The following is a 144,179-nucleotide window of genomic DNA, read 5'->3' as shown; positions in this document are numbered from 1 at the left end:
TCCTGACGAGGGAGCAACCATTGTTCGATTTCCTGATGGTTACTTTCACTGGCTGGAGGGCCAGGTCTTTGCGATTCAAGATTTTCCGTATGCCGGAATGGATTTTCGCAATGATCCGGACATGGTTCTTCCACAGGGAGAATAATGGGACGACAGAGGTACTTCATTCTTCACAAGTTTTTAAATTATGTATTTTTTTTGTTTTTTATATATCGTCTCAAAACTGTCAGCACAAATTTTCAAAATGTAGATGTAGGTCCACGACGTCCGGCCAACCTCCGGGCTTCTGAGAGGAGAGTACCAGCTGTACCAGCACCAGCCCCACAAGATGCGGCCGCAGAGACCTTAGCCGAGCTGGAACATGATCTAGAGCGTCTGACGACGGATATACCAGAGACCACTATAGATGACATTCCTATCCAAATTCAGCGCTACGTGGTCACAGTCCCAAGACCTTTCAGGAGGTTCCTGTGTAGGGTAGCGCGGGCAGTGGTCTCGTATAGAGAGCACCACCAGTGATTGGCTAGTCACTTTTGTAGACACATATGACATTTTTGGTTTTTTGTACTTATCATTTTTGCCGATCATAAGGTGTTTTTCAACCTATGATCGAAGACGATGTATATTTTTGAAACACTCCTATCTATATATATCATTATTACTGGCTTAATTTGTTAAACATGTGTGATGAAATGTTTATAAATTTACATTTATGATTGTTACAAATGTCTATTTAACATTCGAGACGCCATTGCATCTGCTAATGTATTTAAAGACCTTGGAATATGCTGATATTCAATGTAATCAAATCCACGTTCCAAGAGACGCACCCTCAAAAACAATCTTAATAGCATTGGATTTCTAATGGCATAGACTCTATTAAGCTGTAATACAACGAGTTCAGAATCTAACCTCACTATCAAAATCCGAATCCCAAATGAAATAGATTCAGATAATAATTCAATCATTGCACTGTATTCTGCAATGTTGTTTGTTGTTTGACCGAGGCTCACCCCATGCATAGAAACTAACTCGTCAGAGGGCGAGTAGATAACCCAAGCTGCGGAAGAGATATTCCGTGTACTACGACAAGCACCATCAGCAAATCCAATGTACGTTTGGAGAGGCGTCGACATCTGCAATATCAAGAGTAAAACCAAGATAAGCCAGAATAACGACAAAAACACACTCTTTAAACTAAGCACACAGCCTAAACTAAGCAAACATACCAACTAGAAAGAAAATTAACCTAACTAGAACTAACTAAATCTCCATACCCATCATTTAAGCATAATACCTCTTTAGGTAAAGTCCATTTCTGGGCTTACCCAAAGATTCCCCATCAAAATCTACCAGCTCATAGGCCCCTTTTTCCAGCTTTCGCTTGACAATGTAGGGCCCATGCCACATGGGAACGAATTTTCCAGCACCTAATTTATCACTAGCTTGATCATATAATAGCACTAGGTCTCCTTTCGAAAAATTACGAGGGGTCACGTTACGATCGTACTGAGCTTTCATCCTTTTTGCGTGAGTCTCGATTGCCAAAGCAGCATCACGTCGAGGCTCATCTAATTTAGCTAAGTATAACAGACGCTTCTCCTCTTCGGAAGTAGCTGGGAGTAATTCGATAGCCATTTGAAGTGATGGGATTTCGCATTCAATGTGCAACACTGCTTCCAAACCATAAACTAGCTGGAAAGGAGTGAACCCTGTTGATGTTTTTACTGAGGTTCGATATGCCCAAAGCGCTGAAAATAACATGTTGTGCCAATTCGACCGATGAATACCAATGATTCGTCGGATCATGATAACTAGAACTTTGTTGATAGATTCAACCAAACCGTTTGCTTGAGGATAATAAGGAGTAGAACTATCATGGCGTAAACCAAGCTGGCTTGTAAGTTTTGTCATCATAATGTTTCGAAAATGGCGCCCATGGTCAGTGATTATCGCTTGTGGGACACCAAACCTAGCAATAATATGATTGAATACGAAAATTGCTGTTGTTTTGCCGCTTGCCTCGAATGTAGGCATCGCCTCGGCCCATTTAGTAAAATAATCAACCGCAAGGATGATATACGCATGCCCCCCAGCCGAGTGAGGGTTACAAGTAATAAAATCGATACCCCATTTAGCAAAAGGACCAACGGCAATTATAGGGTGGAGAGGAGCAGGTGGTGCGCACATATTGCGATCAAACACTTGGTAGTTGTGGCATTTTCGGACCGCAATGATACAATCTTTAAACATGGACGACCAGAAATAGCGAGCACGCAACACCTTCTGAGTTGTGGCATACCCAGACATATGACCGCCACATGCTCCAGAATGACAGTCATTCAAAACCCTTTCTGCCTCTTCATGAGTTAAGCAACGACGAAAAACCAAGTCTGCCCCACGACGATAAAGAGTATCTCCAATAATTCTGTATTTTTTGGGATTGGAATCGAGTTTTCCGGCGTTCCGACTTTGAAGCTTCGGGCCGAAAGGATTGGGTTTGGAGATAGACGATTATATCCCCATACCAAGGATCTAAAGTGTTGATAATAAACAGAGACTCGTCCGCAATGGGTTCCTCTGCCACAGTTTCCGTGTCAGCACGTGGGAAGTCACACATCAATTCCGCAAAAACTAAGGATTTCTTAGACTTGGACTTCTCGAACTCCAAATCGAACTCCTGCAGGATAACAATCCATTTGGAGTACTTGCCCCCTAGCAATTGTTTTGTCAAAATGTAGATCATAGGGTTGCAATCCGAAATCACTGTAGTTTTACGGAGAAGAATGTAATGACGAAAACGCTGGACAGCCTGAACAGCTGCCAGGGCCAATTTCTCCACATGCGAATATTTTAGCTCAGTGGGATTTAACGTCCTACTAAGATAATATATCACATGTTCCGTTCCGAATTCATCTTCCTGAACTAAGACCATTCCAATGGTGGAGTGGGAGGTGGCGAGATACAAAAAGTAGTCCTGGTTGTAGTTGGGAGGATGCAACAACGGTGCATGGGTCAACACGTGCTTAAGTGCATCAAAAGATTTCTGAGCTATCTCATCCCAAGAAAAATGAGTATTTTGTTTCAACGACCGGGTGAAACCCTTTGTAACCTCGGCGTAGTTAGGAATGAATCGACATAAAAATTTTGCTTTCCCCTGCAAACTTTGGAGTTGGCGCAAACTCGAAGGAGGAGGCAATTTTATGATAGCTTTGACCTTCGAGGGATCGCCGCAGATACCAACTTTTGAAACGACAAATCCTAGCAATCGTCCCACTTCTATGCAGAAGACACATTTGTGTGGGTTCAACCGAATTCGATAATGCCGACACCTCATAAAAATAGCGCATAAGTGGACAAGGTGATCAGCTCGATGTAAAGAATGAGCAGGCAAATCATCGAGATACGGTTGCACAATGTGCTTGATGTCGTGAAACGCGTAAGACATTGCCCGTTGGAAAGTGGCTCCGGCATTCTTAAGTCCGAAAGGTAATTTGCAGTAAGAAAATGTTCCCCAAGGACAAATGAAAGCCGTTTTTGGTTGGTCGGCAGGTAGAATATTGATTTGGTTGTAACCGGAAAAACCGTCCATAAAGGAAAATATTTCACTGCCGGCACAATCATCAATTATTTGATCGATATAGGGTGTAGGATAGTTGTCTTTTGGACAAGCACGATTTATATCCCTATAGTCGATACATATTCTTATTGTTCCTTGTTTCTTGTTAACCGGAACAATATTCGATACCCAATCCGTTAACGGGATCGGATAAATGAAACCTACTTTCAATAGCTTCTCGACTTCTGCTTTAATCGCAGCCGCTTTCCTAGGGTGTATCTGACGCAGACGTTGCCGAACGGGTTTAGCGTCCGGGTAGGTCTTGATTTCATGAACAACAATGGAGGGATCAATTCCTGGCATTTCCTCATAGGACCAGGCAAACACGTCGCGGAATTCTTGAAATAGGACCTTGTATGTTTGAATTTCGTTATCTGTACACGAGGCACCTATATGAATGTTTTCAATAACTCCGGTTTTGATTGAAATGTCGATGGCAATAGTTTGGGAAATGTTTCCCAAATTCAACTCTGAATCAGGATGTTTCATGGGATTCTGAGCGTCCTTGACATATTCAGCTATAAAAATTGATGAAAAATCATTTTCAAAGTCATCGCCCTCAGGTAAAAATGAAGATCTATGATGAAGATCTTCCCATGGTAGATCGTCTACACTTAGGATTTCGCGAAGTTGTTCGTCAGATGACATGACTTCAGGAAATGTTATCCGTTCTGAGGTTGATGTGAAAAGCGATTCCTCACGGACCACATTCATTTGGTCGAATTGGGTTGAACGCAGGTCGGTAAAAGACTGCACGGCTTCATAAGAAATTTCATATGGACTCAAAGGCATGACATTACCGAATGAGTCTATCTTAGATTCAGATGGAACAATCCAAGGATCATCGTAAATAATAGTGTATGAAGTAATCATATGAATGGATGCGAATGAAGGGTCTGCATTGATCGAAGGAAAGGGAAAAGTTCCCAGTAAACTGGAATCTTTAACCAATCCTACACCAACATCCCTGTAAGGGATAGTCGTTTTACCGACATGCTGGATACTCTCTGAAGAGGCTGGGTCGGATAAAAAGTAAACCAGCTGGTCTATCGTCACGATCTTACCATTATGTGGAAACTTTATAACTCTGAAGACCGATGACACGACTGCTGTCATAGCGTAAGACCAACTGTGACCCAAAAGGAGGTTGTAGTCTAGAGGGGCATCAACCACCTCCACATCCAGACTAACGATTTTTCCTTCAACCCCTATAGGAAAATCCTGTAGAATGCCAAACTGATGGAACCCATGGCCATCAAAGGCCTTACGAATCGTCGGGGATTGGTTTAGTGAAGGAGAACCAAGCGATCTCCAACACTGAATCGACATAATACACGTAGAAGCTCCTTCATCAATTACAGTCCGATGAATAGGCCTTTTTTTTACTATCACTGGAATCTGGAAAGCCATTTGATGAGGGAGAAGTGGTGTACTATTTTCTAGATCAAAGATTATCAGGTTCGGGTCTTGAATATCAACAGCTCCTATAGCCGACAAGAGTAATTTTCGTTGTGCTGGGCATGATTGCAACACTTCCAAAGCCGACATTGCTGAGGGTGAAACAACTAAATCCTGAACAATGTTATAATTCTGAGCTACCCTCGCATGTGGATTGAAAGCAGAATTTCGAAGTATACCCTTGGCGGGCGGTTTAATTACCAAGTCCGGGTTAGGTTTCTCGATCTGTAGTGGATCAGAACCGGGAGCTGAGGTTGATGGATTAGAATGAGAAGATTCTGCTTCTTTACCATCAACAGGATTCTTACTACCATAATCTTGCGATCAAGTCGCAATCCGTACATGAGACATCATCAATATGGGTTCTTCACTGGCACTCGAGGAAGAACCTATCATTTTACTCTCCTACTTCGGAAATGGATCTTTCAAAACAACAGGAGTCGGGGAACCCTTAACGATTTTCACAACCTCTGCCTGATGAGGGCAATCTCTGGTGAAATGATCTTCTTCACAAATTAAACAAGGATAGCGAGGTTTGCGCTTTTCGTCGTTAGATTCTGACTTCTCTTTTTTCTCCTTTGGAGCTTTGTCTGCCTTATCCTTCTTCTTGCCTTTCTTCTTATCACCATTTTTTGATTTAGCCGTAGATGACTCTACAGCATGAATATCGGCAGTAATTTCAGGAGAAGATTCTCCTGTCGGGGAGTCCGGTAAGGTTATTATTGGAGAAGAATTCTTTGAGGATTTCTTCTTATTTTTAGTATTGACCGTACCAATCATGCCATCAGCAGCATGAGACCCCGAAGGAGCAGCAACAATTTGATTCGACTTAGGAAGATCTAGGATCTTCTCGTGCAATGTACCCGACTGAGTGTAAACTAAGTCAAGGTACTGGGCTTGAGCAATGACTTGCTCCTCAGTAACTACTCTGGCCTTAGCTACATCTTCAGTAATCTTCGGTAATAATTATTTTACAAACCATTCAGCTAAGATTTGGTTCGGGATAAAAACTTTCACTAAACGTCTTCGACGTCTCCATTCATGAATATGATCGGAAATATAAGTGGAGGTCGATTATTTTAATGAAGTTAATAGCTTCGTGCCGTTATCGTATCTGACCGGCAACTGAAAATGAGTTAGGAACGAGGTAGCTAACTGGCTAAAATTGTGAAAAGAGGCCCGTGGTAACTCAATGTACCACTTGGCCGCGAGACCAATGAGCGTACGTTGGAAAAGATGTAAGCGGATCGAATCATCTGAGATAGAATTGGAAGCACACCAGAGGTGGTAAGTCATCACGTGATTGGACGGATCCTCTCCAGACTTACCTTCGAACTTGGGTATATCACTGGGCAACTTATTTGGCATTGGCGGCCAGAACGGAAGATATTGAATTGGATCATTCGTTAGGCGCGTCAAGTCTGGTAAATCCAAAGTTGCGATAAATGGTAACTGCCGATTAGGATCTCTAAAACTCTAGGTCACAAGACCAGTCCCAGGAGGAGGATATCCAAGATAACTAGGAACAGGAATCGCATTAGGGGTATTATATCCTCCTGCAAAACCAGGATTAACCAGACCGTATTGGGGTTGTTGAGGTTGTTGATAAGTGTACCCAGGATACGGTTGATACTGGTAAACCGGTTGTTGGACAGCAGGACCGAATTGGTACTGTCCCTGGTACTCTTGGTAAGTAAATTGAGGTTGACTTGTTACAACAGTACTTAAACCAGGCTGCCCTACAGGCATCTGGACCGTAGTTTGAATCGTAGATCTGGACAACGGTAAAGATGTCTGAGGAGTGGTTGCAGAGACAGTAGAAACCGGAGCTGTCGATACTCCAGAAGTAAGTGCAGTAGATGTTGCGGTAGTTGCAGCAGCCGTTTGAGATGGAGTACTAGGTGCAATTGGCAGCTGAGTAGCCGAAGTTACAGAAGTTTGAACGTTTGACTGGACAGGTTGTTGTTGCTGGGGTGAACCAGAAACTACGGGTTGTCGAGTTTTAGGTAACAACTGTATACTTGGCTGCAACACCTGTTGACCCTGTGATGAATCCCACACTATCATTCCGGGGTATTGACCCGTAACAGGTTGAGGATACTGAGATCCATAACCGGATTGAGGATAGGATTGATAACTGAAAGGCATAGTTCCCATACCTTGAACATACGACTGACCTTGAGGTGGTTGATAACCTTGACTTGAGTATTGACCTTGAGGTTGATAACCTTGGGGTAAATACTGATACTGGGGTTGACCTTGACCTTGAGGGTGATACCCTTGAGGTTGATACCCTTGAGGTAAATATTGATACTGAGGTTGACCCTGGGGTACATATTGAGGTTGGGGTTGACCTTGAGGCATGTATTGTACCATAGGTACATACTGACCTTGAGGCTACCCCCCAGACACAATTTGTGTACCTTGAGGGTGCCCCCCAGGCATTAACTGAGGCTTCCCCCCAGGCGGTAATTGGCCACCTTGAGGTTCAGAAACGGGAACTGAACCTGACATCATGTAAATATCCCCTACACCCAATGGTTTATTACCATTGTTTCTAGCTAATAACCCATGATCAATGGGTTGAGGAGATGCCCCCGCAAAGGTACCAGAAAGTGATTGATACCTAGTGGGAACAGAAGGACCGCCGTGCAAGAAAGATTCAGGAGATTGAGGGAACACGGACGACTGACCAGACATATTTACAGGAGTATAAATACCTCCAGGTGGAAAAGGAGTACGAGGTGGAGAAAAACCTACCCCTGAGTTGTCTAAATAATTGGTTAATGAAAGGTACCAAGTAGTACTTCTAGGAGGACTGTAAAAGTTAGATTCACGCTCCCTTAGATCAATAGTAGGTTGATCTTCAAGGGTAGATACGCCTAATTCTTCCTCTGGAGCAAGTTCTTCAATAGCTATCAAACCAGTAGGAAGATTTTCGGTGATGACTCTTTCTACCCTGGGTGAATCTAGTACACTAGAAGTTGGAGTAACATGTTCAGATATTTCAGGTTCTTCGCCTATATCACTAGTAGATGAAAAACTACCAGCAAGCTCAGAAACTTCAACTGCTTCAGGATTATAACCTGTTTCTAGACTTTGGTAATCTTGATGGACTACCAACGAAGACTCTCCTTCTTCTGGTGAACCTACTCTACTGCCGCTAGGAGGAGTTACAAGGACCTTTAAACCTTTGTAATGACTTGGGACGTCTTGAGGAGATTCACCCCAAAGTCTACGAGATTTTCTCAACAATTCGACCACAGAAACAACCTCAGGAGACTTGCCCCGAAGTCTACGGGACTGTCTCGGTAATTCCGCCACAGTTAAAAACTTTTAACTACTGCACACGCAAACAAAGTAAAATCTCAAAGCAAACCACCTAAAGTCTCTAAAGAGCCAAACAAATTTGAATCATACGCCTAAAGAATCTAGGGCGTCAAACCAAGCACAAACAGTAGCCTTCTAGACCGAAAACGCTAGTTGGAGATGAAACCCAACATCACCGGATTCAGTACAGAAGTGGCGGGTGGAACAGTTACCCCGGCAACCTGCTTAATGAATAGACCGGCAAAAGTTCCTCCACTTTAACCGTCTCGAGTGAAGTGAACCCCCCGGAAAATCCAAGTGAGTCTAGCCGACGTCTGCTCCAGGTACAGTGGGATATTCCCTCCACCGTCACCTTGGTAGAATCCTAAAGATAATGGTCACTAAGGTTACCAACCGCAACAAATGCACCTGGGGGAATAGTCTACACTCCGACAGCACGCAAGGGAAGAGTATCAAGCTCAATCCCCTTGCCGGTTCCTTGACAATAATCCAAGGTTTACCGACAAGTGACCCCTGGCTCCTCGACAATGGTTAATCCGAGGTTTACCGTTTGTAATACATGCATGTCTGGCGTCATTCCCAACGAGGGAGGATTGATCCCCTCACTGGTTCGGACACGAGCTCGTGCTTCTCCTTTAAGAGGAGCTTTCCCAGAGTACAAATGAAACAATTGGATTTATTCTATCACAAGATAAGTTACTTGTTTGGTTTTGTTGTCTTGGAGAGTTAATTACTCTCCTACTCCAAGACACTAGCCTGATCTAAATTGGTGTTTGAGAGCCCTAGTAAATAAAAGTTATTAAGTTGATTTTACTTTAAGCGTTAATTTTATGGTTTTTCTTAAAGACAAAAGGTAGTGGAGATGAAACTGGTGGTGTGTAGACTCAACTTGCAACCACTACAAAGATGCACCTAAGATGATTTACACTACTTTTCCTTTTCAATTAATCTCCTAACTAAGAGAGTTGGAAAATGCAAATTTTATAAAAAACAACTTTCTTAGTAAAGACAATCAAAGAAACAATTCTCTTTATCTTTTCAAAACATACAACTCATGACCACTAATTACTCTACAAAATTTCCTTTTTTTCCCAAAAGTCTACAAATGCTACCAAAGCAAACTCTTTCCAAAATAATTTTTGTGTTTTTTCTATGTTAATAAAGCATGTAAAACTATTTTATCAAATCGAATTTAACAAATCTAAGACAATCAAATCAAATTCACTCACAAGAAAATTAAAAGGAATTTTACCTAAAAGCAAAAAATAATGAGGACAAAAGCCTACAAGGATGATTCCCGGATGTTTTACTTAGTCAAAATGCAACTAAGGATCAGTTCATGCAGAATCATAAACCAACCAAAAAAAAAATCGAAATCTTTTTGTTCTTTTTTCTCAAGAATGGAATTCAAGGCTTTAACAAACAAACTTTTCGAGATTCGCAAAGAGAAGACACAAAGGTAGGTCTCTCACTAGGGTGACTTCTATGACAGGCCCGACTCCTAAGAGGACTGAACAAAACCAGGGAGATCCAAAGTTTGACAACCTCTAATGCCAAAGTCACTACAGGACCAGTTAAAAATCAAACCCTAAGGAAAAATCCCTATGAATTCCACCAAAACCCTCGACACTAACGGGACAAGTTCAGGTGAAGATCTTTGACAGTAAACTGATGGATCTGGGTAGTAAAAACAAATTGAAAACAAAATCTAAAGAGCAAAAAAGCAAAAATTGAAATTTTCTCAAAATTGACAGGGGTACGCAGGTCATCTGTTCACACAGGCGCGGGTACGCACTGTGCACAAAGACGTAGTGCGTACAAGTACGCACTGTGTCAAACCCAGAGACTGCGTACTGCTGGCAAGGCTAAGAAAAATAAAAAACTAAATTGACTCTAAGCTAACCCACCCAAATACACAGCTAGACAACCAAAAATCAGAAAACAAGCAATTTTTCTCAGACCAAAATATCAAATCAAAAAGAACTCAAACACATTCATGGAGTCCCCAGTGGAGTCGCCATTTTGTCACGCGGAAAGAGTCGTTAGTGCGGACACAACCGACCTTCCTAGAAAGCCTAAGACTTTCTAAAGACAAACAAGACAAATAAGAGAAATCCTTCCCTAAATATGCTTTTACAATATGAGAAATCAAGTGTTTAGATCCTACCTGTAATCCAACGTTGTTGTAGTAGTCCAGCTTCGTTGATCCGGATGAGCTCCTCCTTCCCTTCGAAACCTGCATTCACCAACAATCAAACGATTAAATAGCACCTGAATATCACATAAAATAAAACATATTTAACATATAGACCAAGTAGTATATGAAACAACTCATAAATAACAAATTGTTGAGAAGAATGGACTAATTTGTATTAAAAGGTAACAAAAGGAACCATTACAACGTGAGCCTTGGTGTTGTGCAAGCTCCTCCCAGGGTCCACAAGAGTTCTCCCTTACTCTGATCAGCTCACCCACCTCCCAATGGAAACAAGTAAAGATGGTAATCTCTCCTCACAAGCTTCTACAAGGAAGTCCTAATTCCAGCAGCATCTACCCTTAGGAATGTTCAGCTTTCAACCTCCCCTCCCTTTGGCCCAATGCCTATATTTATAGTGTTCTAGAGGAAGTTATTCAGGTCCATCATCAATGGGATAAGCCCCTCTTTGGATGCGATAGCTCCCCTATTGATGGGATAAGTTCCTCTTTGGTAGGGATACATGAACCATCTGGAGACGCTTCATACACGTCAAACATGCTTCTAGAAGACTCTAGAAATGACCACAAGTAACGTTTTTGGAGTGAAACTTGCGCCTTTTGACCTTTACAGGAGTACGCACCCACCCCTTTACATACAGAGCGTACAAGTACGCAGGTATTGTGAACTTGGGTTGCGTACCCACAGGGAAGGCTAAGAGAAACTGCGTACCAGAGATAATTGACTTTAAATGACTTTTTTGCTCTTTCTTGAAGTTTGACATGGAGAGCAGAGGCATGAGACTTGCCAAGGAGGATAGTATGACAGTGGATGGAGCCATACTAACTGCAAATAGTCATCGTGACATTTTTTAGTGTAACACTATTGTATATGTTCCAGATCTCGAATTAGATGAGATAATTGTAAACACAGAGACGGTTTACGGGAAATATGATAATGTTGTGTTGGTTGAGAATGATCTCTTAGACTCTTTCTAGTTTTCGACCCTGAAACGTGAAGTCTACACTGAACCAGTAATGAACGAGGATGGAAGTGTATCAATCAAAGTCAAAATTGATTTCAGAGGAATCTAGTAGTCCACATTGCTTAATTTCATAAGTCTGCGTGTGTTTGGGAAAACAATGGTCACAATGTAGTACAAAAAGTTACTAGTTAGCATAATGCATGGAGGATCTCTCTAGCTTGATAAATAATATCCAATTAATGCATTGGACATTCAAAGGCTCACAGGTTTATTAGCGGTTGGAAATGTGGTATAAACTACATTCCAGACAACTTCTAAGCGATCGAAGAAGAAAGATAATGATGATTATTACCACAAGTATTGGTGAGCCCCAGTATTGTAGCAATAATGCTACAACTCCTGGAACTCCCTTCTTTAATTTTATCAACCCGGTAGTTCGTAACAAACTTGGAAGCGACGGTGCTGTATGCACAAGTACTAGCTCTTGCCGCAGCTGTCACTTGGTCAGCTGGCACAAGTCCGCTAGGGGCTCAAGCCAACTTCTATGAGCTCTTAGAAGAAGCTTTTTAACTGATGGATGAAAGCTAACTCAAAGGAAGCTAATCTACTTGCGGAAAGAAACTGAAAGCCAAAACGAAATACAAACCCTAGCAAACCCTAATTCTACCAACTAGTCCTACTGATGCAAAAATGAGAATGCAAACTACGAGAAGAGATGCCATTACTTATAAGAAGGTAAAATGCATGTGTCTAAGTTATCACTATCTGAAGAAAACATATTTTTGTATTTTTGTTTAAGTTATTAGAATTATCATGCATGTGCTTTTAACTGGCTTTTCACTGTGCAGGGGTGGATCAAGGAGGAGAAATGCTTGGAAAAGGTTGGGAAGACTCGGAGAGGGTCTAAGGGATCCCTATCATCCTTTCAGAGAGTTTTACAAAGTCAGGATGCCATGCAACCATGTTTATGAACTTCTACAGGATGTCTGCAGGGGTTTCTACAGGAAGTTCTGTAATTCTTCTACATGATGTTTCGTGATTGGGTTTTTGACTGATAGGTGAGTGGGAAAGAATGCATGAATGGGTAGGGAGGTAGGGTAGGGGCCTGGAATGACCCAATGACTGAGGGATGAGGTGATGAGAGGGTGTGGAAGTCTAGCTTGCATCAAAGAAGGTTTAGGCAATGGAAAGGCAAGAAGGTAGGGTTACGTGGAAAAAGAGCAGATGGGAGATGAGGAAACAAACTTGGTGATGGAGGAGCTGATCTGGACAAGGCTCAGATGAACGAGGAGGTGATGAAGGTGCCCTGCATAGTGTTTACCTGATCAAACCAACTACGTCTTGCCTACAATCAAAATATTAGATGATCTATCTAACAGTTTAATGAGATCAGTGAACAACAACCTTATTCATGACAAGAATCACATACAGCATGTGAACAAAACATTATCAAAGAGATATAAATGCATGACTAACTCCTACCAATCCATCCTAAACATTAAAAGCTACTTCAACCATCAAAAGCAACCTAAGTAACAAAGCACGAATTAAATCTAAAGAGAACGAACACACATAAAGATAAACAAGGGAGGTATTGGGCGCTTGAGATGGGCCCAACCCCAAGAGCTACAGCCTCCTAAGAGAGATTTAGAGCTGGTGCAAAGCTGGATTCATCTTTATTAATCAAGAATGAAGAGTTACATCAAAACTGTCCACAAGGAGAGCTTGAGATTGAGATGAAAGCAAAGCTAATCTATTGCCTACAAATCGAATTACAAAATGACTACAACAAGGCTATGAAATGACTAACTACTAGCTACTATCTACTGGCTAACTAGCTAACATCCACTGGCTAACAAAAATGACTAACTGGCTAACCAAAATGAGGCCCTAAGCCTTCTTATTTATACAATTTGAGGACCCAACAGTCCTCCTAAACTTTAGGGACTCGGCTGCCCAAAACTTGGAGTCAACAACAGTCCTACTTGACTTGCTTGGCTGCCCTTGTGCTCATTGATTTGGTGGCCTTTGAACTCCGAGATGATGGTGGAGAATTCGAGGTAAGGGCCCATAAATGAGGGGGACACCTTCCTAGAAATCCTCTAGCTTGTTCTCCCACGAATTTGGCTACCAAGTGCTCATTAAGACCTTCAATTTTGTCTCCAAGTTGACCAAAAAGGCTACACAAAGCACCCATTAGACTTGTTGGCATAATGACTAACCAAATTCACTCTATTAACATAAATATAATAAAAAACATGCAATAAACTAATGAGAATGGTGGATTAAGTCAACTTAGGAGGTTGAATGAGCCCAAATAATTGTCCATTTTTGGGGCTCATCATCACCCCCCTACTGAAAGTGTTGCTCATCCTCTGAGCAACCAATCTCTCTCCTCATCTTTGATGGCCCTGGTGGCTTCTTTGGCTAACATCTCGGCCGATTTCTCCTTTTGCTTCCCTCTTTTCAAACTTCCTGTAGAAACAGTTCGCTGGCTTCCTGTAGAAACAGTCCTCTGTCTTCCTGTAGAAACAGACAGCACCACTGTATCTTGCTTGGCTGTGGGCGATTTTCCTTTCAGCTGGGCTATGGCAGCCTTCATCTTCTCCTCCTTTCTGCTCTTCTTCCCCACTGCCTGCTGCTTGAAACTCTGAGCTAGTGTGATTTGATTAAGTAATATTTGAATGAGTGAGGATTTAATGAGGAGGATCTATCTCCTATAATCTCTCCTCCTTGTCTCATTCAAGTTTCTGCTCTTAATTAGCCAAAATTTCCATGATTTTCTCCCAAAAACTCAATGACGAGACTCATCAATATGCTGATAGGCCTGATGGATATGTTGAGAAACAAATTGGTGGTGGGGTAGAGGCTGGTACTTGAGGCCTTGGACTATGATATGTTCGCCATGCAACTGAACCTTCTTCCATCTCTCTTTATACCATTCAAGCTCTGCCATGCTACTTTGTTTCATGCTTAATTCAATAGCTAGCTTATCAACATTTGTGTTATACCCTTTTTTAGTTTCGCCAGCTTTTCGTAGGGCCAGCTGTGCATGATAATTCTGAGCTCCGACGTCAATAGCTTCAAGCTGCAATAAAATACCCATCTCGTAAGGGGATTCTGAATTGGAATTCTCTATTGATCGTATCCCTCTTATGGAGTTTTGCAAAACCTCCTCCAAAACAGAATCATACCTTATGTGCTCTGAAAGACAGGCCTGTACAATCTCATCAAAGGAAGTTTGTTGGCTTCGCATAGTCAAACTAAGCATTTCCAAAACCGTCTGAGCGTTTTGAATACAAGCTACACCATTGCCTGAGCAAATCATGTAAGTGCCAAAAGGTCTGTATGGGTTGCTTGGAGAAACAAAGATCTGTTTCAGAAGAGTCCTACAAGCATCTTGAATTAAAGAATCAGGCACATTTGTGCCCTGCCAATAAGGAAAAATGGTAGTCAAGGAGTTAGCAATGGACTCAATCAGTGCAAGGAGTATCCGAGGAACAATATCATGCTTGGAAACCACGTGACAAAAGTTTCCTCCCCAGTTCTCACGGCCAACTGCTTCAACAAGCCTTCCATGTCCGACCAGAGGGCAACCAAACGTGATACAAAAGGGAGAGCTTTGCCTTAGCCTCTTCCCAGAACCCATAATGTGGCCAAGGTTGCAACTGCCCCTCCTATGGAGTGACCCACAAATATGATGGGCTTGAGTTCCTTTTGTTTGAAGTCCGTGTAAATCTGCAACTTTGCTTGGAAATCTATTTTCTCGATTATATGGAGAAACAACATAAGAGCTCCTGGATGAATGAAGGCTGGTTCACCATCATCACCCTTGAGGCATTCAGAGGAGACCTTTTGAACAATTGTTATATTGTCCTCTCCATGTTTACCCTGGTTGACAATGAAATATTCTACTCTTGGAAGCGAAAGCGACACATACGAAATCTTCAGGCTCATTCACAGTAAAGCCCTCTGAATTGCTTGCATGAAGAGACTCTTCCCAAACCTTGGGCAGTAGTCCATATGAGACAAGAAAAGTTACAATCTCCTGACCACCAGTGAAATCTGGAGTTTTCGTTTCTAACTCCGTGGGCTGCTATTGCTACTGGATTTATTCCACAATGGTGTCGGATCTCAGAGCTTTCTTCAAGCTCCAAACTGGATGAAGAACCTTAGGCTTCTCTGCTCTGGAAGACTCTGCTGCACTTTCCTGTAGAAGACCCCACCTGTTTCCTGTAGAATGTGATTCTTCCTTTGAGTGAGCCTGATGCACGAGTGAAATTCGAGAACAGGTAGGAAACTCAGCGGAGGACGATAGGTTAAGCCGATTGTGGAAGCAGAGGATGTATACTTCAGTTTAACATGATGCAAGTGCAAGTTGACTAACAGCTGAGCACTCATTGATGTCTGCGTGATTGTTGGTGGAGTGAGGTGGCAACGACGTGTGCTGGCCTAGGAACTGTAGTGGTATCATGAACTGCATGTTCTACTTATTAACTATATGCTTTCTTCTTGATCCGCTGCACTGGAGTTCAAGCAGCTGACACTAACTGTTTTTTTTATTTATTTTCACGTGAGTCACCTGTCCACATGTACTGCGTGACTGCCGGCTGAGTTCTAGAGAAGACAATCAGCTTAACCTTGATAATTCGTGGCTTAATCCCACCATTCCATTAACTCATGCAGTTTTAAAATTAAATTTATGTAATAGAAGAATGAGTTTCAGTCACATACCTCGAAGTTGAATGGTTGTCGTGAGCTGTTGTGGCCTGTCATTGTTGCATGCATTGGTTTTTCTGATTGCATGTGGCTTGGCTGCTAATATTTGATTATTTTTTCCTTGTGCAGGTGTCCTCTGGCCGGATCTAAGTTGCATGCATCTGTTTCCACGTTCAGATCTGCACGTTCAAGTTGTTGCTGCTACAATGTCATAGAACCAGAACTTGTTTTCGCCATTGCTCTCAAACGGTAAACCAGATTGATCTGATACTAGGTGAGCATGTTCCTATCATCATTATGCATCTCCCATAGCAAAATTGTGATCAATGGATGCACGGATTTCGAGAAAAATGGAAAATGGCTGAAGATTTCAGTGATCGATTTCTCAAAAACCATGCATCGGAATCGGCTGAAACTGCTTGGGTAGGCTACTATCACCCATATGCATATCCCCATGAAACAGGTTTTGAAACGGATGCATGGATATGGAGAAAATGCAAAAATGGCTGATGGTGATGGAGGCTGATTTCTTGGAAACTGTGCAGCGGAACGGCATGAAACTGCTCAGGCATGTTTTAATCACCCTTGTACAATTCCACATAAAACGGTTTGTCAAATGGATGCATGGTTTTCAAGTTATGGCAAAAACAAATTTTGTTCTATGGATTTTTGCTTCAAGGCCTTTTTGCAAGTGTTTGCATGGAAGGAAAAACTGAGCTTGGGCTGTGATGCAGGTATGGAGATGATGGAGGAGGAGTTGGAAGATTGCATGAGGACTTCTGAACCCTCGAGGAAGCTACCATGTTCGCCAAACCACTTTTTGAAATGCATGCCTAGTTTCCCACAATTTCTAGAGGAAGTTCCTGTAGAAGCACAATGAGAAGCACAATGAGGTGGAAAGAATGATGGAGAAAGGCAAGGGATAGCCACATAAGTGCTTGCAGGCCTAATCAATAGATTCCCACCATCAGATTCCATTTTAGACTTGAATTTGGTTTGTCCAAAGGTTCTACAGGATGTTTCCTGTAGAAATACAGAGCTTCCTGTAGAAGGCACAAGAAAGATTCCTTTAACCTTGATTTAAGTGCTCCTCCTGTCATGAAACGTCCTTCTTGCAACCTGCAATTAGCCAATGGAATTAGTTTTATTTTTATTTTATTTTTTCTCTTTTTTTTTTTTTTGAAAAACAACTAGGGTGCCTCATGGAGGTTTTCACCCTAATTGCCTACCTTGGGCACCTCCAAGGGAGGTTTTCAATCAATGAGCCAATCTAAGGCGCCTCCGAGGAGGTTTTCACCTTAGATTTCTATTTTCCTCTTTTTTCATTTTTTCTTTTTCTTTTTTCTCTTTTTTCTTTTTTTTTTTTCTTTTTTTTTTCTACCCTACCCTACTTGAAAAACAAAATCATTTTCAAGTATAAGAATACTTCCAATGGAGCCATGTGTACATCGAGATTAGAGATAAAATGATGTGAAGGCTCAAAATGCATGCTTTGACAGGTATCCAGATCTCAGAGACCAAATGATCTGACTTTGAAGGGATCAAACATAGCTGAGGAAGAGAGTACCGCTGCAACTTAGTGACTGTCTAGAACCATGTCTCAATATAGCTTTGATATCCTTGGTCCCTTTGCTGATCTGGATCATTCTTCATGTCACCTTCTATCATGACTTTCTCATCTTCCTCCTTTTGCTGATCTGGATCATTCTTCATGTCACTTTCTATGATGACTTTCTCATCTTCCTCCTTTTGCTGATCTTTCTCTTGAATACATGGAAGATTTGATGGTAACCATGAGGAAACTCTCTCGATATTTGATTCTGATCACTTCTCTTCATCAAGTGCAGCCCATGGTTCTTTGATCTCATCTTTGGAATCTTCTTTTTCCTTTGGTCCTTAAATGTTGTTAATATAATCTCTGTTTTCCAACACTCTTCCTGAGCTTTGGTGAACATCATTGAGCTCAAAAGGAGTCATTTGCACATGTTGTGCCTCAGATTTGCAATGGGGTTGAGCTGCTCCATTGTATGGCTTTGGAAATGGTATAGGTAGTTGAGTGGAGGTGTGAAATTGAGATGGAGATGGATGGCATTGTGTTTGGGTAGGCATTTGGGGTTGCCTTGGTGGAGGAGGAGGCGATGGTTGTAGATGAGCAGGTGGTGGAGGAAAATGAGCGGGATGAGAGTTGTATTGGGGCCTCCACTCCTGATAAGGTGCATTCCACTCAGGCTATGGCTGAGCATAAGAGTGAAATGAATGAGCAACCGGTAGGGCATAATATGGATCTGTGAAGGAACAAGGAGGATATGACCAAGGAGGAGGTGTAGACCAGGAAGGATGAGCAGGGGGACCCCAAGAAGGCATGAAAGTGGCTTGATAAGGGTCATAATAGGTCTTGGGTTTCCCTTGCAGTTCCTGTTGGTAAGATCTAGGTCCATGCGGCCAACTTTGGTTCATGTAATAGAGTGATTCAGTGGCTCCTTTGGCTCTCTGATATGCAGCTTTGAATCTGGGTAAGGAAGGGCACTGATCTGTAGGATGGTATTCTTCACAGACAAAACACACTTCTATGGAGTACAATGGACACTCATTCCTAGGATGCTTTCTAGTGCATCTAGGACAAAAAATTGCCAAAGCCTTCTTGACTTCTTCTTGCTTCTTTTGGATCCGCAAGGTATCCAATTGCCTGGCAAGAAACTGCCTCATATCACTCTTGAAATCTTCTATCTGATCTTCAAATTCATCTTTGGACAAGGGACTGCTCCCAACATTTTTGCTTGTAGCCATTTGCTCCAGAGGAATGGTTTCTTCTTCTTCTTCCCTAGAGGTTCTTTAAATATGCCTTGATGTCCACCCAGGGGTTCTTTAATCACAGCCATCGAAGAAGAGAGAATGTTGGTTGTGTGAAGCAGTGGGGGTGTTGTGCAATCATTTTTCTAACTTATCTCTACTCCTACAAGGCATGAAATGAAATCTTTTTGGTTGATTTTTGCTTTTTTCTACTTCTACCTGCAAAACTGAAATAGATTGAACTGCAACTAACTATCTTGCTAAAATGAAAATGCGGAATTGAAATGAAAGCAGGAAAGGAATAATCTATTTTGCTCAAATGAAATTGTAGGAATGGAAATGCTAGTCTATGCTTGCAGAATTGGAAGGCTAATCTACGCTTGTGGAAATGAAATTTCAGAATTGAAATGCTAATCTATGAAAGTGAGAAATGCTAATCTATGAAAGCGAGAAATGCTAATCTATGAAAGCAGGAAATGTCTATGCTACTTTTGCAGAATGGAAATGAAATAAACTACTTGGCAGAAGGCAAGAGTAGGAAAGTAGAAGAAAAGAAAAAATTACTAATACTCTGACGCTTCCCCGGCAATGGCGCCAAAAAGATGGTGAGCCCCAGTATTGTAGCAATAATGCTACAACTCCTGGAATTCCCTTCTTTAATTTTATCAACCCGGTAGTTCGTAAAAAACTGGGAAGCGGCGGTGTTGTATGCACAAGTACTAGCTCTTGCCGCAGCTGTCACTTGGTCAGCTGGCACAAGTCCGCTAGGGGCTCAAGCCAACTTCTATGAGCTCTTAGAAGAAGCTTTTTAACTGATGGACGAAAGCTAACTCAAAGGAAGCTAATCTACTTGCAGAAAGAAACTGAAAGCCAAAAAGAAATACAAACCCTAGCAAACCTTAGCAAACCCTAATTCTACCAACTAGTCCTACTGATGCAAAAATGAGAATGCAAACTACGAGAAGAGATGCCATTACTTCTAAGAAGGTAAAATGCATGTGTCTAAGTTATCACTATCTGAAGAAAACATCTTTTTGTATTTTTGTTTAAGTTATTAGAATTATCATGCATGTGCTTTTAACTGGCTTTTCACTGTGCAGGGGTGGATCAAGGAGGAGAAATGCTTGGAAAAGGTTGGGAAGACTCGGAGAGGGCCTAAGGGATCCCTATCATCCTTTCAGAGAGTTTCACAAAGTCAGGATGCCATGCAACCGTGTTTATGAACTTCTATAGGAAGTCTGCAGGGGTTTCTACAGGAAGTTCTGTAATTCTTCTACAGGATGTTTCGTGATTGGGTTTTTCACTGATAGGTGAGTGAGAGAGAATGCATGAATGGGTAGGGAGGTAGGGTAGGGGCCTGGAATGACCCAATGACTGAGGGATGAGGTGATGAGAGGGTGTGGAAGTCTAGCTTGCATCAAAGAAGGTTTAGGCAATGGAAAGGCAAAAAGGTAGGGTTACGTGGCAAAAGAGCAGATGGGAGATAAGGAAACAGACTTGGTGATGGAGGAGCTGATCTGGACAAGGCTCAGATGAATGAGGAGGTGATGAAGGTGCCCTGCATAGTGTTTACCTGATCAAACCAACTACGTCTTGCATACAATCAAAATATTAGATGATCTATCTAACAGTTTAATGAGATCAGTGAACAACAACCTTATTCATGACAAGAATCACATACAGCATGTGAACAAAACATTATCGAAGAGATATAAATGCATGAATAACTCCTACCAATCCATCCTAAACATAAAAAGCTACTTCAACTATCAAAAGAAACCTAAGTGACAAAGCACGAATTAAATCTAAAGAGAGCGAACACACATAAAGATAAACAAGGGAGCTACTGGGCGCTTGAGATGGGCCCAACCCCAAGAGCTACAGCCTCCCAAGAGAGATTTAGAGCTGGTGCAAAGCTGGATTCATATTTATTAATCAAGAATGAAGAGTTACATCAAAACTGTCCACAAGGAGAGCTTGAGAATGAGCTGAAAGCAAAGCTAATCTATTGCCTACAAATCGAATTACAAAATGACTACAACAAGGCTATGAAATGACTAACTACTAGCTACTATCTACTGGCTAACTAGCTAACATCCACTGGCTAACAAAAATGACTAACTGGCTAACCAAAATGAGGCCCTAAGCCTTCTTATTTATACAATTTGAGGACCCAACAGTCCTCCTAAACTTTAGGGACTCGGCTGCCCAAAACTTGGAGTTAACATCAGTCCTACTTGACTTGCTTGGTTGCCCTTGTGCTCATTGATTTGGTGGCCTTTGAACTCCGAGCTGATGGTGGAAAATTCAAGGTAAGGGCCCATAAATGAGGGGGTCACCTTCCTACAAATCCTCTAGCTTGTTCTCCCACAAATTTGGCTGCCAAGTGCTCATTAAGACCTTCAATTTTGTCTCCAAGTTGACCAAAAAGGCTACACATAGCACCCATTAGACTTGTTGGCATAATGACTAACCAAATTCACTCTATTAACATAAATATAATCAAAAAAATGCAATAAACTAATGAGAATGGTGGATTAAGTCAACTTAGGAGGTTGAATGAGCCCAAAAAATTGTCCATTTTTGGGGCTCATCAAGTATGATACAGAGAGAGGAGGAAAGGGAGCATGCATAGATCTGATCAACACCCTAAACATTAAGTTTGCATGCTATATTATTACAGGGAAGCTACTGCATCATTCTTCTAAGAATAAGTGCACACTCGATACAATTTCGGTTGCGAAGCACTATGTAGAAGGAACCCAGTTGAATTGGTGTGCCTTCCTTCTCCATGAACTGTTTGAAGCCTATGAGGATGTCTACAAGCAAGTGACTCATTTCATTTATTTGTACCTTTTTGCTTCTCCAACGTTGTGGAAAAGGTGCCCACCATAAGGCCAGGAGTTGGCTCCCATTACAGAAGACCAGCCTCTTTCCCTCAGGTACATGCCTTGGCGAACCTCGGGCGTCCCAAGCAACAAAGAAATAAACGAGGCTTCCTTCATCAGTTGGCATAGGAAAATGTTGGAAGTCGTCAAGGTTGCGGAAAGGGTTCCGAAGTCATTGCTTGATAGGTACTCATCATACATTTGTTTTGCTATTAGTCATGGTAGCACTTGGATAAAGCCGCACTGTGTTCACTCCCACACCTTCCATATGAGATCCTAAAAGTTTATGTTTACTACCAAAGCATTCCATACAGAGGTCGGTTCGTGGCCATGAATTGTAGGGGAGATTTGAGAATCCAAGCACATCTATTATTGGGCACAGTCCAACTTGGCTAGATTTTGGGTAAGGAAGTCGAATTTTGGGGATAAAGCGCATAGTACAAAGTTCAAAGTGGACCATGTAGCAGAGCAGCAGAGCACACAAGGACCACACAGCAAACTCAATGCGCAGTATGGGGGCTTTGTAGCGAAGCCCTTTCCTTTTTGTAAAAACATATAATATTGTATAAGTTGAAGGGTTTTGGACCATAGTCCCTTCTATTTTGGAAACCATGGTATGTGATCCATGGTAATTTAGCGATGTAATCCCTCGCTGTAATAATATATAGGGATGAATAAAAAAAAGGAAAGCAACATCATTATTATGGAAATTCATGTATTGAATGCTTGAGTCTATGTGATTGGGTTTGGTTGTGAAGGAAAGGCTCTGTAGTTGAGTGCACAGAGGCCTAAGTCTGCAGCTAAGTGTGCATTCGACTTGCAACTGAGTGCGCAGGTCAAGAAATGTTTGTTGTACAAACTATATATTATAAAAAAAAATTCTTGTGGACATAGTCCCGCAATGGGATGAACCATGGTAAAATTTGTGTCTAGATGTGTTTATTTTCTTAATATCTGCACTTTATTTTAGTAATGTAAATTTTATGAATGTTTATGATGTGTTTAAGTGATAAATGTAGTCTTTGAAATAGTGTATAAGTGAAAAGTATTTTGTGAATGTGAATTAGTAAGTAAGTGTTAAAGTGTAAGAAAATACAGGAGTTCCACAACGCATATCCCTTAGGTTGTAGAAACCTGCTTCTGCAACCTCCCATAATCACTTTGGGTGAGACTATGACCAGCTTATAGGTCGTTGCTGAGAGGGCCAGTGGTTGAGGTTTTCTTTTGTGCGTAGTAAACTTTGAACCTGGGTCAGCCCAACCTAAGGAAACATCTATTACTTCAAAGCTACGGTAACCAAACCACTACGAAGAGAATCAGTCACGGACTCAAGAAAGTTCTTGATCGAGGAGGAGCTGCAACTAGACATCAAACAACTTAAGAGACAAATGAGCTCCCTGAAGTAAGCCATCACCATCATTAGAGTCTCAATAGGTTTGTTTCCCACCTTTATTTAGTTTCAAGGTTCAGTACAATAGGATCCACTAATTACTAATCCTCTAGTTGCTACATTTCCGGTAGTAGGACCTCATTTCTAGTCCAAACCTACCATCCAAAAACCCCATGGTTCAAAAGATACTAAACCTCTCGTTGGGGCCAAAAAGCAACAGTCAACCCCTGTTAGTCACATTGTAGATGTCACACTTGAAGAACCCCAATCCCATACTGCATCGCCATTGTTGAAGAAATTCCACCCTCCACCTCAATTGCATCACCTAGTTCACACAACCCATCACCGCATACAACATCCACATCTGCCACCATTTCAGACATTATTCCCTCTCAAGAATTGTTGGGAATGGAGATGGACATGGAAGTTGACTCTATTTTCCAGTCCATAACAAGAGTCTCCAATGCATAAGTCATCATCACTTCCATGTTGTCTTTATTACTAGATTCATATCCACTAATGGGAACTGGACCAATCATTAACCAACCACTAATCACCACTATCAACCCAATATCATTACCACTTCACCTGTTTCCTTCAATTCCAACCCTCCCGATTTCCATCCATAGCACTCCACCATTGGTTGAACCTTCACAGTGGGCTACCTCTCGCCATGGTCACGCAGAAAATTTCATCGCCAGTGGGAAGCCCTTGCAGAGTCAGAATGATTTAATTGATGATCATGAACAACAACGACAACAACTTTCCACACTCACAACAAAATGTGATTAGCTCCACCAAGAAAAGAAACAACTTCAAGGGAAGCTAGAGCACATAACTAAAAAATTCTAGGTACTGTGGCCTTCAATTTCTGAGGCAGGAGCATCTGGACTTAGCCAGCAATGTGATTGTATGTTCACATGTTGTGGCTAACAAGAGATGAATTTCATTGACTTGGGTGGTCAAAAATCAGTTTTAGTAGAGAGGGTTGGATCTCTCGAATTAATCTTTATCTCAATTATTGTAATAATTAGAATATTGTATTATTTTTAGAATAGGAGATAAGTTGTTAGTATAGGTGTGTATCAGAGCTTGAGAATAGGGATTTAATGGTTGAGTTGATAAAAATAGAGATTGAGTTGTCAATGCAGTTAGGATAGGATTTGATTCATAAAAGAGGAAAGAATGTAATGACAGAGAGATTAGATGATCGAGAATAAAGTGAGTAAGCGAGAGATTCAGTGAGAGATAGGGTTTGAGATTGAAACAGACGTCAGAAAAACTGTTGTAATCAAGCCAAGAGGGCCAAGACTCTGTAATTTCCATTTTGTTGAATAATTGATTGAAGTGTGGTGTGGATGCATTGTTCTGGTGCAGAAAATCATTTTTTGCTATGTATCAGTGTTCTGGACCTAATTCGGTATTTTTCTTTGTTTATACATTCTATTGATAAATCATAGTCAATTAGTTTTAAGCGTTAATACTGAGCTTAAGCGCCAAACCTTTTTTTAAAGTGCCTTTCTTAAAGTATGAATTAAGCACGTGGGTTGTATTTGATAAGTGGGAAGCAATATCTCGTGTGCCTAAAAGGTCGTGAATGGTATTTGGAAAACTCACGCGATCAACCTTAGCGGGCGACATGTAGCACGAGAAAACCACTTTTCTTGCACACTCTCGAGTTGATATCTTTTGTGCAAGAATCCGCGCGAGATTGCGCGATCGTTGTTCGATTGGATATGTCACATCAATGGTGGTGATCGTCCAGGTAAGTTGATAAGAGGACGATGCAATATCCATTGGATCTGGAGAAGTGGGATCAACGGCACAGATTGAAGTGCTTTATAAAAGTAGAAGTCAAGGAGGGACCAACAGTGATTGGACAGATAAGCGGGACCCTCAGGGGGAAAATCCACGTACAGAATCCGTTTGTGCGCAATTAATTGGTTACAAAGTTAACCGATAGTCTAATTCCAGACTACCACCCCATTTTCGTCAACCTCCTATGTCATTTTGGTATCAGAGCACAGAGATTAAGTTTTGCTACAGTAAACATGCCACCGAGGAGGGAAGGAGGCATAGGTTGAGGGAGACTTGTAGTGAATGTAGTTCTGCTGGATGAGACTCAAAATCTGCGTACAAGGATGGATACAAGGGAGACTGCTCAGAGGAGAGCACCTAATGAAGGAAGTTCCAGTGTTGTAAAAGAATCTTCCGAGGAAGAAGAAGAGGATGAAAGTGAAGCTGCCAAAGTTATTAAGATATTGGCCAAATAAAGTGGAAGACCAAAGGTGGAAATACCTTTTTATGATGGGAATCTCAATGTAGAAGAGTTGATGGACTGGATCAATTCATTAGACAAGTATTTTGACTATGAGGAGGAGGTTGATGAAAACAATACGGTGAAATTTGCAGTTACTAGATTGAAGGGTCATGCAGCTATTTGGTGGGATGAACTACAAACATCCAGAGCAACAAAAGGGAAGTCCAAGATAAAACAATGGGATAAAATGGTAAGTACATTGAAAGCCAAATTTATGCCAAAAGATTATCAGTTAAATCTTTTCAGCCAGTTACAAAATTTGAGGCAAAACGGAGTGGCTGCCAAAGAATACACAGAAGAGTTTTATAAGTTGAGCATTAGAGCAGGAAATGCAAAGGATGATGTAGAAAAGGTAGCTAGGTACATCAATGGCTTGAGATATGACATACAGGATGAAATCAACTTGTTATGTCTGAAGACAATTGAAGATGCCTATCAAGCAACTTTGAAGGTAGAAGAGAAGATGTTGAGAAAGCAAAATCAGAGGAATAGAGGAAAAAGTTCAGCAAGAGGTAGAGGAACTACCAGACCAATATTTCAACACCCTGAGGGTGAAGCAGGAAGTTCAAGTAGTAGACCACCACAAAGAGGAGAATTTAGTAGAAGAAGATTTTCACCCAAAGGAAGAGGCTGAGGAAGAGAAATTCAGTGTTATACATGGCAGAATGGGGACATGGGTCATGGGACTGTCCTCATAATAAAGTAACAAATTAGAAGAATGTGAATGTGGCTGAGGCAAGGGAAGAAAAGCTCAAATTGTAGACAAGGAAAAATCACCTGAAGTAGGAGAATCCTTGTTGTTGAAAAGGGTGTTGCCTAAGGTAGAGAAAGAGACAGGAGAACTAGTTCAGAGAAAGAGTTTATTCAGAACTACATGCAAGTCCAAAGGAAAATGTTGTAAAGTGATAATTGATAGTGGAAGAACTGATAACCTTATTTCTACAGAAATGGTGGACAAGTTAAGACTAGTGAAAAAAGTATACCCTACTCCTTACAAAGTATCATAGTTGCGAAAAGGACATCAGCTTATTGTGACAGAACAATGCAAGGTAGAGATACAGATTGGTACTTATAAGGATGTGGTATTGTGTGATGTAATGCCAACGGATGTATGCCACATATTTCTAGGAAGACCTTGGTAGTTTGATCGGAAAGCTATTCGTGATGGGAGAAGAAATACTTACACTTTGGAGAAGGATGGAAATAAACACAGCTGCTGCCATTGAAGGATGAAGCAGGCAAAGAAGCACCTGGAAACAATGTTATGCTGATGAGTGGAAAAGAATTGTTGCAAGAAGTCAAGAAGTATGAGTAGATGCATTTTGTTGTCATAAGGAGACCTAAGGTAATTTTAACTTCCACAAGCTTAGATGATTTATTTGAAGAAATCAAAACTCTGTTGAATGTTTTTGTTGATATTATTGTGGACGAGTTTCCAAATGAATTACCACCCATAAGGAGTATTAGCCATCATATTGATCTAATACCTAGAGCAAGTTTTCCAAACAAAGTAGCATATAGGTTAACTCCTCAAGAAAATGTAGAAATTGGAGGACAAGTACAGGAACTGATGGATAAGGGATTAATCAGAGAGAGTCTTAGTTCATATGTTGTACCAACAGTACTCAATCCAAATAAAGGTGGTGAATGGCATATGTGTACAGATTCCAGAGCCATAAACAAGATTACTATAAGGTATAGAGTTTCGTTACCACTCATAGAAGATTTGATGGATTGTTTAAGTGGTTCAAAGTATTTTTCTAAAATAGATCTGAAGAGTGGATATCATCAAATAAGGATTAGGGAGGGAGATGAATGGAAGACTGCATTTAAAACAAATTGTGGGTTGTATGAATGGTTAATGCTGCCTTTTGGACTCACTAATGCACCTAGCACATTCATGAGAATAATAAATGAAGTCTTGAAGGAATATGGAGGCAATTTTGTCATTGTTTATCTTGACGATATTCTAGTTTTCAGTAGAAGCAAAGAAGAACATCTGGAGAATCTTAAGTTGGTTTTAAGAACTCTGCAGAAAGAGAAACTGCTGATAAATCTAAACAAATTTAGTTTCATGAAAGAAGAATTAATCTATTTGGGATTTGTAGTTTCTAACTTAGAAGGTTTGAAAATGGATCGAGAGAAAGTACAAGCAATTTGGAACTGGCCTACTCCAAGAAGCATATTTGAGGTAAGAAGCTTTCATGGTCTTGCAAGTTTTTATAGAAAATTTATCAGAAGTTTTAATCAAATTTGTGCACCAATTGTTGAAACAATCAAAGAGACTAATTAGCCATTCAAGTGGATAGAAGCAACAAACCGAAATTTTAAGTTGCTGAAGAAGAAAATTACAGAGAAACCAATTTTAGCTGTACCTGATTTTGGGAAAGTTTTCCAAGTTGAAACTGATGCTAGTGGAGTTGCAATTGGAGTAGTTTTGAGTCAGGAATAGAGACCAATAGCCTAATTTAGTGAGAAAATAAATGAAGCTAAGAAGAATTATTCTTCTTATGATAAAGAATTTTATGCTATTGTGCAAGCTTTAAAAAAATGGAGACATTATTTGTTACCAAAGGAGTTTATATTATATTCTGACAATCATGCATTGCAGTTCATAAACAATTAACCAAAATTGAACCAGAAACATGCCAAGTGGGTAAAGTTTTTACATAGTTTACTTTTGTGATAAAACACACAAGTGGTAAGTTGAAAAAAGTTTCTGATGCTTTGAGCAGAGTAAATTTCATTGTACAAGAATTAAGAGTTAGTGTTGTAGGATTTAAAGAAATGGTTGATATGTATAAATATGATGCAGGATTCAAAGATATTTATGCATTTGTACAAAATCCAATAGTTGATAATAGAATTTAGTGGTTAGATTATCTTATCCAAGGAGGTTTATTATTTAAAGATAACAAATTGTGCATTCCCAAGTGTTCTATGAGGGAAAACATAATCAAGGAGAAACACAGTGGAGGATTATCTGGTCACTTTGGACAAGACAAAACCTTTGCTCAAGTAAATGATTTTTACTATTGGCCAAAGATGCAAACTGATGTTAAGAAATTTGTTGAGAAGTGCAAAATCTTTCAGCATGGTAAAGGGAGAAGCCAAAATACAGGATTGTACCAGGCATTGCCAATACCAGACCAACAATGGGATGCAATTAGTATGGACTTTGTTTTGGGGTTACCTAGAACTCAAAGATGGAATGATTCCATTTATGTTGTTGTAGATAGAATTTCCAAAATGGTACATTTTATTGCATGTAAAAAGACTAGTGATGCAACACATATTGTTAATCTATTTTTTTCAGAGGTTGTAAGGTTAAATGGATTTCCTGTAAGTATTGTGTCTGATAGGGATACAAAGTTTGTTGGGCATTTCTGGAGAACTCTTTGGAAGAAACTAGGTGCCAACCTTAGTTTGAGTTCATCATATCACCCTCAAACAGATGGACATACAGAAGTGGTAAACAAAAGCTTGGGAAACATATTGATAAGTTTAGTGTATGAAAATCCTAAGTAGTGGGATTTAGCACTTTCTCAAGCTCAGTTTGCTTATAATGAGACTCCAAACCAAAGTACTGGAATGAGTCCATTTCAAATTATTTTTGGAATGAATCCAAGAGGTGTGTATGAACTCAAAAATTTGGGTAAACAGGAGACAAGAAGTGAAAAAGATGAAGAGTTTTCATAGCAGATGCAGAGACTACAAGAAGATGTCAAAGATAGATTGCAGGAAAGCAGTGGAAAATACAAACAAAGAGTTGATATGAAGAGGAGAGAAAAATAATTCCAAGTGGGAGATCCAGTGATGGTATACTTGAGAAAAGAAAGATTTCTTGTTGGGACTTACAATAAACTAAAGATGAAAAAGATAGGGCCATGCAAAATTGCGAGAAATTTTTTATCTAATGCTTGTGAAATTGAATTGCCATAAGGGATTGGAATATCACCTATCTTCAATGTTGCAGATTTGTATCCATACAAGGACACAAAGTCAGAGCTACAAAAGGAACCTACAGGAGATGAAGTTCAAACTTTAAGTTGGGAAGAACAAATGCCAAAGACAGTCAAGAAAGAGGTAGAAGCTGTTTTGGAGAAAAGAGTATCCAAAAGAACTAGAGGACGAGTTTATTTTTAGTTTCTAGTCAAATGGAAGGGACAACCAATGGAAGATGTCAGTTGGTTGAGAACAGTAGAATTATAGAAGTATGGAGTAAATCCTGAAAGTTTGATGAAGAATTATTTTCTTCCTCGGGAGTCTGATGTAGGAGCATCCGGACTTAGCTAGCAATGTGATCGTATGTTCACATGTTGTGGCTAACAAGAGAAGAATTTCATTGACCTGAGTGGCCAAAAATTAGTTTTAGTGGAGTGGGTTGGATCTCTTGAATTAATCTCTATCTCAATTATTGTAATAATTAGAATATTGTATTATTTTTAGAATAGGAGATAATTTGTTAGTATAGGTGTGTATTAGAGCTTGAGAATAGGGTTTTAATGGTTTAGTTGATAAAAATAGAGATTGAGTTGTCAATGCAGTTAGGATAAGATTTGATTCATAGAAGAGGAAAGAATGTAATGACAGAGAGATTAGACGACCGAGAATAGAGTGAGTAAGCGAGATTTTGAGTGAGAGATAGGGTTTGAGATTGAAACAGAGGTCAGACAAACTGTTGTAATCGAGACGAGAGGGCAAAAACTCTATAATTTCCATTTTGTTGAATAATTGATTGAAGTGTGGTCTGGATGCACTGTTCTAGTGTAGAAATTCATTTGTAGCTGTGTATCAGCATTCTGGACATAAACATGTATTTTTATTTGTTTATACATTCTATTGATAAATCACAGTCGATAAGTTTTAAGAGTTAATACTAAGCTTAAGTGCTAAACCTTTGTTTAAAGCGCCTTTCTTAAAGTATTAATTAAGCACGTGGGTTGTATTTGATAAGTGGGAAGCGGTATTCACGCACCCAAAAGGTCGTAAATGGTATTTGGAAAATTCACGCGATCAACCCTAGCGGGAAACATGTAGCATGAGAAAACCACTTAATATATTAACATATGAATTCTTTTAATATATTATTTACCAAATTTAGCTGTTTTCTAAGAATATTAGGGGTTTGACTTTGTCCTTTAGGTCAAAATTAGCCGTTGGAGTCTCTGCACGCTCTATTTAATCAAGCTAAGCCAGATTAGTTCTTCATCTTATCCTGACGATGAACCACACTAGTTGGTTTGAAACACGTCGACAAAAGATTGGTTATGTGATTTTGCCGAAGAGTTTCTGAACAATGTTATGGATCACATAAGTCTAAATTCCTTAAAACCACTTTTCTCGCACGCTCTTGAATTGATATCGTTCGTGCAAGAATCCGCATGAGATTGTGCGATAGTCGTTTAATGGATGGGTCACATCAACAGTGGAGATCGTCCGGGTAAGTTAATAAGCAGAAGACGCAATATCCATTAGATTTGGAGAAGTGAGATCAACGGTGTGAAATGAAGCACTTGATAAAATGAGAATTCAATGAGGGACTTAGAGTGATTGGACAGATAAGTAGGACGCTCAGGGGGAAAATCCATGAACAAAATTTGTTTGTGTGCAACTGATTGGTTACAAAGTTAACCGATAGTCTATTTCGACACTACCACCCCATTTTCGTCAACCTCCTACGTCAATTTTTCATGTTGTGCCCAATGCCCCAGAATAATTTTCATCTTACACATTGGTCAAATGTTGCAACCATATCTAGGTCATGTCCATGATTTAATATATGCCAACCATGAACTCAAGCAGACCCTTGCTGTAACAAGAAGTTTGTTGTCAGGCCCTGCCACAACATATGCAACTGAAATAGAAAAGAAGATGATTGATGTAGCTTCCCTAAAAGACTCCATTTTCAATGCTTTGGAAGATTCCTACACTCTCCTACAACAAGTTCATGAATGGTTGGGTTTCCTTGCGAGGAAGAACCAACCGGTATACCCCTTTCGTGGCTGGTTCATTCAACAACTCAATGAGGCCAGGAACACCAAATAGAAAGACCAACAGAAGATGATCAGGGAAGACATAAACACTTTGGAGGCCCACATTCAACAAATAGAAGATGAGTTGACCAAGAAAAAGCATATTCTCTGGGACCTCTGGTTGTTGGCTCAAACACACTTAGAGACACTGTAACAACTCATTGATGACATCAATGCACAATGGAATTCTTTGTTGCTGACATGACTAACCCAACTGATGTTTGACACTACATCTGAGTTCATCAACCATGCAGTTGTAGTTACAAGAATATGGCAGGAAATGTTCAATGAGTACACCTAATTTGACTAGATGGCCATCGCTTATGTCCTTGAATTGGGGTCCTTGTTTAAAGAGACCATCCAAGTGGAAGCACCAACTGAATCAATAGCAGTAGAACCAGTAACAGAATCATCAAAAGCACCGAGATCTCCAAAGGAAAATTGACTGAGGGATGAGTCAATAGACTATGGCTGCGGCCTTCATTTTTGGAGGAATTAAGAAGTTTCAGAGAGGAGTCAAAAGGCTGGCGACAAGTGGCAGAAATGGTCTTTGTAGAGCTGCATGAATAATAGCCAGGAAAAAGGAAGGAACTCACGGAAGACTGGAAGTTGTGGAGGGACGAAGGGAAGGAGCAGATACAATCAAGTGGGGAAATACCAAGGACACCCAAGGAATGGAAACAACCAAGCAAAGGAGAAGACAGAAAGCTTGAGAAGGAACTAGCAGTCCAGGTTGGCGTGAAAAGAGAAGTAAGAACAAGTTAAAAGGAAGAAATGAGAACACATAATGGTGGTTTTTGCGGAGCTAGGAGAGCCTCTCCGTATATGTTGTGTCATATGCTTATGTATTGTTTTGTCTAGAGTTTTTGTATGCTGGAAAATAGGCCTCGAGATTGATGTAATGTATTTTATACTTAGATTAATGATGAAGATTGTTATTGGGACCATCATGTATTAGTTGCATGTTAATTTGGTTCTTTAAAAAATTTATGTATGCTTCTATTTATGTAATATCTCTTTTAAAGCATGTATGGCATGTTGTGATCAGACTTCCTTGTAGAATGATTCAGTGTTCTTTGCTTCTTGATTCTCTAATATGATTCTTCTCGATACGATATTCCAATCCCCATCTAACTAATTTTACGATAGGCCTCAGGTGAGACTTCTTACCCATTCTGGGTAAGGTGAAAATGTTGGTGTTGTGCTAGACTACAACGGAGCCTTGTTGGCACCTGTGCCCGAACCCGACGTCTAGACCCTGTTGTTATTTTTGTGCCAATAATTAGCATGCACCCTTGGTCCTCCAATCACTTCCACAAATTGGATTAACAATAGAATTGAACCATATTGATTCAGTTGTGACCCAAGGTTTCACATTTTTCGACATATACAACACGATAAAAAACAAAGGGGAAAAATTTTGAGCTTGCTTATATGAAATGAAATCCCCTGATACCAAGCCATTAAGGTTATGCTTTCCACTTCCCATCCCTCTGCTCCAAGGCTTGCGCACAAGTTCACCCTATTCATAAAGTTGTTTGATAACCATCCTCAAGGTGAAGGACCAAGCTATTCTTTTATACACTTTCTTTCCACCAAGACCAGCTCCCTTAGAATTCAAAGCCAAATGCACTCCACTTCACTACAACACCGAGAACCTATCATGCAGAATAGGGCACTAAATCAACAAATGCAGTATCAAGACCATAATTTTGAACCACTATCTAAGGCTCTCATCTTACATTCCTTCCTTTGCCTATCAATGGATTAAATGATCAATTTCCATAAATTCTTTCTTTGCCTTCACATGCTCCCACCTCCATCGTACTCGAATCGCATGCTGCAGTTGTTCATCACTATTTCTTACATAATTGCATATACACACAATTTGGTAACATGGGCTCACAACATTATACTCCTCTAGGGGTGGATGCCACGTCCCCCAGCATGCTTTTCAAGACCCCCCCACCAAGCTTGTCACCCCATCCACTAAAAATATTCCTTCATTAAATAAACTTGATTATAAACTTCAATTATAAAAATGAAACATTGATAAATAATATTAAAATGTTGTTTACTAAAACAAGCATAAATCTATCTTAACTATGGATCTACTAAGGGTTGAAAGGGATCAAATATCATAAGATGAAAACCTCTTTTTGAGCGCAAAACTAGAGAATTGACACACTAATAAAATGTTTGAACTAAAATTATTTTATTTTCACTAGTTTTATATAGCATATCAATAGTTGATGTTCAAATATTTAATTTATTTTATTTTATTTTTAGCTAGTATAAAATTATGCTATTTTAGTATGGAGATTAAAATATTGTATTTATGGCTAACACTAAAATCATTTTTGTTATTTATATATATTTTTATTTTAAACATTATATGTAAATGAATTACATATCTTATAATATCAATAATATTAATTTTAGATGTCATTTGTCAACTCCATCTTTAATAGTGAAGGAATTAAGATGGAAAAGAAGTGTTTTATTATTATTATTATCATTATCATCATTATTATTATTATTAATTTATCTGTGTTAATATTATTTTATTATTTTCAAATGTAATATTATAAGACATCTCTATTATATTAAGTTGTAGAGAATATCTAAATAAATTTATTTTTAGCAAGTACAATCAGAAAAATAAAAATCCTATAATAAAATTTAGATATTGTTTTTGAAAATTAATTTTACTTTCCCTTTTTATTCAATTATGATATTTTTATACATTTAATTAAATTGAATTTGTTAATATAAAAATAGCTAATTGAAAAATTAGTGAAAACATGATTGAAGGCTCGAGTATATTTTTGACTTGAGAACAATTTAAAATCTAAGAAAAATAAAATTCCATAAATGATATTTAAATATTTTTTAGAAAGTTCATTTTACTTTAGAGTTTCAATTATTTTTCTTTTATATTTAAACACATGTAATTTGTCGTGTGCGTTCTACCACTAGTATGGGGTAGATGTCAAGCATAAATGTTTAATGTTTAACGTTTAACATTTAACAAAGTATAAATTCAACATTGGTTTTATTGTTTTCGAACGGGAATTTTGTTTGTGAGAAAGGGTGAAATAATTAAAGCAAAATAGTTAATTTAATGTTGGTGGACTATATTTTGAATTTAATATTTTTATTTTAAAATATAATATAATATTTTTCATTTTTTTAATAAAATTACTCATTTTTTATTGGGATGACAGGTGCCCTCCACTCCATGATGGTATAGAGATGTATAACGTTAATGTAAAAATTTTGATTAAATGGTAGAGATGTGTAACTTAATCTAATGTAATATAATGTAAACATTTTAATTCGGTGAAAATAAAATACAAATAACAAAATAAAAATAACCCTATAAAAATTAATAATAAAAATTACCCATGGTATTCATGTGGAATATAACTTATTTAAGGGGGGAATTAAACTAGCCTAGATCCATCTTAGTTTGATATTATATTTAGATACATAATTCGCTGTAGAAAATTGTGGCATTGAATCCATGTAGCTTGTAAAGGTAAAAGGTTTTAATAGATATATTCGCACACGGCATTTGTATGGATCTCAGTGGCCCTATGTATTTTTGTATGTTTTGTTTTTATCGTTGAATGGATGAATACATAATGTGTATATATGCATAGAATCTTTAGAGCTTCCTCAAAGCTATTGGATGATTTAGGATAAACAAGATTGCAAAATGTACAAAACAATAGTTGCTTCCTCATTCTAATGGCTTCTCCGATATTCACTTTAATATAATATATGTAATATAGTCTTTTTAGAAATGAATAAGCTTAAAATCCATGAGATGAATAAGATTAACTATGTGTAATACCCCTTTATAACAATTTTAGTAATTGAAATAATTATCAGTGAAATTGAAATGACTAAAAACAAGATTTAGAGGAACATATTCTTGGTCTTTTAAAAAAGGGAGATGGAAGAATAGGAGACCATGGGAACATCTTGGAAAGAAAACACATGCAGGCCTGGAGGATCCATATGCATTGTATTGTTAACACAAACTAAAGTTGTTTTGGAGGATCCATATGCATTGTATTGTTAACACAAACTAAAGTCGTTTTGTTATGGTTAATCAAAATTCACAACATCCATTGAAAAGATATAAGACCAACTGTCAAGTTAGCAAGAGATAGTCACATAGTGTATTATTGATTCTAGGATGTATTGTGGAGGTTGTCCTTCGACAGGCAGGAAATCTCTTCAAATAATTATAGTACAAGGATTACAGTCGGTAAAGGGTTCAATGTGTACAGGAGAGAGTACAAATGAATTTGCAAAGACATTGTCAACAAATAATTGAATATGGAGGCGGAAGCTATGGGAACGAAGGGTAGATTCTTCAAGAAAAAATAAGTGTCTTGTGTGTTGAATTCTTGGAAGAAAAATTATATGGTAATAGAAAGAATATTTTATTTACTTCTTTAGATTAATTCCTGGAAATACTTTCATGGTTTCAATGATAAATTAACCAGGGTAACTTTTGATAGGTTTTCATGGGTACTGAACTAAATAAAATTAATTAGATTAATTTCTTGAAAAGAATCTATGAATCCATGTAGATAGAAAACATAAGTTACCCATGTTGTTGTTCTAAAAAGACTATAAGAAAATTGTATTTTTATGCATAAAAGGACAACTATTATTTCAACATTATGGAGAAAAGAATATGTATTCCATGCAAAGATAGATAATTCTTGTGGTATCATTTGAAAAAGGATATGTTGTTTAGTGTTTGTCTATGGTGAAAATAATAATTATTAAAGATAGGTTTATTATAAAAGGAATGCGTGGTTGCATACATGAAATATTAGCTAGTAATAATGACATTCTAATGGAAAAAGAATAAACAATTGCATTGAAAAATGATTGATGAATTATAGTCCTTGAAAATAATATGGATTCATAGAATCATATTGTAGATTTCTTGGAAAGAAATGAATTTTTCATGCATGGAAAGGGATAACTATTGAGATAGATTTTTGAAAAGAAAATATAGAAAACTAGCTACTATGGATTTGAATTTCTTAAATAGAAGTATATGTTTGCACACAAGAATTAATATCTATTATGAGGAACTAATATCTATTATGATTTCTTTGCGAAAATAATATCCCTTGAGGTGCACAAAGCCAGAGCTACGATGTTAGTTTTCATAAAATAGTATGTGTTATATGCATACACAAAATGATAGGTATTATGTGAGTTTTTTGGAAAAATAATGTGTGAATGTGTGTGTGGGTGCATGGAAAAAATAGACATTATATTAGTGTTCTTAAAAGGGAATATGTGTTTTCACACATAACTTCTATGCTACTAATTTTTTTGAAAAAAATATATGTTTTGCATATAAGTAGATCAATTATTTTGTTAATTTACTTTTTGGAAAATATCATGTAATTTTCATTCAATATTTGTGTTAGATTTATTTTGGAAAGAATATACATTTTCATGTGAGAAATGATAGCATGTTGTGTTAGCCTTCATCAGAAAAGATTTTTTCAGGAAAGAAGACGAATCTGTATGCAAACAAATTATAGTAATGTGTTGGTTTATTTAGAATATATATTTGGATAGTGGTGGTTTAATATTTGGAAAAGAAGACATGTATTGTATACTTTATTGTATTAGTTTTCTAGAAAACAAAACATGCTTTTGCATGCCATATTGTGCTAGATTTCCTCGAAAAGGAAACATGTAATTGCATGTTCAACTGTGTTAAGAATTCTTTTAGGAATATTCATTTCGAAAAACATATGAATTTGCATACATAGGAACATCATCCATTGTGTTAGCTTTATTTTACAAATTTGCATGCACCAAAAGTAATAGTTGAAGGGCTAGTTTCTTTTGATAAAGTTTATGTAATCGCAGGCATGATGATCATAACTGATGTGCTAGCTTCCCTTAAAGGAATTTATGGATAGTTGTAGCGATTTTCCTTGGAAATAATGTATGTTTGGTTGAAGGGAATAGTTGTTAATGTGATATTTATTTATAGACATGATGTGATAGTTATATGCTTATAATTAATGCATGTGTAGTGTTGTTAAAGGAAGCATGTTGTGATATTTTTTTACATTTCATGAATGCACATGAATAGATGATGAAACATCACTAGTATGAATTTATTATTGGTTTGATTAATACTTGATCTAATCATGATATCAAAGGTTGTTGATAGTAGCAGTTGCAGGAAAAGACTGTGACATATGCAAATATGGATTATGTTTACCATTATGGAAGACAATAAGTTAGTGGTATATACATATTGAAGGAATATTAGTTTTGGGATAATCCACTAATGGGAAGAACCAAGCCCCAAATACACAAAGCTAAAGGGTTTGTGCGTAAATGATGTCATGATGATTGTAATAACTTATAGCTAGTTATCTTGCATTTAATATGGAATATCTTTGTAAGATTTTATGACAATGGTTAAGGGATAGATTCCATTATAAACCATTTAGTGAGAGGTGAACACCCTCATGAGAGTTTAATAAAAACTAAATGTCTTTTGGTTTTCACCCTACGGGGTTTTGCGGGTATATCAGTGTCTAATGATATGGTTGCATATTGTGTCATTTTTATGATGTTGACTCCTTGAATGATATGATTTCTATATTATCAAGAATGTGATTAATTAATTGAGTTAAAAGAATCATGGAATTTTAAGGTTATTATGCTACAAGAGTGGCAGTTAATGGTTGTGTAACTCACTATTCCTTTACTAAATATTACTCTATGTAATGTTGATGGTTTATTTAATGGCCATTTAAGGAATATGGGAAGTAATTAAAAAATTTACACGTTGGCATATGTTGTAAAAAATTTCTAACTCCGTGCAATTTCATTGGAGGTTACGGGGGGATGTTACACTATGGAATTGAGTTAGAGTGAGGGGAGGAGGTGGGAGAAATATTATGTAAAATGTAATTATTGCATTTTATCTAATATTTATGCCTACTTTCATCCACTTTTTACTAACTTGCGAGAAATATTGAGTAAAATATTATATTGTAATATTATATTTTACCAAATATTTCCCTTCAATTGGACCGCTTTTTATTGTAATTTTTTTTATATTCAAAGTTTAAAATTAAACAAACTCAACTATAAAATTAGGAGTGAGGGGAAATATTGAGTAAAATGTGATATTTAAGTTGAGGGATGATGGGAAATATTAGGTAAAATGTAATAATATTACATTTTAATTAGTAATTCCCCCACCCCTTGGTAGGATTAATAATACATATTGATATAATATTATATTATAATATTATATTTTATCCAAAGTTTCCTCTCACAGTCTACTTTTTATTACCCCATAAGGTATTCCTCTTTGAAATCAACTTTCCACTTGCCCACCTATCATTATTGTGAGCTGTAAGATTTTATGTTAGATGATTAAGAAAAATTCAACCTTACGATCAAAGAAAAGTAGTTACTAATTCGTTGATCTACAGCTGCAACTGCTTCAACTATCGCGCCCCGTATCTAAAGGCTTCAACCATCACGCAGCTTATCTTGTGTGCACACCGGCAACTTCCAAGAAGTAATTTTGCAGTGCTCCCAACCCATTATTTTTTCTTTGCAGTATGATACAATGCAATTCTTAATTGATTTTGCTGAAAGAGGGACTGGGCGTGGCTGTGGCCAGGGATGGGGAGAAGAGAATTTACCTCGTTCTGAAGGACATCAGCAACACTGTTGGGGCTTGGGACCTGTACGGCTCTGATATCCCCTCTCCCTACGGAAATTCCTATTTCCACCACTATAGGAAAGTTAATGCACCCTGACATGCAAGGGGAATAGTGGATGCCTTGCTGCTAACATGCCAAAGTCAACTTTGGCAGAAATATAAATACAAGACACCCACTATTCCCCTTGCATGTCAGGGTGCATTAACTTTCCTATAGAGGTGGAAATAGGAATTTCCCTCTCCCTACCACCCGTTACAAGTACAATTCATTCAGACTTTTTACTTTTTTTGTTGTTTTGTGTGTGTTGATTTGACTGACGGGGTTTTCATTTGTGTGGTACACTGGGTGAATGGATAGATAGGCAGTGTTTATATATCGGCTTTTTGTATTTGAAGGCACCAAAGAGTTCACAGGAATCACACAGTTGGTGTGAGGGAAAGAAGGGGACGTTTCGTTTTCTCTTTAATTTTTTATCCATTCGTCTGATACACCTATCACTATGATAATGATGAGCAATCTCTGATTTCTAACCTTTCCTCGTGCTCTAGACGGAACAGATTTGTGGCTCAAAAGCTCTGCAACTTATAAAGATCGCCATTAAAGCTTATCGCAAGTTGCATTGTAAGTGAAGCCATAAAATGAGATGTATAAATTCATATAGCTGTAAAAGTCTATGTTATATTAGTGGAAAATTGAACAATCCTCGTCCTTGTCTTCAAAGGCTCTCACTGCCTCTATATCATCGTTATGTTATACGGATTCTTGCCATTTAGAGCTTAGCTTTTACCGGCAGAATCGCGGCCCTTTGAGAGATTTGGATTCATCCTATTAATGGCAAGGTGGGAAAGCCGAGGATATAAAAATTATATTTGTTTTTTATAATTTTTTTTATATATATATTTGCGTTTCAGTTATAAAAAAAAATATACTAAATCATCTATGGATATTTTTTCATTGGGAAACCATGATAGGTTTCCCACCCACTCCAATAGTTTCTTACAATTTTCATCAAAAGAATAAAAAAAGTTCCAATATTCTTTATACTGTTGAAATAATTTTGAAAGCAAATTTATGAACTTGATCATACAACCTCACATACATATTAATGAAATATACTAACTAAAAAAGATGAAGGAAAGAAACAAGAAACCAAAATTTATTATTGCATAAATGAGTCTCAAGAGGGAATTGATAATAAATGCAAAACTCCCTAATGGAATAACCCTCCTTGGCGTGGAATCTTGTAGGTCAAAGAAAAACCCTTATTGATGTGGAATCTTGTAAATAAAAAAAAGGAACTAAGGAATCATATATATATAATTAATATGGAACTAATTTTCTGAAAAGAAGACATTATTAGAAAAAAAATATATATATATTCTCCTTTTATAGATTTATTCTCATTTTAAGAAGGCATTATTGAAACATGTACTTTTATTTTCTTGAAAGAAAGCATTATGGAACATATATTCTCTCATTAAAGAATATATATTTTTTATTTACCACATCTCAGGTCCATGAAGAGTCAAAATTCTGAGCGAAAAGTATTAAAAAATAATATTTGTTTCCATGAACGGAAGTGATCAGAACGTCTATGTTTTGACGTTGATAAAAAATATCAAGAAAGTAGCCACACCGATTATGAATGTCATGCCCCTACACTTGCGGTAGTCTTTCAACCGCTTATAGCAAGGTGCGGCACCATCGAACACTTTCTTTTCACCAATACTTATGTTCATGGACTACGCCTTAACATTCAATACTTAGTTTTATTTTTTTCTTTACCAAGTATTATTATTATCCTTTATACCAATGAACACCCATACACATTCATTATCCACATCAATTATAAATAATTAGACAATTTTAACAGTGTAAAGGAAGGGGAAACTCCGTGAATGAGTCTGCCCGAATTCAATATATTATTCAACTATCCAAATTTTAAAAATATCCTTGGAAAACCCCAAGTTTCATACTTAACAAAATTTACACTCGACAGCACGTTCGTGCAGCCAACCGAATCACCGTACAACACCCGAGTCACCTTGCCCAAGTTGGGCGAGCGTGCCCTCTCACGGGCCGCCAATCGAACTTCTCAACCAAACTAATGCACAGTCGGCCAGTGGGCGCCTTCGTGCACCTTCCACCCGCACTTACGACCGTAGGGCAAGCGCCTCACCGCACTCTCCACCCGAGTCTTCAACTGGCGGACGGGTGCTCTCATGCATCGTCACCCAAACTCCAACCGAACTGGCGAGCGCCTCACACACACCTGCGTTTACCTCTGCAGGACGGGCGGGCGCCTTCGTTCATTGCAGAAAACATTTGAACCATTGGATAGAAGCCTTGGGATATCCAGTGAGATTATGGTTGTAATCAACAAAATAAAACCCAAATCTCTAAGTGTACCCCACTGCCCACTCCCAATTTTCCAACAGAGACCACGCAAAATACCTGTGCACATCACACCCATCCTCCCTGTGCCAGTTCGTCATTAATAACATATAATTAATTGGTATTTTCTACTTGTTATTTGATTTCATAATCACACTTCCTGCTTACCTGATAGCTCGAGAAAGGTTGGAGAGATAATCATGGTATTTTATCCGTCTTTCATCGTTCAACGCCTTTTCTACATGAATCGAAATACTGTTGTGGTCATCCATTCCTGTAGAATGATGACAATATCATCATGGTCAAACAACATTTAGAATGAGGGATTTCATAAGTGGCCAGAAAGATTCAAGGTCTAGATGAGATCATCACATGGTAAGAGAAATACAATTTTACCCCAAGCAATGTACACTCCTTTCTACAAAGTGAAATATATTGGTTTTCCACCAACATTTATTATACCAAATTTATGAAATGCATTTGAAGACATTGAGTCACTATGGAAAGAGAATGATGGGCACCTAGTTGAGGCTATGGAAATGATTGAGTTAGATAAAATACAATGGTCCAAAGAGACAACAAATAATACCATTATTTTATAGTTTGGACATTTTACACGAGTGAAATAAGGATAAAAAGAAACAAGTAACTAAATTAACAACATCATGTAACAAATGTTGAGGGAGTTTATTAATGTTCCCCTTACTGCTAAAGTCTTTCTATTAAGCTTTCCTCATAAAATTAGACCAATTTCTAATGAAAAAACTATTATCCATTGCATTATGAATTAAGGTGATATGAGATTACTTTGTTATGAAATGTTTGATTTAAATCACTTACTTATAAAGGTTCCAGAATCTTAATGAAGAGCATTTTCATAAATCCTTCACTTTGAACTTTACCTTCACTTTGAACAAAATTGCATAAAATTTTGACTTCTTTCTTCTATACTATTGTTTCTTATACCATTGCCTTACGGCGTTTCCTTTGCAACATGTGGTGCAAATGCTAGTCAATTTTTTTTTTGAGGTTCATAAGTAAACTTAACTCCTGTGTAAACATTTGATCCCAGTATGGTAGAGATGTTTTAATGTTTAAAATTTTGACTCGGTGAAAATAAAATAAAATAATAATATAATAATAATTAAAATAAATTAATAATTATATTTATAATTAATAATTAAACTAGCTTAGTTCCATCTTAACTCCATATTTACCAAGCACCTAGAGAGATCAAATTTCTTGAGATGCAAAACACTTTTAAAATGAAAAGAGATTTGAAGAAGTTTGGTAGATTCCGAGTTAAGATAGATCTAGATTAGTTAATATAAGAATAGCTAAATACAAAATAAATGATTTTTTAGTCATACTAAAGTTTTACTTTGATTTAAAGAATGATTTAATTTTTTTTATTTATAATCAGTAAATTTATTAACAAAATTAAAATTAAAATGATTATGAACATTAACCACGTTTAAAAAATAATAATTTAAAATGTTTGAATAAAATGATAATGATATTGAGCATTTAAAATTATCGTTATATAATAAACCATTAAAAACAAAATAAGTTAGAGTGACTATTTTTTACATGGTTTCTCAATAAATTAGAAAAAGTAAATTTAAGTGTAGTTTTTTTAAATAATAATAATAATAATATTTATTAAAATAAAATAATTATAATAATGATGATAATAATTATTTTTTATAAAAAAAATAAAATAAAAAAACTGCCATAAAGACAATAATAATGATTTTTAAAAAAAATACATAACTATATAAATTATAACAATCATATTAATAAATATGAATGGGGATTGTAATATTATTAATAATATAAATATTACTATCATTATAACATTATAATTCAAGATTAATGCTAACTGAATAAACTAATAAAATTATTAATAATAATTTAATATTGATACCTAACTCATTATGAGCAAAAATAAAAGAAAATAATCGATTTAATAAGCTAATATATAAATTATAACAATCATATTAATAAATATCAATTGGGATTGTAATATTATTAATAATATAAATATTAGTATCATTATAACATTATAATTCAACATTAATGCTAACTGAATAAACTAATAAAATTTTAATTAATTTAATATTGATACCTAACTTATTATTAACAAAAACAAAAGAAAATAATCGATTTAATAACCTAATATTGATAAACGGAAAACATTTAATAGAAATGCATTTTTCATATTATTTTATCTTACTGGATAATGGACCATGGAGAACATTGAGCCACAGCTAACAACAAATCACAAATAATGATGAAGAACGTTTCATAAGGGCCAAGTGACTGACATATTTCATAAATATAAATGCTTTATAATTATTATTCAATTTCATTTTTAATTAAACTCAATGTTCGTGTTACAATAATTTTATAATTAACGAGTATCACAATAAATTTATAATTATATTAGGTAAATGTGAAAATTTAAACATGGATTTAGAGATGGAAAGAAGTTATTATTGAAAAATTTATTAATTAATTTATAGAAAAAAATCAAGGCATCTTTCATTCTTGATAAGAAGAGTGAGATTTGTAATCAAAAAAGAGATTAACATGTGAACATTCAAAAGGGAGAATCTTATTTAACTAATTATATCCTTGCAAATGTGATCCCCGATAGGCATCAATACAATTACCCCATGATACATTTCATATTACAAAAATTTTAAAAAGACATAACTCAAGGGGTCATATAAACTAAAAGGTTGATAAATATTCATAGGCATCATCCATAATAAGCATAAAAAAAACTTACTTCATCATACATCTCAACTTGCTAAAATTAAAAAAATCATAAGATTTAACATCCATAAAATATTCTAGAATATCCCTCGTAATATACACAAATCAAAAGTTGATATTTCCTTGCAAAGTGGTTATGATATTTTTTTCTCTTTTAATTAGTTTCTAATAATCAAATTAAAATTCAGAAAGGCCTATTCCAAAGTAAACATGCCTATCAACATAAAAATAAACTAAAATTTAACCTTATTTCAAACTAGTATTATTAATTGATTTATAGAAAACAATCAAGACATCTTTCATTCTTGACAACAAGAGTGAGATTTGTAATTAAAAAAAAGATTAATGTGTGAACATTCAATAGGGAGAATCTTATTTAACTAATTATATGCTTGTAAATGTGATCCCCGATAGACATCAATACAATTACCCCATGATACATTTCATATTGCAAAAATGTTAAAAAAACATAACTCGCGGGGTCATATAAATGAAAAGGTTGATAAATGTTCATAGGCATAATCCATAATAAGCATAAAAAAAACTTCATCATACATCTCAAATTGCTAAAATTTAAAAAATCATAAGATTTAACATCCATAGAATATCCCTTGTAATATACACAATTCAAAAGTTGAGATTTCTTTGCAAAGTGGTTATGCTATTTTTTTCTCTTTTAATTAGTTACTAATAATAAAAATAAAATTCGGAAAGGCCTATTCCAAATTAAGAATGCCTACCAACATAAAAATAAACTAAAATTTAACCTTATTTCAAACTAGTATTATTAATTATAAAACTAAATAAAATATGTGCTAAACACATGCATTTAAAAAAACATGTAAGAAAAAACATAACAGGCAATATTTTTTAAATTAAATTGGGAAACAAAAAAAGGCAAGATCTTTGAGGTAAATCTCATCTCTCTATAGTTGGATATTCCATGGAGGTTAAATGCCTACCATGCATCCAATCATTATTGATAATTAAACCAAATCCATCTTACCTCTAGATCTACCAAGAGTCTAGATAAATCAAATCTATCAGCACACAAACTGCTTTTTGAGTGCAAAATTTTAAACAAGCTTAGCACCTCAAGAGATTTAATGCCTCACTATACCTCGTAGATCTAAAGTTAAAATGGATCTATTCTAGTTATTTATGATATTATTTATGTTTATATAAATTTCACATCTTTGTATATAAAAATATTCTTATTTTTAATTTCATTAAGACTCTAATTATATATATATATATATATATATATATATATATATATATATATATAAACTTATTTTTTAATGTGATATTGAATTTTTATATATTTATTGATTGAATTGAAATAGGAATTTTTAAATATAATAGCTACCAATATGAATCATTAACTTCATTTATATTATTAAATGGATTTTAATTGATAGTTACTATTTATATATTTTACATTTTTATATGTAGAAATATAATTACTTTTAATTATATGTTTATTAATTAAATTTTTAAGTGTTTGGAATTAGGGATTACAAGAATCAGTAACTATAGATTTTACACTTATCTGGCTAATCATTCAACCATTTGTAATTTACACACAACAAGAAAACATTCACATCATATTTGTACACAATTATTTAACATAGAAACCTTGTAGTAGGGAAACCACCTAAGTTCTTTTTATTATGATTTTTTTTAGCACCCACTCAAAGGAGGCTGCAACCCCATCAGATATGTAAGCACCAACTTGTTACAGGAACCAGCCTTAGATCTGTATAGGCACTAGCATGTTGTATCCAATCAGATCTATATTTCATACATTTTTAAACTTAGACCTCTGGAAAAATTCATTAATTTTAGTTCAAATTAATTTCACTTCTCTCATACAACCTGTTATCATATGAAAATCATACACTCATCTGAATGTGTTAAGAGAAAATCAAATTCAATGATCAACACATACGGGGGTGGCATTTTCAGCTAGAAATACCATGAAGAGTAAAAGTCAAATCTCTCCTAAGGTTCAAGTTAAGAAATTAGATTGCGTAAGTGCAGGATTACCAGAAATTAGTGGTCACGCAACTATTTCTTTGATAGTCGGGAAGTCACGAAAAAGTCCAGTCAGTAGCTCGAACCATAAACTTGCTTGAGCAACGGTCCAAATATTGATATGATGGGCTAACAGATTCTAACCTTGAGCCCCAAGAAGCCTTAAAGGCAAGAAATTGGTAGCTCTCATCTCATTTATTAGGTGAACCACCGCATTGATGAGCCAAGGGGAGGAAGAGTGTCTAAGAAAATCTATAAATAAAAGCTCTATGAGAGCTAAGAACAAGAAGAAGCAAAGTAATGTTATGCTGCCAAAATTTCTCCCTGGCAATCAAGCATTTGATTGAGAAGAGGATTTTATCTTTGTGAGAGTCGTCATAATTCTTTGAGAGAGAGAGGAAGCTTGTAAGGAGATTAAGGAAAGGAACTTCTTTATTGAGGATTTTTTATCACCATTGCTCAAGCAATTCTCTCCAAGTGTCTTTTATTCATCTATTGTATCTCTTCTACATTCAACAATCAATAAAGGGAACCCTTTTCCATTACTTTTTTTATGTGTTTTCTTCATTAAGCATTTTTCATGTATTTATTTCTTGGTTTCTAGCTTATGTTTATGTATGCATTGTTTCCATTACTTGAAGTTCTTTTTTTACCTACGTTTTCCACTAACAACAACCAATTTCTTGTTTTCTCCTTGTAGGGAATAACCAACTCCAAGGAAGGTGCATTTGGTACTCCATAACAACAAAAATACTACCACACAACCACCTCTACTTTTGTATCACACATATGCCTCACTAGGTTCTTCCTTCTTATACATACACCCTTATGACCCTACTCATCATCACACTTATACAACAACTTGATACAGTCACTCTGAGGCATAGATACTCTATTCACACACTCTAGCTTAGTGCACTCATAATCTGGCTGAATACCACCTAGAAACCATTGGTGCTTTTTCTTCAAAGCTAACTTACACACTACTAAAAAAAAAGAGCTTATAAACTCACACAGTGCTTGAAAAAGAACTTCATTCATAACCACACTGCTCCAAAATGCACTTCGTTTATTATTCTACAGTTTAAGAAGGCACTTCACATCACCATTATTGCAATCAACTATAATTTATCCTTTAATTTATAAGATATGTATTAATCTGGCACCCTATTCTAGACTAAGGATGTCAATTCATGCATTAATTTGCATATACTATGTCATCCTTTTTATATTCTCTCTACTTGACTTGAACTATAGTCTCCTACTAGGTGAATTCATTCTCTTAACTATGTCACCAACTTCTAGTTCTCTTCATCACAAAAAACCTTTGGTTGTTTCTAAACTAAATCTTGGCGCTCAACATATACTTATATTTTTTCTTTTTGAGAAATTTCTAGTCACTTGCTATACTCTATTACTCTTTTTCTTGTGCCTTCTTCCTTGTGCTATCATTTCATGTCTTAGTCCAACCTAAATTTCCACCGAACAACATGGAATTATCCTTTAGTGAACATACCATTTACTATCTCTCGTCTCATGTTAATCTCACCTTGTGCCAATTTTGGGACCTCCACAAACATCAGATTCTTTGAGGCACAATGTTCTTCGTCAACAATTGGAGAGTTTCTCATATCTCAGCTTTTGTTAGTCGCACCCTGCTCCAACACGAAAACTCTGTAATCCATAGTTTATTTATGTGGCCTATAAATTTTCACGTCCTTTAATGAACATCTCTCTTTGTCTCCCAAATACCATCAACCATGGTAGTTTCCAAAATAATACCACTGCGAACCTTTTTACTAGACGTTCATAGCACGATGACATGTCATTCTACATCATCACACTACCAAATGACACTCAATGAGTTGTCCAACATGTCACTTGAAAAAGGCCCACTTGGACACTTGAAACTGCCAAATATGTATGCCACATATCCCTACCAAGTTATGCCACATATTCACTAAGCTAACATCACTACTAGATGAATTACATGTTGTCATCCAATCATATTCTACCACTTGACACTTTTCCACCTCACAATTTATATGGAGGAGAGCCCAGAGTCTTGTGTTTTGTTGTAAAATCCTTTGTTAATGAAACTGGCCTAGGACATAAATTTATCTTTTTGATGACATACAAACCTTTGTCTAGTGGGTTTTGTTAATCATGGGACCATGGCTTTTCCTGGATCTATGATGAAATACTCCACAACACTGGAAATGTTTACACTAAGTGATGAGAATATTTATGTCCCACGAACCTGGATAACCATGACTCATATTTGTGCCTCCATTAAACTTTTGAACCCCAAGACCTTTGTGACGAGATATCAAATTTTCATGGAAAATGATGGAAAACCCACCCATCCTATGCCTTTTTTCACATTGTGGAAACAAGGGGCTCTAGAACCTTTCCAAGCTTCAAAACTCCATAACCTCTTATCCCTTTTGAATTTCCCAAGGTGACTTATACCACTATAAAGGTATTTCTTAGGACTATAAAACAATTTACATTATAGGGATAGTTGATTTGATCATCTACAGAGAAAAATCCTTCAAATACAATTCATTAAACCATTTATCCAATAACCATAGTTATAAAGTTTTTAAATATTCATCACTTATCTTACTTCTATGATGGTTTTCAACTAATGACCTCAAGTACCAAAATGATCCCCAAATATTGATACTTCTTAACATCAATGGTGACTCTTTTGACATTAGTTGTCATTCTTTGACATCAATTACAATATTCTACATTTTTCTCAATGATTTGTCTGTTTGGTATTGACAACAACATTAACAAACATTGTTGAGGAATTGATGGAAAGAAATCTTTAGCAACACTCCCCTTGACACTCATCAATATCTTCTCCTATAGTTGAATAACAATTGCACATTTTCCCCCTTTCTTATGGCACATTGTTTGGGCTCTTCTTCTCCCCTAGATATTACACTTCCTTGTTAACTACAATTTGGACATTGCTCCCCCAGCTATTGTGTGCCTCGAATATTTATATTTGGGCTACTTAACATCTAGCCCTTTGAAATCAATGACAATATACAAAGTTGCAAAATATCCCCCTCAGATCATGCATATCCATAATAAAAATAGGATTGTTTTTTAACTATTCCCACTACAAACATACATACATTTGAAAGAGATTTCCACTTTATCCTTCTTCTCCGACCAATGACTCTTAAAATATGTCAAGAATCTAAGCAACCCATAGTCCCAAAACAGTTTGAGTCATTTTGGTTTGGGAGAGATCACTCCCAATCTATGTCTAAGGTACTCAAATGGCTCCCTGGAAAGCAAACCTATGAAAATATCTGCAATATGGTCATTAGTAGCTACATATTCTAATCTAACATGATCAGCAACTTGATCTCCCATGAAATTATATTTGATAGGTATGTGTTTAGTATTTGGAGAAATGCACTGGAGGAGGGTTAAATAAAAGAAAACACCCGACCATAATTTTCATTTTTATAATCTATAGTGTGGGAGAGATCTGAAGCCCATGTGCCACTCTTGCCATATGCAAGTGCCCTAACGTCGATGCTTCTCTTTCTCACCATCCTTCCATACTGTGCTCACTGTTTGAGTTTTCAATTTTTTCAAATTGTCCTAAAATTTGTTTTTCTCCATTATGTATCGACAATGCCTCCTCAACGACAAAATGTCTAGGTAATGTTTATGTTTCTTTGTAATTTATTTTTTCTACGGATTAGAATTGTAAATTAAACTAAATTTTCAATTGTTTTAAAAAAAAAAAATATCCGCGCAGTGCATTCGATACATTCAGCTCTCACCAATAGTGGTGTGCCCTGTAAATTTACAAGGCTCACAACATTACGGTGCGTGGACATAACACACCATTGTTGTTGCAATGCATTTTGTAAACTAAAATCCATCGGGGTTGATGCGCCAGATTGTAAGTTGGTGTGTCAGACCCGATGCATTTATATTTACCAAACACACTGCAACTTAATATTTAAAAATATAGCCATAGCTAGGTGTGTTCGATAACCTGAATGTTTCGTAGCAATGCAAAAAGGTTATACATCCACACCAATGCACAAGTGTCTCACACCACTATGGTGCATGACTGTGTTTTGTGCACACTCGTAATTTTTTTTAATTGAAAGTTATTATTCCATATTTATAAATACATGTTTCATTTAATAAAAAGAAATGTAATTTAGGTATGATGTTGATGTATTTTATATGTCAATCATGTAACAGAGGCATCAACAGAGGGAGTAGTAGCAGCAGTAGTAGGCAGACCCATACAATATGGTCTGAACATGGCAAGCTACAAAGATGGAGAGGGATTGATACCCACAGCCTATTACTCCAGTGACCCAGGCGCTCTTTAGGAATGTACGTCTCCTCAAGTACTATGAGGAGGATACATCCCTGAAGGCACACTCTGTTTTATTGGCGCATATGATCCACTGATGGAGTGCCTAGGAGCAAGCTTTTTGTGTCGGTCCAATGGTGTGGTGTAGGCCCACTGAAGACGACATATACTTTATCACTGGCATATCTGAGAGAGGGGAGGATTTTCCCTAGTTATTTGATGTCCCCCATGGTGTTTCAGCTGAAATTCAGCTTGCATACACTCATAGATATGTTGGCCTCATGTCGTTCGCCCATCATATTTTCAAGTCCGTGGTGGACAACGAAATATTGCTTCTTTTGTTGTATAAGAGGTTAGGTGTCTCTCGTTATTAGTCACGACCATTTCACACTTTAATAGTGATGGGTAGTGCATTAGTTTGACTCTTTTGTATTATGTCGTTTCTTTGATTTAGATGCCACGTTGCATCATATGGTTTGCCATTTCTTTGAAGTAGTTTTGCATGGATTTAAATAGATGTCATGCATTGAGGCATGGGAGGGAAACCTTCCCTTTCACTTGTTGGGTGTAGGAATTGCACTTAAGCAAACTCCTCAACACTTAATTGTGAACCTCTCTAATGTAAATTCCTACTTTCTTAAATGGGAACTTACAAAGTCGAATTGGAAAGAGTAAAAGACAACTGAATCATCAAAGTAATCTAGTGCTGGAACAAGAAAGAATGCATTTGCAAAGGAATCAAAATAAAAATACAATCACTCCAACTGATCAATATTTAATCACTGAGTATATTCTTATATTCCTCTTTAGTAGAAACACTTTAGCAGTCTCATAAAGTGGGCCCTTAAACATGATTTCTTAAAGGTTTCCTTCTTGCACTAGTTAGTCCTGCACTTATCACAATCTGCTTGCACTAGTGCAAGCACAAAGATTTATGCAAGAGGTATAAGTTTTGTCTTACAAAAGATTCTTGACTTCATGCAAGGGCTCAAACCTCAAGGGTTCTTAGCATTCTGATCCTGTGACAAGAAATTAGTTCTTGTACCTGAGCAGAGTTCCTTGCACTTAGTTATTGATTCTAGAAATAAGTGTTAACTATTGCAGATGAAACTTAATTGCGGGAATAACTTGCACATGTAAAAATAAATGTTTCCAATCTTAACTGCATGTAAAATGAAAGTAAATAACCATAACTGGAAACAACCACTAAAGAATTAACTTGTCATCTGCATATATATTACTTATAAGAATGTAAAAGAAACATTGCATGAAAGAGACTAGAAATACTTGCTGCAACACACCAACATGCACTGGTGTAGGTTCATTTCTCCTGCTTTGACTAGGCGAGGAAAACCAATCAAAAGGAATTGCATGAAAATAAATTGCGGGAAAGGGAAAAGAATTAATCATACCAATGTACACTGGTGCAGGTTCATTTCTCCTGCTTTGACCAGGCGAGGAGAATCAATCAAAAGGAATTGCGTGAAAATAAATTGCGGGAAAGGGAAAAGGATTAATCACACCAATGCGCACCGGTGCATGTTTAATTCTCCTTCTTGGACCAAGCAGGGAAAACCAACTAAAATAAATTGCATGAAAGGAAATTGTGGGAAAGTAAATCTAATTAATTCACACAACGGATATGCTCACACTTTGATAGGAATACATGTGCATGGAAATAGAATTCAATTAAATCACACTTTAAAAATAAGAACACATAAATAAATACGAAATCGAAAATAGGGTAAACGAGCTAGGTTGGCTGGGACCTAGCCAGCCAGCTCATTTCCCTTCTAAGAAACGATGCTTCTCAGTAATTCAGGTCAGACTCATTGGCTTAAAAGAATAGATAAGATTTGAAAGGAATGAGGCAGAGTTGCTTCTTTCTATTAATTCGCAAAGGCAAAGTACATCGTGGAATACAGAGTCCAGCCCAGATTTGGGCGATAACAAAATATACAATATGTTTGGAACACAATGTTGTTATCTCCTCTATCTGCTGTCCTCCTAATTCTATCTACCTTATGTGATTTATAGACTGTCGGCCCAAGGCCGTAACTAGTAAACCTAGTACAGGCCATTTGGTCAACTATTTACATAACAAAATGTAGATTTTAGCCTCTCGGCTTTTAAATATAGACAATTGAACTCGCTAGCCATGGGTCAAATATTCAGCTTCCGTTCAAGCAATTTCCAAGTTCAATCTTGTCCTTGGTTGCCTTTGGTTGATCTGGTCTTCATGGCCAATTATGCACAAAATGTGGCGGTGGTTAGGGAAGTCCTGATCTGCTGTGCGGATTCACTGCGCTGGAAATAGTGTGAGATTTGATCCTGTACTTAAATCAGCAGTCACGTTAAGTGAATTTATTTACCAAGTATTTATCGGAGAGAAGGGTAAGTTACAAAAGTGCATTAAAAGTAAGAAATTTGAATTAAATAATTAATTAAATGCTAAATTAAAATAAAATATGAAAAATAAAGTACATGTGAAATATATCACCATGCTTGGACTAGTGTAGGATGCGTGTATGTGAAAAGGGTAAAACATAGGTAAATATATGTGGTTTATAAAGGAAAAAAGGACAAGAATGGGGAAAATTTAGGGGACTAACATCCTCCCATCCCTAAGTTGTTGTGTGTCCTCACACAACTTTTTACCTGCTTAAAAGAAAACCTCAAAAATTTGAGTGCTTCACTTCAATCATGTACTATAATATTGATGTTGGCCTGCACTATCTTGGACTTCTTCTCTTTGATCTTCAATTTATTTGTCACCTTATTGAGACGCTTAAAACACTGTGAAGCTCGATACTTCCACACCCTGACTTCTCTTTTTTGCCTCTTGACCTCTGTTGTCAATTCTTCCTTACTACGCAACTTATCGTCCTGTTCTTTAACCAAAAGCTCTTCTAAATTCCGAAATTGGTGTTCTAACTCAGCTATAAGACTACTAAAATGAGAGACTTGTGTCTCTAACTCATCGGGTGGAGGCATTTCAGTACCCTATGTTTCCTTCTCTTTAACTGCTATGGCAGGCGATTCAGTACCTTGTCGAAATGGGGACTGCACCATATCAGCATCCGACCCTTCAACCGAATCCTTTCTTGCACTGAGTTCGTCTTTCTTCTTCCAAGGTTTTCTGATAAAATTAGCCAGCAAGGCATCATCTTCAATTTCTTCAAATTCTGTTCCTATGGAGTGGACCACCGTGTCCGCAAGGACTGACAAATTATGCCCTTTACAGGCACTTGTATGCACTAGAGAGGTAGTCTGAGGGGAAGGTTTCTTCTCAATAGAGGCATTGGTCGCCTTCTTCTTCGGATATGGGGCTTCCTCTTCCACTGTCTCTATGGGTCTCTTTATTTTTGTACCAGTGCGAGAAGAACCTCCCACATTGTTTTTAACAGGACCCCTGCTTCTACCTGGACTAGTAGGGTCCTCTATCCTTTTCTCGACGGTTGTCTTCTTGTGTAACTACTCTAATAATGTTGCCTAGGTCATGCCTTTGGCCTCCAAATCCTTCTTGACTAAGATCTTGATTAACCCGTGATGGTATAATTTTTGGTCGGCCTGGTCTTCTCATCTAGTTTGCACGCCCTTGGCCATCCTCTCTAAACTACTGAGCAAGAAGTGGGGGAAATTGATTTTCTACAGGAAGTGTTGGCCCACTTTGAAATGTAGCAATATTCTAAAATGGTAAACAAATGTGAAGGAATAGCGTCCCTCGCAAGTCAAAAACTTATGCAAAATATACAGGAGATCTCGCCATTAATCCAACAAGGCGCTGCGGGGGATGCCCTTCTTCCAATTCTCCTGCATTTCCTTATCAATGCAAAATCGGCACCACCACTTTTTCTCTAACGTCTGATTCTTTAACCATTGCTCGCCAATGTTCTCTAACCATGTGGCCTCTGCGATGAATTCTTCTGTGACCTTGAGCCTCAAGGGGCCCATTTTTACTCGGTTGTCCTTAAAACTCTTGGGAAATTGCAGGACCACCTCCCTGTTGTGCCCATCAAACCTCTGTAAAAACTAAGGAAACATTGATTCCTGCAATATTGCAAGACTATTGCGGTATTAGATGGTTTTCTCTACTTTCCTGAGGGATGACGGCTCACTTCTAACGGGTGCCATCATTTCTTAACAGCTATGAACAATCAAAATCTCATCTGCATGAAACGAATGAGGAAGACAGATGCTTATGGATAAGGGCCCAATCATCCACCACCCTTCTCCAACTCACCATCCAATCATTTAAATTATTACTTAATACATACCTTAAATTTCCATGGATGCATAGCATCTTTTGAAAGGGGTGTTAGACTGATTAGGGGTACTTTGCGGCGGTGATTTAATGGCTGGGTAAGGTAATGATTTCAAATTGAGGACATAAAGGATCATTTCACAAGGGGTGTAATCGTAGCCAAGAAATAGTTACACAATCCACATCATCTTCATAATTCATTAGAAATACCTTTAGCATTCGTTAAAATGATCACGATTTCTAACCATAAACACTTTGTACTTAAATAATTTTCTCCCTAATTAATACATGATAACATAAAGTACTTAATGATCAAATGAAAATTCTTCTTTTAAATTTTCATGATAACCACTTCTTTATGATGCACACTATATTGCATGGAAAAAAACAAAATGCATTATATCTTTGACAGGGTGTGTGCTTGCACTGATCTACTTACACCGCCTATACTGCGCTACTCTGCTTGCACTGGTGCAAGCAAAAAATTTGCTGAAGAAGAAAAAATAGGAAAGTTTGGTAGGACAAAGGTTAGAATTTAACATGACTTTCCCAATCATATGGAAGGTTTTCTTTTCCATTTTTTTGATGTTTCTGAGCACATCCTTTTGCGATTTCTGCACTAGATCCTACAATAAGCTCATGGGGGACAAAGAAGTGGGAAAAGGGAAAAAAATCAGAATGGGAAGGAAGTTTATGACAGGGATTCCAGGAACAGTACCATCAAGAGGGTGTAAACAGAAGTGGGATAGGGAAAAAAATTCAAGGGATAAAAGTGGGATTTATGAAACGGATAGGGTGAATTCAGAAGAATATGGGAAGGTAATCATTCTGGGATTGAAGAAGAAAACTGATGGGGAATTATGAAAATGGGATATGAAGAAAGGCAGAAAATTTTCTGGAAAGTCTACTTGCACTGGTGCAAGAAAAAATAACTACAGTGAGAATTAAGTGTTACTTGAATAAAAATATCCATGCTAGTTACCCCAAACTTGTGTAAGGGCTGGTTCTGTTGAACCTGCTTCTTCTTGGTGGTAGCTAGCACATCTAAAGATCAAGCAACATTCTCCTTTTATTAGAAATTTTTGATCTTCCCGCCAGCAAGTTGGTTTTCAGGTTGATCCTTCTGCAATCATGTTAGCAAATTGATTTTCATAATTACAGGAAAAGATTTTTTCTTTACTATTATATATATATATATATATATATATATATATATATATATATATATATATATATATATATATATATATATATATATATATATATATCTTTTACATTTTTATTTGTTTTTAGAAGAAGAACAGTTCATGTTTTCAACAGGTTGGTATTACCATCCATCAATACCATCCCAAATTGTTGTTGGACTTGTTGTGTAAAATCATTCTTGGCAAGTGGCTGAAAATATTTCTTTAATCTATGTCCATTCACCAAGAACACTAAGCTTTGTCCATCAATAGTTTTAATCTCTACCGCTCCATTCTCAAATACTCGAACCACCTCATAAGGTCCCATCCAACATGTATGGAATTTTCCTTTGAAATCTTTAAATCTAGAATCATAAAGGAGTACCCAATCACCTGGGTGAAACTAATTTTTCTAAATAGACTTGTCATACCACCTTTTGCATTGCTGCTGAATCAATATGTTCTACTGAACAACATCCCTACGAAATTCATCTAGCTCACTGAATTGAAGGAGACGTTGTTGTTACGCTTCGGAGAGATCTAGCCCTAACTAAACTGTAGTTCTAAAGGTTTTGATCTAGAATTCGATTGGCAATAGGACTTGTTTGATGTATACCATCTCATATGGTGTATGTCCCATGCTATTTCTCCAAGTGGTTCGATATGCCCACAAAGCTTCCAATAATCTTTCAGCCCAATCCTTCTAATGCATATTTATTATTTTTGTGAGGATGGACTCGATGACTTTGTTCGTGGATTCCACCTGGCCATTTGCTTGTGGGTGATATGGCGTAGATTTCCTATGTTGGATCTTATATTGCTCCATCACACCCTACACCAGATTAGACATAAACTGCGGACCATTGTCAGAAAAAATCTCTCTAGGCACACCAAATCTAGGAAAAATTTGAGTAAAAAGGAAATCGACAACAACCCTTTCTGTACCAAAGGAAATAGCTTTTGCTTCTACCCATTTTGTAACAAAATCTGTATAAACCAAAATATGCTTTTTACTTAATGAAGTTGGATTTATTGTCCCTATAAAATAAATAGCCCATTTTTCAAAAGGCCCAATCATAACTTGAGGGCATAAAGGCATCTCATTGGTTTGATTAGGTTGACCCATTCGCTGACAACTATCACACTTCTTGACATACTGTTTGGTATCCTTAAACAAGGAAGGCCAAAAGTAGCCAACGCGCAATACCTTATATGCAGTCTGCTTATCAGTGAAGTGGCCTCCACAAGGTTCATCATGGGAAGACTTTAAAATGTAAAACACTTCTTCCTCTCTTACACATCTATGGATAATCAAGTCTGGACTAGTCTAAAAGAGATCTCCTTGAACCTAGGAGTATGCAACACTTTTCTGAATAATATTCCACTTTTCACGAGCGGACAAGTGGGGTGGTGTCTTTCCAGTGACTAAATAGTTAGCAATGTCAGCAAACCATGTGGATTCCGTTGACATAGCAAAAAGATGTTTGTAAGGAAAATCATCATTAACAGGAGTTACTTCACCAGGATTATTCAATCTTGAAAGAAAATCTACTACCACATTAGATTTTCCTGGTCTATCAACAATAGTAATATTAAATTCCTGCAACAATAACAACCACCTAGTCACTCTACCGCTAGTCAATGGTTTATTCATCAAATATTTAGTTGCGGAATGGTTAGTATGTACAAAGACTTCATACCCTGTAATATAGTGCCTGAACTTGTTAATTGCAAAAATCACAGCTAAAAACTCTTTCTTTGTAACTGTATAATTTAATTTAGCGGGAGACAAATTCTTACTAATAAAATAGATGGCATAGGATTGCTTGTTTTCCTCCTGTCCTAAAGTTGTGCCAATAGCCAAATCTAAAGCATCAAAGGAAATGTGAAAAGGTAGGGACCAGTTTGGACCTCTCAAAACTGGTGCCTATACTAACTTTTCCTTCAATGTTTCAAAGGACTCTTGGCAAGCTGTGGACAAGGAAAACTCACTATCCTTAGCTAGAAGTCGAAAAAGAGGGGTATCTATCCTAGAAAAAATTTCAATGAATCTCCTATAGTAACCAGCATGTCCTAAAAAACCTCTTACTTCCCTTTGAGTCTTGGGTGCAGGAAGACGCAAAATGATCTCAATCTTAGCTGGGTCAACCTGGATACCTTTATTAGAAATAAGATGGCCAAGCACCACTCCTGCCTTGCACATTAACCTACATTTCTTGTCACTCAAGGCAATATGGGCTTCTTGGCAGAGAAGAAGTACTTTTTCCATATTTTTGAGAGGCTACTAAAAAGAGTCAACACAGAAAAGTCATCCATGTAAATTTCTACACATTCTAGATCAACAAAAATAGCCAGGACTGCCCTTTGAAAGGTAGTCGGGGCATTACATAAACCAAAGGGGGCCACTCTATAAGCAAATTTTCCCCAAGGGCATGTAAAAGTAGTTTTGTACTGATCTTCGGGTGCAATTTGTATCTGGTTGTAACCACTAAAGCCATCCAAAAAGGAAAATTATTTCTTTCCTGCAATAGTATCAAGCACTTGGTCAATAAAAGGAAGAGGAAATTAATCTTTTAGAGTGGCTTTGTTTAATTCTCGATAGTCAATACAAATACACCATCTCCCATCTTTCTTAGGAACCAACACTAATGGATAGACCCACTCGCTGTCAGAAATAGAATAGATGAAATCGCCATCTAAAAGTTTTTGTAATTCTTCCTTCACAACATCTTTCAAATCTGGATTCATACGTCGTTGAGGTTGTCGAAGAGGTCGGGCTCCTTCCTGAATGTAAATATGATGTATACAGGTTTCAGGAGGAATTCCTTTTATATCCTCATAACCCCATGCAAAGGCACCAGGATGGTTCTGCAACAAGTTTACAAGTTGCTCTTGCTGAGATGAGTCTAGATCTGAATGAATATCCAAGGATTTACCAAGGATAATCTCAACAAGAGTAATATTAGGCTTAAGAACACTCAAGGGAGTGGTTAAAGGTAGCGGTACAGAAGAATTAGAATCATGATTTTCTTGAAAATCTAGGCTGAAAATCTGGCTCAATGGCTTAAAATTAGGCATAGTGTCTAGATTATTTAGGAAACCTTGAATCTCACCTTTTTGTGAAGACCTAGTATAATGATGTATAAGAGAAATGGATTGAGTCTCCTCATCATAGCTTTAATTCAACCATAAGGTATCTCAGAGGTCTTGAATGGATCTAGTAGGAGGATACAAGGTAACTTTCTTCCTAGAATCTCCATGAAAAATATACATGTCACAGAAATGACATCCAATATATGCATCAGTTGTAGCAAGCCATGGTCGACCCAAGATCAAGGGATGTCCTCCTACTGGGTTCTTTGGCTGAAGCACAATGAAATTAGTAGGATATTCCCAAGAATCTAATGCAATGATCACATCATCCAATACTCCTTCTAGCTTGATTTTAGATCTACCTGCCAATTCAAGCATAGTGGGAGTAGGACGAAGATGAGATAACCGCAGTTGATCCATGGTTTTTTAGTCATGAAATTAATGACTTCCCCCAAGTCTATAAGAACATTATAGACAAGGACATCACCAATCTGAACTAAGACAACAGGGTTTCCGGGATCAGTATATTTCTCCATAGACACACATCCCATCATCAACTCTCCTGTGCTACCAACAAATTGAATGGTTTGGGGTTTTCATCTCTTCCTCCCTGGTTTCTTGAGAAAAATTTCCTTAGTGATCTTAGTACAAATGGGTATCTCTTTAATGGCCTAAAGCAAAGGTACCTTAATAAAAAGGTTCCTGAGTTCAGAAACCAAGCTAGTCTCAGAAATAGGCTCACTTCTTTCCACAACTAGCCTTTCTGGAAAGGGAGGCTGGTTGGAAGAGGATGGTAAGGATTCAGAAGGTAAGGGAATGGGCTGCTTGGTGATAACTTCCATAGAATGGTTAGGAGTCTCCTCCTCTCCTTTCTATTCAACAATCAACATAGGTTGCTTCTGGTTTTCCAAAGTTACAATTCTCCCCGATCTCAATTGGATATCATGAACCCCAACTGGAATAGATTGATACTCAAATGGTAAAGGCAGGTTTGTTACATGGATCATTTTCACCGCTTTATTATTATTAGGATTGGGTATAGGTTGAGTAGACAACTAAGGAGGTAAAAATTGTGGGGGTAAAGGCAAAGGTGGAGTAGACTGAATCTGAGGTAAAGATTGATGGGGCATTGGATAAGGTGCATATGTAGGTGGATATGACTGCATAGGTGGCTGGTAGGTATACTGAGGATGATTTGGCCCTCTCCAACCTTGTTGCCATGGTGGAGAAGGTTGTCCATGCTGATATTGATTCCCATACTGCCACTATTGAGAATGATTAGTGTTAGGATAAGAATATGCATGTGCATTATAACCAAAATAGTGTGGAGAGAATTCAGGAGCCATACTTGCACTTACCTGAGGCCAATTCCTCCTTGCTCCCATGGCATATAAGTATTAAGCTTTAGGTTGTCCCCCTTTTATTACATCTTTAAGTCTTGGTATAGAGGGACACTTTTCCATGGTGTGGTCTTCTGCACAAATAGAACACTTATTAGTTTCCTTCAAATTAAGAGGACACTCTTTAGGAGGATGCTTATCTCTACATTTAAGAGAGAAAATACATAATGAATCTTCTTCTTTTATAAGTTTTTTCTTAAATTTCAAAGAGCCTAACTATTTTCTAACAATATTCATTATATCAATCTTCATATTTTCCATTTTATTTTCTAGTCCAATAATCATAGCATCAGTAGATTCGATTTTTCTGTTTCTACTCTGAATTCCTCTACCGGATCTATACTGATTCCTTGAAAATTTCCTGCACAAATCACAGATCTGATCAAAAGTTTTCTGAGAAATATCACCTTGTCCTAACAGGTTCAAATTATTTCTAGCATCATCAGTAAGTCCACGCAAGAACAAAGTTCTAATAGTACTAGAATCAAACTTAAGCTTTGACCTTTGTAAAATATATAGAAATATTTCTAAGTAATCCTCAAGAGTTTCATCATCATTCTGCACAATTGTAAAGATTTCATCTTGCATGTCCCGAGTTTTGCAATATTCTTGATATTTTGACAAAAACACTCTCTTCATTTGATCCCAAGAAGTTATGGTGTTCCCTCCTAACCCCATAAACCAGCGCAAAGCTGAGTCTTTGAGAGTAGCAGGAAACAATATCAACTTCCAAGCTTCAGTTGAATAGTCATAACTTCTACACAAAATATAAACCTCAAATAAAAAAGGGTCAGGATCTTCATGAATGTTACCATGGAAATGAGGGAGAGCCGATGGTGGAATATTCTTCATCTGTGCACTAGTATCGGGATCCACAATTGGAAACTCAAAAGTGGATTGTTCCTCATTTACCTGGTTTTCGCTAGTTCCTTCCACATGATCTTCAAGATTTGCCATTGTTTCCCCTTCACGTGAATCACTCTCAACAGGCTGGGAAGATTGACTACTAGTAGTCTCCTCCTTCCTCTCTTTGTGTTGAACCACACATGAGATGTTGTCACTACAGTCCAGGTGGATTGTTCCTGTGTAATGGGTTTGAATTTTGGACTTCCTACCTGCAGAAGAAGACCCAATATGAAAATTGTTTTTTTATTTATCAGTATTTCCTTAGCCCTTAGTGGGCTTTGGACCCCTAACTCCTCTAAGCATTCATCTCAAAAGAAGAATAACAAAGCAACTTCTAATAAAATGTTGCAAAGAATACTCAACACCAGTAAAAATACTTCAAAAGAAAAACTTTCCCAAACCATAGAAGCACACTGCAGAAAAATATAAAAGCAAACTTACCCCTATTGCATCAAACAAAAAATTCTTACCAAATCAAATCACCTCCTCAACAACGGCGCCAAAATGTTGGGTGCAAGAATTGCACTTAAGCAAATTCCTCAAGAGTTAATTGTTAACATGGGGTATCCATAAACTTAGATACGAAGCACATGCAATTCCAGAGATGGTATGAAGCTTTCTGATGTAAATTCCTACTTTCTTAAATGGGAACTTGCATAATCGAATTGGAAAGAGTAAAGGACAACTGAATCATCAAAGTAATCTAGTGCTGGAACAAGAAAGAATGCATTTGCAAAGGAATCAAAATAAAAAGACAATCACTCCAATTGATCAATATTTAATCACTGAGTATATGATTATATTCCTCTTTAGTAGAAACACTTTAGTAGTCTCGTAAAGTGGGCCCTTAAACCTGCTTTCTTAAAGGTTTCCTTCTTGCACTAGTCAGTCCTGCACTTATCACAATCTACTTGCACTAGTGCAGGCACAAAGATTTATGCAAGAGGTATAAGTTGTGTCTTACCAAATATTCTTGACTTCATGCAAGGGTTCGAACCTCAAGGGTTCTAAGCACTTGGATCCTGTGACAAGAAACTAGTTCTTGCACCTGAGCAGAGTTCCTTGCACTTAGTTATCGATTCTAGAAATAAGTGTTAACTATTGCAAATGAAACTTAATTGCAGAAATAACTTGCACATGTAAAAATAAATGTTTCCAATCTTAAATACATGTAAAATGAAAGTAAATAAGCACAATTTGAAACAACGACTAAAGAATTAACTTTCCATCTACATATATATTACTTAGAAGAACAGAAAAGAAACATTGCATGAAAGAGACTAGAAATACTTGCTGCAAGACATCAACATGCACTGGTGCAGGTTCATTCTCCTGCTTTGACCAGGCAAGGAAAAATAATCAAAAGGAATTGCATGAAAATAAATTGCGGGAAAGGGAAAAGAATTAATCACACCAACGTGCACTGGTGCAGGTTCATTTCTCCTGTTTTGACCAGGTGAGGAAAACTAATCAAAATGAATTGCGTGAAAATAAATTGCGGGAAAGGGAAAAGGATTAATCACACCAACGTGCACTGGTGTAAGTTCATTTCTCTTGCTTGGACCAAGCGGGGAAAACTAACTAAAATAAATTGCATGAACGGAAATTGCAAGAAAGTAAATCTAACTAATTCACACAACAGATCCGTTCACACTTTGACAGGAATACATGTGCATGGAAATAGAATTCAATTAAATCACACTTTTAACAATAAGAACACATAAATAAATACGAAATTGAAAATAGGGTAAACAAGTTGGGTTGGTTGGGCCCTAGCCAACCAACTCATTTCCCTTCTAAGAAACAATGCTACTCAGTAATTCAAATCAGACTCATTGGCTTAAAAGAACAGATAAGATTTGAAAAGCATGAGGTGGAGGTCCTTCTCTCTATTAATTCGCAAAGGTAAAGTACATCGTGGAATACAAAGTCCAGCCCAGATTTGGGCAATAACAAAATATACAATATGTTTGGAACACAGTGCTGTTATCTCCTCTATCTACCGTCCTCTTAATTTTATCTACATTTTGTGATTTATAGACCGTCGGCCCAAGGCCGTAACTAGTAAACTTAGTACAGGCCATTCGGTCAACCATTTACATAAAAAAAATGTATATTTTAGCCTCTTGTCTTTTAAATATAGACAATTGAACTCATTGGCCATGGGCCAAATCTTTAGCTTCTGTTCAAGCAATCTGCAACTTTAGTCTTGTCCTTGGCTGCCTTTCACTAGTCTGGTTTTCATGTCCAACGATGCACAAAACGTGGCGGTGGTTAGGGATGTTTGGATCTGCTGTGCAGATTTGTTGTGCTACCAATAGTGCGAGATCCGATCCTGTACTTAAATCAGCAGTCACATTAAGTGGATTTATTTACCAAGTATTTATCGGAGATAAGGGTAAGTTACAAAAGTGCATTAAAAGTAAGAAATCTGAATTAAATAATTAATTAAATGATAAAATGAAATAAAATATGAAAAATAAAGTACATGCGAAATATATCACCATGCTTGGACTAGTGCAGGATGAGGGTATGTGAAAAGGGTAAAACATAGGTAAATAGTTGTGGTTTATAGATGAAAAAACGACAAGAATGGGGACAATTTTGGGGACTAACATCACTTTCGAGCATTTTTGTTTATTTTTTGATAGGTTTCTAAGGACAAGGCATAAATTTAATTGTCGCCCTCCTAAAATGATGACTGAGGTTTGGATGTGCATGCGGGGGCATATGATGCCTAAGAGGGGCTTACCGGATTTTCTGTCTAGGATTTCTCTTAAGGCACTTGCGCTACTGGGTAGTGAGGATGATCATGTGTTTGTAAAATTGGCATTCCCATATGTGGGGATTGATTGGAGAGGGTGTCCCAACATCTTCTTCATATTGACAGAGCCTTTAGATGATAAAGGTAATATCAATGGTTTCTTTAAATTAATATAGTTTCATTTTCCTGCAGTTTTAATGAATTAGAATAAAAAAATTTCTAACACATTCTTTAACTTATTTTATTAAATTGTTTAATGAAATTGTTTAACTATTTTTATATACTATATATTTCTTAGACATCGACACATTGAATTGGGACATGCCTCCTCCCCCACCAGATGTTAGAGGATATGAGGACATGGGTGAGGCACATCCTCAGGGGGCATGGGCATCCATTGCCATAGGCCTGGTCTGTGAGTTCATATGGACTACTATGAAAGATTGGTTAGAGTTTTGTTTGACGCGGGAGTCCACCCTGTGAGGGCTCAAGATATCACTGTAGATACTAGTTTCGTGGGATTGTACAGGGACTGTCCGTGGGAGATGATGTCTCTTATGTGGCATATCATCGGAGCTATTAGAGTACAAACAACGATTAGGGATGTAGGTCAACATCATGATGCGAAAATAGATACATCATGAGCGTGGTGATGATGATGATTAGGGTGATGATCATGATCATGATGACGAGGGTGGCGATCATGATGCTTCTGGTAGTACCACCCCATTGGATCATGGTCATCAAGGTGGTGCAGATCCATTTGGAAGTACACCTCCTCAGTCACCTGATGGTGAGATGCCAGAGCTAGAGGATGTTCCTCATGTTTCCACTAATAAAGAAAACTAGCCACCTCCTCCTCCACCTTTGAGTTTCCAGACCACGTTGAGGGCGCATACGTAGTTGACCATTCATCGTCTTCTACTCATGTAGACCAGCCACCTCCTTCTCCACCCCAGTTTAATTTAACAAACAATGATCATGCAATAGTTAACCATCCATCATCTTCTATTGTAGACCAGCCTGACACTACATTTGTTTTATCGAATATTTAATTGCACTTATTTGACTTGATGTAGTTATTTGACTTGTTTGATATATATATATATATATATATATATATATATATATATATATATATATATATATATATATATATACATATATATATATAGATATATATATATATATATATACATATATATATATATATACATATATATATATATATATATATATATACATATATATATATATATATATATATACACATATATATATATATATATATATATACATATATATACATACATATATATATATATATATATATATATATATAGATGGTGCATTTTTTGGGTTTATGTTTATGTAATTAATTTATATGTTGGTGTTGATGTGTATATTGTTAGGTCATGTTAGATATATTCATTTAATGTGCTTGTAAATAGATGTGTATGTGATAACAATTATTTGACATGAGATTTATATTAAATTGAGGATGTGTGTGGTGGTAATGTTAGATTAGAATGTGTGTTTTGTCAGATGTGATCACAATGTTGATGCTCTGTTAGATTATTATATTGTGTGCTAGTTAATGACATTTATATGTGCTAGAGGTGTATATAATTAAATGATGGTAGTGAATTCGAATGTGTATCTCAGATGATGTTTATGATTGTTAGATGGTTATCATCATGATGTTTATTTTTATGAAATAAAATTTATTATATATTATGTATTGGTGAAATTATATCATCTTTTATTATGTTTCATGCAAAACAACTTACTTAAAAAATAAAATAAAAATATTTTTTTTATAAATTACAAAGCTTAGTTTGGTTGAAACTATGATTGTAATATTAGGCTAATATAATATCTTGATATGGATTTAGGCTAGTATAATATATATGTAGTTGACATTTAAATATTTTATTCATAATTCATGTTCTCCACATTAAAATGTTAAAATATGCCCCTTGATAATATTTTCCTCTATGTATACATTTAATTAATTTTATTATTAATATTTTGTAAAATATTACATATCAAATCCACATTAAACATTGAAATTTTTACAAATATCCCTCATACATTGAATTAGAAAACAACTATTAATGGAATAAGAATTCTCTCAATCTTTCTCACTAAAGTGAAAATTTAACAAAATTTTGAATTTAAATTACTTTTCTTTTGTCTATATTAAGTAACTATAAAATTATGTTATTTAATATGGGCATTGAAATATTTTACTATATTTTTTGTTTTAAATATCACATGTAAAAGGAACATAGAATGAATTACACATAATGTAAAGTCAATAATACTATTTCTTGTCATGCTAAAAAATTACATTTATTCCTTGTAGTAAAAAATAAATTATAATTTTTTACTCATTACATTTATTCCTCATAATAAAAGCTAAATTATTACTTTTACTTTCAATTACTTTATATCTCTATATAAAGTTATTTAAGATTAACATTAAATGTAACTTTATTACTTTAAATGTAAGATTATTATCGTTAATGTAAAGTTACATGAAGAACATCTCTCCCTTGCTGAGTTGTAGATAGCCTCTTGGTGCAATTAATTTAGATATAATATAACATAAAATAATTTATCGTTATAAAACTTAATTTATTGCTAAAGTTATGAGATTTTCAAGAAATTTAAATTTAATATTTATTACACTTCTTATCAATTTAAATTAGAAAATTCTCTCTTTAAAGATGATGATAAAGAAATGTAACATGCTTCATGTGAAGTTACTTGTAGTTGGAGATTTTCTCTATTGGAAGTTCTCCCTTAAAGAGGCAAGTGCATTTTTTTTAGTAATAAAGATATAACAATTTGATGATATTTTGGTTCTTTATTTTCTACTATATTGGTTTAAATTTAACTCTTTGATAATAAATATGAGTTAAATAATACAAAAGTGATAATAAATTAGATTTAAACTTTTGAGAAATAATATATTTGATTATTTCTTAACCAACAACTTAGAAAATATTATTTTCTCAGCATACTTAGAAAATATTATTTTTTCTGCATACTTATCACGAGATAGTAACTAAAATTCATGTTTTTTGACATTTCTCATAGCTAATATTACATCAAGTTTACAATGATAAAGACATGTCTACTTTATATAATTTAGTTATAAATACATAAAAAAAAAAGATATTTATTTCACATAATCTACATGGGAGACAAAAATGCATCATTGAGTCTATTTGAAAGTCAAACAAATGCCTCTTAATCACCATCACAAAGTCAGTGCGCTTCATATGTTCCTATTTGAGAAGGGCTTTGACCTTGAATCCTTATTATCACATATAATGTACACAATTGGAAATATTAGTTTTAATTTTTTAAATATTGTAAAAAAGTTTCCACTACAAAAAAAAATGCGTAAAAATGTTTGTGAATCTTACCAATTATATTTTAAAATGTCAACAAGATGAATAAAAAAACATTTAATTAGTGAAATAATAGCAACAAAAAATACTACAATAGAATAAATAATGAAATAACAAGTACATATCACTCTCCATTGTCATCACCCTGATTATCTTCCTCACTTGGCATGATAACGTTGTTATTATCAAAAATATGTTTTGATCTAGGGTCATTTCTTAATACGAACCACCAATCCCTTTCTGACACATATGGGTAAAAGAAACACCTAGTTGCAATGTTTTGGAAGAACATAAGGCTCCCTAGCTTCATGTCACATCTTTCTATAGTTGATATATATCATCCCATTATCGCGATCGTCCTTGACATTATTCCGAGCAAAGGTGTCCCACCACTTGCACCTAAAAATAACACATTAGAACAAAGAGAAGTCCACTTGAATGATCTCTTATATCTTTCCAACGTAACCTAATGTCCCCCGCATTAGGTTTGATTGCGGTGGTCAGCATGAATAGATTGGTCAATCTCAAATTTCACTCCCCAGTCTTGTGTCATGCATCCATCATCAACATCCTCCATGCAAAAATCATGTCCACATGCCCACATAAATCGGAACAAATGAACTTATTAAAAAAAGTGAAAAAATTCATAGTGTCATGTGTCTAATAACCTAAACATAATTAAAAATAATAGATATATCTATATATAGAGAGATGTTATGATTCAAAGGTGCAGTGTGAATTTAAAATTGTACAAAAGGAGAATAGAATTATTGAGTCGCTGCACCCAATCCCTATGTTTAGTGCATCCTCTTTAGCACGTGGGTAACGACGAGATGCACCGTATTTCTCTCTAACTTGATTAGCAATCCAACTGTTAGGACATGCGATTGGCATATTTTCTTTTAAATTATCATGGTAAAGCACTCTTCAACCATTCAACCATTTTAATTCTTTCTTTTCATTGTCCCATTTCCTCCTCTTCTCTTCATACAATGTGACCCATGGTTGTGTCGCTACCATATTTTAAAGAATGGATTTGTTGATGGCTTCAATTTCTAAATTCACTGGTGATCAAATCAAGCCAAGATATATATATCTTATGAGTCTATCTATTATGCCAGTGAGTACATCTAGGGATGAAGAGAAAATTGAATGCGAGATTCTCGAAATGAATTGAAAGATGCGCTTGATAAGAGTAAGTGCATGCTTATTATTTGTCAAATTACTACAAAGTAACTGTTCACAATAAACTTCATATTAATGTATATTTTCATCTCATACATATATATATATATATACATATATATATATATATATATATATATATGAGATGAAAATATACATTAATATGAAGTTTAGTGTGAACAGTTACTTTGTAGTAATTTGACAAATAATAAGCATGCACTTACTCTTATCAAGCGCATCTTTCAATTCATTTCGAGAAGCTCCCATTCACTTTTCTCTTCATCCCTAGATGTGCTCACTGGCATAATAGAAATACTCATACGATATATACCCCTTTACCATAGACCCCTTGGGTTTTTCCCTTTGTCGAACAAAACCTTTCAATTTCTTCATGTACCTCTCTAAGAAGAACATCCAATGACAAGAAATGACCCCAACTAATTCAACCTCATCTACTAGGTGAATTAGAACATGAACCTGTAAGTCCATCAAACTCATTGGTAACTCCTTCTCAAACATACAACCAATCTTAGATGTCTCTCAACGCCACCATGGAATGCTAGCCTTGTGAATCTCCTTTGATGTGATCCAATGTAAAAATGGAAATAATTTAGATATGGCACATTGTAGGTCTTGGGGAATTCATGGTTCACACACCCATGCATGTGCAGAGGATAATGACACTACATAGCAAATAGTACATTATACAAAAATTGATTATAAAATACCCCATTACATAAAAATAAAAATAAATAATAAAATCATGTTTTTGACATACGTACTCATAGAATGTTCAAATGGTCATGTGATTTCAACCTCAACAAATGATATTCCACACTAAAGTAGCACCTAGTGAAGACCCATATAAATAAGGCACCCTCACACTCATTATAATTTCCTTTTCTAAAGAAATATAATCTCTTTGTAAAATCCATGGGACATCACCTTCTTTTAAATACCAAGAGGAACCAACCTCTCCTTTAATTTCTTGTCTTGGCCAATGTTTCCAATGTTTCTTTTTTTTTTAAGAAATAAGATCTTCAAAAAAAATAAAAAATCATATCTTACATTTTTCAAACACTTTAGGGATACATATGTTGTTCCGGTTTTTGCCCATATAAACCATCGTCTAAACCATTCTAAGAATAATCAGTTTTTTCTTAAATTTTTTTTATCTTTGATTAGATCAGAAATTTAAAGGGTAAGGAAGGATCTTGATTTTTTAAGCCGTAAGTTATTTTTCCTTCACTTTGATTTGGTGAATAGTATTTCTGGCATTCTTTGGGGAATGATTGATGGAAGTTCTATTGCTAAGGATCTGCATCTATAAGAGATCTAAAAAAAGAAACATATAGGCTTTTGTCTCCACTGTTGGTTGTGTAATAGTAGTGTCAACCACAGGCTCATGGATGTCAGCTTCTTCTTCCTTTCCTTGGCTGACTTCTATCTCCATTGCTGGTTCTTGTGTAACAGCAGTGTCAACCAAGGTCTCATGTGTATCCACTACCAAATTACTTTCTGTGGACTATGTCATCTCAGTTACTGTTTCTTGTGTAACAACAACATCCTCAACAGGTTTTTGTGTGTCAGCCTCCCAGGTTTTCAGTTTGTGTTTCCCTCAAGATGGTGTCTGCTGCACAGACTCTAAACCTTGTTGTCACTAACTTCTTAGCACACGACGTGCACACAACACCCGGGACGTCTCCCTTCCTGACCCTATCTACGGCCTTGGCCAAAGTGTCTAATCTTGGGGCTCTTGCCTCTTCCTTCCCCTCTGTTAGTTGTTCCCTTAGCTATTTATTCTCGTTTTCTAATTTTTCAATTTTTAACAGCAAGGACTGAGTTTCCCTCTTACCATGTGAGGAAGGTTCCTCCTACTAAGCTAGCTCCTTATCCTTTTGCTCGACTACCTCTTCATTCTTCTTTGACCTGGATGGGGACTTTGGGTTCCCGCTAACCCTTATTCTCTGCTTTGGCCACCTATCACCAATTGGTTTGTCGACTGGCCTCTTACCAACCCTTACTTTCGAAGGCTGGGGTTGCTCCTTTGTTGCTACTGGAGCTTCCTCAGACGTCCTAGTTTTTCTCCTGCAGGTAGTTCTAGCATTTTTCCTCGTGAATTCCTCCCAAATCCTACCCTGGTGGCTTAGGAAATCCAACATAATGAGATTGATGAGGCCATGGTTCGTGAAGCATGTTTCTAGATGCGCAACTATTTTCACGACCGCGACCATATGCTTGATGTTTCCCAGCAAGAAGTAGGGAATATTTATTAGTTGTTGATGTCGAAGGTGGTTTAGCAATGGAAAGTGGTAATTGAACACAATTGTTTCCCTTCCCTCATAGGTGATGTACTTGATGAGGTAAAGGGAAACATCATCCCATGGCTAGGGAAGTGACAACCTATCAATCCCCCTCCCTTTCTTCACCAGCTGCTCCTCCTCTTGGAGGAAATTCCCCTTCAAGGAGGGGTCATTAACTTTCCTGTTAAACCACCTCTTTCCTTCCACTGGTAATGTTGTCACTCGGGAAATCACCTCCTCTATAACCTCCAGCTTCAACCCCCTAACCTCCATCTGATTTCTCTCTAAATTCTTCACAAATTCCATGGTGACTCCCCTGTCTGATCCCTCCAGCCTCTGGAAGAACTCAAACCAGCTTGCATCCTTAAAAATATGGCATGCTTCAGGGAAATTCTCCAAAGCCTCTGTCGACCCTAGCTCATGCCGAATTGCTACTCCACCCATCACTACACAAATTCAGTGTTGTTTTCCTTCCTTTTCCCTTCCTTTAGAAGTTCTGGAGCAATCAGCACACTACTTAGCTGTTATAACCTGCAACTGTTCTTTTCCACTTCTCTGAGCACTCTAAATGGGGATGCAATGCTCCAGCAAGGGCAAATGGTAGGGTGGCAGAGGTGAGAATTTCAAATTACGATTTACAATCATGGTCCGTACTGCACAATAATGTTGCCTTATTAATGCTAGTTTATGGGAGGTCTAGTCGAATGTACACTTCCCTTTTCTGGTATGACCGGTCATTAAGTGACAATGATTACGAGATCACCATACTTTAATTGTGATTTTTTAAATTATTACAAGTCGTGCAAAGGTCATGTCACAATATGATTCGCGCCCATGGAAAATTTTAGGGGCTAATGTTCGCCCAGTGGGCTAATTTTCCATGATTTTTCCACAAAAAAGATTCGCCAATTTCCAATTTTATAAAAGACGATTCGCCCAAATTTTAGAATATAAAATTATTTTACCTTAAAAATCGCCAACATTATAGAGAGACTATATATAAAATAATTATAAATTTGATTAATTTTACAAATATATCAATAAACATTTATAATTTGCATATTAGGGATTAGTAAGATTCGCCAATGTTTTAAACTTCAAGAAAATTTTCCATCCTTAAAATTTTCCTTGTTCGCGCCCCCCCCCCCCCCCCCCCCCCCCCCCGCGTCTTAAAAGTGGCATCCGACCTCAGCCGTCAAAAGGGAAATTGTGTTAAGTTTCCATAATTATCGAATAAAAGAGGATAACGATATTACCTTTGTATGACATACCTGGGTGACGTGGGGAGAATTCATTGGTGGTGAGATGCGCGAACTTCACTCTTGTGATGAGAACCACGATGATGCTTTCTGTCTGTTGCAATAACAATCTTATTCTAATTATTTCTAGAAGTCGTCAATTGTTACAGGTGTAATAGCCAAGACGACTATTATGTATTATTAATTTTTACAAAAACACAGCAAAAAAAGGTCATGTAACAAAAGTATCATAAAATATGCTTTGAAATAACAAATGATGTTATATAGTCTGTAACAATCGCCACAAAGTGGTTTTCAACTACTATAGAAATTATATGTCTACACCCGAAAAGGTTTTCACAGCTACATTGTTTTATTATGTTTTTCTTTTCTTTTCTTTTTTTTGAAGTTTGAAGGTGTAACAGCTGCCAACAGTGGTTGATTTTCAGTTGTTACACTTATTGGAAAAATTATAATTTTTGCAGCATAGGGGGGCTTTCCCCTGTAATTGTAATCTGAAGATCCGAATTTGTGAAAATGTTGATGAATGAATCCCTTGAAGTAGGTTCGTGATATAATCGAAGAGGGTTCCCATTTTCAGGCAATGGTGTCCTCGCACTGTCAATGGTTACCAAATTTACAATTCCATTATCAAAAATTGCATCTACCTCATAGGGACCTACCCATCTGGTGTAGATCTTACCCTTGAAGTCTTTGAATCTTGAGTCATATAAGAGAGTCCAATCTCCTTTATGGAGCTTCTTCTTCTTGATGAATTTGTCATGCCACTTAGCTCTCTTCTGCTAGATAATCTTTGTTTGTTGGATAGTAGCTAACCGTTTCTCCTCCAATTCATTAAGCTGGTTCAATCTCTACTTTTGTGTTATAGCCAAATCCAAACTTACATGTAATGTTGTTCTTAGTGTCTTGATTTCAAACTCAATAGGGAATAATGGATTTTTTCCATACACAAGTTCATACGTTGAGAATCCTGTGGTATTCCTACATGTAGTCTTGTATGCCCACAACACTTCTGGAAGTTTTTCGACCCAATTCCTTTGGTGACTGGCCATAGTCTTGGTAAGGATCCCCTCAATGACTTTGTTAGTGCTTTCCACTTGGCCATTTTCTTGTGGATGATAAGGTGTTGTGATTCTATGATGGATTTTATATTTTTCAACCAACTTCTGGATCATATGGGATGTAAATTGGGGCCCTCCATCTATGACTATCTCCCTGGGTATACCAAATCGGACAAAGATGTCTTCAAACAGAAAATATGAAACAACCTGCTCTGTGGCTCTGGTTAGTGCCTTTGCCTCAACCCATTTCATGACATAGTTAGTGCAGACCAAGATGTAAGATTTATGTCTAGATGAAGGATTAATTGGTCCCACAAAATCTAGGGTGCCTTTCTCAAAAGGTTCTAAGACGATTTGGGGATGTAACGACATCTCATCTGATTGCAGTGGTTGGACCATCCTTTGGAAACTATCACATCTCTTCACAAACTTCTTGCAATCCTGAAATATTGTTGCCCAATAATACCCTATTAAAAGGACTTTGTACCATGTCTCCTTGTCTCCAAAGTTCCCTCCACAAGGTTCCTCATGACAAGATTTAAGGATGTCAAAGATCTCATCTTCTCTAACACAACGTCTGATCTAGAAATCTGGTCCAATGTGATAGATATTCCCATCTATCCAGGTATAGGTAGCACTTTGCTGTATAATCTTTCATTTCTCCTTGAAGGACAAATACTGTGGAAACTTCCATGCAGCAAGATAATTAGCTATATCTACATACCAAGGTGAGTAAGTAGAAATAAAAAAGAGATATTCATCAGGGAAAGAATACTCAGTAGGAATGTAATTATCATCAATAGTTATCCTAGAAAGGAAATCATCTATTACATTATATTTTCCAGGTTTATTGACAATTGTGATATCAAATTCTTGTAACAGCAATAACTAGCATGTAATTCTACCATTGGTAATCGGCTTATTCATTAAAAAACGAATGGGAGAGTCGTCAATGTGTACAAACACTTGATACCCGGTGATATAATGTTAGAATTTGTTGATGGCGTGCACGACTGCTAAGAATTCCTTCTCAGTCAATGTATAGTTGAGCTTAGCCGAAGTTATATTTTTGCTTATGTAGTAAATAGCATAAGGTTTCCTATCCTCCCGTTGGCCCAAAACAGCACCTACAACAATATCAAATGCATATGTAGCTATGTGAAATGGCAGTTCCCAATTAGGTCCTCATAAGGCCGGAGTTGTTGATACAAAAAAATTTAGCTTCAAAAAGGCCAGCTCACACTTTCCTATCCACAAAAAGTCGAAATCCTTCATGAGCAAAGAGAATAATGGAGATGCAATTTTTGAAAAACTTTCTATAAGCCTCCTGTAATACCCTGCATGCCCCAGGAAACTACGTACCTCTTTTTGCGTCTTGTGGGTTGGAATTTTCAGAATTACCTCTATTTCTTTATGGCCTACCTTGATCCCGTCAAAGGAAATGTAGTCTCCTAGCACGATCCCTTCAGTCATCATCATGTGATATTTTTCAGTACCCAAAGAAACATTAGTCTGTACACATCGTTCCAACACTTTTTCCAGATTAGCTAATGTTGTTTCAAAAGCATCTCCATAAGGTGTAAAATCGTCCATGAAGATTTCAAGACAATCATTCAAAAAATCAGAAAAAAAAATCCCCAGTATTGCTTTCTGAAAGGTTGTTGGTGCATTACAGAGTCCAAAAGGGAGTACTCTATATGCGAAAGTTCTCCACAGGCAAGTAAAGGTTGTTTTATCTTGATCTTTTGGGGAAATCTATATCTGATTGTAACCACTAAATCCGTCTAAAATGAAAAGAATTTTTTTTCTGGAAAGGGTATCAAGGACTTGTTCTATAAATGGTAAAGGAAAATGGTCCTTTTGAGTGGCCTTATTGAGTTCTCTGTAATCCATAGAGACTCTCCACTTTCGATTCTTATTAGGAATGATGACAAGCAGAGACACCCACTGATTGTCAGATATCGGATAAATAAAATTAGCACTCGGGAGTTTTTGTAATTCTTCCTTCACCACCTCCTTCAGTGCAAGGTTCATGTGAGGTTGTGGTTGTCTGACTGGTTTTCACCCATCCTCCAAATAGATATTGTGAGTGCACAGGTTAGGGTGGATCCCTTTCATATCCATATAGTCCCATGCAAATTCCTTCTTGTATTTTTGTAACAACTATAATAGCAGTTGGTTTTGCTCAACAGTCAGGTTGGGGTTAATGTTCAGAAACTTTCCTGGTTCTATTTCAATTGGATTGTTGTTAGTATTCGGAGTGGTTCTCATGTTTTCAAAATCTACATCTTCTACATCTTATACCTCATTCTAAGTCTTAATGAAAGCGACAGAAAGTGAGTTACTAATAAAACCATTAATGATATCATCTTTTGTCTCATCCTTGAAATATTGGGCTTTCCCCAAAGTGCAGAGTGGTAGGTAAAGATATGATTCGAGCTCAAACTTATCCCACCAAGCGTTGTATAAATCTACATTTGGTTTTGGGGGGTAAAGATTAAGGTTCTTTGTTGCCTGGCCATTCGAAATCATCATAGATCCATATCTAGAGCCTATAAATGCATCTACAATGGCTAGCCAAGGCCTCCCTAAGATCAAAGGATGTCCCCCCAAATTGGATTTGGCCTGTAAGATAAGAAATTCAGCCGGATATCTCCAGGAAGCTATTGTAATTACTATATCCTCTAACACCCCCTCGAGTTTAACACGGTATCTATCCGCTAATTCAAGTACAATAGGAGTATGTCTAGGCCCCTGTATCCTGCATCATTATACATAATTAAAAGAGGTTGAGTGGACATTAATTTGGATAATTTCCCCATCACATGTATGGTAGCAGGGTCTTTAGGTTTCCTCCCAGGTTTCTTGATGCACAAGTCTCGCACTGTTTTAGCATAAATAGGTACTTCTTTGAGGGATTGCAGCAGAGGAATTCATACATGCAAATTTTGCAACTCTCTAAGAAAATCAAATTTGGGTTGTGAAGTCATTCCAGGCTCAGTCAATCTCTAAGGATATGGAGGGTTCTAAGTTACAACAGTTGAGTTGGTTGTTACAGGTGTATCAGCCCTTCCCGAGTTGGTTGTTACAACAGTAATAGACCTTCGCAGGTTGGCTGTTAAAGATGTGAAAGCTCCCTTTGTATCAGTTGTTATAGGTATAGCAGCCACCTCAGAGCCTGTGGTATCTCCTGTAGAAAGTTCACATTCCTCCTCTGTTATTAATGGGGAGTGACTTGGTTTAATTACCTTACCCAATCAAAATTGAATGTCATTAATCCCCACGAGGGTAATGAGGTAGGTCTAGAAGGTAGGCGAAGCCTCTATGCCCTGAGCTACTTTATTGTTCAGGTTTGGGTTAGGTTGTATAGGTAGTTGGGGTTGCACAGGCGGTGTAGGAGCAGGAGTTTGGAAAGGAGGTAACTGTAGTTGTTGATGCATTGGTAATCCAGGTAAAGCTGTATTCTAGGAATTTCCTCTCCAGTTCTGGTTCCAAGGGTATGGTTGAGATTGAGTATATTGGATAGAGGGAGATGGAGACCATTGGCTCCAGGGTGAAGGAAACTATGATGAAGAAGGAGCTGGATATTGCCATGGATATTGTCGAGTATTATATGCATTGTTCCATGAATTGAGAGAGGAAAAATCTTGACACATACCTGGAGGTCGTGGTTTCCATGGCCTCCTTGGTGTGATGAAATAAGAGGATTGCACCTCCTCACTTGACTCTTTAAGTACTATGTTTTTTCTAGGAAACTTCGAACATTGACTTGTTGAATGTTCTAGCTCGCAAATATTGCACAAGATGATGTTGTTCAATTTGCATTCCCTCGAGGCATGCTTCTTTTGGCAATTTGGATAGAACATAGCCAGAGGTGTATCAGGTTTTGCTTGCGTATTATTGATCTATTTTGTCGTTATCTGGGTAGATAGAGTACTGAGGATCTTGGTCTTGAAATTTTCAAACAAATTCCTGATCTCTGCTCTTGTTACTCCTCCTACTGCATATTTTTGTATTCGGGTAGAGGCATCGCGAATTGGGCTTCTCCCCTTGGGTGATCCTCTAGTGCATCTTAGACAGAGCTATATGATTTCATCAAATGGTTCCTGCGATATATCCCCTTTCCCTAGTAGGTTTAGGGTGTCAAGGTAGTCGTCCCTCATTCCTATGATAAATATGGTCTTCAAGATTTCATGGTCTAAATCGTTGTGCTTAGACCTCTGAAAATTATAGTGGAACCGCTCTACATCGTCTTCCAGGCTCTCATCTTCCTTCTGCGTCATTCTGAACACTTCCTCCCTTAAGTCCCTAGTCTTACAATAGTCTTGGTACTTTTATAAGAATGTCTCCTTCATATCGCTCCATGTTCGAATAGAAGTGGAGCCAAACACCATGAACCATCTCAAGGCTGCCCCTTTTAAAGTAGCAGGAAATAATTTTAGTTTCTGAGCATCTAATATATAGTCATAACTTCTGGATAAGACATTAAATTCAAATAAGGTGTCTGGCTCTTCCACAGTGATCCCTTGATAGGAATATTTTCATAGGAGCTTCACCTCCAATATCCCCGATTGGGAACTCAAAGGTGGTAATAGTAGCATATGTTTTAGCGTTGTTGTAATTGTTTTCCCCCATGGCTAACTCCTCGAACCCTTGTTGTAACATACGTTCTTCAAATGGTTCTTGTGATGGTCTTGCAGGTGTGATTGATGGCTCAGGTATCCCCAGGGCTAGTTGTTTCACTGCACTACCTGAATCTAGATATTGATAAACCAACAAGTGCTCTCCCATCCCAGGAGTTTGATGTCCACCCTTAGTTTCCCCTTATCCCTCGATCCTAAAGTTCTGGCTACTAGCTTCCCCCTACTGCTCCTAGATTGGATTCTTGATCTTGGGAGTGCTAGCTTTATAATGATATGGCCTTGAGATAGAGGAATCAGAGGTTTTCGCCTTTGTTATGGGAGTGACAAATTTTTGTGGCCATGTTTTCCTTGCATCCCTTTGAGAGCTTGATTGTTCTTTTTCTGCCTTAAAGATTAGTGATTCCCAAATCTACACTCTTCCTTTGCTTTTTACGACCCATTTTTCCTGTGACTTATTAGAGTGGGGGTAGTTTTGGTATTTCTATAGTTCCTACAGTTGAACACATGGACCCTATGTGTATTGATTCACATTGTAAGTGTCTCAGTCTTTGACAATGGTGAGCCCGCCCAGGTATGTTAGAGTGATGCGCAGGTTATTACCTCTCGTCTTACCACCCGGCAACTGAAGAGTTGAAAACATGCTAAACAAAACACAAAAATACCATGCCCTAAGTGCCCTAGTGATCACAATGTTGATCCCACCCTGGTATGTAGAGCAATGTGCAAGTTCTTACCTCTCATCTTACCACCCAACGATTGTGAACTAGGAACACTCTATCATCAAACAAACAACTTGGTTGATTGTATCGTCAACTGCCATCCCCGGCAACGACACCAAAATGTAGTGTTGTTTTAATCGATCCTAATTGACTAAGACTGTAACATTTAATTGTCAAACTAGGGTAGCTCTTGTTGTTTTAATGGAGTTCACACTATTTGTGTCGATACATTACAGCCAAGAATGAAAAATAGAAAGAATAGTAAAAGATGTCGCTGAATCAAATTGAAAAAATCAAATCATTCATGTAGAAATAAAAACACTCCACAGAATTGAAATCACACTTCGCAACTACCAGAGTAAGGGTGCGCCACACAATAACTAATGACTACACCAGCTGGTCACTATCATTTTATTTAATTAAACTAGTGTAACAACACAATATAATCTGGAACAAAAGCAGATATAATTCACAATTTGTACAGCAACAACAAAAAACCATATTTTAATAAATGAAACAAGAATGTACACGACCTCTACCACTGTAGTCCCTGCTAAAGAGGAGGGCCTTTCCTCCCTAGAAGGGGCACAGTAATAACACGAGATTAATTAACGAATAAAATGAAGAGAAGTAACAACATCACCATAGTGATTTAATATTAAAAATAATTATGAGTTACAAAAGAAGACTAACAATTCTTTTCTATATGTCGTGCTTGTACATAGGAAATCGAGTTTCTTTTATAGTTATTACATGCCTGAAATTGGAAATAGATCAGTCATGAGAATCTCACAATTCTCATGTTGATCTAAAATAAAAGTAGTTACAACCTATTTTTAAATACAAAAACTCTCAAATATATCAGTTAGGATTGCAACAACTTGGGTCTGTTGCTTCTAAAATAAACAATTCCTAATTTTCGACAACTATTAGGTGGAATAGTACCCACAACTTTCCAGCTCCGGTGCAACAACATCTTGGAAGTGACTGGTGGTTTGGGACGTAATGACAATCATTGGTGACAGCACCCTTGGTGTAACAACGGTCCTCTGTATCACCGATAGTGTAGCAGAATCCTGTAATAGTATTCAGTGTGTAACAGTAACCAGTAACACCATACAGGGTGTAACGGTGAACTACTCTACCAGACTCTAAAATTGATCAGCATTGCCTGTTTACTCCATAGCCTTTTTCCTGCGAGAAACACCTGAAAAGGAGAAGAACTTCCAAAACACTCCTCCAATGCTCACCCCAGTTAACCACAAAAAGGAATAAAGTATCGTATTATTCAGTAAAATATGGAAAAATAAAATGATAGTGGAATAGGTTGTAAAAGTAAGAAAAAGGGTGATTAATCATGTAAAGTTTCATGGGCCTGGAGGATAAGAGGATCAAAATTGGGGAAGGAAGGTGTAGAAAATAGGTAAAAATTCACATGCAACAAGGATACTGGAGGTAGCACCACCTACTTCCATCTGTTTGATCTCTATGAAGCAATGCAGTAAGATCATTTCCTAAACAGGGAAATCTGTAGGGAAATTTGTCTTCCTTATGATTCTCCCTCAGGGAACGAAGAATATCGTGGCTACATCTACAACCTCTTGATAGGGTTCGTCCGCACAGTAGCAGTAGATGGACAAGGTCATGGAGGAATACAAGGACATCTTCACCTCACCCATAGGGTATCCCTACCTTGTTAGGTCAATCACTTCATCGATATGACTCCAAGAGCATCACTGCCCAACAGGTTCATCTATTGATGCTCTTCTCTAGAGAATGATGAAATAAAGAGGAATATTAAGGAGTTGTTGTAGAAAGGGAATATCAAGCCGAGTTCATCATGCTATAAGATCATTGTTCAGAATAGGTATCCAATCCCACAAATTGATGACCTTCTACACCAACTCAAGGGGTACAAATGTTTCAGCAAGATTGACATGAAGTATAGTTATCAGTATGTACCAATCAAACCCTCTAATGTGTGGAAGACTACCTTCAAATCCAAGGAAGGCCTTTTCGAATGGCTGATCATGCCTTTTGGGTTGACAAATTCCCCTGCAATCTTAATGAGGTTGATGGACAATATATTGCGGCCCTTCACCAACTCATTAGTGGTAGTGTATTTGTACGACATCTTGATCTTCATCTAGAGTTGGGAAGACCACCTCCACCATATTCAGTAGGTCCTCCAATCCCTACAAAAACATAAATTGCGTGCCAATTTGGAGAAATTATCTTTTGGTATGACCCAGTGTTGGCTTAGTGGGTCCTGACCCAGGTTCAGAGTTAGTTGTGCCAAACAAATCCCTACACTACTGGCCCTTTCGGCATTAGCCCACGGAGCATAGACTGAAGTCTCACTTGAAGCAATATGGGGGGATGTTGGAACCAAGTTTCTGCACCATGAGATCAGAGTGATATCATTTATGCCCTAAATCCGCCTTCACACAGATCGATAAGCCCTTATGGCTTATCGATGGAACTCCCTTTAATCAGCCTCTAGACCTCCGCAAAGGTCTACGATTGTCTTTCGCGGACCCTGAATAGGTGAGTCAACTACTTACACACATCAAAGATTACTCTTAACATGGTAATTACTCAGAATGGCTTAAGTGTTCAATAACCTCAACATACAACAAGATAATCTTCATGTAAAAAGTTAACATTAATTGCATTCATATAACAATATAAATCAAGCAAAATTACGCATCAATACAATATTATTTCATAAACCCATCATCCATGACATCATAAAGTGCATTCATTCATAACAGAAGTAAATAGATGAAACACAGGAATTTCTGCAATAATCTTCTTTATTGATAATCAGTTCGGCTTATAGACTCAAGATCTCCCTGCGCACTCAGCTATAGACTCTACCTTAGGCCTCTGCGCACATAGCTGTAGAGCCTTCCTTCTACTCTAAGACTTCTACAATATTTCCTTCTATTCACCCATTACATTCATCTTCATCTTCTAATTCTTGCCTTAGACTCTCTAGGACACACTTATTTATTCAATTCCATCATCCGCAGACCATAGGTAGATCCTCAAAAATTCGATTCAACTTACATAAAAAAGGGTAAAACCCTTTATCACTCTTTAACTATCTAAGCACTCCACGGCCATAATTCATAGAGACTTTACATTTTGTACATCAAAACTTGGGCTTTTTGCTCCAAAACTGGCCCAGGTGACCCCATCCCAATAGGCCCCCAACACAAAGATCGTGACTCACCATCAAGTCACTCAGCTGGCGCAGAGATCTTACTATGAATATCCCCCAGCTCCACTTGTGCAACTGCTCTCTCAGTCGTGCTCTACATGGTTGCCTGCTTGATCTGTTCTGCCAGCTACTCTGTGGTTGGTCCTACACTATCCTACTTGATTTTCTGCTGTGTACTTTTCAAGTTCGCCAATTTCCTGAATATTGGTGGAGATAATGTAGGCCTCATCCAACCAAGGCCCCAATCTGGCCTTAATAACGACCTCTTTCTTCTATGATGCTTTCACCTGTGTAAGAAGCTACTTCACCTTCTGCAACTAGGAAAGGCATTGTGTTGTAGCAACGGTGTGCATCGTCTCCCTCACTTCATCATATTTATACTAGAGCTCGCGAACTTCTGTATTCAAGACCTGCAAGGTTGTGACTACCTCCATAGCCTTCTCAAACAACGCGGTGCAGTCCACCATCATGGAATCCACCGTCGTGACTCCATCTTTCATAGCGGCTTCACATTGTTCCCTTACCTCTGGTGGGGTTGAAGGTTGTGACTTGAGCTCCAGTTCTGTTATCTTCAGGTTCAGCTCAAACTGGACTCTATCCAACTCTGCCTTGGCACCGTGGACGCCTGTAGCAAGTTTTATGATCTTTGCTTCCATCAGTGCATCCTATTGGATATGCAGTTTTGGCACCATTCTGCATGCTTCTGCCACTGTAGCTGCGAGCTAGGTTTTATCACTTAGGTTGTTCCCAAAAGTTGTAAGAAAGGGAATACGACCAAGGTAACCACAGAACAATATTTTAGATATAGAATCTAGCCAATCTGTATCCAGAGAAGGCTCTCTCTTTATGATTTAGCTTTGTTTTAAAGGTATTAGGCTATTTATGAAGTTCAAGGGTTTTGTTTTGAGTTTGGGTGGTGAGATTCAATAGAACAATGAGATAAAACTGAGTAGTTCAGTCCATTGGGCATGATGGAGTCAAAGAAGATGACTTTCTGGATTTGGTTTCTTGATAGAGGATGGCATCACAGAGCAAGGTAGTCAAACAGGGAACAAATAAATGATGGAATTAGATGAAATGGGTAAAAACAGGTGAAGGGCAGTTAAGAATCCTTCAACATATTGAAAGAGGGATAATGAATGATTACTGATAAGGAGAAGTTAAGAATTCTTTACCAAATAATCAACATGAAAGAACCAGGAAACATGAGCAATTAAGAATTCACTATTTATTCTAATTCTGAAGAAAACACAAAGAATAATAAAGACTGAATACAGAGTGTGATCAAGCAAATTCTGATATTAACCTTTTTCTTTACTATTCAGATTATGAAACACATATGATATAGTAAACCAGAAAACTATAAAACACAAGATATAGTGGACTTATTGATCCGGAGTTTGATTCAAGAATTCTGTGACAAGTCCTTTGCTTCAATTCTTCATCCAGTAGGCCAAACAACAATTTGATTCCAACAGCTTTTTTTTGTTCCAAATGTTCAATATTATAGCAAAGTCTAAGGAAATCTACACACACCAACCTCTTCAAAACTCTAATGAAGGGGGTATTTATACAACAAAATATGTACAATAGATATGTCACAAAAGCTGTGAGATAATGTCTAGATCTTAACCTAAATTAGTTTACAAGTAACATAGAAACGACTCAAGAAAGATAACTCATGTTGGCAGGCCTTTAGGGTTCGGCTTACAGTTGTCCTATAGTAACTCTGCGCCAACTGCTTGTCTTAAATGGGCTCTTCAATTCTGATCTGTTGCCTTTAATTCTTCACTGATACACTTTAATGCTCGTACTGATACTCTTTGATTTGTTTTCATCTTCTTTAATGTTGAACTGACCCTGGTCACTGCTATCTGGCAAAGTAGAACTGCTAGCGTGTCCTTACACTGCCTTTCCTTTGCAATTGATGTCTCTTCTGATTCCCACTAGCTGGGGGTAGCAAAATATCCATGTAAATCTTTTTTGGTATCTTCCGCGAGCTTGGAAATCTGTTGGTTTGATTTTAACTGTGTTTTGAAGAGGAAACTACATGTTGTAGTCTTTGAATGGCCGCAAGCTCGTCGATGGAGATTTATGGTTAGAGGCGGTCAAAACTGATCTCTGAACTGGTTGCTTGTATGCCCAGAGCGCCTTTTGCAACAAAAAATGTCAAAAAATGACCCTTTTCCATTTTAATTGAAAAAAATGAATTTTGGCAGAGTTTTTTGGTTCAAAGGACGAATGATGTCAGCAAAGGGTACATGAGAAATGACATGGCAGCGTGACATCATTAGGGGGGCGGTAATTGGTTTTTCCGGCACCGCTTTTGGGGCTGGTCGGTTTGGGTGGCAGGTGAGTGATCATAGCGACGGAGTTACGTGTGGCATGGGTACAGGGGAAATACCGTCGGTTCCCTGGGAGTTAAAAACTCGGTGATGGAGGGGGTGTGATACAGCTATGGACCGTTGGATGTGAGGCTGTTGATCTGATGGTGGGTGCTCAGCGGAGATGGTGGGACTATTAACAGCGGGCCCGATCATAATAAACCACGGTTTAATGGTTTCGGGTGCGTTTTGATTGGTCGGCGGGTTAGTTATTAATTAACCCAGGTGGCTAATTAATCCTTTTGTGTGGTGGGGAGGTTATAAATAAATTCCAAATTAATCTATTAATCCCTTGCTTTATACAGTAACTATGGTTATAGTTTAACCGGGGCGGGGATATTTTAATATTACGGGGTTTTTGTTATATTTACATAGTATGGAGAAGGGAAGTGTTTACATGGGAGTTATATAATAAAGGTTAATTGTTAATATGACAATGATTTGAAAATGAGCGCTAAACCAATGTTTGAAGTTTTCACATTAAACCTTAGGTTGGAAGGGGGAAAAAAGGGGTTTATACAAGAAATATGGCCAATTTCCCTAAGTAAAATAGATTTTTACTCAGGCAATCATTTTGAAATGGAGTGAGTGACTCAAGGATATTAAGCAGATTTTAATACCTCTCGGGGAGTTAGTGAATGTTTTGGGGAAAACTATGAAGGGAAATTAGTTATGAAATCCGCTTCGCTTGAGCTGCATTAGAATACCTGCCTTAGCACTTGTGATAGAAGGGTAAGTTAACATTCTGAGAGATAAAATCTATCGCAAGTCTCATTCTGCAACACCAGTCTACCTACCCTGCCTACTTTACCTAAAATTTTCTCTTCTTTCATTGGGTGCACTTAGACTAGCAAATCCTTATCAATCTTATTTTCTTTTCTTGGTAAGCCTACCTAAGTCTGCACTTATTGCTTCCAAGGGCTCAGATTAAACTGTTGAGCCCCTTTGCTTCTCTACCTATCTACTTATCTACCAAGTTTAAACAGTTTGGACAGATTTTATTCTCTATCTCTAAAACAGGAAATTCAATCATGAACTAGCCAAGACTAAGCTGTTCGGCCATTCATCAATTGTGGCAAAAGTTAACAAGCTGCACACAATGCTTTATTTGTAGAAAATGAAATAGTAGTGGCATTTTGGACTTGCACACTTTCCTGGTCTTTTTTGTTTGAGGTTCATTTATTTTCATTTTTTATTTTGACCATTTTATTCTTTTTATCCTTTGATTTTTCTTTTAGGGCATATCCTCTTAACATTTTTTTGTTTTTTTATTTTTTGATAATATGGAAACCTTTGCAACAAGGAAAAGGATGAACATATTACAGAGCTCAACCAGTTAATCATGAACTATGACACCTATTTCTATAGGAGTATAACACTAGCTCCACTTGGGGATGGCTTTCCCTTGTGGAAAGTCAAGAACAGTAGGTCAGATGGCCTCATGAATAACTTTTTCTGTGCTCTGAAATCTTCCTTTGCTGGCTACTTTATTTGTATATATGACAACACACTTGTGAAGCTTAGGGCATCCTCTTCGGGCTTCAACTGCAGCACTTTACTATCCAATCCAAAACTGTGATATTATCAAGGATATAGTATGTACATGTTTGAGTCAAAATTTATCAAAAAATTGGATCAAAGTAATGTTTCAGCATTTGACCATTCACTGGTCCTCCTTCTGTTTCTGTACCATCCAGGCTCTTTAGAAAGTAAGTATTGTTTCCTTGCAATGCATGGATGATAAATGGCCCTTTCCACCAAAAGTCAAACTTCCCATGTTTTCCTTTGTCTTCTCTCTTGGAATCCCACTTTAAAACTTTGTCTCCAATGTAGAAGTCTTCTGCTTTAGTCCTTTTATCAAATATCTTCTTGAGTTTTTCTTGTAACACTTGGGATCTCTGGTGTACTTCTTCTTTGATCTGCTACAAATGGATGGTCTAATTTATTCTTCTTTGAATGTCATTGGGTTCCACCTAAGCTTCTTGCATCAATTTCATCATAGTAACTCCCAAAGATGAGGGAAACACCGCCTCCATTCCATAAACTAACTCATAAGGGCTAGCTCCAATTGATCTCTTTGTAGTCAGTCAGTCTGCCCATAGTGCATTTGTAAGATTCTTATGCCAGTTCTTCTTGTTCTCTTCCAACAATTTTTTAATAATATTGATCAAGCTTTTATTGGATGATTTAGCTAGACCATTACCTTGAGGGTAATAGGACGTGGAATGGCCTAGAGTGATATGGTATTTGCTATAGAAATTTATTAGTTTCTTGGATTTGAAGGCAAAAACATTATCGGTTATGATCTTTTTAGGACAACCAAATGTAGACAATATGTTGGTTTCTAAGAATCCTATAATCATTGCATCATTGGCTTGTCTAGAAGGAATGGCTTCTATCCATTTCGTGAAATAGTTTGTGGCAGTAAGAATCCACTTATGTTGGCCAGAAGAGGAAGGGTGTATTTCTACAATGAAATCCAAACCCCATTGTTGAAAGGGTTTTTCAATGGAAATTGGTCTTAATGGTAAGGGTAACAGCTTCCTTTTGCCTTCAAAAATTTGGCATTTGTGGCAAGCAGTGACAAACATCTTTACATCAATGAACAAGGTTGGCCAGTAAAATCCAGCCCCTAGGATTTTGTCTGTAGTTGATTTCCAGTAAAGGTGTCCACCGCAGTCCCCTGCATGAAATTATTTGAGAACTTTGTCAGCTTCTTCCTTTATCAAACAATTTAATAAAATACATTCATGATTTTTCCAAAAAATAGCACTATCTAAAACAAATTTTTTTAAAGCTTTCATCTTTAAGAACCTTTTCTTTGTTCTGGATAACCCTGGAGGAGCCTGCAGGTTTACTAATACATGAATTATATCAACATACCAAGGTGATTCCAAGAAGGCCTGGCTGATTTGTGGAGTCGCCATCTCCTGTTTGTTATCTAGTTCATTGATATCTAGGGCTTGGAGGTTTGTTTCAGCCGTGAGTTTAGCCAATCCTTGCCCTTTTATCAGCTTTGTCGGTTTTATCTCAATGTCATACTCCAGTATTTTAGCTATCCATTTACCTCATTTGCCTTCAATTCCATCCTGAGTCGGGATATCTTTGACAACAACATTCAGTACATAAGCTATTACATGTGAGTACAAAATATAGTCTCTGAAGTCTTGAATAGCTTTCACAAGTGCATAAGCATGCTTTTCCATGATCTTGTAATTTAGAGGTGCATATCTAAGTGCTTTAGTGAAAAAGGCTATTGTTTTTTTACATCCTTGATCATCTTTTTGCAGTAAAACTGCTGCTATAGTGTGTTCTAATGCAAATGAGAAAATTATGAAGTTTCTATCGAATTTTGGACTTGTGAGGACTGGGGTTCTGGTCAAAGCCAATTTAATTTCTTTAAATGCTTGCTTGGCTTCTTCTGTCCACTTAAAATTTGAATCTTTTTTAACATGTTGTTCAACAATCTAATCAATTCAGCCAAATTGGGTATGAATCTTCTCAAAGTTAATCTTTCCTAGGAAAGCTTGAAGTTCTTTGACATTTCTAGGGTGGGATATTTGCAGAATAACATCTATTCTAGTAGGATCAATTCTAATGCCATCTTTGGAGATGATATCGCCTAACAGTTTGCCTTCTTCTAGACCAAACATAGATTTTTTAGGATTTAATGAAATACCATATTTTCTGCATTTTAAGAACACTTTTCTCAAATGATCTAACTGTTGTTGATCTAATCTAGAAAACACAGTGAGGTCGTCTAGGTATACAACCAGAAAATTGTTAATTTCTTTTTCAAAATCTATGTCCATTGCTCATTGAAAGGTTGCCCCTACATTCTTAAGTCCAAATGGCATTTTAACATATTTGAATGTACCCCATGGTGTTGTAAATGCAGTCTTTTCGTGGTCATTATGATGAACTAGAATCTAATTAAAACCTGAAAACCCATCAAAAAGTGAAATCCTAGAAGCACCTACTACCCTTTGTAAAATATGATCCATCTTAGGTAAAGGATAGTTGTCCTTAAAAGAAACCTTGTTTACATTTCTTAAGTCAACACATAATTTGATTTCTCCTGTTTTCTTCCTTTTAGGCACTAAATTAGACACCCACTCTGAAAATCTGATTAGAGCAATTATCCCTGCATCATGAATTCGTTTGATTTCTTTTTCAATTAAAGGAAACAGTACAAGGTTGATTCTTCTGAGCTTTTGTTTGAATGGTTTTTTATTTTCCTTGAGGGGTATCGTATGTTGAATTACAGAGGTGTCATAAGATTTCATGTCTTCATAGCTCCAGGCAAAAACATCCTGGAATTCTTTGATCAGTTCAACATACTTAAGTTTTTGATCGGAGGGCAAAGATTTGGACAATTTTACCATTTTTGGATTGTGTTGAGTTCCTATGTTGTAGTCTCCAATGTCTTATTTTGGAGGTTCCATCTGAGGTTTCTTTGGAATGTCGTTAAAATCAAAGAGATCTTCCATAGGAGTCAATCCTTTGGGCAAATCATTGTCTTTCAGATTGATAATTTTAGATTCTCTATCAATAATCTCATCAACATTTGTTTCTTTAAGATCATGTATTTCCTTTTTGGTAAATTTCATTGGATGAAGCATTTGAGTTGCATTTTCTGCTGAAATGTTTGTTTCTATCTGATTTATTGGATCAAACTCGCTAACCGTATCTTTATCTGCGTTAGTGCTAGAAAATTCCTCTTCTATGGTTAAAAATTTGTTGCTCTGGTTATCATTTTCAAACACTTGCTAGTTCTTCACATTATCAGGTATGGCTAGCCTGTATCTAATTTCTGTTATGAATCGATGATTCTGTTCAACTGGTAATTTATAGGTGCTGGCAAACATTGCTAGGTTGTGAACTTGCAAATTATGTTTTCTCGGAATTTGGGCAAGCTGAGTTTCTAGAAACGTATTGAGGATCTCTATCATTGTCCCTCTGTACTCTCTCAATCTGGGATCATTTGTGAAGAACTTCCCTTTTATCTATTGAATGATTAAATCAGAATCTCCTAGGACTGACACTCTAGTTGCTCCCAATTTCTTGACCAGTTTAAGACCTAGAAGTAGAGCTTCATATTCATCCATATTATTGGTGCAGTTAAAGTTTAACCTATAGGCATGGCCTTCAGCATGATTGTTTTCAAGATTGTGCACCCAGACTCCTGCTCCTGCTCCTAATTTGTTCACGGAACCATCAAATTCTAAGTACCACAGGATTTCATGTTCAAAATTAGGATTGGGATTTTCAAGGATCAGTTTAGCAGGGAGATCTGGTTTTTCAGTTTCTTCTAGTTTATCTGATATTTCATGATTTTCAGGAATTTTTTGAATTTGGACAGTAGACACTTCATTTTTTGTTTCTTCCGTTTTATTTGCTAGAATTTTTATTTCATGTGGGGGATCAATTTCAGCATTGTAAAGGATAAAAGAATCCATATATGAATGTATTGAGTAGATAGGGAAATTTTGAGGTTTCTCTTGACTGCTTACTACATACTTCATTAAGGTTTTTCTGTATAGTCTCTTGGGTTGACCAAATACTGAAATAGTAGCATAAGACATGTCTAATTGTAGAGATACTTGAAGTTTTGCACCCCAAGATCTAGACAATAACATACCATACTTTGGAGGAATATCAACTACTACTACATCCATTAAGATGGTTTTGGCAGGATATTGGACTAGTGACACACATAAGTCTTTGATTAAACCCAAACATTTGACCTGACTTGAATCAAAAGAGAAAAGATCTTTATATGGTCTAGTGATGTCAAGGTTAAGTTTCTCCATTACAGATTTAAGCATTAAGTTATGGGAAGCACCAGAATTAAACATGTCATTATGAAGTATTTTTTCATGAATGTCTAAACCTACATAGAAAGGAGGAACTTCTCCCTCTGTTGTTTTTCCATTTACTTCAAGGCCAAATATCAGTTCAGGTTGGTCATCAAAAATATTTACTGAATCTTCATTGACAAAAATTTTGAGTGATCTACTGATTTGACTTCTGTAGACATCGTGTGTAGCTAATTCTGATAATGGAACAACTATCTTTAGTTTGCCTACTTCTGTCTCAAAATTGAAAGGTTTCTCGGTCTGAGTTTTGGTAGTTCGGATAGCTGAATTTTTTGCACTTTTCTCCTTTTCAGGAGTGTGATTAAGGGCTGAAGTTGTTTCCAACTCATTTTCTATAGGATTTTCTCGTTTTTCTTTAGCATAAATAACAGTGGAAGCTTGTCTATTATGTGTCTGATTGTTTGATATATCTTCAAAAATTGGATTGTTAGGGTTAGGATCTGTTTTAGCAAGTTTATGTACAGGGGGGTTGCTGACCTTACCTTTGTTAGGTTGTTTGGTATCTCTTTGTTTACTGATTTTAGGGACATCTATTCTTCTACTTCTTAGATTTTATTGTTTGTGGACCTCATAAATGGTTGTATCATATCCCTCCCTAAAGTCAAATGGTTCACCTGACTGAGTTTGGAATTATTTAAGGATGTGAGCTTCTTGATCTTCATGGGTCAAAAAAACTTGTTGTTCATTGTTGAGTCCCATCATATTAATTTGAGTGTCCTCTGTTGGTTAATCAGAAGTTGAGGCTTCAGCATAATTTTCTTGAAATGGGGGCCTAATATTTTGGACAAGCCTTGGCTTTCTAGTGTTAGGATTTTGGTTCTTCCTAAAATTTGGATTTCTCCCAGTATTGCTTGGTTGACCATCCCAAGGAGATTTTCTCTCAATTGTTTCCACTCTATCTCCATGTCTATCCATTGCTTTAATAATCACATCTAATTTCTATTGAAAGGCATAAGGTTCTTCTTTGAAAGGTGCCCTCCTCTCAGCTCTGGATCTAGATCGTTTAGATATCACGTTGGCCTCAACACTGACAGCTATACTCTGCATCTCTTCTAGGTTTCGGGGAGCTCTTTCCCTAAGTTGGTATGCCATATCAGAATCAATTCCATCAGGGAATTTGATCAAGGTCAAATCTGGAGGAGGTCTAAGGTTCTGAGGAATAACATTGTAGATATTATTGAATCTGCTACAGTAATATTGGACAGTTTCTTGTGTGCCTCTTCTTAGGTTTTCGTACTCTGTTAGAATGTGGAGGGGATCTTTCTTTTTTTCCCATCCGTTCAAGAAGGTCTGATAAAGAGCTTTTGGTTCATTGATACTATTTGCAGGGAGGGCTCTAAACCAGGTCCTAACATCTCCAATTAAACTTTGAACAAACACTTTCATTCTAACATCATCATCATCAATCTCATAGTTTTCAAAATAGTCAATAATTTTCTTGGTATGTTGTTGAGCTATGTAAGTGCCAGTACCATCAAAATAGGTGATTTTACTTTGATAGTCTTGTGGCATGGCCCCTAGATCGGAAGGTAGGTTTAGGGGAGCATATCGGTTTGCCATAGTTGCAGAAATAGATGTGACAACTAGATGAGTAGGGATAACAGTGGAAATGTGCGTTGTAGATGGATAAGTGAAAAGGGTAGTTTGAGGAGCTAATGGTGAACTTGGAGAAGCTGTAGCATTTATAGAAAGTTTTGGTGTTCTCTCATAGGTAAGCTCAGATTGAAAGGAGTTCTGCAAATGTCTATCAAGGTGTGAACTAGCAGAATTTTCTTGGCTCATTTGGCTTCTAAGAATCCTAGGAATCAGATTAGGATTTTCAAATAGAGGTGGGGGATTAGGATCAGGATGTGATCTGGTGTAATGAATCCTTTCTGAAGCCAGTTTCTAGGTGTGTTTTTTGGTTTTTTCTTGGAATGGGTTTGACAATACTACTTTAACAGTTTCTTCTAGGAGGATTTCAGATGTGTGGGATTTTGAACTTTCCTAAAGACTTATTTGAAAAGGGGAACTGATCAAGTGTTTGAAAACAACTTGTTCAATACATAAACTAGACCGGAGATAGACTGAAGCAACATTTATTTACTTATGCAATTGCAAAGCAAAATCAATTTCAAAGGCTTCCCGGCTAACTTCAGGCTCCATCTGTAGTGTATAGAGAAAACAGTAGTAACAAACAATTATGTAGTTCCCCAGTGGAGTCGCCAATGATGTTATCACTCAGGTTGTTCCCAAAAGTTGTAAGAAAGGGAATACGGCCGAGGTAAGCACAGAACAATTTTTTAGATACAGAATCTAGCCAATCTGTATCGAGAGAGGTCTCTCTCTTTATGATTTAGCTTTGTTTTAAAGGTATTAGGCTAGTTATGAAGTTCAAGGTTTTTTTTTTTGAGTTTGGGTGGTGAGATTCAATAGAACAGTGAGATAAAACTGAGTAGTTCAATCCATTGGGCATGATGGAGTCAAAGAAGATGACTTTCTGGATTTGGTTTCTTGAAAGAGGATGGCATCACAGAGCAAGGTAGTCAAATAGGGAACAAATAAAGGCTGTAATTAGATGAAATGGGTTCAAACGGGTTAAGTGGAGTTAAGAATCCTTCAACATATTGAAAGAGGGATAATGAAAGATTACTGATAAGGAGCCGTTAAGAATTCTTTACCAAATAATCAACATGAAATAACTAGGAAACAGGGGCAATTAAGAATTCATTGTTTATTCTAATTCTGAAGAAAACACAGAGAATAATAAAGACTGAATACAGAGTGCGATCAAGCAAATTCTGATACTAACCTTTTTCTTTACTATTCAGATTCTGAAACACAGATGATATAGTAAACCAAAAAACTATAAAACACAAGATATAGGTGACTTAGTGATCTGGAGTTTGATTCAAGAATTCTGTGACAAGTCCTCTACTTCAATTCTTCATCATGTAGGCCAGACAACAATTTGATTCCAACAACTTTTTTATTCCAAAAGTTCAATATTACAGCAAAGTCTAAGGAAATCTACACACACCCAACCTCTGCAAAACTCTACTGAAGGGGGTATTTATACAACGAAATATGTACAATAGATATCTCACAAAAGTTGTGAGATAATATCTAGATCTTAACCTAAATTAGTTTACAAGTAACATAGAAGCGGCTCGAGAAAGATAACTGATGTTGGCAGGCCTTTAGGGTTCGGCTTGCAGCTGTCTTGTAGTAACTCTGCGTCGACTACTTGTCTTAAATGGGCTCCTCAATTCCAATATGCTACCTTTAATTCTGCAGTGATACACTTTAATGCTCGTACTAATACTCTTTGATTTGTTTTCATCTTCTTTAATGTTGAACTGACCCTGGTCATCACTATCTGGCAAAGTAGAACTGCTAATGTGTCCTTACATAGCGTTTCCTCTGCAATTGATGTCTCTGTCGCTTCCCACTGGCTGGGGGTAGCAAAATATCCCTGTAAATCTTTGTTGGTATCTTCTGCGAGCTTGGAAATCTGTTGGTTTGATTTTAACTGTGTTTTGAAGAGGAAACTGCATGTTGTAGTCTTTGAATGGTCGTGAGCTCATCGATGGAGCTTTATGGTCGGAGGTGGTAGAAACTGATCTTTGAACTGGTTGATTGTATGCCCGGAGCGCCTTTTACAATGAAAAATATCAAAAAATGACCCTTTTCCATTTTAATTGAAAAAAATGAATTTTGGCGGGAGTTTTTTGGTTTGAAGGACGGATGACGTCAACAAAGGGTACGGGACAAATGACATGGTAGTGTGACATCAGCAGGGGGCAGTAAATGGTTTTTCCTGCACCGCTTTTGGGGCTGGGCGGTTTCGGGCGGCAGGTGAGCGATCACAGCAACGGAGTGATGCGTGGCATGGGTACGAGGGCACTACCTCCGGTTCCTCGGGAGTTAAAAACTCGGCGATGGAGGGGGTGCGATACAGCTGTGGACGGTTGGATGTGAAGCTATTGATCGGACAGTGGGCGCTCAATGGAGATGGTGCGACTATTAGCAGTGGGCCCAGTCATAATAAACCACGGTTTAATGGTTTCGGATGCATTTTGATTGGTCGGCGGGTTAGTTATTAATTAACCCAGGTGGTTAATTAATCCTTTGGCGTGGTGGGGAGGTTATAAATAAATTCAAAATGAATCTATTAATCCCTTTCTTTATACAGTAAATATGGTTATAGTTTAACTTAGGTGGGAATATTTTAGTATTATGGGGTTTTTGTTATATTTACATAGTACGGGGAAGGGAAATGTTTACATGGGAGTTATATAATAAAGGTTAATTGTTAATATGACAATGATTTGAAAATGAGTGCTAAGCCAATGTTTGAAGTTTTCACATTAAACCTTAGGCTGGAACAAGGAAAAAAGGGGTTTATAAAAGAAATATGGCCAATTTCCCTAAGTAAAACAGATTTTTACTCAGGTAATCATTTGAAATGGAATGAGTGACTCAAGGATATTAAGCAGGTCTTAATACCTCTGGGGGAGTTAGTGAATGTTTTTGCGAAAAATATGAAGGGAAATTAGTTATGAAATACGCTTCACTTGAGCTGCATTAGAATACCTACCTTAGCACCTATGATAGAAGGGTAAGTTAACATTCTAAGAGATAAAATCTATCACAAGTCTCATTCTGCAACACCAGTCTACCTACCCTGCCTACTTTACCTAATATTTTTTCTTCTTTCACTGGGTGCACTTAGGCTAGCAAATCCTTATCAATCTTTTTTTCTTTTCCTGGTAAGGCTACCTAAGTCTGCAGTTATTACTTCCAAGGGCTTAGATTAAACTGTTGAGCCCCTTTACTTCTCTACCTATCTACTTATCTACCAAGTTTAAACAGTTTGTACAAATTTTATTCTCTATCTCTAAAACAGGAAATTCAAACATGAACTGCCCAAGACTAAGTTGTTCGGCCATTCATCAATTGTGGCAAAAGTTAACAAGTTGCACACAATGCTTTATTTGTAGAAAATAAAATAATAGTGGCATTTTGGACTTGCACACTTTCCTGGTCTTTTTTGTTTGGGGTTCATTTCTTTTCATTTTTTCTTTTGACCATTTTATTCTTTTTACCCTTTGATTTTTCTTTTAGGGCATACCCTGTTTAAATTTTTTACATTTTTTTATTTTTTGATAATATGGAAACCTTTGCAACAAAGAAATGGATGAAAATATTATAGAGCTCAACCAATCAATCATGAAATATGACACCTATTGCTATAGGAGTATAACACTAGGCTCTCTGCGCTTGAATTTTCTCCTTGGCCTACAACACCTCCGACTTCTCAACAAACATATGTTCGTTGTTCACTCTATATTCACTTATTAGGCTTAGTGTGCATTGCTCCCGAGCTATCAACTCTATTGTCACACCTTCCTTCACTGTGTGAAGGTACTCATTGGGGAGCGAGGCCAGGTTGAGGCCGATGTTTTTCAGAGAACTCATGATGACCTTATGATTGGTTTCCTCCACTGTCAAGGATCCATCTGGCAGTGCGACTACCCATAGATCTAGTGATCGAACCATCTCTAATGCCTAAGTGGTTCTCGGTGCCAAACTCGTTGATGCATTGTTGATCTTCCCTACACCTACATGGATCCTACTCATCTGAATCTACAGCTTGTGCAGATCCTTTTGGATGGTACTTAGTGCCTGTTGGTACTATTTTTCAAACTGCTTGAACAGTTCTGTCTTCGTATCATGCACCTTGTCACATATTTCGTCTAGGTTGCCGTCTATCAAAGTGATCAGATCTAGCGATGACTTTGTTACTTTTGATTTTTTTCGTGGCCCTACATTCCTTTTCCCCGTACCTTTTGATCTATAAGGGAGCGCTCTTCTCCTCCTAACCACCACCACCCTGCTCTGACTTATCCTCCTCCTCAGTTTGGGGGAAGGGAACTTACCACTCTTCTTGGAGTCGCACTTCCTGTTCGGCCTACTGCTTCGCGATGCGCTCCACTTCCACCCAAGCCTTCTCCTCGGCCTCCTTTCTATGCTTCTTGGCAAACTGTTGGAACTTCTACTTGGCCTCTTTCTTCTATTTCCTTTCCACGGAATTGCTGGTGCCTGTGCCAGACTAGATGGAGAATGCCAATCTGTCAGCCAACTCTTAATGGTTTCTTGGATGATGTCGTCCATGGCTAAGTAAGGGAGGTCGAACCATTTCTGTTGTGGATCCTTCCATGCTCTGATGTACACATGATGGAAATTTTCTTTGAACTCTACATAATCCAAGAGTTGTTCAAACACCGTCGAAGACAACCACGAATTCTAGTTGATGACCATGCGCAGACTGGCCTCCATCGAAACCCAGAACATTTTGGTCTCTGTGACCTGCTCAACATCTTTTGTGGCTCAGAGACATGTAAATTGTGCAACCTTTGACAATCCCTTGTCCACGGGAGGAAACTTACTGTCCTCTGGCATATCCCACATGACTAATACAATGGAGAGTTTTAACCATGCATAGTGGAATGTTTTACTCTCATCCTGCTCCTCTCGACAATTTGCGAGGAACTCGCTACAAAGGTAGCATGCCCAGTTGAACTGCACAGCCTCCGTGCATTTTGCAGCCAAGGAAATCATTGGCACCAGAACCTCATCCACGCGGAATTTTCTCATGAATTTTCCCGCAAGGATCTACGTCGAAATCATCACCGCGGGGTTGGTGATAGAGGTGATTGAGTACCCGCACGACTTCTTTACTAGTTTTAACTCCTCCTTCATCTTTCCAGCAAGCTCATGTTCACTCATCTTTCCGCCAAACTCCTTTGCCAGATTCAACTTTGAGTGTGGCATGAACGTGATGTGATGGATCATCATATTAGTAATAGGGATCGGTGCACTCAGCCACAAACATCTGTCATCCACCAGGGTCAGCAACTGCTTGATAACAATCAGGTTGATGTTGGAGTTGTGGTAGTGGGGCACCCACAATAGGTTCAGCAATCCCCACTAATTCACTCCACAAATCCACTCCACAGGCTCCAACGCAATGACACCTGATTCCTTATAAAAGACCCTCTTCATGTAGTTTTATGTTCCCAAGTGGGGGAACCTCTTGTGGTCCGCCAAATCCCAGTCCTCTAGTTTTAAATGTGGAATCTGCGCCAAGCGCGGACCTTCGAATGTAATGCTCTCCAGCAACAAGGATGTGTGAATCAAGAACTTCTGTGCATCTGGATCTTTGGTGACTTTTACTTGTCCCTTGCACGAAGGGATATAATCCGAAAACTTGGATATAGGATCCACCCTCTTGGGGTCTATGTCCTTCATGCCCTCTTCAAACCTCTAAATCCACCACTTTCCCCTTATCATTTGTGGACAGTTTGTCTTTCTTCTGGGCCTGTGTAGTAGCATGCTTCCTGGGTGACTTGTGCACTAGCAGGGCCTTCTATATCTTGTCTTTCTTGGGTTTGGGGACTTCTCTTATTGGTGTAGACTTCGGCCTAGGCGACCTCAACGTCGTAGGCATAGTAGTTGGAGCCTCCATGCTCATTACCTATGGAGCAACTCCCTCAAACGTGACAGCTCCTCCAATACTAACAGTCTCTCTTGGTCTGGACAACATGTTGAGAATACATTGCTGGGTATCCTCGAGTAACTTATCAAGCATAGAACTAGCGACCAAATCAGCGAAAACTTGAGGATTCATAAACAATCGACAACTCAACACATAAATTCTAAGGATGCAAAGTGTTTTTTACTGGACGGACACGCATAATTTATAAGCGAGTTTGAGTTCAAATTCGACAGTTCCCCCCAAAATCCTTCCATAAATGTTGATTTGGTGGCAGATTCCCAAATATTTCACTCTTAAATACAACCTTAAATTCCGCCCTCCCGCTCCTATTAACCGTCTCTTCACTGTCAAATCATGAACAGTGATTGTAACAGGCACTTTCTGGCTGTGTTGCACGGTATCTTCCCTCAGAGCGTGGCTCCCTTCTTGTGCCTTCGGATGTTGTGATATGACCCCTTTTCTCACAGCCCCCCTTTCGCGTAGCTCTACAACCCGGGAAGTGTAGTTTATAGTCCTGCGCCTCCTTGCAGCTACCTGGAGTGCTATGAATATGCTACCGTGATGTAGTCATTGGGCTAGATCCCCTGTATATGGCTTCATTCGACTTCCATTTACCCTTCCCAAAAATGGGTCTCCATTTAACTTCACAAGCTAAACTACTGCACCATCGGTAATGATCTCTTTGATAACATATGGCCCCAACTAGTGCATATGAAATTTCCCTGGAAACTTATCAAACTTACTTTCATATAATAGAACCAAATCATTTACCTTGAAGGTGCGCAGTTTGATGAGCCGATCGTGCCAAATATTTTCACATTCCTTTTGAACTTGCTGGTGGAATCCAGCCAAAAACCTAGCTTCCTCGAGTTGTGTTAGCTACGTGAGTCTTTCTTCTAAGGCTCTACGGTTTGCCATTCCTGTGAAAGTTTTTATGCATAGACTAGGCACAATGTATTCCATAGGCATCACAGCTTCTACGTCATAGACCAACCTGAAAGGTGTTTGACCAGTAAGATTTTCACAAGTAGTTTTGTAAGTCCATAATAAAACTGGTATGTGCACGTCCCAATCATTTCGTTGTGTGTTGAAAAATTTCATCAACGCATTCTCCAATGTCTTATTAAAGCCCTCAACCATTCCATTGGCCTGAGGATGATAGGTGTACTCTTCTAGTGATAAACATGGAACTCTTTTGTCACCATGTTGATCGTTTCATTGAGAAAATTCATATCGCGATCACTCATCAGTACCTTTGGGCAATGAAACCTGGTCAACACATATTCAAATATAAATTTCGTTATTTTTTCCCCTATACAGTCCTTCACAAACTGTGCCTCCGCCCATCTGGTCAAATATTCGATTGCGGTGATGATATACCGCACACTAGCTTTCTTGCCTGGAGGCTGAATCGGTCCTACAAAATCAATTGCCTATTTCTCAAATGGCTACAATGACACCTACATATCAAAGGTAGATCATATCTTTGCGATGGCTTGCTCATTCCCTGACATGCATCACATGCCCTATAATATGTTTTATAGTCTTTATGCAGCATCAGCCACCATAATCCAGTGTGTAAAATCTTCTGCATTGTTGTTTTTCCTGAATAATGCCCTCCCGCAGCTCCTCCATGAGCTTCAGCAAGAATACTGGTTCGTTCAAAATCAAGCACATAACCTCGAAGTATCTCATCTGATCCCATCTTATACAAATGTCATGCGATCACAGAGAAATCTACTACGTGCACCACCAATTCTTTCTTTTGATGACTGGTGTCTCCTTCTGGAGCTGTTCATGTCGTCAAGAAATGGATAATATCTGCGAAGTGATAATCCTCTGCATGGACCGCGAAGAGCTACATGTCAAGAAGCCCTTTCTCCAAATTAGTAGGCTCCTCTCTTGTTTGAATGCATGACAGATGATCTGGTCCCGCGTTCAATCTTCTTGGCTTCACAATTACCTCAAAATCATACTCTTGAAACAATAGTAGCCATCTACATATTCCCCCCCCCAACACAGGCTTATTGACTATATACTTTAATACATAATGGTCTGTGTACATCTTGAAATGTCCGCCTAGCAGGTAATGTCTGAATTTCTAGAGCGCATACACCATAGCCTTTGACAATTTCCTGCTGGCAAATGCTATAGGATGATCCATCTCTCCTTTTCCAGCCTGTGTTATTACTGATCCTAGCACAACACATGAAGCATCCACATGCACATAAAATTCCTTCTTCTGATCTGGGAAGACTAGGATTGGCTCAGGGACCATTTTCTCCTTCAATACATCCATAGTTTGCTGACATTCTTCATCCCAACATAATGTAGCATCCTTCTTCAGTAGCTTTTCCATAGGCGTGGTAATCTGAGCATAACTTTTGATGAACTTCCGATAGTACCTAGTATGGCCCAGTGTTGCACACAGTTGTTTAACACTTCTGGGCACCTCCAAATTAATTATGACAACGATCTTAGCAGGGTCCACCATTAATCCTTATTTGCACACCACATTACCGAACAAGATTCTGAAAGGGATGCATAACAAGAATTTCTTCAGGTTTAGCACAATATGATACCTTCGGCATGTATCCAACATAAAGCGCAAATAGGCTAGATGGCACTTTACTAGCCCAAACACTGTCCAAGCATCAAAATATACCTCCAAAAAATTGTTAATGAACCCTTTGAACGTCGTGATGACTACACACGAGAAAACTGCCAGTGCATTCTTAAGCCCAAAAGGCATCATTGTATACTAGAAACATCCCCATTCTATCGCAAAAGTGGTCTTACTCTTGTCTTCTAGAGCGATCTTAATATGATGGTATCCAAATAACCCATCAGTGAATGAATAGGCCTCCTTCCTCCAACAGTATCAGGCACTTCATCTGTGAATGGAGTTGGAAAAGGATCATGAACACAAGTATCATTAAGCTTCCTGAGATCGACGCAAATCCTTATTTCATCCTTCTGCTTCTTTTCTTGAACTACCATTGGACTCACCCAATCATATTCCTCCACCGATTCAATAATACCTGTTGCAAGCATTTTGTCTAACTCTAAGTAGACCTTTTCCTTGTATTTGGGATTAAGGCGATATGGCATTTGCTTAACAGGCTTTGCATCTGGTTTCAAAGTTATTTTCATCACTTCCAAATCACTTATGATGCCTTTTAAGGCTGAAAATTTGGTAGGAAATAAGTCCTAATATTCCAATGTTTACTTGCCTAGTTTTCAATGGCGCGGTTATATCTAGATTCTCTAACTGCGATCCTTCAACTTTGCGATGGCCTTCTTCCTCTGGAATGTTAATATTCCTTGGATGCTCATCATCTCCTTCTGTAGTCACATTATAGCATTCCAGCGCATGACGTAGTTGGGTGCTCCAATCTGGTTGAATCAATTCTAAAGGATCCTTCGGTATCCTGAAGATTGTTGCCTTAACCTCCTGTAGCACTTTGTTGATGCTTTCGAACCAATACTCAAAGCTGAAGGTCATAAAAAATCCTTCTCTTAAGATGTCCCACTCCATAGTACCGTGACAGAGCTCTGTTTCATGGTACTAATTCATAGGAATGATGTCCAAAGTGTGACAGAAAATATGCACCCACTCTGGCTGCGGCTCTGTTCCATAAACCTTAGTCCATTTTGCTAAATGATCACATGGATCATATCTTCAATCATATTTTTCAGTTAGATGAGCTTTTGGGTGTCTGAACTGCAATCTCATCATTCTTCTGTACTCATGCCATTCTTCAAAGTTGTCTTTATGCCTACCCCACCACTGTGCAGGCGTAGAACACAGTGCCAAATCCAGCGCTTGGAAGCGATGCTTCTTAGGTACTTCTCTTTCAAATGTGTCCAAAAATTTATCTAGATTAGTCAAACCATCATAATGAGGAAAATGTCTCACCTCTGATGACACACATTGCAACGATTTGGTCATCATATTACAGCGCATCATAGATACTTCGTGCAATCTACTCTGCCAATGCTCCAACTCTTCATCTGAATCTGATGTGTAGGAACTTTTTGTGGTCCCATGCAATTCGTCCATTGGCTGTCGGATTAACCCAGCCTTGATCTCGTGTTGTTATCTTATAGATTTTGTCCAAGTCATCATTGCTTTTCTCATAGTCGTGGACCGGTTCAGTATAGTGCTATCCTTTTGTAGGGTCCAACGGTACTACTACGCAGAGCTATCTTCAAATTAGTTACCCCATTCATGTCGATATCCCAGTCAATTCCCAGGAGCATGGGGTATGGATTGTTGTCATCAACAATCTCTATCACTTCAAAATCGGCCAACATGCTTACACCTTCTATATCTATGGTCACTCCATGCAATCTCCCCATAGGGATAATCTTCTGTTGATTTTCCATCCTTAATTGAATCAGAGAACACTGCAATGCAAGTCTCCCCATTCTTTCCCACATCTGTTTAGGAAAAACGTTCGCATCCGACCCAAAATCCAAAGTAATTTGGTCCATCTCATACTCTCCTATTTGCGTTGTAAGCCTCATCTCGCACCATGTTCTTGTCTTGTGTTTTCATATCTTTCTGACTACGTAGTGTCCCTCAGGAGCACACTTATTTATCAGTTCTTGAATCCCTTTTATGACCTTGTTGTCACGCAACAGATTCATACAAGTCTCCTAGAAAGTGGTAAGCATGGAGGGGTCAACCTCTTCAGATAGCTTGTCCTGACTTCTTGAGGTAGAGGCCTCAACGAATCTTTTCTTTGCTTCCATGAACGTTTCCTTCGCATGCTCTAGATCAAACCCAACCTACTTTTTTGGAGCCTTGCAAACCCACTCACTTTCTTCAGGTTGCTTTCCTTTATCATCACTAGTCATCATTCCACTTTGCAGCACAATATTCACATTGGGATCCTCCTCGCGGGGCTTAGCCCTCATCATCTGTAAATTTTGGGTAGGTTGTTTAGGTTTCACCTTCTTCTCCTACATATTAGCTATAAGTATAGGAAATTCTTCTATAACGTGGTCAAACTAAGTATAGTATCGACATGATGGGTGTGTTTGGATCATACACTCCAGCGCGTAGTGTCCTCGCACTCTATAATTATAGAAAATAACTTGCCCTTGCGCTCTACGAGGTCCTCCTCCTCCTCAGCCTCGTCCGCACCTAGGATATCCTCCACGCACTCCCCTTGCACCTTGATCCGAAGGCAAAGTTTCTATTTTCATTCGAGACGTGGGTGTTCTTTCCATCATCAATTCATAGCTATGGCAATTACGCTCATTGTGGCCCATCGATTTACAAAAATTGCAAAATAAATGTTGCGGTGTCTGTACAAATTTTTGCAACAAGTGACAATTGTCTGTTACATGTTTTCCAGCTACCTGATAGATAGTGCACCACAGTGTGGCCCTGTACTTGGTCCTATGGTAGCCTCCTATCTTAGGGGCATTGGCTCTCCCCCTATAACATAACGCAAAAATAGGGCAGTGATCTTTATCATGCCCTTGGCTTTTACATTTTAGGCACCAAACTTCTTCGCATGCCTCTGCTTAAGCAGCTTTCTCCTTCTTCAAGCTTTGCAACTCCAAGCAGAGGTTCTGCAACTCCGCATGAATTTGCTGAACTCCCAAAGCAGTGTCCTGAATAGGCATTTCATGCAATCTCATCACAATTTCTAGGGCTTCCGCCTAGGTCCCTATCTTTTGTTGTGATAAAGAAACCCTTAGGTGGGGCAAGAGCGAGGCTACAAACCATTTGCAGTGTTGGCTATCTATGAGATTCATGTTAGCTTCATGGATCTGGCACTTCAGTCTCTGATCTAGCTCCCAGGGTGTTTCGTCAGGCCTCATCATGATTTCCTTGAATCCAATGACTGATTGTGATTCCGACTTGGGCCTATTCAATTCCTTATTCAGAGTAAGCTAAGTGCCTGCTAACGATGCCAATGGGTTATTGGTGCAGTACATAATGTACCATGTCAACGCGCGATCTTGTAGAGTAGTAACCAACTATGTCATATTTATATGATCATCTATAATATTTTGTGCCATTCATACACCCTTCGTAACAAACCAAAACTGATCTAGGTCCTCACTTCCCAAGCCCTTGAAAATGGGAAACTTCATGGTATTCGACATATTGAATGGTGGTGCTGTGGGTGAAGGTGTATATTGTGGAGGTGAAGGTGGAGGTGGTGTGGGTAGATGATGTATTCACGAAAAAATATGCTTTATCAAATGTACATCGCTCCGCGGTGAGGCCTGTACCTCTCCCTTGTCATCACTCGAAGGAGGTTATATCAATGGGTTGTATTCAGGACCTACTCTCTTCAGATTTCTAAAGAATCGTCTGCTTCGCGTAGAGCCAAACATCAAGGACGTGGCATAGCCCACTTTTCACATGAGCATTTTAATCCAAGTATTCAAAGATTTCAAATACTTACCTCATGGTCCTCTGAAAAAATGTCGCTCTGCTTCACTGTAGCTAACTGAGGTATCGACCACGAATTCTGTCACAAATCCTCCTATAACGCGATCAAGCTAGTGATCGACAGTACGCATGATCTTATCTTTAGAAACTTCCAACCTGTACACTAGCTCTAGGGTCCACACTATTGGACTGTCAAGCCTCCACCTTCCTTGGTCGTTTTCCAATTTAATGATCCACTTGTATAGTTTGATCGGGAAGGTGCAGAAGAAGATATCATGTATTTATGTGTATAGATACCTGTCCAACCACTTTTCTTTTGTCAAGCACGTATTTCTATTCTCTTGCGTTGCGAATTCGTGGATCTTTCTATCCAACCACTTCTCAATTTCTTTCTTTGTCGGATTCCAGTGATGAGAGATCACACATCTTTTTATGCAAATCCCAGTCCCAACAATGGAACCATTTGTTAGCTTAGTGGGTCCTGATCCAGGCTCAGAGTTAGTTGTGCCAAATAAATCCCTACACTACTGGCCCTTTCGTCATTAGTCCGTGGAGCGCAAACTGAAGTCTCACTCGAAGAAGTATGGGGGGATGTTGGAACCAAGTTTCCGCACCTAGAGATCAGCGTGATGTCACTTTATGCCCTAAATCCACCTTCATGTATATCGATATGCCCTTATGGATTATCAATGGAACTCCCTTTAATCAGCCTCTAGACCTCTGTGAAGGTCTATGATTGTCTTTCGCGGACCCTGAATAGGTGAGTCAACTACTTACATGTGTCACAGATTACTCTTAACCCGATAATTACTTAGAACGGCTTAAGCGTTTGATGACTTCAACATACAACAAGATAATATTCACGTAAACAGTTAACATAATTGCGTTCATATAACAATATAAATCAAGCAAAGTCGTGCATCAATACAATTTTATTTCATAAACCCATCATCCATCACAGCATAAAGCGCATTCATTCATAACATAAGTAGACAAAACACGAGAATTTCTGCAATAATCTTCTTCATTGATAATCAATTTGGCTTATAGACTCAAGACCTCCCTGCGCACTCAGCTGCAAACTCTACTCTAGGCCTCTATGCACATATTTGTAGAGCCTTCCTTCTACTCTAATACTTCTATGATATTTCCTTCTATTGACCCATTACATTCATCTTAATTTCTATTTCCTGCCTTAGACTCTCTAAGACAAACTTATTTATACAATCCCATGGTCCGCAGACCATGGGTAGATCCTCGAAAAGCCGACTCAACTTACATAAACAAGGGTAAAACCCTTTATGACTCTTTAACTATCTACGTGCTCTGCAACCACAATTCGCGGAGACTATACATTTTGTACATCAAAAGTTGGGCTTTTTGCCCCAAAATTTACCCAGGGGACCCTATCCCAACACTAAAGTTCAATATTTGTGGGACATCATTGATGAGAGGGATGTGCATGTCAACCCAACCAAGATATAAGTTATTGAGGATTGGCCAACCCAAACCACTCTAACAGCGCTTCACAACTTTTTGGGTCTTGCCAATTTCTACCATAGGTTCGTGTTCAGGTTCTGTCATATTACTTGGCCTTTGAGTCAAGTCACCAAACATAGAGTGAAAGAAAATTTATTTTTGTCTGAATCCCAACATAAGGGAATTTTTGAGTTGAAGCATTGCCTTTGCTCTACACCAATTCTCACATTACGAGACCTGTAGCAACCATATTAGATTGTGACAGACGCCTTTGACTATGCTATTGCGGCAGTTCTTACTCAGCAGGGGCATCCAGTGGCATATCACAATGATAAACTTTCAGACATAGTTTCAAAGTATCCCACTATGACAAAGCGATGTATTCCATTATGCAGGATTGCTGACAATGGAAGCATTACATTCTAGGGAAGTAAATGGTCATCCACACAGACCACTAAACACTGCAGTTCATAAAGACACAAGGAAAGTTGCAGAACGATATCCATAAAAAATGGTCCACATACCTGCAATAATTCCATTTGAACATTAGGTACAAGAAGGGCAGCACAAATAATGTCTTAAACTACCTCATCCAGCCTTCGGTCATCCCGCTGACCACTATGCTCGACCCTTGTGGACACAAGACTTCACGTTGGTTGCATCTTTACAATAGTGATCTAGAATTCGGCAGAACATACCAAATGCTCCTAGAAGGCAAGAAATTTCCTAATTTTTCCTCGAGAGTGCACTGTTATGCCACTTGGGACACCTCTGTGCTCCTTCAAGCGAGTGTGCCAAGATTATTTGGGAGGCGCACTACACATAACAAATGATTTGGGACATTTCAAAATAGAGATAATAGTGGTAGTGTTGCATAAGTTTTTTTATTGGTTGAACCTTTGACAAGATGTTGGCAAGTACATCAAATCTTGCACTTCCTATGCCATTACCAAACAGACCATCTAGAATCAAGGCCTATATACTCCTTTGCCTACTCCTAGTTGGCCTTGGGAATCCATCTCCATGGATTACATGGTGGGCCTTCCTTGTAATCAACATGGAAATGGCTGCATTTTCATGGTTGTTGACAGATTCTATAAGATGGCCATTCTGGTGGCCTGATAGAAGAGTGTCACAACAGAAGCCACTGCTAAGATCTTCTTTGAATGAGTGTGGGTACACTTTGGGATCCCATAGTCCATTATCTTAGATTCGGACAATAGGTTCCTGAGTACATTTTGTTCAATCCTCTAGTTGATGTTGCATACCAAGCTCATTAAGTTCACATCCTTCCACCCGCAAAGTGATAGCCAAACAGAGGTCGTCAACATGATTATCATGCACATTTTGTGCATTAAAAACTTAAAAACTTAAAGAATCCACACACATGGGATTAAATCCTCCCCTATGTCCAACACAATTACAACATATCTATCCATAGCTCAACTTGCCAGAGCCCCTTTCAGGTGGGGTTTGGATTTTAGCCACTATGTCCCATTGATGTGGCCATACCATTTGCAATTACATCTCATGTCCAAGCCAAAGATGATAGGGCTAACAACTTCATTGAATGCATTCAACACATCCACCGATAGTTCCATGACATATCGCACAAAGGCAATGCTAAGTACAAGTAGTGTCATGATCAATATCAAGTGCCACACAGGTTCTAGGTGGGTGACAAGGTTTGATTACATTTGCATAAGAAGTGCCTCTTTGGGCCCCACCGTAAACTTCTCCCTATATGATTTGGGTTGCACACCATCACCAAGGTTGTAAGGGCAATGCCTTCGATCTTAGTGTTCCATTGTTCCTTGACCTGCACCCAATATTCAATGTGGATCGGTTGCGACCATACTTCCCTCATTGTTAGAAACATCTAACATTGTTGAGGAGATGACACCAGAAAATATCAACCCAAGCTGCATTGAACAGGCCACAACTGACTAGATCATGGTAACACAGATCGAGAACACTCACCAACAGAGGATCCATCTATATCAAGTTTTCAAAGCATGCTAACTCCTTCACGAGGGCTATTGGGTCACGAGGGACCAGATTCAACAGAAATTTCCTGACCTCCTGGAGGCTCTACACGTAATGGGAACCATTACTTCCTAAGGGGGGAGAATTGATCAGGTGGCTATTAGTGGCCACCCACCTATTCCAGATAGACATCCATGAGGTGAGGATTCAGTTTCATCCATTTCCATGATTATAACAACATTTATTATTTTTACGATTTTTTCGGATCCTAAACTTCTAGAGCTATTTTGACCCCTTAAACGAAATTTTTTTAGTTCCAAAATAGGCCCATGGTCATAGGTGGGGCCATATATAAAATCCTATAGTACTTAGAGAGATATTTCCAACAAGGTAACGTACGCACAAAATGGAGATCATATGACAAAGTTACGACCCTCGCAAGTTGGTTGCCCAACTAACCCCAGCCGAGCCCACAAACTCTTGGCGTTCCATCTGCTAGGGTTAGGTTTTTGGTTTTTTTGGAGTTTTTCGTTGTTGTTCAACAATAAAAAGGCCCTTGAGCCTCATTATAACATATTTCAGAGGCATGTAGCCACCACATATCTTATTAGAGATAAGCTACCATCGCTCGAGCTAGTTCATTTCCATTATGTACGTAAGCATATTTCAGTTCTTGGATATTAATAAAATGAAGTTTTAATTTTGCTTCATTTTGGTGATTATGTTTGTATGTGTTATGTTGCATTCATGTCTAAGTCTAGATCAGTGGTATCAAAGCGGTTTTCTCTTTATCTGTTTTTCTTTTCATGTCCCCAACGAGGTCAGGGTATAAGGAGTTAGGGCTCGAAATGGTTGAACCTTTGCAAGACCAGCCTCGCAAACCCATACAACCTCCCATGGGAGAAGAAAATAAAGATGAGGGAGCAGGATATTCTTTCAAAATATTGCTTTAGGTAGCTCTCGAGCAATAGAGGAAAGCGGTGATGGATAAATTTTCCCAGAGCCTTTAGCGGCTACCCACAGGCGATGCATCTTCATCCAGCAACCACTCTAGAGGTGCCACTCCCTTTAAGGTACAATTCAACTATGACATTCCCATATTTGAAGGCCATATAGATGGAGACACCATAGATATATGGTTAAATCTATTGGAAATATATTTTTGGTTCATGAATTTTCCATTCGGGAAATATTACTTTTGCACTCCTCAAAGTCGCCCCCACATCAAGGACTGGTGAGAAACTTATTGTGAATAGAAGGAAGAGGGGGCACCCTCTTTCAGCCACACCCACTTGGAATTCTTTCTGAGATGCCATCAAGTAATAATATTACCCTATTAGGAGCTATGAAGATAAATACATAAAGTGGACCATGCTGCGGCGGGGAAGGGACCAAGATGTGCCAGAGTTCACAAATATTTTTCATACCCTTCATATGAAGTTGGGTATCAAGGATTATGAGTGGCATTTGGTACTCAAGTGCTGCAGGTGTCTACACAAGTACATCCAAGATGAGATGGAGTTCCTAGACATCTCCTTGCTTGGCGCCATCTATCGATATGTTGTCAAGATCGGGAAAAACTTTAAACAGAAGAAGCAAGACTTTGGATCTATGAATCTTAAGCAAGGGAAAGGCGCCCCCAAACGATAGAATAAAGAACAAAGACAAGGTGGGGAAACCCAGGACAACTCACTGAAGCCATAAGAAAATAACAACACGATGAAGACAAAGAAGGACACAAGGAAATGGTGTCACTAGTGGCTGAGCTGAAAGCTTCCGAATCAGATGTGTGCTCTGACTCTGAGTCAATACTTGAAAAGGGGAAAAACAAAGGGAATAATATCACTAATGTGGAGACCAATGCAATTGTTTCCAACACCAAGATCCAGAATATTTATCCTGAAGATCAAGAGGAGGGGGAGTGGCTCTTCGACTCACAGATGTGGGTGAAGTGGTCTCCACTGCAATTCATTGTCGAAAACGAGAGAAGAAAGAACCTCATTTTAGTAGGGGTTGTGAAGCCGTTGGTGTACCGACCACACCACACCCATAGTCGTACACCATCAGGTGGCTTCACGAAGGATGAGATGTCCACATCAACTAGTAGTGTCACATTCCCTATAGCATCAAGCCCTTCACAAATGAGGTATTGTGTGATGTTTCTCCTCTTGAATTTTGTGATGTGTTATTAGGCCAACAATACTTGTCGAAGCGTCATGTTGTGTATGATTCTAGGCCTCACATTTTTATTATTTCTTTGGAAAATAATTTATACAGGATACTAGAGGTAGCACCACCTACCACCATCTCTTTCATCTATGTGAAGAAATACAGTAAGATCATTTCCCAGAATGGGAAATTTTTCTTCCTTATAATTCACCCTCGGGGCAAGAAGAATATTGTGGCCACATCCACGTCATCCAAACAGGGCTCTTCTACATGGTAGCAGCAAATAGATAAGGTTGTCGAGGAGTACAGGGACATGTTCACCTCACCCATAGGGGTACCCCTACACTTTTAGGTCAAGCACTCCATCAATCTGACCCTAGGCGCACCACTATCCAATGAGCCAATATATCGCTGCTCTATTATGGAGAATGATGAAATCAAGAGGTAGATTCAAGTTCCGTTGTAGAAAGGGAACATCAAGCCAAGTTCATCACCCTATGGGAGCCTGATCGTTTTGTTACAAAAGAAGGATGGGACATGGAGACTCTGTATTGACTATTGGGCACCGAATAAGATCACTGTCTGGAATACGAATGGTGTTGACTATCGTTCCCAACTCTTGTGGACACGATACTTCAGTTTGGCCACATCTTTACAAGAGAGATCTATAATTTAGCAACACATATCAGATGCTTTTGGAAGGAAAGAAAGTTCCCGATTTTCACCTATAGGGTGCATTGTTATGCCACCTACGACACCTTTATTTTCCTTCAAGTGAGGGTGCCAAGATAATTTGGGAGGTGCACTACAGTTAGGTCGTTGGACATTTTGGAGTTGAGAAAATAATGGAACTTTGCCAAAAGTACTTTTATTGGTCAAACCTTCGACAATATGTTGGGAAGTACAATAGATATTACACTTCCTGCACCATTTCCAAACCTACCATCAAGAATAAATTATCATATACTCCTATTCCTACTCTTAGTCGGCCTTGGGAATCCATCTCCATGGATTACATTTCGGGCCTTCATTCTACTAAGCATGGCAACGACTATGTTTTCATGGTCAACGAAAAATTCTCTAAGATGCCCATTATGGTGACCCGCTCTTACTTGGAAGAGTGCCTCTATTCGATGCTGGATAGCAAGCTCATTAAGTACACGGCCTTCCACCCCCAGAGTGATGGCCAAACAGAGGTCGTCAACAGGATGATCATGCACATTCTGTGCATGTACAACTCGAAGCATTCAAGTACATAGGATGAAAGCTTCCCCTATGTCTAGCAGCGTTAAAATAGAGATCTCCATAGCTCAACTAGCCACAGCCCCTTTCAAGTGGGGTTGGGATTCAAGCCACTATGTCTCATTGATGTAGCCATACCATTTGTATTTATAGCTCATTTCTAGGCCAAGGATGACAGGGCTAATAGCTTCATTGAGCACATTCATCACATCCACCAATAGGTCCATGACATATTGGACAGAGCCAATGCTAAGTACAAGTAGTGTCATGATCAACATCAGGTGCCACATAGGTTACAAGTGGCTGACAAAGCTTGGTTACATTTGCAGAAGGAGCGCCTCACTAGGCACCACCACAAACTTCACCCACTCCAATATGGGTCATACACCATCACAAAGGATGTAGGGGAAAATGCCTTTGATCTCAAAATTCCATCGTTCCTTGGCTCGAACCCAGTGTTCAATGTGGACTCGTTGTAGCCATACTTTCCCCCATTGTTGGACACATCTGACTTTACTGAGCAACTGAAACCAATACAACTCAATCCAAGCTGCATCAAATAGGCCACAACTAACAAGATCATGTACACATAGATCAAGAACAATTTCTAGTAGAGGATCTAGATATATCAAGTTTTCAAAGTAGGCCAACTCCTTCACTAGGGAAAGTGGTTCACCAGGGACTAGGTTCAGTAGAAATTTTCCCACCTCATGTTGGCTTTGCACACAATGGGAACCATTACTTCCTAAGGGGGAAGGACTAATGTAGGTGGATATTGGTGGCTACCCACCTATTCCTCCTAAACCTCCAGTCATTTTCATCTATTTCCTTGATTATAGAAGCATTTACTATTTTTAGCAGTTTTTGGGTCTTGAATTTCTTGAGCTATTTTGACCCCCTAAACAACATTTTTTTACGTCTGAAGCAAGAATGTATACACAAGTAGAGGCCTAAATTAAATCATGTAGTACATAGAGAGATATTTCTAATGAGGTATCATACACACTAAATGTAAATCATATAAACAGTTTACGACCTTGGGAAGTTGGATACCTAACTAACCCCACTGGGGCCCACAAACTCTTGGCGTTCCATCTCCTGGGGTTGGGGTTTTTGTTATTTAGAGTTTTCCCTTGTCGTTCAATAATAAAAGGTCCCCCAAGCCTCATTGTAACATAGTTCAGAGGCATTTAGCCGCTAAATATCTTCTCAGAGAGAAGCTACCATCACCCGAGCTAGTTTATTTCCATTCTTTATGTATGCATATTTCAGTTCTTGGATATTAATAAAATGAAGTTTTATTTCTGATGCATTTCGGTGTTTATGTTTGTATCTATATTTTTTTTCATTCCTATATAATTTTAGATCACGTATGAAACAATCACTCATTTTTTAGTAGTTTCGAACTGCAAATGGTGGAATAAATTTACTTGGAAATGGCACATACCCAAGCTAAAGTGCTTCACTTGGCTAGCCCTGCATAGTAAAATTTTGACTTGGAAAATGTTATACAGGAAAATGACCTCCTCATCAGCTCAGAGGAGAAATACATATTGTTTAAAGACATGACCTAATTCACATGCCTATTTTCCAAGGTAATGCACCCCAAAAATAGGAAAGAAGAGTTATAATTCTCTCCATGCATCAACCAAGGGTGTTAGTCCCTAGGTTAACTCATTGTTTTTCCTAAAGAGTAGTGTTACCCAATATTTGTGAGATTCTGGAGTCCAAAGCATGGGTTGACTGACTGACACTTTGCTTTCCACTCAAATTTCAGCCTGAAAAGCAAGAAACATCTACCTCCGACCTAACTAAGGACATTGTTATTCCTAACAGAATCTCATGGAAAGGGAAAGAGCAATAAAGTGAGGAAACATCCTCTATTTTGTCTCAATGGAACTCATGAAGAGAATTGGAAAGGATGAGCCTCTCACCATCTATATATTGGAGGCTTGGGAATTGTGATTGAAGTCGAATGGTTTTCAAATGATTGTCAAAAGTTTGTAGGAGATATAGTTATTATGTTGCCAAGAGGTTAAGAGAGAGAGAGAGAAAGGAGCTTAAGGACTGTTATAGACAATTTTGTGCCTTACAGCAACAAGCATGAATTGTCAATAATCCAAGGGATCCAAAGTTCCCTAAACATGATGTTCCTACCCGTAGAGGAACAAGGTCAGAAAACCAACAGCTCTCAGATCAGTTCTCCACCTGAAAACACTCAAAAACAAGCAATCCTGAAATCAAAGCAGGTGCTCCACTGGGTTTCTGTGCTGAAACACAACTGCTCCATGGTGTACCTGCGTTGCAAAGCAGGCAGAACAAAGCCCACCTTCGTATGGCGAGTTTGGACATGTGGCAGAGTGAGTCATTGCTTTGGAATCTTCCAAAATGACACTTGGATCAGGTATTTCGCCTTGTGATGAGTCAGAGACTTTGTTTCTCCAAGTGGAAGCAAAGTTCACCAAGTGGACTCAAGAACTGAAGATCAACTAAAGATTAACTGAAGAGAGAGAGGATACAAGGCAGATACACATCAGTTGCAAGCTGACTCATCCTTTCTCAATTCATCTATATATTGAGCTCTCTCCTATGAGCTCAAGAGGCTGGAATTTTGTGCAAAGTAATGATATGATGTTGGTTTCATTCTTGAGTTATTGGGTGATTGTTTGAGAGAGGTGAAGAAGAGCAATTCTTTCTGCTGGGAGGTGTTGCTGGGTTGGAGCCTGCAATGGTTGTAATCCTCTCAGAACCTTTATTTCTTCATTAATAAAAGCTATTGAGGTTCTTCTATGTGCTCTTGTTTCAATTGTATATTGTGATGATTGCATATTTGGTTTACACTAATCCATGAACCAGTTATGATTGCATGCCTCTTGTAGTTTCCTTCTTTGTTGTTTTGCAGGATCTCATTGTAACTGGGCGAGAAGAAGGACAAAGAGCTAGGAGCAAGCGGCCAAAGAGGAGAGTTTGGATTCGACATTAAGCGCAAGGCAATGGTTAGTGCTTTCTCCATTCTCTTTTGCTTTCATAAAGAAGAAAACTTTCAGTAGTTTGCTTTATAGTTGTTGCTAAGGAACTGTCACCCTTAGAGTGGGTTAGGGTCATCCGAGTCGGATACTTTTCCCTACAACAAACTGGCGACTCCACTGGGGATCGTATCCGTTTGATTGTGTTTGTAGTATTTTTGCTATTCATTTCCTGAACAAAAGAGTACCAAATCGAAAAGCTTTTGACTATATCAAAAGCGAAGTAGAGGGGCTGCTACTCTTGCTCATTTTCTGAGCAGATTCATGATTTGAAGAGCTGATCTACAAAGATCCTTGTAAGCTCTTAGTGATAGCTTTGCACCTTCTAAATCATCCCTTTGAGTGTGCTTGACTGATTGCTTCTGATTTGAGCAAAAACCGTGCATTTTTGAGAAAATTATGACCCGGAAACTGTGAAAACGCAACTCTCGTTTTCCAAAGCAGGTAGTACACAGGCTACCTGCTTTGCAACGCAGGTCCCGAACTGGCTACCTGCGCTGAGAGCCAGTTTGACTGTGCAGAGCCTGCGTTGACCCAAATTTGCTTAGTGCATTTGGGGTTTCCTCCTTTCTCTTGCCTGTTTTCACTTAGTATTGCTGCTAAGTGTCAGTCTTGTGCCTGTTTTGAAACCAATATTACTTGCCATCATTCTGCCTCTGTTATATAACAAAATTGTACTTGTTCTTTGTATTTCTTGCTCATTTACGATTTCCCATAACGAAAAGTAAACTAGCCATGCTTTTGGCCTCTCAGATCTGAACCTGTGTTAGGCGTTTTGCTGGTCTAAAGAGTTAGCTTGTTTGTTGTCCATAGCTGATTAGTCATTTTACTTTCGTTAGCTTGGTTTGATTTCATGTATTTCCAGTGATTAAGCAAGTGAATCTTAAGGCGTCTTTTGATTTTGGACAAGCTTGTTTACTTTCGCTTTAAATCGAAATCAAAGTTATATAACCACTTTCTTTTTGTATCCATCCACATTAAGGAAGGGAAAAGAAAATACGTGCATTGTGCATTTTGCATTTGAAAAAGTTTGCATGACGATTTAGGAGAAAGTGCATTAGTTTGTGCTGTATGAACTGTGTGAAAAGAATTTACTTTTCTTCTCCCTCAGTAGTTAAGATTTTCATCAGTCAAAAAGATTTGAAAAAGCTTGCTTCTCATCTTAGGCTGCATTTAGGAATTTGTCATATACATCTCGTGGTGAACCTTGAAAGGCAAACTTTAAAAAGATCAACTTAAAATATACTGAATGAACCTAACAACGCATTTGAAACATAACGCAAACATCTAGAGGTCTAGGTAGAGACGTGTTCCGGCGTCGTTAAACATAGTGACTGTCGATCTCTACGAAGGTGGGTGATTCCTCCTGAGAGTCGGTGGCACTAATACGGACTTGTGCTCCCACGTACCGTCGCGTATATATTGGAAGACCCCTATAGGAAATTATCCTTTATCCATAGGAAGCCGTGTCGACCGCCCTACTGATCGCGATGCAGTGAACACAGCATTCACGAAGATCGACCACCCATACCGTAAAACGTATTCTTTGGTTTCGCGAAAGGTTTGGCACACCCTCTGCCTAGATCTCCAGAGCAGTTTCTTTTGCCCCTTTTCAAACTCTATAACTGAAAAGGTCCAACCGAGCATTTGTCACTTCGGGCTCGTTAATACATCGAAGGCGACTAGAGTCATCTTTAGCTTTTTCTCGACTCTTAAAACATGAAAAAGCAAAGTTATGTTTAAAAGCGTCTAATAAAATTCATTCAAATCGGAAACACAAATTTTCCCCTTTATATTTTAGTTGATCGAGTAATCCGCAATCGTGGAAGAAAGTCAATTGAATATCCGTCGTTCTCGGAGGCTTGCGAGTCAACCGTCTTTGTCTCCGGAATCGAAAACAATCCGGACAAAGCGAGCTCGTCGAACCAGTTCAAAATCTCCTTTAAAAGTTAGAACAAGCGTTCCAACAACATCTGAGATTTTGGTCACTCCAAACATTTCCGGAAACCCTGCCTCTATAGAAGAAGTTCAACCGCCACAGAGGGACAGTAATACTGATCCTAGTCTGGGGGCAAATACTTGTATGATTGAACCAGTTCCATCTGTAACCGGTCCAGAGAGTTTTATTCCTCAAACATCCGTCGCGGTCGATACAACCCCTTCTTCGGCACCGGAAATCTTTTACGGACCTGACGGTCTTCCTCTTCCACCTGGTCTGATTGCGATAGAGGAAATTATAGAAGAACCGCAAGTATCCACTCCAAGTCAGTTTGGAGTAGGGGTCGCTCTATTTCCTGCTACAACAGAAGTTTGTCCATCACCAGTGGAAGTTCCTGTAGAATCACTAGGTGATCAATTGGATAGACTAAAAATGACTGAACAACCCTCGACATCTAGGACTGTGTCGAATGACACGGCGACGGCAGAATTACCTGCTACAAATCCAACAATGTTCGCCGGCATACCATCTGTCCCAACTAGCTCGCAGTCGCTAGAAGGAGTCCAGCAAGAGACTATCTCGACAGTATGGTCTGTTCCTGTTTGTTCCGGAGTAATGTCTGGTAACTCTCATGGTGAGGCTCATCAAATTGACCCTTTTGGGAATCTAATTAGGCCATCCAGTCCTCCAAGGCAGGCAGTTGCCTTGAGTTCTGGGTTGCTATCGTATGGGGGGCAGTACCCATACGGGAGCTCTCAACCTTATTCAAGTTATGGCGGAATTGCAACGAGTAGTTGGGTACCTGTGCTATCCCAGCCACCGAGAGTTGTATATTCTATGCAACAGTGTGTACCTGTGACAAACATCCCAACTACACCGGCTATTGTGACCGCGTCGCAAGTTCAAACAATGCCTGTTGTGTGTCAACTTCAGATTGCTCAGGTTCTCATGCAACAGCCACTTGACCCTGCGACCCAACCACAATCACCTACTGGTGGGACAACACAAGTACATTTGGGTACAACTACCCCACATCTTGGTCCAATGGTTAGTGTAGCGCAACAACCCATGGTGTCACAACCGTGGATAATGCAATACCAACAGCCGCAATTCCAACAAGTGTACCAAGGTTCTGAACAGCAAATATTTGCGAATACTGGACAACCATATATTCAAAATGGTCAAAATCAATCACTTTATAGTGGTCAAGTCCATCAACCGTATTCATCATACCAACATCAACTCCATTATGCTGGTATGCAAAGACCGATTGTTCAAGCGATTCCATCGTATCCTGGTTACGCTTCACCTAACTTGAACCAGCAGTTACCATTCGTGGCGACTTTAGAGTTGCCTGATTTACATCGGTTAACAAACGATCCAATTGCTTACGCCCCTTGGTGGCCAGTGATTCCACACAAACTCCCATCCGACATTCCTAAATTCAATGGAAATCCAGGTGAAGACCCGTCGAATCATGTGATGATATTTCATCTATGGTGTTCGTCGAACACTTTGAATGACGATTCGATAAGGCTTCGCCTCTTTCAGAGGACATTGACAGGTCCAGCGGCAAAATGGTATATAGAATTGCCTAGAGCTTCGTTCGACAATTTTGGCTCCCTTGCCACGACATTTTTGACCCACTTTCAATTACCAATAAGGTATGAAACAGGAACAGAGATATTGACTAACTTCAAACAGACAACCGCAACTCATATATCAGATCATATACATGAGTGGCGACGTCGACGAAGAATGGTTAAAACATACGTTCCTGATCAGCTTTTAGCTGAGTGGTTTATAAAGTCATTACTTCCAGCTATAACGGAAGATGTAGCAAAGGGAGGAGTCGTAACAGAAGAGCAAGTTATCGCTCGTGCACAATACTTGGATTTAGTATATACTCAGTCCGGCACGCTCTATGACAAAATACCAGACGCCCCTAGACCAGATTTTTCAATCCCTCCTCCTCCTAAATCAAACAGTGACTCTCATGCCGGCGATGGCGTGATTGGCACGGCAAACACGAATCTGAAAAGGACCAATCAAAAGAAGGCCCGTAAGGATTCGAATCAAAATGCGCATGAAGAAGTTCTTGCTTCGGAAGTAAATGCCGTATCGACAGATAGGGGCAAAGAAACCAATCAACCAGGAAGCAAGAAGAATCAAAACAAAGGGAGGAAGAATAAACAAGGTGGATCATCCCCTAAGAGAAATTCTTCAAACTCCCCTGGGAAAGGGAAACCACCTTCTGGGTGTCAGATATGTGATGAGGATCATTGGACAAGAGATTGTCCATATAAAGCCGAGTTTAAAAGATTCTTAAAGAATTCACAAACCCCGGCTGTATTGACTGATCCGTTTCCCGATCCAAGTCAAAATCTGGTTGATAGTGGAGATGCTTCCCGGTGCCAGGTGCTAATGGTGTCGACCTCTGAACAACAGAATGATGCTTTGATTTCGACAAAATGCAAAAACTGCGGGAATCCGCAGTCGTCAAACGGTAAAGGGAATAATCAACCGAGCAGTTCGACAACAACTTCGACAAAAGTTGTGCCACCATTTACTACGGGAAGCATTCCAACGATCCATGGAGGCAATCATCCTCTCCAAAATATCGGAGTCATTTTCCTAAAAGACCCTACTTTAACGGGTACTTCCGCATTGCCGCCTTCAAGTAATCTGGCGGAAATGACCACAACGGAATATGAGACCTTCTGTTTCAAATGGATCTAAAAGTTTCGAGGATAGTTCCTTTCTCAAGTCAACCTCGTTTAAAAAATGAAATAAGGAGTATAAGAGGATAGTTCTTTGCGATGTCAACCTCATTAAAAAATGAAATGTCCCCTTATGATTTAGGGGACATGTGCCTCATCTGCATGCTGGGGGCATCATCGAGCAGTTTTGGCAACGTTCATGCTCGTTAAAAAATAAACGCAAGAATCGAGCATTTTTTTGTGCAGAAGTTCATGCTCGTTAAAAAATAAACGTAAATTGTGAGCAATCTTTCCCTAGCAGTTCAAGCTCACGCATAAAAAATGAACCGGTAAACAACCTCGAGAAATGTAACCTTTGTAAGCTATATTAAAAGCCCTTGGTCGTGTTTTATATGCCATCACCTCCATCTGTTCATTTGGCCAATCGTTCACCTCCATATGTTTGTTTACCCTTTTTGAGGAACAGCTGCGAAGAGTGATTTCACTTAGCCATCCTTGTGACACTGCCGTGATTGGAGAATTCCAACCTGTACCTGGAATCTGCTGCTATCCCTGTTCATCACTCGTTCCTCAAAAGACGAGTCTTCTTTGAGCTCTTTTCACTGACTCGTAAAATATGAAAAGTTTGCCGAGTTTTGGCCTTCCAGCTCTTTAAAGCGACCGGAAAGCTATCCCTCCTCTAAATTTTAATCTTTTTGGACCCGAGGGATTATTGCACAAAAAGATCGAGCGCTTGTTTTGTTTGGCTCGTTAAAGCAACCGAAAACTCATCCCTTCTGTATTGTTTTAAACTTTTTCGGACTTAAGGGATTAGATGACGAAAAAGGAATTCTGGAGTTAACTTTTCGTACCTTTTCAGACTCTCTAAAAATGAAAAGGACCGAGTTTTCTTTGTCGTTAGACTCGTTAAAATGATTAAATAGCGACAAACTTGTCTTTAGACGAGAACGAGTTTCCCTATCGCTAGGCTCGTTAAAACATAGCGATGGGCTTGCCCGAAGGGCAGGTTATATAACAAGCATATGTTATCCTCCTCAAGCTTGACAAAAATAAAGAGGTACTGGTCAGCAATGACTAGGGAAAAATTGGGAGAACCTCACAGTATTAATGGTAGCAAGTCGCTCTTGAACATGACACTTTGTCCTCCGTCCGCATCGGGTTGGGTTGTTTCATTCACCGGTCGCAGAATCATGGTCCTCGCCACACCATCCACAATTGGGGTAATGCTACCAATCCATCACACCAGTGTCGTTATATGTTCAAGAGATGTGGTTCTGTAAAGAGTCAACCCTGTTCCACCCACTGCCATACATTATCCTTCATCCACTTCATGACCGCCACCCTGAATCATACATCACAGTTTGTTTTCACCTCATCATAATCACTAGCTCCGTTCCGTGTCACTGATGTGGGATTCATTAAGGCCCTCCTTTGACGGATCGCTCCTTGTCGACATCAGCTCATTATCCAAGGAGTTGATCTAGGAACACCCCCCTCAGTACTTTGAAGCTTGCATGCCTCAATGGCAAGCTTCTCACTTCCGGCGACAAGTATACGTCAATGACCTTCGACCAAAAGATTTTGCATGGTGGTCGACGCCAAGTCCTTTATTCCCACCATGTAGATTGTACTGCCGTACCTTGAGGGTCATCATCCTTATCAGTGATTCCTCTCGCGCTTGTTAACGGTTTACATTATTGACCGGTAATCAAGCGATGTCTTTCCATGTTCGACTTCAAGAAATCCTCACATGGATCGACTTGTACATCGAGTGAAGATTGGAAGAGATTGAAGACCCCGGATCTAGTTTCATCCATCCGGGCTGCGATATATATTCAGGACATAAAGACATTTGATATGTACATCATTACAGCAGATGATCATCCTTTCCAAAGGATGATAAATTCGGCAGAGAATTATCAGTCTAGCATCAGACGATCGTCTGTTCAATGTACCAAAATGTATTTATAAAGCTGAGCATGGGAATGCCCGCCTCAGCTAGATCATGAAAAATGTATGAAAAATAATGTATTGTATTGTATCTTATTACAGGACACTTCTCAGCAGATTGAATGAACTTCGGATCCTCTCAATAAAGCATTTTACCCGATAAACGACCTCATACTTTAGGGGGCATCTGTTATAGACAATTTTGTGCCTTACAGCAACAAGCATGAATTGTCAATAATCCAAGGGATCCAAAGTTCCCTAAACATGATGTTCCTACCCCTAGAGGAACAAGGTCAGCAAACCAACAGCTCTCAGATCAGTTCTCCACCTGAAAACACTAAAAAACAAGCAATCCTGAAATCAAAGCAGGTGCTCCACTGGGTTTCTGCGCTGAAACACAACTGCTCCATGGTGTACCTGCGTTGCAAAGCAGGCAGAACAAAGCCCACCTGCGTTGGGCGAGTTTGGACATGTGGCAGAGTGAGTCATTGCTTTGGAATCTTCCAAAATGACACTTGGATCAGGTATTTCGCCTTGTGATGAGTCAGAGACTTTGTTTCTCCAAGTGGAAGCAAAGTTCACCAAGTGGACTCAAGAACTGAAGATCAACTAAAGATTAACTGAAGAGAGAGAGGACACAAGGCAGATACACATCAGTTGCAAGCTGACTCATCCTTTCTCAATTCATCTATATATTGAGCTCTCTCCTATGAGCTCAAGAGGCTGGAATTTTGTGCAAAGTAATGATATGCTGTTGGTTTCATTCTTGAGTTATTGGGTGATTGTTTGAGAGAGGTGAAGAAGAGCAATTCTTTCTGCTGGGAGGTGTTGCTGGGTTGGAGCCTGCAATAGTTGTAATCCTTTCAGAACCTTTATTTCTTCATTAATAAAAGCTATTGAGGTTCTTCTATGTGCTCTTGTTTCAATTGTATATTGTGATGATTGCATATTTGGTTTACACTAATCCATGAACCAGTTATGATTGCATGCCTCTTGTAGTTTCCTTCTTTGTTGTTTTGCAGGATCTCATTGTAACTGGGCGAGCAGAAGGACAAAGAGCTAGGAGCAAGCAGCCAAAGAGGAGAGTTTGGATTCGACATTAAGCGCAAGGCAACGGTTAGTGCTTTCTCCATTCTCTTTTGCTTTCATAAAGAAGAAAACTTTCAGTAGTTTGCTTTACAGTTGTTGCTAAGGAACTGTCACCCTTAGAGTGGGTTAGGGTCATCCGAGTCGGATACTTTTCCCTACAACAAGGACTACAGGAAGCTTGATCTAGCCAAGATGGTTGTAATCATTATTCTTCAATCTAATAATATAGATTTTTTGTTGTGTTGTCTACTTGATGGTGTTGATGTAGTGTTTATTTACATTTTTATTCAATACCATAACTTATAAGTAGATTAGATGCATGTTGTTTCATATATTTATGTATTAATGTTTTAATCATCAGAGTTTATATGTTGTAGGATTACTCTTCATCTTGTTTATGTGTAGGTGTTGATCTAGGAGCTGGTAGAGGGGTCTTCTGCTTTGTTACATTGGGTTCTCCAGCAGTGCTACACCAAGGACTGAGGTAATCTCTCTTCTTTTTCTTTGTTAATTATGCATTGATATAGATATGTATATGCTTCTTTGTGATAGCTGCAGTTAATATGAAACGGTATGCCTTAGATGTCGGGAAGATCCTTGAGGTTATTCTAGCCACAATCACCCATGCATTAATCCCTATAGCATAATTGGTGACTCCGTTGGGGACTATACTTAGTTCCCGGTTTTTACCTCCTAAGTTCCTGGATCTCTCTTTCTTTCCAAGCCTTCTTGTTCTTCTTGGTTCCCATTCTGACCACTCAGGATACTTCACAACCTTCTTTTTTGTGCATAATCTTTGACCAGACCCTGAATAACTCTTTTTACAGCCTCTGCTTTTGTAATGCACCCTAGTTGTGCAAACCAGAGAATTATAATACCCCCCAGACTTGCAGAAAAAGTGTTAGTCCTACCATTAATTCTCTGTAGCTTCTCCTGAGGTGTGTTAGCCAACCATTATCTTGATAAATAGCCTACTCTGTGAATTCCTAGGTTTGGAAGATGCTTCTAGTCTATTTCAGGGACATGCAACTGTGCACTATCTTTGGTTGCCTGTTTTCTGATTATTTTTTCTTTTTAATAAAATAGCTTAAGTGCATTTGTTTTTTGAAAAGAAAATGAAAAAAATTGCTTATTTTTTTTTTTTAGTTAGTTAGATTCTACAAGTTGTGCATGTGTTTACTTCATTTGATGCATGGTGTTGAATTGATGTATAAATGATTCTCTCTTTGTAGAAATAATTTGCTCATCGGATTGAAATTACAAAGCATATTTTCTGCATGGTTTGAGTCAAATTGTCACAAAACTCCATAAGTCAAAACCCCTTATGAAGACATTAATGAAGTACCTCTAAAATAAATCTCATAATAAAAGAAATCAACAACTCTTTTTTGAGCATACACACATATTAGTCTAGGCTAGGATCTTGGGCTAGGCAGTGGTGAGTAAACTACCCAAGATCGTAAAACTGAGACTATTGTCATTAGAGAGAGTAAAATCTCGTTGCACTCATACTATCTGGTACCACTCCAGTCAAAGCAGAGTTAAATATGAGACAACATTGGAATGTAAGAGAAGGTAGCTCGCCTTCAATTGCATCTCCATTGGGTATTCTGTGTATTGGGGATCCCCTCAGGGATATCAGAGCTGAGTCGAGGACTCCTGTATCCTGCCCACACAACATATTGTCTATGACCATGTCCCCCCTCATAGTGTCTATCATTTGAGGTAACCATAGTGGCAAAACATTTTTAGGGACGAACATAAGGTAACTAGGGTGGGCTTCCCTAGTACCTAAACAGACGAACCTACTATGCCTTCGGTTTTTGGGAGGGTTCTCATCTTCACGAGAGTACTTGGCCCCTTAACCTGAGGTTTGGGAAAAGCTCAACAGTAATCATAACTATTCATTAATCCATCTCTCTCTTTTAGCCATTGTGATACTGGGTTTCATCTCTAGCAAACAGTGGTTATCAGACAGAGTCATATCCCCTGACTGCTTGTTGATTGACTTTTAGAGTATTTTTTATTTTTAGGTGCTAGTTTGTTATCACTGAGACTATAATAAATATCACTGTAAAATTTTTGATAAAATATATCGGTCACCATGGCTACATACGACCCTCGTCATCAATCTAGGCGACAAAAAGGTCTTCCTCCACTGACTTTGGAGGATCAGCTGAGCCTTGGTGACCTGAATTCTCCCTCTTCGGGAAATCAGTCTCCAGTATCTAACACTGAATCACATAACACCTCCCAAGACACTATACTACCTGAGGACTTTTTCACTGAAGTATTCATAACTCCTTATAATCCTCCACTCACTGATCCTCTAGGACTAGTGTTTATTCAGGTAGCACCTATACCTACCATGTCTTCAATAGTACCAACATCCAACATCCCCCCAACGAATAATGGGTCTTGGTAATTTGTGGACAACATTGGTCCATCATCACTTCCCCCGCCAATATTCAATAACACACAACTAATTGGTTACCCTATTATCCAGACTATGTTGAGTCCGAGCAACCTAGTTACACCTACTGTGAGTGGAACCTAGTACATGTTGATTTCCGCCCCTTTTGTGTCTGCTCCAGGACCTTCGACTATTGCTCTGAATACCACTCTTAACATGGGTCCCTTCAGTAATCCTTTAGGTTGGAATCCCTTGTTAAGTTCAAACCCCCAAGCTCAAATGCCAAGGGGCAATGTTCCCAACATGCACATACCAGTCAGGGGCATCACTATTCCCCCTCCACCTATAGGACAAGTTGGACCATCATTGATCAATTTACCTCCCCCAAGTGGACACTATTCTAGTGTCAGTCATGTACCTATGGAAAATTATATGGCTAGTAAAACCCCTCAACCAGGTCCTACTCCATCTATTTGGGCACCCCCTCCTCAACCTCAATTGAGTCAAGGGGGCACTTTTTATCCTAGGGGCAATCAATCATTTTCCCCCTAGCCTAATATCCCTTATGGACCACCACCTTATATGAATTTTCCACCAGATAAAGGAGGCTATTATCTAGTAAATCCTATGTATCCTGTTGGTAACAATATGATGGCGGACCCCAAGGTCCTTCAAGTCATTCTTCATCACCCTGGTCAGATTCAGGGGCACCAAACACTTTGCCTTTTTTGGCAACACTTGATATCCCTGATCTGTATATATTTACTAATGACCCCATCTACCATAACTTACATTGGCCCCTAATCCCACACAAAATACCTACCGACATCCAGAAGTTTGAAGGGAAACAAGGGGATGATCCGGGTACACATGTCACCACCTACCATGTATTGTGTATATTGAACTCCATGGTGGATGACAGTATTCAGCTCTATTTCTTTCCCCACACTCTTATTGGTAATGCCGCCAAGTGGTACATTGAGTTGCCATGTGCATCAATTAATACCTTTAGTGGCCTAGTAATGGAATTTTTAAAGCACTTTCAGCTTCCCATTCGCTACGAAATTGGAACAGAACTTCTTACTACCTTGCGCCAAGACACCTCCACCACATCTCTAATCACATTCATGAATGATGACATAGGCGGAGGCTATTCAAGGCCCCAATTCTAGATTAACTTTTAGCAAATTGGTTCTACAGATCTCTTCTTCCCAAAATTGCCAACGACGTTGCCTTAGGTAGTGTGGTCATATAAGACAAATCCATTCTTCATGCCCAACACTTAGATTTGATTTATTCGTAGTCTGGCACACTATACTATGTAATCCCCAATGCTACCCAAACATCCAATGCTCCCGCTACTCAACAACCCGGCATGCACACTAATAGTCTCATTAGCATTACCTTCGTGGCTATTGTAAAACAACTTAGCGGGCACATTGCCCAGTTGTTTGTCGATACCACTACTTCTACCCAATCAACTACTCTTCCAACCGCTGCAATCAACTCTGTGTAGTCTACACAAAAACCCAGCAGCAAGAAAAAGAAGAACAAGAAAAATACCTCTCCTTTTGAAGAGCAGCCTGCTACGCAATCCAACCGCAAACAGAAAACTACAGAAAAATATGATATCGGAAAGGACAATGTTTTCAAGTTCCCTTGCAAAATCTATGCAGAAGACCATATGACACACAAATGTCCTTGTCTCCAAGAATTCATGGATCTTCTTGCTCAAAAGGACACTGGTCAAACCCATTCAGTCCTACATAACCCTTTCCCTACTCAGTAGCAGCAACATCTTATTTCTAACCTGCCTGGACCCCCGCAAGGGGGCAACGGGATTTCAATCCATCCTTCCTCTAGAGAAGGATCATTGACCGTTTACACCTTTGAAATTGTTGATCTTCAAACGTGAGTCAAAACTTATGGAGCTCTAGTCCCTAATGCTCAGGACGCTGCCTCGAGTTCAAACCCGTCGCTGCCTAATGATCTTCATATCGAAAGGCCCGTTGTTGATCTTTTGATTCACCCCCCTAAAGGGGCACTTCATCACACGACACATAATAGTTTTTCACATGTTACCCAAAACTATAGTATTGTAGAATATTTAGCGCAAGCACCATCATCTATGTCTGCACTCGAATTGTTGCAAACATGTCCAACACAACATAAATCTTTTCTTTTTTCCATTTGTAATGTTGACGCTCAGGATTCCATCTTAGCAATATTTTACATGGAGAAATGTAAGCCTCACCTTTCCCACCAACTTGCATTTCAAGTGCAAGTTATTTCGAAAGGAAAAGCTATCCACAGAATGGTCATTGATGAAGTTGCTTCAACCTGCGTCATGTCTAATTCATGTTGGCTCACCTTGGGTTCTCCAACCCTCTCTCCACCATCGAATTCCCTTAAATCATTCGATGCCCATACATTCATCCCAAAAGGATACCTTTCCAGCTACCCCATCACTCTGAGTGGGAAAATGGTAACGGTGGACATTGAAGTCGTAGATCATCATTTTGACTATAATATGCTTTTAGACCACAGTTGGTCTTATGCCATGACTATTATTGTGTCTTCGGTCTTCCACCTCATCATCTTTCCATTATATGGGATAATAGTCACAGTGGACCAGTTGTCCCTCTGCACCCGAGATTACTCTTCATTGTCTAGCGGCACTGTACCTTTAGTGGGTGGCATACCTAACTCTTATGTCAGTGTTGCTACCAGTATTTTGATGGGTTCTACCCTGATGGGTTGATTTCCTCTCCCACCCCCGGAGGTTCCACAGATGGTTTCTATGGTCTCCACCATTCCTCATGACCCAACCGATCCTTAGATCCTCTAGGCCCCTTTTGATGTTAACTCTTATGGAGAAAAAATGTCAATTTCACCAGTCGAATTGGCTTGCCAAGCCAATCAATTTGCATCTGATTCTTCCATCACTTTGGTTACGACCAACGGTACCATCTCCTCTCCCATAACGGTGCCCTCTAATGATCCCCACGATGAATTCCTACCTACGGACAAAGTTATTCAAGAGATCTTGTCTTGAGAGGAGCGACCTTGGGAAACCTCTCACCATTGCGCATCGATATCTGACTCAAACACGACCCTTGTATATTCATGTCTAATAAAAAGAGTATGAGATTGGGATTCATATTTTATGCTCCTTTTTCCTTATTTCTCAATCACTAATAATTGTTGTTCACATAACCCTTACATTAATTTCCTTCATCTTCCTCTAAATCATTTAAGTGCCAAATGAATTATTGCTACCCTGCTTTTGTGTTTTTCTCATCAAATTTGTGTTTATATAAGACATGATTGGGTTAGACTCCATGCCCAATGGTGGAACTTTCACATAGCCCAACCAAATTTCAATAATTTTTTGATAAATCTAGCCATAAGACTCAATTGAAAACCTTCTACTACGGTGACCTTGAGTAGTTGAGTTTTTAGGGAGAGATCGCTCTCTAGGTTGAAAGGTTGGCTTTCAACCTCAAAGAGGTTCGAGGTTACCTTAGATGTTTTCCCATAGTCAAGTTTCTTCTAAGAGATAACATGTGGACAAGTATTTATGTTGCAGATGTTATCATTATCCAAATTGAACACGTGATGACTAGATTCCAATAATAGTTGAAGCTCAATGAGATTCCATGTTAGGGTTTTAACCCATGGCCCTATCAGGAGGGGTGGAGGTTTTCCCCACCATTTATCCTCTGAAATTTGTAGTCATGGGAGAATTGTGTGAGAAGCACCCCGCTAGACATGTGATGATGAATTCCTTATTCCTACTGGGGAATTTGGTTCGATGTAGTCGATGATTATGGATGGTTAGGTTAGTATAGTCGACGCCATGGAATATCTTAGTAAAGGAAGGATAGGAAGGGGGGAAAAGAGATTAAGATGGATAGGATGATTTTGGGATAGCTTAGGAACTCTACTTGGGTAGGGTATGATTATTAATTTTGCAACCAAAAAATGTTCAAAATACAAATATTAAGTGTCATCTCATTATAAACTAGAGTACAATCCAAAAACGTACTCCTTACATGATTATATCAATTGATAAGATAAATTACTAATATACTATTGATGAGCCTTGGTATTGTAATAAGAATGTTGCAACTACCTAGGATACCAACTCAAATTATCAACCTGGGGTTCGTACAAACTTTAAGAGGGGTCGGCACTGTATGTGTAGCAAACACCTTCCTCTTCCTAGTGTGACTCACTTTGATGCAAGTGAAAGAAGGTAATGAAGCAACTTCAATTGAGCAAAGATCTAGTTAAGTAGCCAATCATAAGGCAAATAACAATAAGAAAACCTATTCTACTTTCGCTAGAAAGTAAATGGAAGAAAGGACATCAATTCTATATGAAAAAAATTAAATCATAATGAAAACCTAAGAAAATATAATCTATCTTGCTGGAAAGGAAATCTATTCTATTTTCCACGAAAGGAAAGTCCTAGATTATTCTTGCAAGAAGGAAATCACACTTTGCATGAAGTAAATTTCGGGAAGAAAATCTAGACTAATTGCAAAAATCAACATTCAAGATGCAAGAAATGTAAGAGATAAATGGAAACCTAACCAAGACTCAGCTCAACCAAAGTGGAATCATAGCATTCATAGCCTATAAATATACTTCTACCATGAATTTGGAGTGAATTCGGGAAATAAATATTTCGAAACAAATTGCTACAGGACTGCTACATGACTACTAACGCCTAGAGATAACTTGTCGAATTCCAAAGAAAATCAAATTCAAATGAGATGGGAATTTTTTTATTATTAATTAGGATGTCCTAGGATTCCATTCCAAGTGGAATCACTCAAAAATACCCCTATTAACATGTGCTAAAAAATCACAGAAAATTACTACAAAAACCGAACATTCTAGAACTGGTGAGCTAGTTAACCTACCAAATGCCTAACCTAATCAAGTGAAAATGCTATGGGGTAATTTTTTTTATTAACTTGGATGTTTTTATGACTCAAAACAAGCAGAATGAACGCAAATGAATCTGATTAACACGTTCTAAAAAATAGCATAAAATTACTACTATCTTGCTACAAGAGACTTCCAGATATTCTAGATTTGTGAACTAGTAAACCAATCCAAGTAGATTACAGAGGAATATGAATTTTCAATGTTGTTCTAAGGATGGTTCATTCTTTTGAATCTATAAATAACCTAAAAAATAACTCACTTCAATCATTTAACCAATGTAGCCTACAACAAAAGAGGCATGAACACTAAATGTAGAAATAAGAGATGCTAGTGAAAAAGATATTCAAAGTAAATAAATAGATTGTACAAGAGGGATTTAAGGCTCCTGGGATGGCCAAGTCCAAGGATACTCAGATTCATATGAAGGAAACCAAGCTTTAGAAGCTAAAAATTTCACCAAACTTCATTATTTGAATCAATCCAAGTACATCCCTGCTAGAAATGAAAGTGGAGCTGCGAAACATCAAGTTTTCTACACAAGAAGACTAAGAAATACATGCCTCTAGAGGAAAATTTGAATTTTTAATTATAAAAACTGATGAAGAATCATTCTCCTTGAAATTAGGTAGCTTTCCCCTCCAAAATCCCTCAAAAAGTCGATCTAGTTCCCAACACTGAGAATTTACATTAAATGACAAGGAACACATTCCTAGATTCTCTCAATCAGTGGATCTCTAGAATTTGTCAATAATTTCATGATATTTTATTAAGTTATTATCCAATATTGATCCTCTTGTAACAGGGGGCAAGTCCCTATATTATCACCTCCTCCAAATCTTCGTAATCTTCCCAATATTCTCATAATATTCTACAAAAATAAATAATATTAGGCACATAATATGTAATTATCTCCAAACCTTCCTAATAACATATTAAAGCTAAAAAACATAATTAAGTGTACAAGGACAGATTTAATATAGCCTTTATGTGGCTAGGAAAGGTTAGATGGGCCTTAATTTGTGTCTAATTTAGAGGCCCATCATACCCCCCAACTCAAACCAGTGTTCATCATTTGAGAAACCTATCCAACTTCCTACCTTATTATTTTTCTTTTATGCCTCAAGGGTCTTTTCATGCAATTCCCTTCCTTAGCTCAATGGAATATGATTTGGATGGTTTACTGCATTGGATGGCTTCCATGGACAAACTTGCCATGGTGGCAAGTTGTACCTCCTTTTCCTGTAGTTGCTCCCTTAGCCTATTGTTTTGTAACTGTAGTTTTTCTTTCATGAAAAACTCCCTTAGCCTTAAATCATTCAATTCCTTGCTCATTTCTTGCACTTTTTCCTCCATGAGGCCCACATCCTCTACTTTCTTGGATTTTTCAATTTTCATCCACTGGTGATTTTTTCCTCTTTTTGTAATAAATTTGTAATAGGATCCAATACTAGGCGGTGGAGTGGGCTTTTGGAGTCCTTGGGGACATTATACCTCCTCTTCAGTTGTTGTTGTTTTTCTTCATCCTAGAGCAATTATTTTTCACTTTTAGCCTATTTAATTGCACCCTTTCCATTTCCTTTGAATACTTCCTTGCTCCCCATGGCTCTAGTGGTTGTTCTACACAAAATTTATCTTTTGGTAGCACTATGATAGCTTCTTGTCGCAAATTGTTCTTTGTGTAGAAACTTTGTTCTTCCTGTAGCAATTATGTTCTTCCTATAGCAGTTATGTTCTGGTCTTGCAACAATTTTATTTTGTTCTTGTAGAATCTTGTTCTGATCATGTAGCACACAACTCAAATCCTGTAGCAACCAATCTTTGCATGCCAAGAAGTGGTGGGTCCACATTTTATTTTTATTGTTTTTTCTCTTTTTTTCATTCACGCAAAATAAACTCAGAGTGCTTTGAGTTAACTGAGTTTTCCCCCAACTACTTTTTGAACTCCATGATAACGTCCCAATTTATTAAGTCTTTTTTCACTTTTGTCTCATTTATCTCCCACATGTGTGGTTGTCCTTTGGAGAAAAGTTAAGTGACTTTCTAGATAACACTGAGGCTTCCTACTATTAAGTTTGGCTATAAGAGACCTTTCTTTCTAATACTTTTATTGTTTTCTCAAGCTATAATAGGTTTTAAGGGTGAGGATAGAGAATTTCATACTTGTGCCCTTCCATGAGTGTTTTTTTGTGCAATATGTTGTTGTAGTTGTGGATGATGCCTTTAATGATCCTAAAGCTGCATGTGATAATCTGTTGGATGTCCTCTAGGTTTTCTTGTTGTTGTTGTTTCTTTGCTCCTGAGATTCACTTGATGTGAGTGTTGTAATTGATCATATGTCATTTCTAAATAGAGTTAATGTTGTTGTGCATGTCTTCTACAATTTCTTGAGAAAAATATGTCTTTTTTTATGTTCGCTTGTTGATTGCTGCTTGATGATGCAGGTTTGTCCTTCATGAAGATGCTCTTTGGATCATAATTTTTTATTTCTTGAGTGATCAAGAATATTATAGCATCTAAGAGAAGGTATTGTAGGAGCTTTAGGATCAAAGTTATCACCTCCAAATTCTCCATGGTGTTTGACTTCTGGATCTGGTACTCTAGATATGGTATGGTAGAACATGTGTAGACTACTACAGGATTGTGTGTCTTACTATAGCAGTCACATAGACCCTACTAATATCATAATTTCCTTCAAGTTCTACCTTTAAAAATACTGATAATTCATGATTAATCTGTTGACAAGGATCAAAGGCCTTTTTGTGGTAGAAGAGATGGAAGAAGGGGTGAAAAGTGGTGTTTTTGATGGACAGAGGTGGAAATGGGAGTGGAGAAGAGTTCAAGTGGTGTGGAAAATGAATTATGAGGCTATGGTGGATCCCTACTCTTGTTCTGAGATAAAAAACATAAAATTTGAACCATTTTTCTTTGTCGATCACAGTCCTGTAGCAATTTTGGAGAATATTGTAGCACTACAGGACAATCTTATTGCAAACTTGTTTTATCCATATCTCTCAAATGGTATACTGGATTGACCTAAAAACATTTGTGCATAATTTCATCATACTTATGCACCTATCCATAAAAAATATTGGGCAATGGATGCATGAATCTCGAGAAAAATTAAAAATTGTTGTAGGTGATGGAGGCCAATTTCTCGAAAAGTGTGCACTAGAATTTGGTGAAATTCCTTGAGCAGGTTACCATCATCCTTTTCCATCTCCCCGTGAAATAGCTCAGAAAAATGATGCATTATTTTATAGATATGGTCAAAACAATTTTTTCCCTATGTATTTTGACAGTCCTGTAGCAAAACAGAACCTTCCTGTAGCACTTTAGGATAGCGAGGAAAATGAATGGGAAAGGCTTGGGAATGATGGGTGGATGTTGGAAATGGATGAGGATGATGGATTGGAATGTCCTTGTTCCTTCTTGAGAATTTTTCATAGAAGGTAAGAAGCCCAAGGTTGATTGCTTTTTACTTTTTGCTTGGCTCATTGCTTATTTCTTTCTTTTTCTCTTTTTGTGGCGCTGGCCTATTTCTTTCCTTATGTAGGTGGAGGAGTACCTGCATGAAAACACATATATGCAACTAGAAAAAAAATCTATTTTGTTTCATCTTTTTTCCTTTTTTCCTTTTTTTTCATTTTTTTGTTTAGGTCTACTAGTTGCCTCAATGAGGTTTTCAACTAGTAGGTTTGCCTAGGTGCCTCAAAAGAGGTTTTCACATAGGATTTTTTTTTTTTTTTCTTTCCAATCCACTGACCACCTCAAGGAGGTTTTCAATTAGTGAACCAATATTAGACTCCTCAAAAGAGGTTTTCACCTGAGATCTTATTATTTTCCAAAAAAAAAACAAAATCTCTGTAAAGTGTAGGAATACTTCCAATGGATCCATTTGTATAACAAGATGACAGATAAACCTATGTGTAGGCTCGAAACATATGCTTTGATATGTACTTGAATATTAAAGACCAACATCTTTGACTTTGATGATATCAAGCACTATTGAAGAAGAGAGTGATGCTCCATCTTGTTGATTTTCTAGAACCAAACCTTAATATAGCTTTGATTCCATTGGCTTGCTTGCTCATATGGATCATTATTCATGTCTTATTTTTCTATGCCATTCAAATATTCTACTATTTTTCGATTAGCCCTTGAACACATAAAGAATCTAATGATAAGCATTGTATAAATTCTTCAATCTAAGGCTCGAATGGATGTTATCCATCAAATGTGGTCCATGATTCTTTAGTCTCGTCTGGATCTTGTTCTTTTGGAAGTTTTTCTTCAATAGGAACAAGAGAATCTCTTCTTTGCAATAATATTCCCAACCCTAGAGGAATATCATTTTGATCAAGAGGATTTTTTTGGAGATTTTGTATGTTATCATTGTAAGTGGGCTGGGTTATTTTATTGATTGGGTTTGGAAATGGTTGTGTAGATATTTAAGTGGGAGTGGGTATTTGAAATGGTTGTGATTGAGAATGTGGTTGTGGTGGAGGTGAATGGGATGGATAACATTGAGTTTGGTATGGAGGATATTGAAGATATTGAGGGAAATATATTTCACCCCATTGAGGAGGTTAGTGTTGATATGGATGAAATGGAGGAATGACATATTGAGGAGGATAAGGTCATGAATATGGATCACAATATTGGGAAGGATAAGACCATGGAGATGAAGTTGAGGTGTTAGGTGGATACCAAAGTTGAAATTGTACATTACAGGTTGTATTGGAACAGGAGGAGTAGTTCATATCTTATTGATATGAGTTGACAAAGCAGGGTTTCTCCATGCCTCCTAATTTCTCTGCCACACCTTATTCTTCTACATGTACATGATCAAGTGGGGGGTTTGCAATATTAAAGAATATATTTTTTTATTTTTATAAAAAAACTTGAATGAGAATGCTAATGCAATGAGAGATTCCTAATGCAACTTGTTTTGTTTTTGTAGAAAATATGAATGCAGAAAAGAAGGAAGGAATCATTCTAAGAACAAGATAGTGCTTCCTTTGACACCCTCCCCATAAACAACACCAAAAATTGATGAGCCTTAGTATTGCAACAAGAATATTGCATCTTCCAAGGCTACCAACTTAAATTATCAACCTTGGTTCATACAAACTTAAGAGGGGTCGGAATTTTATGTATAGCAGACACCTTCCACTTCCTAGTATGACTGCCTTTGATGCAAGTGAAAGGAGGTAGTGAAGCAACTTCAATTAAGTTGGCTAGTTGAATTGTTTATTGATTAAACATTCAAGTACCACATTAATTGTCAACCTAGGAAAGTCTTTTTATTTCAAAGGCTACCGCGTATTGTATGTACTTACTCCTAAAAGCATTAAAAAGCTGTAGTATACGTAATCCTTATGCTAAGTTATCATTGTACTGTTAAAATGAAAGTAATTAATTAAGATTACAAATCTGAAAAGCGAAATGATGGATGCTCTGTTGGTAGAGGATCAGGACCCTATCCTCCAGGTGAGGACGTTCAGCACCTGCCTCTGTAATCAGATTGCTAACACACACTGCACTCAAATTCACCGGTGAAATATCCTTGCACAACTTCAAGCAATGAATGAAACAGAGTACTAGCAAAGCGGAAATACCAGAGGTAATGCTACAAAATCCAAACAGAGTACCAGCGGAAAGAAACTATCACACATTAACACACTGTAACAGAAAAGTAAATGGGTGAATCTTGTGAGGAAGGCAGGCCCAGTCCCTCTCACAAGATTCCCCAGAACACGAAGACTAGATTAAGTGCTCAGAATGATATTCTATTCATCTGCCAAAAGATTCAAGTACAATAAAGTTCAGACTTGTTGATGTCTCTCAAAATCGCTCTTACAGATTACACATTAACCCCCTTCTAATGTAGATGTCTCCTCTTTATAGAGGAGACATCTATTACAATAGCTCATTATAGTTCATTCAGTTAACTCATTTCATCAAAAATAAAAGTTACAGACCGCTGTTACAACAGTATAACAATATATTATTTCTTAAGTTCTAGCTGTTACACAGCTGGTAACTGTCTTCAACCATCTTCTTGGGATCTTCACATTCCTTTGCCGTTTCCCCATGTTGTTCCTGATTAAGCAATGGTAACTGTGTTCTACCCACTTTAGATAGCTATAGATCATGCCGCGTCAGCGTTCTTCAGATAGTAGCCGGTTGTTATTTCCAGCTGTTGCAAAATAGCCTGCTTTAGATGGTTGTTGTTGCTGACTGTAGCAACTGCGTAGTTGCTGCTTCTGGTGTTGCAGCAACTGCGTAGTTGTTGTTTCTGGTGTTGCAGCAACTGCGTAGTTGCTGTTTCTGGTGTCACATCAACTATAACTTATAATTCCTGCAAGCTTAAGACAATTACTCGATAAGTTAATCAGCTTTTCCAAGATAAATATAAAGATACTCTTTGGTAGAGAAGCAGGGAATTCGGGCATTTTTCTCTTTAGGCTAGCTTTCTTTAGGATGGGGACAATAGTCGGAGTAGCAGGTGCCTTAGCTGAAACCCTGGTTCTCCTTCTTTTCGATGGGGTTTTCTTTTCCTACTGCCTTTTTCTTTTAAGCAGGGTAATGGGGATATTGTCATCGGAGTCATCAGTAGAAATACCCAGTATGGGAATGGAAGGATTGATTCCTTTGGGAGATGGGGTAGTCTTTGTGGCATTCTCAGCATCTTATGGGGGTGTTTGCTGGGTTTGTTCAGGAATATGTTCTGCGTGCTGAGGGTTTTCCAGAGGGGTTTGTTCAGGCATATCCTCCGTTTGCTGAGGAAGTTCTTCATCTTGCTGAGGTATGTCCTCAGCTTGGTGAAGAATTTCCTCTTCTTGGTGAGGAATTTCATGTTCCGGCTGTGGAATTTGTGCCTCCTAATGGGGATTAATAGCGGGTGGAAGGTTATTTAGAGCGAGGGCTCTATTAATCAGTAATTGGGCTAAGCGGTGGTGTTTTAAGGAAACTAGTGGATGCTTCGCTTTCACAGCATATCGTGACATATTTTGGAGACAACCCAATAGATAATAAGGCATGTTTATTAATTGACCATTTCTTAGATGATTTAACAGGACAAATTCGTGCTGGTAAATTACCTAGTAGCAGCCTTCGCACGTCAGATATTGCTTGACAAATACAGCGACTTTCGGCCACGGTTGAGGTAACGACCGAAGTGCTACGCCTCTGCCTTTGGTCTCTACGTGCTCGCCTGGTCGGAGAAAATCCTGCTGCGCATTAAGAATCAGGTGCTTTCTGCTGAACCACCGTGTGCCATTAGCTGGCAGCCCGGTAACTTCGGCTATGATTTCCTCTGTGACTGGAACTTGAATTCCTTGGACGACGGAGAATCCTTCTATTAAATTGCATGTGAATTCAAGGACTTGCTGCTCGTCAAAGTCCGGAAGTCTCCTGAAGTACTCTATCCAACCCGCTTGCAAGAAAATTTGATAAATCTCTGGAAAGAGTTCAAGGACTGCTGTCGAGCCAGGCTCATGAGTAATGAGGGTTCCTCCCAAAGCTGTTGTTTCAGTAACTTTCAGAGTTCAGAGCCGAGCTTCCAATTTCAGTTCAGAGTAGAACGTCGCAAATGGTAACATGTTGTGATAGGGTGACTTTTACATATTACCGGGAGAGTTAAGGGTGGCGGTAGTTGGCGTGGTATGTCATTATGAGAGTTGCTTTGGTAATCCCCCCCCCCCACGTGTCAATGATATAATTGGAAATACAATGATTTGATAGTCCTATCAACTTCTCCGCATTATCTATCATTTAATGTCCATACATAATCATGCGTACCTTCGAATTTTACCTTTTTGATTGCTGCGTCAAAAAGTCTTGTCTTGTCTTGTGCTTGATCATAATGATTACCGCGGATCTACAAGCATGGGAATACCGGTGATTTGTAATGATAATGACGGGAAGTGATAGTAGGGTGCTGTAATCATCGCAAGGAGTGGTATATTTTGTCAAAATTTGTTCCTTGGGGCTGAAGTGGTAAGGCTGGCATTTCTGTACATGAAGTAATCTGCTGGGAAAGATATTCCGTGATCGGGAAATGATGTTGTAGCACTGGGATTGGTGTTGCAGCCACGGAAAATTACTGATGTGGCAACAGGGAATGATTTGAGACGTTTGTAAAAACGGGAATTGTGCGGGAGCATTAGGAATGGTGTTGCAGCAACAGAGAATGGTGTTGCAGCAACGGGAGTAGTGTTGCAGCAACGGGGAATGGTGTTGCAGCAACGGGGAAATGGTGTTGCAGCAATAGGGAAATGGTGTTGCAGCAACAGGAGTTCTGAGTCCGCAAAATAGTTCCTTTGAGACTTTTGTTCTCCGCTACTTCCCGGGCCAAAATCTGCAAAATACTGAAATATAATATCGCAATCCTTGGCAAGATTTATTAGTTTCTAAAAAAAATGAATATCTAACCTAAAAAAATTAGATAAATAATAGAAATTCAAGTGCTTTGAGGGACAGCAAGTTCCCCTGGAAAAGAATATTGTTTTATTGCCATGCAAGTGGCTTTAAAATCCTCTTTGGAAACCGGCCGCTGATATAACCGAAGTCGGTAGCCATTCACTAACAGTGGTGTTCTACTTCCATCGATTGTTAAAAGTCTAACTGTTCCATTTGGGAAAACAATATCCACTTCGTATGGCCCTAACCATCTTTTTCTCAGTTTCCCTTGAAAATTCTCGAAACGTGAATCATAAAGTAGATCCCAGTTACCTTTCTGAAACTGCTTTTGCTTGATGGTTCTGTCATGCCATCTGCTTCTTTGTTGTTGTATCATAGTTGTTTGATGGACGGCATCCAATCTTTTCTCATCCAATTCCTGCAGCTACTGCAACCTGGCTGTCTGTGCATCAGTTAAATCAAGGTTAACAGCTAAGACAGTTCTTAAGGTTTTAATCTCAAACTCTACAGGAAAAATAACATTCTTTCCAAAAACTAACTCATAGGGTGAAAAGCCTGTTGTATTCCTCCAAGTGGTTCTATAGGCCCATAGAGCCTCAGGCAACCTCTGAAACCAGTCCCTTCTATTCTCCTTTATCGTTTTTGTTAAGATAGCTTCTATGACCTTGTTGGTACTTTCCACCTGCCCATTTGCTTGGGGGTGGTATGGTGTGGTCATTTTATGCTTGATATGATATTTTTGGAGCATATCTTTGAAGCCATGAGAATTGAAAGGAGGTCCTCCATCAGTGACTAATTCTCTGGGTAGTCCAAATCTAACAAAGATTTCTTCAAATAAGAATGTTAGTACTGCTTCTTCATTAGCTTTAATGAGTGCTTTGGCCTCTACCCATTTAGTCATGTAATCCGTGCATACTAAAATATAAACTCTTTGATTAGATGGAGGATTAATGGGACCTACGAAATCTAATGCCCATTTCTCAAAGGGTTCAAGAGTTACCTGGGGATTGAGTAGCATTTCATCCCTATGGTTGGGATGGCCCATTCTTTGATAGTTGTCACAAGCCTTCACATATTTTCTAGCATCTTTAAAAAGTGATGGCCAGTAATAACCCATTCTAAGTACCTTGTGAGCTGTTCTTTTATCTGCAAAATGTCCTCCACAAGGACCATCGTGACAAGCTTTCAGTATATCATAAATCTCGTCTTCCCCAATGCATCTCCGGATTTCTTGATCTATTCCTGTGTGGAACAGACACCCGCTTATCCAGCTGTACCTAGCACTTTGCTGGATGATCTTCCTTCTTTCCCTATGTGATAGGTGTGATGGTAATTTTCCTCCAACTAGATAATTTGCAATGTCTGCATACCAAGGTGAGTGAGCAGATACTGCAAATAAATACTCATCGGGAAAAGAATCATCTACTGGAGCATTTTCATCAGTTTTTAAACGAGAAAGGAAATCAGCAACTACATTTTCTTTACCTGGCCTATCTACAATTGTGATGTCAAATTCCTGCAACAGTAATATCCATCTGGTGACTCGGGCATTTGTAACTGATTTATTCATTAAATACTTAATGGCCGAGTGATCAGTATGCACAAAGGTAGTGTAGCCAGTAATATAATGTCTAAATTTGTTAATAGCATAAATAACTGCTAGAAATTCCTTCTCGGTAACTGTGTAATTTAGCTCAGCTGGTGTCATGTTCTTGCTGATAAAATAGATGGCATAGGGGAGACTGTTTTCTTCCTGACCCAGGACAACTCCAATTGCTGTGTCTGAGGCATCAAAGGAGATATGAAAGGGTAATGCCCAATCAGGTCCTCTCAAAATAGGAGCTGCGGACAACTGATGTTTAAGTTTATTGAATGCATTTTCACAATCATTAGTCCACTTAAATTCAGCATTTTTCATTAACAACACAAATAGAGGAGAAGCTATTTTGGAAAAATCCTTAATGAATCTTCTATAATATCTGGCATGTCCTAGAAAGCTTCTTACATCAGTTTGTGTTTTTGGGACAGGGAGGTTCTGAATTACCTGTATTTTAGCTAGATCGACTTGAATCCCTAAAAATGACACAAAGTGAACCAATACAATACCCTGATTCATCATCATATGGCACTTTTCAGTGCTTAAAGCAAGGTGTGCTTCGATACACCGCTTAAGTACTTTTTCAAGATTTTGCAAGCATCGTCAAAGGTCACTCCATAGGGAGTAAAGTCACCCATAAAAATTTCCAATGAATCATTTAACATATCAGAAAAGATCCCTATTACCGCTCTTTGAAATGTTGTTGGAGCGTTACAAAGCCCAAATGGAAGTACTCTGTAAGCAAAGGTCCCCCATGGGCTAGTAAATGTGGTTTTGTCTTGGTCCTGGGGTGCAATCTTAATCTGATTATATCCACTAAACCCATCCAAGAATGAAAAAAATTTCTTACCTGCTAAATTATCCAATACCTGATCGATAAATGGTAAAGGGAAATGGTCTTTTGGGTGGCTTTATTCAATGCTCTGTAATCCACACATACTCTCCATTTCCCATTTTTCTTTGGTACAATTACAAGTGGGGAAACCCACTCACTATCAGATATTGGGTATATAAATCCTGCATTTAAGAGTTTTTGAAGTTCCTCCTTGACAATTTCTCTAAGTTTCGGGTTCATTCTTCGCTGGGGTTGGCAGACTGGCCGAGATCCCTCCTTAATATAAATACGGTGAGTGCATAGTTCAGGGGAGATCCCTTTCATGTCTGTGTAGTCCCATGCAAATGCCTCTTTATTTTCTTGGAGTAACTTCATTAATTTATGTTTTTCATTATCAGTCAAATCAGGATTTATATTTAATGTTTTACCAGGTTCAATTTCAATTGTTGTACTTTTGGAAGGGATGCCTACTGCTCTCTGAAATAAGTTTTCATCTTTCATGTTCTGCTGGGATTCAGATTCTAAGATTGTAGTGAAGTGATTATATGTTTCAGGGCTGACCGAAGAGGGTTCAGAAATAAAGCTGCTGATTAATTCATCTTCGGTGGAGTCCTTAAAAGTCAAAGCTTGTCCAATAGTTAATATAGGTTGGGTCTCCTCATCCTCATAGTCTACCCATACAGAATTGTCACTATTGATCATGGGTGTAGCATGAGGATAGAGGGTAAGCTGTTTGGTTTCTTGTCCATTAGAGATGGTCATTGATCCATATCTACAGCTGATGAAAGCATCTGTTTTAGCCAACCAAGGTCTCCCTAGAATCAACGAATGATCCCCCAACTTTGTTTTAGTTTGTAACACCACAAAGTCAACCGTGTAATTCCAGGATTCTACAGAGATTATAAGGTCTTCAATGACCCCTTCAGGTTTAATCGTAGAACGGTCAGCCAACTCTAAGATAGTTGGAGTTTCCCTGATAAAGTTTTTTAGCTGGAGAAATTGTGTTGTTTCGAGTGTCATAATATTTATTGCAGCTCCTAAATCTACTAGGACTTTAGAGATAAAGGTTTTTCCGAGCTGGACTGTTACTGTAGGGTGACCAGGGTCACCATACTTCACAGGATAATCTTTTTCAGTCATTAAGGCAGTTAATTCCCCCATCACATGAACTGTGAGGGGATCTTTAGCCTTCCTTCCAGGCTTTTTTATACAAATGTCTCTAATAGTTATAGCATAAATAGGAACATCCCTTAATGCTTGCAATAATGGGATTTTAACATACAAGTTCTGTAGCTCTCCTAAAAGGTTAAAGGTAGGTTGTTCAGGTGTTTTAGTGAGAGCCAGCCGTTCAGGGAATGGCGGATCTATTGTTTGATCATTATTATTAGGTGTTGATTCTGTTGTTTCAGCATTATTGTTAGCTGGTTTCTCTTTTCTAGCTTCTTCTTTGTCAGAGTCAGTAATATCATCTATAATGGGTTCAACAATTCTCCCTGAGCGAAGATGAATATCATTACATTGCAGGGGAGAGACAAGATGATTTTGAATGTCAATAACTTGCAGGGCTTTATTATTATTTGGATTGGGGTTAGGTTGCACAGGTAGCTGTGGTCTCATTGCGTGGTTATTCGGAGGAGTATTAGATGGTAAGGAAAGAGACTGTTGTTGTTGAGGAAATGGTATCTATTGGGCTGCCCAGTTTGGATTCCATTGATTAAAATACGGTTGCTGGGGAGCCCAAGGATTCCATATAGTAGGATTAGGAAAAGGAAGATTTGGTTGTTGCATAAGTGGAAAATTCATTGTATTAAAGGGTGGGTACTGCATTTGGTTCATGGGTGGGTAATTTGTTTGAAAAGGAGAGTTATCATTCCAACGATTGAATGTTGTGTTAGAGCTCATACCTTGTCTTTGTGGCCATTGCCTCCTCTGTGTCATCAGGTACACTGCTTCAGCCTCTTCTTCGGTTGATTGCAGTGCTGCTTTGATTCCAGGCAGAGAGGGGCATTGCTGTGTTTCATGGTCCTTCTCGCAGATTGTGCAGATAGGTATCTTATCCAGTGGGAATTCTCTGAGTGGATGTTTTTCTCTGCATTTGGAACAGAAAATTGCCAGAGCAGCTTCTGCTTCCGCCTTTTTCTTCTTAACATGCAGAGCATCAATTTGTGAAGCAAAAGAACTTAGCATCTCAATTTTAAATTCTTCCAATAAGTTACATATTTCAGCTCTTGTTGCTCCTCCACTGGCTGACTTCTGAACTCTTGAATACACATTATCTCTGCTTTTTGATCTGCCTGCTGCTCCCCTTGAACATCTCATGCAGAGATTAATAATTTCATCAAAGGGTTCTTTGGAAATGTCCCATTTTCCAAGCATGTTCAACATGTCCAAGCAGTCATCTCTTACCCCTTTCAGCAATATGGTCTCCAAAATATCTTTACTCATATTAGGATGATCAGACCGCTGCAGATTATACTGTAATCTTTCCACAAAATCTTCCAGATTCTCGTCCTCTTTCTGAACCATTTTAAACAATTCTTCCTTCCTTTCTCTTGTCCTGCAGTAGTCTTGATACTTGGCCAGAAATCCCTCTTTCATCTCGTCCTAGGTGGTGATTGCCTGAGCTCCTAAGCTCATAAACCACCTCAACGCATTCCCTTTTAGTGTTGCTGGAAACAGTTTTAGCTTCTGATTAGGACTTATATAATCATAACTTCTACATAGTATGTCGAATTCAAAGAGGAATTCATCCGGGTCTTCAGAGGATAACCCATGAAAGTTGGGTAATGCCGAGAGTGGAATGTTTTTCATGGGGGTTGTTCCTCTCGGGAGCTCCCCAATAGGGAATTCCAGGGTAGAGAGCGAGTTTTCCCCTCTTCCTTCTGTTCTGTTATCCTCCATTGGTCTTTTTCCTGAATCACTCGCTTTATCTTCTGTGTCTTCTATTTCTTCAGGTTCTTCTACCAGTTCCTCAGTGTATTCTGGTACTTCCAGCTTCCTTTCAGGTCCTATTACTTCCTCCGTCTGTCGGTCTGTTTGTGAGGAGTATTGGATCTGAGGTCTCCGGGAACTCGTCCTCTATGATGTTTCGGCCTTTGAGATGATTTTGTCGATATAAGTCTTTCTTCCTCCTTTGCCGCCTGTGAAATTAGGTTTCTTGTGTCCTCTCATGCATCTGTTATTCTCAGAAAGAAATCATTAATGCTTTTAGAAATCTCTAGTTGCCTTCCCCGGCAACGGCGCCAAAATGTTGGCTAGTTGAATTGTTTATTGATTAAACATTCAAGTACCACATTAATTGTCAACCTGGGAAAGTCTTTTTATTGCAAAGGCTACCGCGTATTGTATGTACTTACTCCTAAAAGCATTAAAAAGCTGTAGTATACGTAATCCTTATGCTAAGTTATCATTGTACTGTTAAAATGAAAGTAATTAATTAAGATTACAAATCTGAAAAGCGAAATGATGGATGCTCTGTTGGCAGAGGATCAGGACCCTATCCTCCAGGTGAGGACGTTCAGCACCTGCCTCTGTAATCAGATTGCTAACACACACTGCACTCAAATTCACCGGTGAAATATCCTTGCACAACTTCAAGCAATGAATGAAACAGAGTACTAGCAAAGCGGAAATACCAGAGGTAATGC

The 144,179-nt window shown here is 38.2% G+C and overlaps 1 protein-coding gene across 1 annotated transcript; it reads right to left on the bottom strand.

The window, feature by feature from the left end:
• Positions 1-14,380: 14,380 nt before the first annotated feature.
• On the bottom strand, positions 14,381-15,235 carry LOC149261125 (lipase-like PAD4). The gene has a single exon (XM_089367815.1). It carries the CDS (start codon positions 15,233-15,235, stop codon positions 14,381-14,383), a length of 855 nt encoding a protein of 284 aa, XP_089223941.1.
• Between the last annotated feature and the right edge of the window lie 128,944 nt (positions 15,236-144,179).

This window comes from Pinus tabuliformis, chromosome 6, assembly GCF_031772625.1.
Source record: "Pinus tabuliformis cultivar Carrire ecotype Pingquan chromosome 6, CPIR1, whole genome shotgun sequence".
Classification (NCBI taxonomy): domain Eukaryota; kingdom Viridiplantae; phylum Streptophyta; class Pinopsida; order Pinales; family Pinaceae; genus Pinus; species Pinus tabuliformis.
This window is presented reverse-complemented; position numbering and strand designations above follow the sequence as displayed.

What these genes read in the sequence shown, in the direction of transcription:
- LOC149261125 (XM_089367815.1), bottom strand. Translation starts at nt 15,235, where the DNA reads ATGGGTTCTGGGAAGAGGCTAAGGCAAAGCTCTCCCTTTTGTATCACG.